Raw genomic sequence first — 133,758 nt, forward strand, 5'->3', positions numbered from 1 at the left:
CTCTCTCCTTAGCGCGCGCCTCCTGGATGGCGGTCTTGAAGATCTCAGTGCGCTCTTTGATCATTGCATTGAGGTTCTCGTTCTCGCGTTTGAGTTTTTCCTTCTCCTCCGTTAGCACCATGATCAACTCCTGTCGGCTCCGGGCTCCTTTCTTAGCTCGAAGAACCTCACCCCGAGCTAAGTCCAGCTCGCGGTAAAGTTTTTGAGTGTTCTCCTCGGCCTCCCAAGCTCGCTTTATGCGGACCTCGAACTAGTAGACTAGCGAATGAATGGCGGAGTTCACTTGGAAAATAGAAAGCAGATGTAAGTATCTTTAACAAATGAACAAGGAAATAGAGTATAAAGGCGAAGTACTCACCACCATACAGTAACTAGCAACCCTACCTCCGAGCTAACTTATGGGCATGTCAGTCCACTCTACGACTTCGGCAGGGAAAATGACATCCTTGCTTTTGAGGAGCCCGGGCCGAGGTGTCATTATGCTCTCCTTCGAGAGCTGAGGTTCGGGCACAAAAGTACTCTCCGGCTCACGAGGCGGAGCTCCTTCGTCTAGGTCCACAATAGGAGGTTGGGGACGGACCTCCTCCTCCGGAAGCTCAGCTGATATCAGCTCCAGCATAGCGACCTCGGGTGGGACGGGGGCAGAAGGATCGGCCTCCCGATGAGACATCTTTGAGGCTTCTTCTTTTTCCGTCTTTGGAAGCTCCTTAGAAGGTTTTCTACATCGACCTCCGGCACAGCTACTACAAAAGAAAAAAAGAAGGGGTTAGTCACGAACTGAAGTAACTTTAAAATAAAAAAGAGTAATATGAGTGTCGAGGTGGAGACCTACCAGGAGGACTCAATCCAGCTCGCACAAGCTTCTCCTCAGCCAAGAAATCTTTCATCTCTAGGCCGAGGTCCCTCCAAGAGTTAACGACCGCCCTGGTCTCCGCATCTAGCCTCACCCCGGGGTCTTTAATGGCCACCCGCTAGTGAGTCGGGAAGGGCCACCCCTCAGGGTTTCGGACAAAAAAGTACCTCCTCTTCTAGGTCGGTACTTTGTTCGGGCTGCTGAACAGGATTTTGAACCCAGGGTGAGGAGAGATGTAGTAACTCTATCGGATATCCCTACGCAGGCAAGTGGAGTTCTTCTTGATCGAACAGATTGAGTTAAAAATATCTAAGGACAGAGGTCAGTTATACTCATGGAATAGGGAGATTGTACCAACTATAGTTTGGATGGAGTTTGGGTGTAATTGGTCAATGGTGATATCAAAGAACTTAATAATTTCTACAATGAATGGGTGGAGCGGGAAGCGCAGCCCAGCTATGCTGCTCTTCGAAAATCGCGAGCTCATGGTGACCATGAACCCAAGGGTACTGACCCAAAGGAATACTAAAAACAAGGTTATCGGGAAGACGATAGCGGGCTACCAAGGACAGTAACCTGTCCGAGGTCATAGTGGAAGGGCCGAAGTCATCTAGATCCCGACCTCGGGAAGAAGACGGGACCTCCTCTCTGGAGGTCAGTCCCTCCTCCCGAGCTTCAGGCTCCTCAGGCCGAGATAGCCCAACTTCGGGTAAAGGAGTTTCTCCTAAGAGGTGAGGGGAGGAATTGCCTAGCGAGGAGCTAACCTCACCAGCGGGAGCCGAGGACTGCACCTCGGCACCCTCAGGCTCACTAGAATCACTAAGAAGTCTATCTATACTAGCACTAGACATACTGGAACAGGAAAAGGAAAGGAGAACAAACTACCAAAGAGAATATGAACTCACCAAAAAGATGAAAACAACCTCGGAACACAAGGGAAGAAGTGGCGAGCTGAAAGACTCCGACGCAACCTCGAGAGAGCTCAATCACAAGATTTTTTGGCAAAGAAGAGGGGCCCCTCGGCCCCCTATTTATAGTTCACCACATGGCGATCAACGGATGAGACCTGCTCGATCCAATGGCTCTCATGAAAACTGGTTGTACGACACCCGAGGACTAAATCGATTGAGCGCGCTCTTTCACATCCGCGGAGTCTATAAATAGTGTGACGTCCGCATGTACTCGGGATGCGATCTAGGTCATTTTGTGGTTGAGTCATATGGTTGAACAGGCCCAACCAACGGTGCACTCTTTAGATTGTTCAGACCCCGCGCCAAATCCACTTAGATCCTTCATGAACTCCTTGCACTAGGTTGGGACCCTTGGCACGAGGAGTGGGGGGCAATTGATAAAGGGTGATTTGGCGCGACCTAGCGAGAAGGGGACATGTAGAGATGACCTCACTAAGGGATGACAGCTCAACCTGGCAAGCCTAGTTCGCAACGTTTAAGCTCGGGTGTTCGGTCACCTTGTCATAGACTCACCTCGGCGTCAGGGCACCTCGGCATTCAATCCAGTTCGGAGCTAAAGGACTGAAGTATCAGCTCGGGGCTAGCAACCCGAATCGCCACATAACGACTCCGAAAGTTTCTCCAGTAGACTCCAAACCTCACGGGATCACGTCGCATAACGGAAGGCCTTATCCTCTCCACGCCCGGATCGGGCGGAAACGATAGACTTCATTGACTGATATGTTACTCCCTGACTAAAGCGGAAATGGATCTCATCCACTTAGGCAGAAGATCCTGGAACCGTTTTGCGAAACCCACAGCAACTCAGCTATATAAGAGCAACAACCCCTCCAGGGCCCAAGTACGCGTGATTACTCTACTCTCTAGATCTCAAGCTCTCGAATTCTCAAAGCATTCAGCTCTTATATACTAACTTAAGCATCGGAGCGACCTCACCGGGTTAACCACCCCAGGCTCTCTGATCCCTCGTCTTGCAGATTGATCCAGCTCGCTGCTCGATTGGAAGCCAGGTCACCCTCTAGCTGGGAGTAGTCACATCATGCAACATCAGCTTCCTTGGAACCACGACAACTCTTTCAGAGTTTTTCCAACGCCCAATATGCTTCAAAGGTCCATGAGTCAAACCAGCAGCCATTTCTGTGATCTCGATCTTGAGGATCACCATGATGATGACAGAAAAGTAGAGGTGGTTGTAGAAGGAAGCAAAGAGGATTTGGAGAAGCAGAAGCCTGTTCCCATTTCATCCAACAGTAAACCTGAACAACCACTACCACCCAAGGCTGCACACGTAAGCAGGAATTGAGACTGTCAATTATACCACTTGATCAAGGCTTGTTCACAATCTACAAGCGACTCTTCACCGTGTGCTTGGCTCTAAATGTGATCGGTTTGGTCCTTGGAGCCACTGGGCATTTCCCCTATGCAAGGCACAAGGCCGCACTCTTCGCCATTGGGAACATACTGGCTTTGATTCTTTGCCGGACCGAGGCCTTTCTGCGTGTGGTTTTCTGGCTAGCTGTGAAGCTATTAGGGAGATCATGGGTACCTATACCGTTCAGGACTGCCACCACATCCTTCCTCCAATGTCTTGGTGGAATTCACAGCAGTTGTAGTGTATCTTCGGTGGCCTGGCTCGTATACGCTCTTGTGCTCACTCTTAAAGACAGAGAAAACACATCACCGGAGATCATAGGCGTGGCTTCCACCATCCTTGCTCTTCTTCGCCTTTCATGCTTGGCTGCATTCCCCCTTGTCTGCCATCTCCACCATAACGTCTTCGAAAGGATCCATCGCTTTGTCGGTTGGACAGCCCTCGGTCTCAACTGGGCCTTTGTCATCCTCACCTTCTCCTACCAACCAGAATCTAAAATCTACAATGTACGCAGCTCCAGATTGGTATGAAGGGATGAGAGATCCATCATATGGATGGTCGAACCCTACAGGTAGGTTGGGCAAATTTTCAAAAATTTCTCTCTCCCATGTGTGAATCACATTCCCTATTTTAGAAAACTTCATTTTCAAGGATCAATCTTGAACCCAAACCAGACCAGATCTGAAACCAAAAGGGAGTGGAGGGATATACTTGATACGAAGTAACAATAACCTCTAATGAAGGTGTTCATGCCCAAGGAAAATCCAAAGACTACTTCCACCGAAGATGACACGGTGCAGGATGAAGCAGAATCAGCAGGATGGTTCTTCAGCAAGAATTTGATGGAGGGCAAGTGAGCACGACTTCAGATTACCTTTTCTACCAAAAGGTAATATCAAGAACCCTTCTTGATCGCTCCCACAGGTGGAGATCGAACTGGTATGGCGGCAAGAGGAGGAGAGAAGGAGACAGTGCAGTCAAACTGTGTTGTCTTTCTCTGGAATTCAGCAGTCTGTGAGATGATTTATGTTGTGTTCTATTCTGAGGGTTCGCCCTGCTCTCCTATTTATAGCCTTAAAGAGAGGTTCTCCTAATCCCATTAGAAGTTTCATAATCCAAATCTTGTATTTGGATCTGGATTCTCTTTAAGAGATAAGGATAATCCCTTATCTTATCTACAAATAAAGATCAGCCCTCCTAATCTAATTAGGAGTTTCCTGATCCAAATCTCTATGTGGATTTGGACTCTCTGAGTGGATAGGGACAATCCCTTATCCTATCTACTGATCTAAATCCCAGAACCGCCCTCTTTTAATTAATCTCATTAAGCCAGTTCGAATTGGGCTTTAGGCCCATTAAGTCCATCTGCTCACTTAGCCTCCTAACTGCTTTCCAGTTGGTTATCCATGTATGGTGTGGGACCCAAACATTGATCTACACATCAGCCACATGGGTTCAGCCCAGCCTCTGTTACAAGGCCTGGCCAAATTCACTGTTATGGACAGTGAACCCTTGAGCCCATCACCATGGGCTCTTAATGGGCCCAACAATTACACTAAGTGGTCCTTGGGCCAAGCCACCTTATAAAAACCCAGGGATTGTGGGTAAATGCAAGATTAGCCCATAATGATCAAACACTGCCCAATAAGAGAAGACCTCTCCCTCGGCTGCAAGGTACAGTGCCGCACTCTCTACACACATGGATCCCGGGAATTAAAACCTTTTGCAAATAGTTTGAAACCATAATATACATATATATATATATATATATATATATATATATATATATATATATATATATATATATATATATATATATATATATATATATTGCAAAACAAATTTCAACGGTTGAAATCGACTGTCGGCAGTTTAAGTTTTCATCAGATAGAGTGTATCCAGATTAACTACATATAATAAGATGATTTTCCTGACATAAGCATATTAGTGAATAATAATAATCTGCATCCACTACAAAAAAAAATCTGGCCTTTAGCAACAGGCACTTGATTATAGTAAAACAATATTTTAGCAACACTTGATCAACATTATTGCTAGATTAAATGAATTGACAACAACACTTACTCAACTGTTATTAAATCGTTGTTGGTTGTATCTCCAACTGTTATTAAATCAATGCATTGATAACAAAGGTTAATCAATTGTTGGTAATTACATCTTTGATTGTTGCTAATTTCATTGTACCTTTGGCAACAATCGTAGAAAATCATAGCTATAGGCATATTTAACACATTAACAAATAGATTAAAGAACAAAAGTTTACTTTAATGTATAAGGTTTAACACTCAAGTCTATGATAGCCAAAAAAATGCCTCCAAAAAACTTATTTTATATTGTGGATCAAGTTTGGTAAATTTTGGCTTAATTCAAACTTGACAAGATCGACTCTAGCAAATTTGATTTGACTATGGTGTAATTAATCAAAATAGGGTCATCCTATGACATCATAATTAAGAAAAAATACGAAAATTAAAGAAAACTATGTAAAAATTATTATTAAATATTTGAAGTGACAGAGATGTTTGAAAATATATAAAAATACAAATGAAAAGAAGAAAACATGGTGTTTTCAGTTTTAGCTTTTTATGACATAAATATAATTTCTTTCCACATTACAAAAGAATTGACTTTTGGCAACAATAATGTTTTAAATCATCCAGGAGTTGAACCATTTTTGCCTCCAAGTTATGGGTCACTAGTTTGATCATCCGAGTTGAACGGGTCAAATTGTTACACATTATCATATGTATATATGTATTTATATATGTATAAACATGTACTATGTCAATAAAATAATGTATAATCATCTTGTATGTATGTTTAATTTACATTTTTATTTCAGTTATTAATTTTTTATTTTAAAAAGGTTAAAATTTGGGATTTGATGCCAAGAGAATAGGTTTTTTTTTTTGTAAAAATAGTGGGGCAAGGTGCCTTTGGCCCTTCGAGCACATAGATCTCAAAAAGTTATCCAAAATTAATATAAAGATCATCTTAATTAGACAATCGAGTACAAAGTTATGGCCTCTAAAAGTTTGTATATACATTTAGAAGAACTAGACCTAGATCATGGATGGGTGATGGTTTGAATGGTTCAACCATTCAAGTCGGTGGTTGGTTGAAAACATGGATAATTGTTGCTTGACCAGAAGTATAAGTAGTTTTTGCCAAAAAAAAATAATAATTGTCAAAAATTGAACAAAACTATTACTAAACCAATGAATTGGGCCAAACCTGGTAAAATATTGACCTAAATTGAAAAAAAGCAGGTTAGGGTTTCCCTAAAAAAAGTGGGTTAGGATCCCTTGTACAATGACCCGAACAAGAAGTCAATGTAACTAGACCTAACCTTAAAAGAATTTGGGTTAGGTTGGGCCAGACCATGGGCCACGTATTTTTTGTACCAACATTTTCAAATCAATATTAACTTGGATGGTTGAACCATTCAAATCATTTGAATTAAATGATTAAACCTGTATTTTTTGTAAAAGTGATAATTTGGTCAAACACTAACTGACCCGAGTGTTGAACCATTGACCTATTTGACCCTTGGGTCAACCCTAAACTAAATATTAGGGTGATGGTCCAACATTTATTGACTTAACCCCAACAACCAACCCAATTCGAAATGACCCGAAAATGCACTAACTTGATTCAAATCAGCCTGACCCGATTTTAAGTCATAAGAAAAACAAATGCTATATCTTTAGTTTTTTTGTTGTATTATTAGGGCTGTGCTCAGATCGGATGCAGCAAAATCCGCATCTGATCCGATCATTCGAATATGACCGAATTTAAAGACTCGGATGGGATTTAGATTTAATCTCACTCTTATACAAATTTTCTAAAATATCAGAAATATTGAAAATTTATTTATTTATTAACCTTTATATATAACAAATTAATATAAATATAACACACTAAATTTATTATATACATAAATTCACATATAATATAATATAATATATAGAATAAGTTTTTATAATTTAAAATATAATTATATAAAACTTATATATTAATATCAATAAATGTTATATTATAATCAGATTCGAATTTTAATTGGATCTGATGGGGTCAAATCCAAAACCGATCCAATTACACATATACATCGTGCGAATCCGGAATAATCGGATCGGATGTTGGATCGGATCTCAGATTTTCGAGTACCATTAACAATCCTATGTCAGATGCTATATCTTAGTTTGATATTTTAGGTATCAGGTATTACTTTTAAAAAGAAAATACAAAATTCTATTTAGATGGTTCAAATTAATTTAAGGGTAAATTTCTTAAACTATCCTTTTGATTTACTTAATTGACTAATTATACTTTTACTATTTGAAAATTAACTAATGTTACCCTTACAATTGAGTAATACTTTCCTCACCGTTAGTGCCGGTTAATAGAAAGACAAAAAAAAATTATTTTACCCTTTATTTTTCTTCAAATTTTCAAAATAATACAAGGAAAAAGGCCACCGGTGGCGGTCTAACCGGAGTGGCGGAAACCTGCTTCTTGGTGTTATACCAGTCCTTACAAACCAGAAAAATAGAGCTCCTATCCCCGTGGAATTTCACGAAACCAAGAACACATTCTAAGACCTCATCCGGAAACGACGAAGCCTTCTTCTTCTCCTCCTTCGGTGAATCCTTTTGCCTCTTTTTTGATAAATAGTTAAAATATATTAAAAAAGAAGATGTCGGCTACTCTGGATTTCACCCTAAAAACTCCAGAGCTGCGGAGAAAATTGGAAATATCTCTCAAATGTAAAAACAAAAAGGAGCAGACAGTTGACACTCAACAAATGCATGTTAAGATACCCTCCTGCCACTGCTTCTTAAGCACCTAATTTTGGGACTTGAACTCAAACCTCAAAATCTAAAACCTAAACGCCATTTGGGAACAAATGAAAGGAAACTCTTAAGAAGATCATTTTTTTTTCACTCGTTTCAAAGGTCTAGGATAATATAACCAAATGCTAGAGGCAAAACTGGTTGAACTCCATCGTGGAAACTGTAGGTCACATTAAAACAAATAAAAAGTTGCAGAAAAAAAGGGTTTATCTCCTTAGTAGAAAAAACAACTTTCGATTTCTTCAACCCAATGGTCGTTTGTGCATATCTGAGATCGTTTTCCTTCTCAAAGCAGGTCGCTTGTGTAGTGGAGGAAAAGACAGGCGGCGATTTCGACGACATACCCACAACGGAGGTTTCGGAAACATGCTCACTAAAAATACGGATGACTATCACTGGCAACAGCGGCGGATCTCCCCTTCTTTTTTTCCTGTGTGTTGGCCGGACCAAACGACGGAGAGCAGCAACGAATATCCCCTGTTCATCCTGTTGAAGCTCTCCAAAAACCGGTGACCACTGCAACATTCGACGGTTGTGTTTTGTGGACCCGACAACGATGGGAAAAAGAAGAGAGAGAAAGAGGGAGAAGCCGATGAGGGAAGAGGAGAGAGAAAAATAAGGGTTGAAAGAGAATACTCTCTCGTGGAACATAGGTTGCTTGTTTGTTAGGAGATACACTTATATAATCCACCAATGATATGTCACCAATCATTATTGACAAGTGTTACATAGTTTATGCCCTTATCTCCAATCAGATTGAGGTACATTATGACATTTATTGTAATACCCTTAAACTGAACGCATAATGAGACTTGTGTTAGTTTAGAATGTTCATAACCAGTGGGTCGATCTGGGGAGATCTATCCTGATAAGACTGACACTGATGTGCCGCCAAGTTGGTTGGAGTGGCCTGTCTCAACTGCCAGGTGAGACCCGAGGTACATGCAATGTAGGTTTAACTTGAAATCTTGAACCAGACCAGAATTCCAATGTTGCCCTGGACCTTGGTGATAAGTGGGCAAAACTGGAATGTTACACCTGACCCCAGACTCGATTATGATACTACACTAGTTGTCGGATTGGGCTGTCTTTGATGTGTCAATCAGTGAGATCCTTAAAGAGGGTCAAAACCTGAGCATGTTGGGACAGTTTGAGAATTCAACTGAGTGGGTGATCATAGTGACAAGATTAGCCCCTTTGTCGGACAAAGGTAATAATCGGGGATGCACTCTCTCCGATAGAAACCAAAACTACCGGCAGATGATTTCAATCGTTGAAATTTGGTTTTGCAAAATATATTTATATAAAGATATATATATATATATATATATATATATATATATATATTACAGTTTCAAAATGTTTGCAAAAAGTTTTAATTCCCGGGATCCATGTGAGTAGAGAGTGCAGCACTGTTCCTTGTAGTCGAGGGAGAGGTCCTCTCTTATTGGGCATTGTTTGATTATTATGGGCTGAGAGGTTAAGTGTAAGGCCATTGAGGGTTATACCTGATGGGCTAATTTTGCAAGGTGGCTTGGCCCAGGGACCACTTAGTGTAACTGTTAGGCCCATTAGGAGTCCATGTGATGAGCTTCAGGGGGTTCACTGTCTGTTCAGTGAATTCGGCCAGGCCTTGTAACAGAGGTTGGGCTGAACCCATGTGGCTGATGTGTAGATCAATGTTTGGGTCCCACGCCATACAAAGAAGCCCAACTGGGCAGCAGTTTGGAAGCACTATGAGCACTTAGACTTATTGGGCCTAAAGCCCATTTCGAACTGGCCTAATTTGATTAGTTAAATAAAGGGGCGGATCTAGGATTAAATCAACAGATAGCATTGGGTCCTATCCCTATCCACTAAGAGAGTCTAGATTCAAATATGGATTTGAATCTGGAAACCTCTTGATAAGATTAGGAGAGAGCTGATCTAATCTGCAGATAAGATAAGGACTTATCCTTATCTCTTAAAGATAACTCCTTATCCAAATACAAATTTGGAATATGAAACTCCTAATGAAATTAAGAGCTCTCTTTAAGGCTATAAAAGGAGGAGGGGGCGAACCATTCAGCCCATCCCAGCATCCAGAGATCATATCTCAGTTTACACAGAGAGAAGACAACACCAGTGTGACTGTGCCATCTTCTCCCTGCGTTCTCCTCCAGTTGCCGCCATACTGCCAGTTCGATCTCCATTGTAGGAGCGGTCAAGAAGAGTCTTGATATCAGTCTTTGGAGAAAGGCTGATCAAAAGTCGTGCTCACTCCCTCCATTGAATTCTTGTTGAAGAATTCGGTTCGTTGGACGGACCCTACTGATTCTGTCCACCATTCGCTGTGTCATCTTCAGTTGGAGCAGTCTTTGGAGTTTCTCTTTGGGCGTGAACACCTTCGTTGGGAGATACTGCATCTTCGTATCAGGTATTTCCCTCTCCTACTGAATTTGTTCAGATCTGGTTTGGTTCTTGGTTCAAGATTGATCCTTGAAAAGCAGTTTTCTAAAATAGGGAATGTGATTCCCAGATGGGAGAGAGAAAATTTTTGAAATTTCGCCCTACCTTCCTGTAGGGTTCTGCCATCCATATGATGGATCTCTCATCCCTTTCAGTGGTATCAGAGCCATGGTTTAAATCTTGAACCGAAATAGACTAGATCTGGACCTACGCAAATGGGTAGAAGGCGTTCTACCCGATTTGTGCAAATTAGGGTTTTTCTGGGAAATCGATTCCTAGTTAAAGGATGAATGATCTGAAATTAATTTTTATAAATCTGGAATTTATTTAGAACTGTTCTTTATTATTTTCTTGATTTATGGTCTATTCGTACAAATGGAGATCGAAATCTTGATTGCACAAAAAATCTACAATTTCGCAGTTACTATTCATTCTGGTCTGTAAATAATTTTTTTTTTAATTTTTAGACTGAATGTATAGGTATTCGATCTGATGTAATATTAATAGAAAAACTAGGGTTTTCTATTTTATTTTATTCATGATCGAAGTCGGCGGCGCAAAGGAGGAGATTTTGCAGATATGAAAATCGTTATCTGCGATTTGTAGTTTATGAAATTGCAAATTGAGATCTGACATTTGTTTTGCATATTGGAGATGTGCGAACAACCCTGTTACTGATTCTTGTTTGTTCCTTGATCAGTAATTTTAATTTCAGATCGTTTCTTGAATTAAATCTTTAATTAAAAACCAAACCCTAGACCCATTCAAACCAGATTGGACCAAACTAGTTGGACCGAATCTGTGGTTCGATGGAGGTTGATTGTTAGCCCTAATTTCCCACTCTTGGGTCAAGGGATTGATATTTAATTATGAGATTTAATTCAGACCACACTTGTAAGGTCTAGTTTTAAGGAGTTAAAACTGCTAAAGCCCACTAATTGTAGGAAAGCTATAATGGCCGAACTGCTAACTGCTAACTGCTATTCAGCCCATATACCTAGATAATATTATGATTTGAAATGGGCTTTAATAATGGGCTTTACAGATATTAATTGATTGGATCAATTCTATCCTTGCATGTGATGTATGGATGTGTGATGTGCTACGTTCATGGGCCATAAGTGCATGGTCCATGTAGATACGATAGTGGCTCTTGCGCACACCATGGCTGAATGCACATCATTGCCATGGTGTCCCTAAAGATCATTGGATGATCTTCCTCAGTGGTGGACCCCACACCTCCCCTAAAGAGGAACCATGTGGAACCCTAGCCGTTTAGGGACCACCTAAATCTGGCTTTATGAAAGTCAGTAGGAGCCACTTTGGTTTGACCTAAATTAAATTAGGGTGTAACTTTTGTTCCCTCCTGAAATATGAGTGCATGTGATAGGGAGATTCATATGATGAACTCTCTAAAGGCCTTCCATCATTAGCATGAAGATGGGTCATTCAATAATGAGGAAATGCACCATAAAATTGGGCTATCCATTTGCTGTTGGATCTGTCGGAGTGTTTCATAAGATGATAGGGGCATCATAGACCGATGTGGGAGGACCTCACTACAAAATGGGAGACTCTCACGGTACCTTGGCGTTCACGAATATGATGGGTGAGCACTCAGTGGACAGAAATGTTTAACCTAAAATGGCAATGAACCTTGTCTGACAGAGACCAAAGGGAAAGCTCATACGAAGAGTGGATATGATCCTTCACAGAAAGGTGGTGGGGTTATGCAGCTGAAACAATTGGCTCCATGCACCCTATGTGATTTCCCACATTTCCAGAGGCAATTCGCAGTCTCCGTCACTGAGATAGGAGGGAAATCTTAGAGATGAACAAATGAGAATGGAACATAGATTAAAAGTCATATCTATGTAGATAACATGAATCAAATTAGGTTGTGGACTGATGTTTGCTCTTTTATCAGAAAATGGCAAATAGACAATTTGCAAAGCTTTTAGATGACAATAAGCTTAAGGGTCCAAACTATGCCGACCGGTACCATAACCTAATGCTGGTCTTAACCTCTGAAAAACTGGATAAGGTGGCTAAGAATCCTGCCCCGGAACGTCCGGGAGATATGGCTTCTGAGGCACGGAGAATGGACTATCAGGAATGGGAGGAGAAAAACTCCCTCGCCCGGTGTTACACCATTGCCTCCCTGGACAATCCAATATAGAGGCAGTTCGATCAGATCGAACTAGCCAAGGACATATTGGATAGTCTAAAGACAATGTACGAAGAGCAGAATCGTTCTACTCGACAGAAGGTCTTGAAACAGTTCATGACCGCACAAATGTCCAAGGGGCAACAAGTTCATGACCATTGTCTTCGGATGATGGGTTACATCAATGAGCTTGAGGCTCTTGGATCCAGGCTGGATCATACGACCCAGATAGACGCCATTCTCAACTCTTTGCTTCCGTCCTTCAATCCGTTCATCGTGAACTATAGCATGAATAAGCTGAATGTCGACGTTCAGGAACTCAGCAATATATTGCGGAGGGCCGAAGAACTGATTAAGAAGGATGAGCCCCTAGCCATGCTTGTTGAAACTGGCAAGAAGGGCAAGAAGTGGAGGGCAAAGAGAAAGCCCCAAAAGAAGGCCACCAAACCCAAGAAGCAGAGGAAAGATAAGGCATCAGATGCCTGTCACTTTTGCAAGCAGACCGACCACTAGAAGAGGAACTATCCTCAATACCTGGAATCCAAGTAAGGTAATTTCGAATCCTGTGTCATAGAAACCAACTTGTTGGTAAATTCTACGTCCTGGTGTATTGATTCCGGGGTTTCAACTCATGCGTGTAACTCACTGCAGGGGTTCAAGGTAAGCAGAAGGCTGAGTGAAGAAGAGGTGACTCTTTACTTGGGGACTTCTGCAAGTGTTGCAGCTGCGGCCATAGGAACCGTAGAAATAATTTTTAGAGAATGATCAATTGTACTGAAAAATTGTCTTTATGTACAAAATTTGAGAAGAAATTTGATTTCTGTTTCAAAACTGTGTGTGGATGGATATTCTGTCTTCTTTAGTAATACGATTACTATTAAAAGAAACAATAGATTCATCGCATACGGAGAACTTGAGAATGGTATCTATGTTCTCCATCCTTCTCTAGAAACTAACATAACCGAAACTACGTCGGTTGATATCCCCAAGAAAAGAATATGGGATACAGTTAATCCCACGTGCCTGTGGCATTACCGACTTGGCCATACCAATATTGATCGTATCACAAGGCTGGTAAAGGATGGTCTTTGGATTTTCTAACTGTAGAAGATCTTCCCACTTGTGAGCCTTGCCTTTAGGGTAAGATGACGAAACGACCTTTTAACGGTAAGCCTGAAAGATGTATAGGCACGCTTGACCTTATACATACTGATGTATGTGGTCCCTTGAGTGTTAGGACTCGTAACTAGCACGTGTATTTCATTACATTCACCGATGATTATTCTCGGTATGGTTACGTGTACCTAATGAAACATAAGTCCGAATCCTTTGAAAAGTTTAAGGAGTTAAAACAAGAGGTCGAGAAATAGTTAGGGAGAGAAATTAAGACCCTTCGATCGGATCGAGGTGGCGAGTATCTCTCTGACGAATTTAGGGACTACTTGAAGGTCAACGGGATAGTATCATAGTTGGCTCCTCCTGCTACACCATAGCTTAACGGTGTTTCAGAGAGAAGGAATATGATCTTATTGGATATGGTCTGGTCACTTATCGTACACTCAGAGTTGCCCACATCCTTCTGGGGTTATGCATTAGAGACTACGATATACGTGCTGAATCGGGTTCCAACCAAATCAGTTCCGAATACTCCATATGAACTTTGGACCGGAAAAAACCAAGTGTCAGACACTTGAAGATTTGGGGTTGTCCAACACACGTTAAAAGAGCGAGTGCGGACAAATTGGAATCCAAGACCAGCCGTTGCCTATTTGTAGGCTACCCCAAAGGCTCTGTGGGTTACCTATTCTATGACCCAGGAGAACAAAAGGTGTTTTATAGTCGGAATGCCCATTTCTTGGAGGATGACTATATCCTGAACAATCATCGTCAGGAAGTTGTTCTTGATGATGAGAGCTCAAGAGCAGTGGGAGGTGTCCTACAGGTTCCAGGTATTGACCAACCTAGAAGATCTACTTGGGTTTCTAGGCCACTAGTCCGTTTTGGCTATGATCAGAATAGTTACCTGGTGGAAGCCTTGACCAGTGAGGAGGATCCCATGACTTATGCAGAAGCTATGTTGGACATAGATTCCTTGAAGTGGGTAGATGCCATGAGAGCTGAGATGGACTCGATGGAGACCAATGGATTCTGGATTCTAGTAGATCCACCCCTGGGATTAAAGCAATTGGTTGCAAATGAATCTATAAGAGGAAGAAGGGCCCTGATGGTAAGGTTAAGACCTACAAATCTCGTCTGGTGGCGAAAGGGTATATACTCAGAAAGAGGGCATCGATTATGAGGAAACATTTTCGTCCGTGGCCATGCTTAAATCCATTCGGATCCTGTTACCTATAGCAGCATACCATGACTACGAGATTGGACAAATGGATGTCAAAACTGCGTTCCTGAATGGAGATCTTACTGAAGATATCTATATGCAGCAACCGCAAGGTTTCATAGTTGCAGGTCAGGAACACATGGTATGTAAATTAAATAAATCCATATATGGACTTAAGCAAGCTTCTAGAAGTTGGAACATCCAGTTTGACTCTACTATCAAAAAGTTTGACTTTAAGCAGAATTCGGATGAGCCCTATGTTTACAGGAAGTCCAGTGAGGACAAGGTTACGTTCTTGGTTCTGTATGTAGACGACATTCTACTCATTGGGAATGATGTAGGAATGTTGACTACGGCGAAAGTATGGCTTTCACAGCAATTTTCCATTAAAGATCTTGGAGAAGCCTCCTATATATTGGGTCTTCGACTTTATAGAGATAGATCGAAGCGGATAATAGGATTATCCCAATCTGCTTACATTGACAAAATAGTCAAGAGATACAGCATGGAGAACTCCAAGAAGGGAAATGTTCCTTTCAGGCACGGAGTCACTCTCTCCAAGAAGATGTCTCCCAAGACTTCTGAGGAGATTGAGGGCATGAAGGACGTTCCCTATGCCTCAGCTGTAGGGAGCATCATGTATGCCATGTTGTGCACTCGTCCTGACATTGCTTAGGCAATGAGTGTGGTAAGCAAATTTTAGGACAACCCAGGGCAGGAGCATTGGACTGTTGTGAAAAATATACTTAAGTACCTTCGAAGGACAAAAGAGTTTTGTTTGGTATTCAATGGTAGCTCACTACAGATCCAGGGGTATACTGATGCTGATTTTCAATCGGATCCAGGTGATAGAAAGTTACATCTGGGTATGTTTTCACGATAGGATCGTTGTTGTTTCTTGAAAGTCAATAAACATGGGTCCTAAGTAGCGAAAATAACAGTCTACAACCCAAACCGAACACATTGCCGTAAGTGAGACTGCCTAATGAATGAAGGTGTTCATTCTGGAATTTGGAATTCCACACATCACCCATTCCACTGTTGTGTGACAACACTGGATCTATGGGAGATTGATGTTAAAATGTAGCATCAGCGGAGAATGTGGCAGACCCATTGACTAAGCCACTGACATAGAAAGTGTTTGAGAAACACGTAGAAAGTCTGGGACTCCGGCTTATACCAGATTGGTCCTAAGTGCAAGTGGGAGTTGTTAGACAGTGTATGCCCTTAGCTCCAATCAAATTGATGTACATTATGACATTTATTGTAAATGAATAAAGTATATATTTGATTCATGTTATAGTGGTGTGTTTTTGTGTAATACCCTTAAACTGAACACATAATGAGGCTCATGTTAGTTTAGAATGTTCACAGCCAGTGGGTCGATCTGGGGAGATCTATCCTGATAAGGCTAACACTGATGTGCCGCCAAGTTGGTTGGGGTGGCTTGTCTCAGCCGCCAGGGTGAGACCCGAGGTACATGTAGTGTAGGTTTAACTTGAAACCTTGTATCGGACCAGAATTCCAGTGTTTCCCTAGACCTTGGTGATAAGTTGGCAAAACTGGAATGTTACACTTGACCCCAGACTTGATTATGATACTACACTATTTGTCGGATTAGGCTGTCTTTGATGTGCCAATCAATGAGATCCTTAGAGGGGGTCAAAACCTGGGCATGTTGGGACAGTCTGAGAATTCATCTGAGTGGGTGATCATAGTGATAGGATCAACCCCTTTGTCGGACAAAGGTAATGATCGGGGATGCACTCTCTCTGATGGAAACCAAAACTGCCAGCAGTTGATTTCAATCATTGAAATTTGGTTTTGCAAAATATATATATATATATATATTACGGTTTCAAAATGTTTGCAAAAGGTTTTAATTCCCAGGATCCATGTGAGTAGAGAGTGCAACACTGTTCTTGCAGTCGAGGGAGAGGTCCTCTCTTATCGGGCAGTGTTTGATCATTATGGGTTGAGAGGTTAAGTGTAAGGTCATTGAGGGTTATACCTGATGGGCTAATCTTGCATCTGCCCACAGTCCCTGGGTTTTTATAAGGTGGCTTGGCCCAGGGACCACTTAGTGTAACTGTTGGACCCATTAGGAGTCCATGTGATGGGCTTCAAGGGGTTCACTGTCTTTTCAGTGAATTCGGCTAGGCCTTGTAACAGAGGCTGGGCTGAACCCATGTGGCTGATGTGTAGATCAATGTTTGGGTCCCATGCCATACAAAGAATCCCAACTGGGCAGCAGTTTGGAAGCATTCTGAGCACTTAGACTTATTGGGCCTAAAGCCCATTTCGAATTGGCCTAATTTGATTAGTTAAATAAGAGGGAGGATCTGGGATTAAATCAGCAGATAGGATAGGGTTCTATCCCTATCCACTAAGAGAGTCTAGATTCAAATATGGATTTGAATATGGAAACCTCCTGATAAGATTAGGAGAGAGCTGATCTAATCTGCAGATAAGATAAGGATTTATCCTTATCTCTTAAAGAGAACTCCTTATCCAAATACAGATTTGGATTAGGAAACTCCTAATGAGATTAGGAGCTCTCTTTAAGGCTATAAAAGGAGGAGGGGGCGAACCATTCAGCCCATCCTAGCATCCAGAGATCAGATCTCAGTTTACACAGAGAGAAGACAGCACCAGTGTGGCTGCACCATTTTCTCCCTGCGTTCTCCTCCAGTTGCCGCCATACTACTAGTCCGATCTCCATTGTAAGAGCGATCAAGAAGAGTCTTGATATTAGTCTTTGGAGAAAGGCTGATCAAAAGTCATGCTCATTGCCTCCATTGAATTCTTGCTGAAAAATTCGGTTCCTTGGACGGACCCTGTTGATTCTATTCCACCATTCGCTGTGTCATCTTCAGTGGGAGTAGTCTTTGGAGTTTTTCTTTGGGTGTGAGCACCTTTGTTGGGAGATACTGCATCTTCGTATCAGGTATTTCCCTCTCCTATTGAATTTGTTCAGATCTGGTTCGGTTCTTGGTTCAAGATTGATCATTGAAAAACAGTTTTCTAAAACAGGGAATGTGATTCTCATATGAGAGAAAGAAAATTTTTGAAATTTCGCCCTACCTTCCTATAGGGTTCGGCCATCCATATGATGGATCTCTCATCCCTTTCAACAAGGCTCTCCCACGTTGCAAATATGCCTGAACCCAACAGGAAAAAGAAGGGGAGAGAGGTGAGGGTAAAATTGGGTTTTAAAAAGAATATAAATGTCAAGTATGAATGAGTTTTAGGGAATATTAATGGAATTTAATAGTAAGGGTAGAGTTGGTCAATTGTTAGAAACATTAAGGGTAGGTTTAGTCAATTTTCAAACACTAAGGATACACTTAGTCAATTAGCTAAACCACGAGGGTAGTTTAAGAAATTTACCTTAATTTAATTTAATAACTTAAAACTAACGTTGAGAGGGAAGGAACCCGCACGCGCAAAATGAGTTTCCGCCTGGACCCTCCCCCCGAACTTATTTTTCTTGGATTTCACTTTTTCAAATTAAACATTATTGTTTTCTTCTCAATATTGATTGTCTACTTCGAGCAACCAGGTAGGGCTTTCAATCTTTTCTCAATTATTTCTATTTTCTCTTCTCTTTTGATTTGGGTTTAATTTATACAATCGTAGGATCGTTGTTGTTGTTCTTCTTCTCCCTCTCTTTTTTTCAGTCAAGCAACACTTCGCTCAGATACTCTCTCCCAAACTCAATTGCCAATAGCACATCATTGTTAAGTTTTTCTCAACTTAATGGAAAAGGCTCCTCAATCTTGATTAATACTCACTTTGTTTATTTTTTTCATCCTATTCAATGTTGGTGCTTAGAGGAAGTAGATGAGCTTTTCAGTATTTCATAATCTTTTTTTTTTTTCTGCTCTTTAACTTGATTTGAATGGATGGATTCTTCTTTTTTTTCTTGTGAACAGTGAATCCTATGATCGTCTTTGTTATTTGAACCAAAACAGGGGTTATGCCCTTTTCGCCTTATTTATTTATTTATTTAGATTAAAAACCCCTTTTCATCAGAAAATTAATTTAAAAACCAAAATAGGTTAAATTAGTGATTGCAGCCATATGGTTTTTTAGATATCGCCCTTTATGTCTAAGATGATTACTTTTGTTCACAGGAGCATGAGAAGTATAGTCTTATTAGTATTTTAGGAGCAAGTTAGCTTCAAAACTCAAAAACTAAAATCTTATTTATGAAATATGAAATCAAGTCATATTATAAACTTAGGCTTTTTGGTTACCAAAATGAGACAAAATACATAGGGTCTAATGTTCATCCCTGTTTCAAGAACTTAATGCAGCACTAAATGCAAATTACTAGCTATACGGCCAATCTTTCTTACATCATTCAGTTACCATATAAATTATTAAGCGTTTATCTAACATGACTAATTGCTTATCTTTGCAGGTCAATGAGAGTTAGGTTATGTGCAAGTTATCCTTTCTATGAGGGTTGGGTGAGTTTATTCTCTATACCCTACAATTTTAGGGGACCTTTGATTCCATTTCCATCTTTATAAGATAATAATTTTATTTACATTTTCAAAGTTCATATATATATTTTTGAAGATTTTTCTTCTGTATTTTAAAATTGATTCTTTGAGGCAAATGGTGGTCCTGAGAAAATGTGATGGTTTTCTACTAAAATAATCACATTTTTCTTATAATAAAGTAATAATATTAATTATATATTATTTGATTTGTCATATTAAATATGGCTTCGTTGTCTACATCATCAGGGAGGATAGTTGTTGGATGACTTGGGAATCCATTTAAATGAGAAGTTCAACTTAGCCATTGATAATCACTTGAGTCACCTTTAACCACAAGCTTCTTCCATCCAATGCCCTACGGTAATTCCAATCCTCATAGAATTAATGTCAACAATTTAGTTCTTGCTATGTCACCTATCCTAGTTAGGTAAGGATAACTCATAAAGATGCTGGTTTAAATGACTCTATTGTTCCTTGCCTTGCTTCCATATCTTCCTATTCTAAGAAAAAAATCTATATAACTTCCCATGTGTTTCTAACTTGAACCTCTCATTCTCTTAAGCTTTCAATTGAACAATTCATAACACATGGAAAGAAAACATTTTTAAGAAAAGGATTAGCACTTAGCATCTCTTGAGAGAAAGGGACCAAGGCTTGGTGGAGTGAAGTGAAATGGATGGGAGGGAAAATTGAATACAAGGCCAGACCAAAGGGTCTTGTCTTGTCTCTATTTCATCATCTCAATTTCCATGGTTCAGGTTGTTGTGCCATCACTAGTGTTCTTTCAAAATAAGGTTGATATTGTTGATGATGAGAGCTACTCGAACTTGTAGAAATGGAGCTCCCTGGTATGTTCAAATTTGGGGTTGTTTGTTTTTGATGCATCTACTAGTCAAGCTATATAATAGCTTGACTTTACAGGCACACTAAGCAGAGGAGTAACAAGGGGTGACCTGGTTTTGGAGGAACCTGGCCAGGGGAGCTTATTTTTAAAATGTACTTTTTCATGATAGTGTGGCCAGTGTAGTGTTGTTGTATTTTTTCCCTCCATTCCAAACGGGACATTGAGGTTTTCGTATTAATAGAATGGCTGATTCATTTTTTCTGATTAACTAATATATTAAGCTTCCCCATTGGATCTTTTGACCTGATTTACTTCTTTGGCAAAGCTGCTTAATTTCTATAAGTTCCCTGGTGATGAAATTCCAGTTATTTGGGGTTCAACTCTATCTGCCTTGAATAGGACAAATGAAGAAAAAGGCAAGAAGGCTATACTAAAATTAATGGATGTTGTGGATGAGTACATACCTGATCCCATTCGCCAAAATGACAAGCCATTCCTAATGCCAATTGAAGATGTCTTCTCAATTCAGGTAACTGCAAATATAATTTCTAGAGTTTCAATTGAATAAATTTTGACCGAAGGGAAGTATGGCATGCTAGAAAAAGGATTTATTCCTCATTCTCACTGATGTTGCAATGCTTATGGTGGAAATTAGATTGTTTAAAATGCATCCTGAAATGTATACTATGATTTTTTATCATAAATTATGCTTTCTTGATTTCTAAAGCTCACTTAACCCTTTGAAATAGGCAAGGTAGTTACTGTTGTAGATTTGTTATTTTACCACATCAACAGTTATACCACCTTTCTCATTGAGTTTCCTTAAGTAGAAATTTTATTGTTATTATGGTTGTTGCCATAATACCAATTTTTTATATCTTCTGAACAGTTACACAGTGGGGTAGCCCATCCCCCAACCCAACCAGTTGGTTTGCACCTTGCTTTCCCATAATACCATATTTGTTGCTTCTAGCTAAGACTATTAATGGGAAATATTCCCTTCAACATCTCACGCACCAGGAACCAAGGCAAATGGGTTCTTGGGTTTCCAAAGGCAGATGGTTTACTGAATGCCTTAGTATTGCTAATGCTATGTGGTGTTCCAATTTGGGTCCCTTCTGAAAAACACAATCACGATATTCATATCTTGCCTTCTATTGAGGGCCCACACTATGGTCTCATTTCCGTTGGAATGCCCACCGCAAAGACCATAACCATTGGGCTACAGTGGGATTTGAGTAACTCACGTTCTATCAATTTTCACTAACCAAATAACTGGAATTTTTTAGTTATTTTTTATGCTAATTAGGGCTGTCAATGGACCAAATATTGCTATAATTTGATCGGTCCAATATGTGCCCCATGCAGATGGACCAGGTCCAATCCAATCAAATCCAATGAATACTTTTGACCAGTTTGAACCAGTCCAATTTAATGTCTGGACCACCTAATTTGTTACAGATTGGTTTTAATTTACATTGGTTCCAACCCAAATCTAGTCCATCGAACATGTATTCTTATCTTCTATCAATGGATTGGATATTGGTTCAATATGACCCAATCCTATATAAATCCATTATGGTGGACTAGGTCCAATCCAGTCCAATGAATACTTTGCACCATTAAGTCTGGATTCATCCAATTCAATGTCATATTGGTCTGTCCAATCCATTCAAAATGATTTTGATTTGGATGGGTTCATCCCAAGACTGGTCCATTCACACCCTTAATGCTAACTAATCACACTTAACATGATTGTGACAATGCCTTGTTAATTTGAGTTTTCTTTATGTTAATCTCCAACTGAAATGAAGATTTGATTTGGTGGTTTGATTAGTACATCCAACATCACTAGGGAGAAAAAGAGGTAGAGTTTGCTCTAATGGCTTTGATGGAAATACCTTCACAGTATAAAACAATGATGAGGCTTGATGCTTGCTTCATGTAACTTTAATTTTTGTATACATGTAACTTTAATTTGTATACAAGTTGCAAGAAGGGTCGCTTGATGCTTGATTCATTTTGTTTTGTTTTTTGACTTATTATATTTTATTTTTTGAATGAATGCGACATACTCCAAGTATTCCATCACAAGACAATTACATGTAAAGTAAAGTTGGAGCTTTTCAATATGTGGAATCAAACTCTCATGAGCTATTCATCGTTTTCAACCAATTCATTAGCATGGTTACTTAGCCCAAGAAACAACTTTAGATATGTGAGTCATTAGACCAAATTTCAATGTATTAATTGTATTATTTATGATAGCAATTGGGAAATTATAATATATTTTTAACACATTTGTGTATAAATACAATTGGGATGTAATTCAACAACAATTCATAAGGCTTGTTGCTTAAAATATTTATGAGAAACATTTATTCAATTGTGGCCACTTTACAATTAGCAACGTTTGACTTAATTGTTGTGTATGAAAGCTTAACGTAACAAGTGGTTGATTATTATTAATTCAACAATAATTCATAAAAATTGTTGCCATAAATATTTATAAGAAACAATTGTTCAGTTGTTGCTAATTTATAATTGGCAACAATTAGCTTGATTGTTGTATAAAAAACTTTGGGGCAACAATTGTTTGATTGTTTCTTATTCAACAACAATTTATACAGGTTGTTGCCTAAGATGATTGTTAGATACAATTCTTCAACTAAAACAATTTGTTTGGCGACGGTTGCAAATGATTGTTGCAAAACACTATTTTTGCCAACAATTGGACCGATTATTGTGAAAAAGCATATACCGCAACACTTGATTGTTGCAATTGTTGCAAAAAACTTTCAACAATGGTTTCGGTAGCAACAACTCGTTCAATTGTAAGTAAAACATTTGGCAACAATTTTTCCATATTGGAAACAATTTTTTACTGTTGACAAATGTCATTTTTCTTATAGTGATCCATATGTATATCTATACAACTTCCAATTAAAGTAGTAATGGTTTTATTTTCTGAAATTTTTAGTGTATGAAAGTTATCCTAATTTCTTCTTCAATTAACTATCCCTGGTGGAAATTAGGCTTTATTTGCATCACTTTTTTAGGTAAGTGTTTCCTAGGATTTGGGTAAGTGCATTTGTCCATGTCATTTTATTTTCTAAGTAAATAAGATAATGAGTATTTTAACTTTAAAAATCTTAAAAGGGGACCAAATCGAGTAGACACAATATAATAAGCATGTCCAATGAGCACTTGATAAATATTCTGGCAAGTGTCAAAAGTGGTTTTTAATCTTTTTCAAGGGCAGGCTAGAGGTATATTAAGGGGCATGTGTCAAAAAAATATCTAAGTGCTCATTGAACATGCTTGCAACTTTGTGCCTACTTGATCCATGTATTAAAGAGGCAATTTTAAAAGTTCTAAATGTCATTTGAGCACTTTTAATAATTGAAACTGAGAGAAGTTTAGTGAAGAGGTAAAATAAGTTTGGAACTCAAACTATAAAGGATGAATGAGTAGTTACCAGGTAAACCAACGAGGTCTTGGTATTTGCGTTGATTGGTTAACCAAAATCATCAGGGAGGTATACTTTAATTTTCTTTTGTGGCTGTGTTTGGTTGCGATGCAAATCTTGACTAGGTGCAAAATTTCTATCTAGTTCAATTTTGCTTTTATTTGTTTGTTATTATGTTTTACATTCCTAACTGATAAAAAATTTATACTTTTTATCTCTTTTGCACTTGCAGTATAAAATTTCTATTCCAAAAACTGATACAAAATTTGCACCACCTTCCTCCTACCTCAATTCATTCCCATATAAAGTGAGGACCACATCATCTTACATTCTACTTTACTCTTAACAAATAATCCTCTTCCTATTTCTATTCTCTTTCATCTAAAATGAAGGTCATTTCATTTTATTTCCTATTTTACTTCTCACAATAAAATAAGACAAGAATAAATTTAAAGTAAAAATAAATCAAAATTCACACTGAGCCCTTTTGCACTTGCATGCATTTACAAATGCATATGAAATTTTGTATTGAAACCAAACACAACATAAGGTATGATTTTACCAGCAGATTTGCATCATATAAAGAATGTAAACCATGGTTACACCCACAGTTCCAATAGAACTTTATGAGTAAAGACCAAAAAGATATATAACCACTCAACAAATCAAACCATCTATGATGATAATGGTGTACATCGGATGAGTTGGCTATGTATTAGTTTAGATCTTTACTAGTGGGGACCCATGCGATGCATAGGCTTTGTTAAAAGAACCTAAGGCAAAAGGAGTTGGGGGTGCAGCTTAAGTAGGCCTAACTTGAGCCCGACCCAACTCAACCAAAGATTTTGCATAGGTCGGGCTTGAGTTTTTGAACTTCAAGTTGCCCTTAGGCCAAAAAACTCAATCCTAACCTAAATTCAGTTTGGGCTTGGATTAAGGCCTTAGGTAGCTCGAGCCCAATTTGACTAATTTGAGCTCGCCTAACAATTTGTGGTATACATATTATCAATATATTCTACCTAGAAATTGGGCTACAAAGCTCAAATTATGGCTAGCTTGTTAAGAGCAAAAATACTAGAAATTTTCAATAATTACTAATAATATAAATAATATATAACAAAAATAGAATGTCAATAATTACTAATAATTTATTAACCTAGGCCTGAGTCGGTAAACTCAGGCTCAACCCGAGCTTAACCTAACATCTTGGGTTGGATTTGGGCTTAGGCATATTGAGCTTTATAGCCCAATTTACATGTAAAACATATTGATAATATGTAGATATGTATATCATAAAATGTTGGCAGGGGCTCAAATTGGGTTGGGTCAAGCTCAAACTACCTAAGGCCTTAACCCAACTTGAGTTTAGCTTAGCCTTAAGTTTTTTGGCCTAAACCTATCTTGAAGTTCAAAAACTCAAGCCTAAATTGTGCAAAATCTTGGGTTGAACTTGGTCGGGCTTGAGTTAGGCCCACCCAACCCAAGGTACACCCTTAGCTCCTTTTGCCTCAAATTTTTTAACAAAACTCATGCATTGTAGGGTCCCCGCTAGAAATTAATAGCACTAATTTTAATTTATAGTTATTAGTAGTAATATTAATTACTAAAAATAGTAATATTTTATGGTAACTTTTAATAATTCACAAAATAGTTAATAATTATTTTTAAAATTTATAATTAATATTTTAAAAAATTAATAATAAATTTATAGTTATAGTTAATCATTCTTAATTATGAATTAATAAATTTTATAATTCTTAATTTATAAAAAATACTACTATTTTTAATAGTAATATTGAATTAATTAAATATTATTGGTATTAATTAATTTATTGGTAATATATCACTAATTAATTAATCATGAATTATTAATATATCATTAATATTAATTACTAAAAATAGTAATATATTTGGAATGAAATTTTGGCAATTTTTAACAAATCACGGATATAAATAATAGATTTTAAGTGACTTTTGGTATTTTCAATTAATCCTAAGAAGAATTAATTAATTTTGGTAAATTATTAGTAAAATATCGACAATATTAGTAATTAATCCCAAAAACATTAATAAAATGAAATTTATTAATTATTAAAAATAGTAATATTGTTTGGGAATTTTTAATTAATCATGAAAATAATTAATTTATTTTGGTATGAGTTATAAAAAATAAAGGGAAAATTCCCAAACAATACCCTAAACTTTGGAGGTTGTGTCAAGTCAATCCCTAAACTTCAAAATGTGTCACCATGGTACTTTGAACTTTTAAATTGTGTATGATAGGTCCCTTGTTAGTTTACTGTTAGTCAACACCATTAGGTGACATCAAGTGTGCATTAAATAGTTTCAAAATGGCAAAATTACCCTTTATGATATTTTTTTTACCATTTTACCCATTTCGTCTGAGTGTTAGAAGAAGGAAAGGGGAAGAAGGGTTGTGAAATCGAACACCAATCAACTATTAAAGCTCCCACTCCCCTTTTCAAGATCCCCCGTTCAATGATCAATTGTAACCAGATGATCAGCTTTCTAGTTTCATAATCCTTTTCCCCCTTTCCTTCTTTTAATGCTTAGACGAAATCGGTAAAATGGTCAGAAAAATATTATAAGGGTAGTTTTGTCATTTTGAAATTGTTTAATGTGCATTCGATGTCATGTGGTGGTGTTGACTCACAGTAGGGACCTAGTAGACACAATTTGAAAGTTTAAGGTGCTGTAGAGACACATTTTGAAGTTCGGGGGTTGACTTGACACAACCCCCAAAATAAAATGAAATTGTTAATTATAAACTATAGGTAATATACCAAAGTAAATGAGTCATAAATGGGTCAGATTAATGAAAACCAAAGCATACCCAATCATATGGGTGTGTGTTTTGTAAGCGAGGTTTCACCACTGCACAGGCCTTAGGTGGCCACATGAACATCCATAGGAAAGATAGAGTATAGATCAAGTAGCCTACAATTCCATTGGTTTTGACCAGCAAACTCGACAACGAGTACATTAGTCTGGTAGGGTTGCAACAGCGGTTCCAATAGTGTTTCCGACGGTGGTGTTGTGTAGGCGATAGAGAAATGGCCATTATTTGTTTGTTGTGACTCTGATAGGGATCCGGTGTTCACCAGAATCAATTGGAAAGATACTGTTCATTTTCCCCGACATTGCGATAGCAGCACCAGCAATCCCCACTCCTCCGGCCACTACTTCTCTCTTTTCCCTCTTTATCTTCATCCTCCTTCCTTTTCTGTTCTTCTTCCCCTCTTTCCTTCTCACCAATGTCTGTTCCAAGATAACTTTCTACCCCTTTTATCCGACAGGGATTCGATTTTGTTGATGCATCTACTTGAGCCCATTTTCAAATGGCAAGCATCAACACAACCCTCATGTTTTAGATAGCAAGCACAGGTGTCAGGGGTGAATAAAAGCAAGAACATGTTCAGATGGCAGGCACCGACAACCCCATATTTCAGATGACAAGTATCGGTGTTGGGGTGAAGACAAGGGTATTATTGTCATTTTCTTAAAATATAATAATCACGTGGTGTGGTATGTGAATAGATTATGACGAATTATGATAAAACCCTAACGGTAGGGGAGCAAGTAGTCAATTGTCAAAGTAGTAGGGGTACTTTAAGATAATATATGAACAAGAATGGTAGAGTTTGTCAATTAACTAAATAGTAGGAATAGTTTAAGAAATTTGACTTTATGTTTTTTAGTTTGAAACCAAACAGTGGTAAACACTAATGCCTATATGGCACTGACGTGGTGGCATTTTTTATTCGTGGCATCTTTGGTGGCTGCTCAAATAATTATCTGTGGAGATACATGGATCAAAATTAAAAATAGTCCACATATACAGTGAAAAATGACACGGACATGAAATTGAATAGGTGGATAGCACCATAGAGTCCCTTGTCTGCCTACTCAGTCGTAGTTCCTCAAATGATGGGGAGGTTGTCCAGTGAAGAGTCGAAGATCGTGGAAAAGGAGTTCACGTTCTGGATGCGTGAACTCGCCAACTAGAAATGGCCACATCGTCGGGGCGAGTAAAGGGTAACGTTAACTAGAAAAGCATTCACCGACGTCTTCACTCTATACTAGCATTCGTGAACGTGCAAGCCACCGACGAGAGGAATATCATTTGGCGTCCGGCGTCCAACGTCCGTTCTTAGGATCTTCTTCTTTTGCGATTCTTCGACCTATGATATCCCTCTCACCGCCAGTGGCTTCCGTGTTTACGAACGCCGGTGTGGAGTGAGGACACTGGTGGATGCTGCTGTATGGAGGGAGGGAACTCTAATTTTTTTTGTCTTTTTTGTGTTGAGGGCCAAACTTCCGTTAACGTAACCTTTTACTCGCCCCAACGATATAGTCATTTCTGGTTGGTGGGTTCACGGATCCTGTGAACTTATGGATTCACAGAATTACGTCTCGTGAGAAATATTTTTTGAGAAAATTCTACTTTAGTATCCTGAATTTTAGAGGTAGTTTCAAGTTAGTTCTCAAACTTTAAAATCATGTCAATGCAACATTCAAACTTTCAAAAAGTGTTAAATTGGTATAAAACTGGTCACCAACGTTAAGTATAAAGGATTGACGCGTTGAGAGATATCTTCTATAGGGAAACCGATGGAAGAACAATCGAAGACATCGTTGGAGTCAAAGAAGGCGAGAGACCACAGATGCAATTGTCGTGAACTACGCAGGTTAAGCGATTGGTGCCTGGTGGAAAGAGAAAGCATGCATTTTAAAGCTTTCATTCTTGTGCTCGTACAACTTTCATTGATCACCGCAATGTATGAACTTGCTCGTACAGATTTCATTGATTGTTTTTCAATTCATTGATCACCGTAGTGTGCGAACTTGCTCGTACAACTTCAAAGGCGGTGGCACCTCCCCATCGTTGGCTGCTCTAGTTCACTTCAACAAAGGCGTGTTCGTGGATCAAGTGTTGATGGATCCGACTGTACGCGCACCGGTGTTCATGGGCTTGAGTTCATCAATTCACGATTTTGTTCTTTCATTAAGTTAATCCAATCCTAGCTCAGTGTTGTTATGGTTTAGTTTTAAGGTAGAATTGCAAAGACCTCCCGTATTATGGGGTCTGTGACTAAGACCCTTTATACATTGTTTTGTAATAAAGATCCCCTTGTACTATGATCATGAGACAAAGACCCCTTCTAATAGTTTTCGGTTGAAATTCGTGGTTGCAATAAATTTTAATCTCTATACTGCCCTTTTAATAATTATTCAAAGAATTGGAAGAAAAACACTGTTAATCTTCCCCAACCTCACGATACACGAACAATGGAGATGCAGAAATCACTGCTTATCTCTCTCCCTCGATCTCTCTTCTTCCCCTTCCCCTTTCTTCTTCCTGCGTCCGCTTCACTGTGCTCGTCATCTTTGTTGCCGTCGATGGCGGGGGGTGCGGTGTGTTTGGAGCTATGGCATGTTGTGCAGGGTCGCTTATATCATTGCCGGAGAAAGGGAGTGTTGTCATGTACTTGCCGTAGGGGCACCTGGGTTGAAAATGACTGCTGATAATTGCAGATGTTTCTCTGCTCCCCTTTCTTCTTCCAGCTTAACCTTCCCCTTTCCTTTCTATCTAATATGTCGTAGCTTCTCTACTGCAAAATCTGGATTTAGCCGAGTGTGGGGAGAGAGGGATCGAGAGTGACTCATTTTCTAGAGAAAAAGCTTAATCCACCGATGACCAAATTAGAAAGACAGTGGCAATAATCATTAGAGTACTACTGGCGGCGTTTGCTAAAAAGAAGAAAAAGGGAAGGTGATAAATGGGTTTCCTCCGTCTTTCATTTTGGAGAGTTGGGAGAGAAAAAGAATGAGAGAAAGACGGTGAGGAAGGGGAAAAGAAGAGAAGAAAGGGAAAACAAAAGATTTAATAGGTTTTAAGAGAAAAAGAGTAAAATGAAAATAAAATAATTTAGTAAGGGTATTTTAGTAATTTCATGCATTTCGTCATCTCACCTTACAGACGCCATAGTACAGGGGTCTTTGTAATTTACCCAAATTTTAAAGATAAAATAACTGACGGATTGCTAAGAGGGACTAAAAAAGGTTGAATACTATAATAATACGTTTGAAAGTTTAAAGTATTAACTTGACACTAGTTTCAAAGTTCAGGGTATGGAATTTTTCCATACTTTTTGAGCCAGTGAGCATCAATTTGCCCAATCCTCACTTCTCTCTCTCGCTCGCCCGCTCTCGCATTTTCTCAAATGAGTTGCGGGCTTGGATTGCGGGCATGGGGTCTAAGGCTGGTTTCCACCGCGGAGCGACCTCTTCCCAGATGTCCTACACTTTCGTTTTCTCGCCGTCGTACATTAGCTACCTGCTGCACTTTAGACTTGAAGCAGAAGAGGAAGAAGGAGAAGGTTCTCGTAATCTCGGGCCCAACTGGCGCTGGAAAAAGCAGGCTCGCCTTGGAGCTTGCAAAACGCCTCAACGGAGAAATCATTAGCGCAGATTCCGTGCAGGTTTTCATTTTCTCCGCCCTCAAAAACAAGTAGCTTTTTTTTACTCTTCTATGCAGCTGGATATATAACGCATTGATTTGGTAAAGGCACGTATTTATTTAAATTTAATAATTCGATGTGACATGTGGTACAGGTGTACCGCGGACTTGATATTGGATCGGCAAAGCCTTCCTTGAGTGATAGAAAGGTTCTAAATTTCTACTCTCACAAGAATTATGTTGAATTGATGAATTCTTGATACTTTATTTTTGTTATCCATACTTCAAGTGAACCACGTATACTTATAGAATCTTCACCTTTGAACTCTGCTCTATTGTTTGTTTTTCTGTATGAACGCCTAGCATTTATTAGGAAAAATAGATTTTAACACAATTTGTAGCACGGAAGTTGAGAATGGAATTTGTTAAGTTTACGGATAGATCATGTTTCTAGTGCCGACAAGAGTTCTAAGAATTTTGAGACCTTTTGATTTCAAGAAAATTTCAAATTTTCAACATTTCAAATTTCTATTACTGAATTTTTATTAAATTTCGAGCTAACTGCAAAAATTAATGTTTTAATTTCATGTAGATGGGATTGAAACTGACATTGAGATGGAAGGCCTTTGCGTAGTAGGTCTTATCATTTGTACATTTTGAAATTTTTAAAGAACAGAACATATAAACGTGAAACATTTTTAGCAATATAGTAGTTAGATTTCTGATTTATTAGAATGAATTTTCTTGTTAAAGTTTTTCTTTTCCTTTTTTTTTGTATTAATAATAAGGTCAAAATGGATACTGTTAATGGAAATATAAGATATATCGCTATCCCATCATTCTAATAACTGGGGTAGGGGATAACAACCTATATGTCTGAGCATACTCAAATCGGATAAAATAGAGCCACAATACAATGATATCCTGGAACTATGGTTCCCCTGTAGAGAGATGTTCTCCCAACTCTCTCCCTAGCCACACTATAGTCTTAATCTATGGTGGGAAGAAAACTTTTATCAACTTACTTTAAAGTTTTGATCTTTAAGGAAATTACAACATATAATGTATCTATGACAAAGGTTTTGCTGTGATGTTTCTAAGTTTATTTGCTGCTCATCTATCTTTCTTGGAGTCTATGTTATCTAGAACTTAGCAGCCTCATTTGTTACACATGTTCATGTTTTTCTTTACTTTTATTTATGTTGTTTTTGCAGGAAGTTCCACACCATTTGGTTGACATATTGCATCCATCTGAAGGTATTGTCTACAATTTGGGTTTAGTTCATAAAGCCATATAACAAGAAATTTAACATTGGCATTAGCTCAACTGCATGTGCTCTATAATTCCTTTATTCTCTTTAATCAGATGAAATGGAGCTTACATTAGAGATCAGAAGATGCCTTGTCATAATTGGTGCTTTTTGTTATTTCCTTCTGATATCCATACATCAATTTGTAAAAATGCCGAAGGTAGAACTGTATCCAATCTACCCTTCCCAAGATCCCAGATGGCTGGGACCAACATTGGATAATGGCCTAATTATCAAAAAAAAAAAAACACATTGGATAAAGGCCTTTTTTGTCCACAAATCAATCTGTCAAGATTGTGAATTTGTGATAGCTTAGAGCATTAGCATACACAATGAACTTTTTCTTGCATCTTAATTTTGCAAATCTTTGTGTGCATATATACCTGTAAGACATAATGCCTATGTTATGTAAAATACTAGCATGGGTCATCATTAAGACCTGTAAGACATTTTGCAAATCTCTGTTACTTGTACTAATTGGTGGTTGTATTTTGGTTGCTTACAAAATGCTTTTACTTTCTTTGATCTTATGAGGTCAACATTCTTCAATGTACTTTTATCACCTATCTGGAACATAATGTTATTTTCTGCTTCTAGAGTATTCAGTTGGACAATTCTTTGAGGATGCAAGGCAAGCTACAAGAGAAATTCTTGAAAATGGTCGTGTACCAATAGTTGTTGGTGGAACTGGATTATATTTACGATGGTATGTTTTGGCATGCCTTTCTTGTGCAAATCAGATGCCTTATAAAATTTTCACTGCTTCTGAAACTTGGAGGCTAGTTATGTTCTTCAAATGACTAGCATACACAACACAATGTGCATGTGTTCCTGAAACCTGGTTGCAGGAATATTCTCCTACTGTGAGCTTGATCTTTCTGAAAAAGGGGGAAAAAGAAGGAGAGAGATTGGTAGACAAGTCATGTGGGGATAGCATAGCCACTATCTACAATAAGCCTGATTTATAGGCATATGAATGTAATTTTTCTTACAAGGAAACCAGTGACTCCACCTCCTGTTAATTGAGGTATGGGTTGTGGCTGAAACTTGGCCTTTACAGAGGCTCTGGCCAGTTGAAATTGCACCAATCACAGGTGAAGTAATGGATCTTCCTATAATCTTATCCTGGTAGTCTGGTACCTTCTTCAGACCTATACGAAATGACCTTAAAGAAAGAAGAACATGCCTTTCCAATACCCTTCACAACCATAAGACATTCTCACATTACCCAGGTCTGTTGGCTGCTCTAGGAGTGCAAAAAGGAATTCATCATGTGGAATTTGAATTTCTTTATTCAGCATTCCTGTGATAAATCTCTTTGTACTTTCTCCAATTATTCATTTGCCTCTACCAGTATGTTGAAAAGAGATAAAGAGCATGATTTTTCTTTCATCTTCAATTTTAGTTACTTGTCCTCTAAGGTACTTAGTTTGGAGAACTAATTGGTTGCTGCGTAATGACAATAATTTCTATTAAAATGGAAGGTATATTTACGGAAAGCCAGAAGTCCCAAAAGCATCTCCCGAGATTGCTTCTGAAGTATACTCAGAACTCATGAATTTACAGAGGGATGGGGACTGGGATGCAGCTGTGCGGTTGGTTGTGGATGCAGGTGACCCTAAGGCTCAATATTTGGCTTCCAATGACTGGTATCGGCTTAGACGCAGCCTTGAGATTATCAAGGTTAATTGTTGATTTTTTCTTTCATCTTCCTGAACCTTGGAATTGTGAAAGATATGCTATGTTTTGGGTTCTTTTAAGTAAAAACTATGTTATGGGTATAATTAATTGATACTTATTTTTTTCATTTGTTTTATGAGAATGCACTTTTGTCTAGTTTGATTGTTTTCTTTTAGGGCTTGACAATTGCTTATAGAATTAGTATTGCTTTATTGGAAGAACAGGATTCTGCTGTTAGTCCACGTAGGTAGGAATAAATGATAGTGCAGATGTTTAGAAATATTTTTTGTTGAATTTTGAATAATTTGTTATTAGTATATTATTTATTTATTTTTTGCAGCATGTTTGAATGATTACTTTGTACAATGTATAAGGTAATTATGTGAATCCTTTCTTTTTCTTTTCCTTTTTTGGTCCATTTCAGTCTAGCGGTTCACCTCCATCTGCTTTCCAAGTACCATATGATTCTTTCAAGGAACAGATAAACTCAAAAATGTCAGATCATGATGATTCCTTTTCTGCTGATACACTTGGAGAAAATCTTTCAGAGGATCTGGACTATGACTTCATTTGCTTTTTCCTTTCAAGCCCAAGGCTGGATCTGTATAGACTGATTGATTTGCGCTGTGAGGATATGCTTATGGGTATTCTTTGCTACTCAGCAGAACTGCAGTTGTATTATCCTTGCACTTTTCTTGTTTTATTGGAGGACCTTTTTATACATGCTTTCTTTTATGATTTGTTGTATCAGATAGATGCTTATATTCTTTATTTAATTGTTGTGTAACTGATTACTGTATTGTTTGATAAGTGATTTTGTGAAGATTCCCATTACAGAGCACTGCAGTTCAAACCATTTTTGTTAAGGCATTTGCTGTATTCTATCTTCTATTAAATGATATTTTGCATGACATTGCTTTTGGTTAGTGAGATTTGTGTTATTGGTTTTCATGGCATAACTGTTTCCTTTTTATTTTTAAACAAGGTAAGGTGTTGTTTTCTCAAGTTATAGTTAAATAGTTTAGTTTTCAGTGAACATATCTGGAAAAAGGAAGAAGCCATTACTTGGTGTAAGAGTAAAACCTTGGGCTGGCAAGCTTGAGAATGTAGATTGGAGTCCGAGATTGGCCACTTTGTGCAAAAAATGCCAAGGGTTAGGACCATATCCAGTACCCCTCCCAAGACCTTAGATAGCTGGGGCCAACATTGGGTAATGCCCTTTTTTATATCTAGAAAAAGGAGGCCACATATAAGGTTAAATTTGTATGATAATGGCAATCAACATTCAACAAAGACCTTTTAAGCACAAAAAGTGAGTCAAAAGTGAAATTGGGGCAGTGCTCTACTTTCTGAAAGACATGTCGGTTGACAACTAAGACTAAAAGTGGAGCCAAGTCACTGCCCTCCTTAGAGCCACTTCCTTGGCATGAAAGCATTGCTCAAAGATTTAGGACTTTTTGTCATTCTAAATGGATAATGGCCTTTTTTAACTCCAAATGGCCAAGATAACACCAAGAGGGATGATAGTCCAGGCTGCCTTTCCCCCCTTTACTAAGGTTTTGAATTGACAACCTGACCTCAAATCCACTAATGAGTTGGAAAAGCAACATTTCAGGCCCAAAGAAGGTAAGAAATGGATCAGATTGTGGGGCTTAAGCAACAAAAATAAGAGATAATTTTCCATTCTGAAATCTTGGGGGCATAGTGCTTAAACTGTTGATGGAATGTGCATCCCCTTTGAGGAAGCTTATCCTTTGTTAGATACTTTCTCTAGGTACACAGTATCCGCACCATGAAATGTTAGACAGTTGTATGCCCTTAGCTCCAATCAGATTGATGTACTTATGACATTTATTGTAAATGAATAAAGTGCATATTTGATTCATGTTCTTGTGGTGTGTTTCTGTGTAATACCCTTAAACTGGATACTTAATGAGACTCGTGTTAGTTTAGAATGTTCACAGCCGTTGGATAAGTCTGGGGAGATTTATCCTGCTAAGGCTGACACTGATGTGCCGCCAAGTGTTGGGGTGGCCTGTCTCAGCTGTCGGGGTGAGATCCAAAGCACATGTAGTGTAGGTTTACTTGAAACCCTAAACCGGACCAAATTTCCAGTATTGCCCTGGACCTTGGAGATTAGTGGGCAAAACTGGAAAGTTACACCTGATCCCTAGACTCGATTATGATACTACACTAGGTGTCGGATTGGGCTGTCTTTGATATGCCAATCAGTGAGATCCTTAGAGGGGGTCAAAACCTGGGTATGTTGGGACAGTTTGAGAATTCATCTGAGTGGGTGATCATAGTGACAGGATCAACCCCTTTGTCGGACAAAGGTAATGATCGGGGATGCACTCTCTCTGATGGAAACCAAGATTGCCGGCAACCGATTTCAATCGTTGAAATTTGTTTTGCAAAATATATTTTATATACGAATATAAATAAATATATATATATATATATATATATATATTACGGTTTCAAATTGTTTGCAAAAAGGTTTTAATTCCCGGGATCCGTGTGAGTAGAGAGTGCAACACTGTTCCTTGCAGCCGAGGGAGAGGTTCTCTCTTGTCGGGGCAGTGTATGATCATTATGGGCTGAGAGGTTAAGTGTAAGACCATTGGGGGTAATGCCTGATGGGCTAATCTTGCATCTGCCCACAATCCCTGGGTGTTACAAGATGGCTTGGCTCAGGGACCACTTAGTGTAAGTGTTGGGCCCATAAAGTCAATGTGATGGGCTCAGGGGGTTCACTGAGCTTTCCAGTGAATTCGGTTAGGCCTTGTAACAAAGGTTGGGACGAACCCTTGTGGCTGATGTGTAGATCAATGCTTGGGTCCCACACCATACAAGGAAGCCCAATTGGGCAGCAGTTTGGAAGGCTAAGTGAGCACATATAGTTATTGGGCCTAAAGCCCATTTCGAACTGGGCTGATTTGATCAGTTAAATAAAGGGGCGAATCTGAGATTAGATTAGCAGATAGGATAGGATCTTACCCTATCCACTTAGAGAGTCTAAATTTGAATACAGATTCAGATCTGGAAACCTCCTGATAAGATTAGGAGAGGACTGATCTAATCTGCAGATAAGATAAGTGTCTCTCCTTATCTCTTAAAGGGAATTCAGGTCCAAATATGATTTGGATCAGCAACTCCTAATGGGATTAGGAGCTGATCCCTTTAAGGTTATAAAAGGAGAAGGGGGCGGCAGCTTTTAGAAAATCACATTCTCACTTTCAGAGCAAGAGATGCAGAAGAGAGAACATAGCACCACTGCGCTATTTTCTCCCTGCCGCCTCCTTCCTGCTGCCGCCATAACTGCCAGTTCGATCTCCTCTTTCAAGCAGGAACGTTCAAGATTGGATATTGATATCAGCCTTTGGAGAAAGGCTTATCTGAAGTTGTGCTCATAGCCTCCAGCGAATTCTTGTGAAGGGTTCGATTCGTTAGACGAACATTGCTGATTCTGCTCCATCCTACACTGCGCCATCTTCAGTGGGAGCAGTTTTTGGTTCCTTCCTTGGGCGTGAACACCTCCATTGGGAGATACTATTTCTCCGTATCAGGTATATCCCTCTCCTACTTCTGGTTTCATCCAAGCCTTGTCCCAACTATATGGGGTCGGCTACATGAATCCCGTTTCACCGGTCCATTCTGTAAAATGGTGCATCCCCATCTAAACATAAAAGAGGACCATGCCAAAAACAGCAAACAGTTCAAACAACTCAATGATATTACATGGATAAAATTAGAAAGCAGCTCTAAACTCTGTGACTTTACTAGTGAGCTTCCTGAATTCCTCCTTGCAACTAAATAACTCAAAGTAACTGGAAATTACTGAAAGTTCATTACTGGAAATGGGTACTGAAACCAGTCACAGAAAACTCATCAGAAGCCAACTAAAATTGGTTTTGAGTGGGTTGCACCTCAAAAGAACCTTCCCCAAGGCCTCATACCACATACAAGGTTGGATAGTTCTTGTAGGTTCAGTTACATATCTGCAGGCTGCAGCGAATTAACTATGGGTAGATAATTTCTTTTTTAGGAAAGAATGTCAAGCATGTGGCGACTTTTTATACTTGGGAGGTTGTATGTATCATAATGTGAATTATGCAATAGATGTATTTGATATCAATTAAAGGATAGTAACTCCCATCAAAAGATTGACACATAACCAATCTAAAATTATTTCTTGATTCTGAGCATGAGTAATTGAAATTTACTGTTTGAATTACAAGTCAGGACTTTAGTGACAATACGTTTCAATTGTAGGAAGAGATGGAATCCTGGCTGAGGCCACATGGCTTCTTGATACAGGTCTTCTTCCAAATTCAAATTCTGCAACTCGAGCAATTGGCTATAGACAAGTATGTTGAAGATTATCTGAATGTTTATTTTGTTGGCTTTTTAGAAGCTATGTGCACTGAAATCATTCTTTTTCTGTTTTGTCATTGCATTTGATGACATAACTTCAATCTAAACCATTCAGAACTTATGTATGACTACACTATTGAATTCAGTATGTATTATCTATTTACATCAGGCTATGGAGTACCTAGTAAAGTGCAGGCAGCAACAGGGCCACAGCTCTGCTCAAGATTTCTATGCCTTTCTGTCAGAATTTCAGAAATCATCTAGGTAATGCATGCTCATCTACATTTGTTACATTTTACCAGATATTTCAGTCCTATTTGTGAATTTGAGAAGCACCTATTATAACAAGAAGAGAAACCAACTTCATAGTTATAGGGGAAGCTTCATTTTATTTTGGTATTAAACATCTTCAGATGATTGAGCATGTTTGACTTGGAATGAACAGTTGCACCCTGGGATAGAACCCAGTACTTAGCTGGAACACAGTAACTGCTTGATTCATTGATGCTGGTGATTTCTGGGCTGCTTTGGATTGAGAATCAGTGTAATGAAAGAGGTCTTCGTGGAATTTAGCGGAGGAGCTCTGGAGAGGGTGATTGGTTAGAGAAATGTCTGGTAGGGTGTTTCGTTAACTCTTAACCTGACGAGTTAGAGGTTCAGAGATGGGTTCGATCAGAGTGGAGCTTGAAAGAAGTTCAGGTGAGCAAACTAAATGCAGGTTTCTTTCTTTTTATTTTTTGCAGTAAGGAAGAGGCAGATGAAGTTTTGGGTCAAGAATCAGTTAGTTTTAGAATGCCTGATCTCAGGTTGGGTAGATGGAATCCAGTAGTAGGGCAATACGAGAAGTGGGGCATTGGAGTCTGGTTTGTATAAACATTTTCCGGATCCCCCTTCATGTCTGGAATCTGATTACGTTCTGTGCTGTGGGAAACACCTGTGGATATTTCAGAAGAATTGATGCTAGCACATACAAGTTGAAGAATCTGGTTGCATCAAGAATCCTGGTTGAAGCTGGTTCCTCTGAGTCTAGCGTTAAACTTCACTAGGGAGTGGTATGACTTGAGGGTGGTGATTGAAGGTTGCATACTGCTACGGTGACTTGAGGAGGACCTAGTGGTAATGCCGAATCGAATTCAGGACTTTGTTTGTCTTGAAGAGGAAAAGGGGGAGTTGCCGTTGTAGGATACCAGGAGTTTGAAGGAAGAAGACAATGGGAGGTGAAGAGACAGGGAGTTGGAGAGTCATGTGGAGGAGAAAGGAGATTCTGGAGAGGTGGGAGGGTAAGAAAGGAATTTTGGGGTAGGAGATGAAAGGGCATTAGCCGAGTAGGGACACCTGGCAGGAGGAGGCTTTAAGAAGAAGGTAGTTCCCGAAAAGGCTTTATGAACCTTTTTGAGATTGAACTTGGAGCAAAGAAGTGTGACCCATGTGGCTAACAGAGAATTGTCATTGACTATAGGTGTCCAAGTGACAACAAAGGGGCTATCATATTTTAAAGGCAAGGCTTTTGGAGTCAAATATTTAAAAGATCTTAAGAAGTATGGGGCCTGTGGCAAAAGTAAAAATGTGTTGGGAGATAAAGGCATATTGGGAACTCGAAAGGGGAGTTTTAAAAAGAGAAAAAAGAGGAAGTGGTGGTTGGCTGTTAGATTTCAGCGAAAGGGCCTTTCTTGGAGATTAGCATAGGTGAATCATTTTCGAAGGAGCTCTTCAATGGCAAGTTGGGTGAAGTAAGGTTAGATGCCCTACAACTTGATCCAATTGAAGGTCAACTTCCTGTTTCTTTGTTCTCTGAGTTGGGATAGGAGAGTAGGGATCTTGGAGATGGAGTCGGGAGAAGGGGATGTGGGTGGGGGTGGATTTGAGCTAAGCCGAGTTGAATATCTAGCTATTCAAGCTCGACTCACCAAAAACTGCGAGGCTCGAGCAAGATTCGAGCTAGAGATGTGAACTCAAATTTGGCTCGACTCAAAAGCTCATATAAGTTCAAGCTCGGCTTGGCTTGAGCTTGATTGCAAGCTAAATTTCCTATAAAAATAAAAAAAATTATACATATAAAAAATTATTTTTTTATTTTACATATAAAAAAATTAAAAATTAAAAAAACTAGTTATTATTATATATAATAAAAATATTATATATATAATATTTTTATTTATATATTTGTATATATATTTTATTTATATATTATTTTTTATATGTACAATACTATATATATATATATATAAAAGCTTGATGCTTGAAGCTCGGTTTAGATTGAGCTTTTCACGAGCCGAGCTCAAATAGCTCGTGAAAAGCTTGATTCGTGTCCACCCCAAGATGTGAGCAAGCTTAGGGTGTTGGCGGTTGAAAAGGGGGCGAACACGAGACCATGGAATGGGAGGTAGAAACTCACTTGAGGTTCAGCTTGAATGATGGGAGATTCACTAAAGGAATGAGACAGTGAACACGGAGAGTTGGTGAAAAGAAAAGAGCTTGTCTGCAACTTTTCCTTTCAATGAATGCATAACATGCTAGGGTGCGTTAATGGAACAGAACTCAGGGATTGTAGAGTGCTATTATTACCATGAATTTATAATTTATGACTTTTAGTTTAGTTTAATTTAATTCAGTAATCTTTGTTGTGCAAAAGAGAGAGAAGAATCGGTTGAGGAGATGATGATGAGACGAACCACAATAAAGGAAGAAGAAAGGTAGGTATTTCAATTTTGATGCATGGTCGTTAGTGTTAATACTTCTTTGTTATTTTCCTTCATAGAAACAGAGGAAGGAATGATCTTTCTTTCCATCTGCTTTCCTGGGTCTGGTCACAAGTTTACTGTTGCCACCGGTTGCTGGGGTCTGGTCACTGACTGGTTGAGGGGTTAGTCTGGATGAGAAAGAGACTGGGGAGGGGAAGTTCAAATGAGAGACAGAGATAAGAGAATGGATTTTGTTTTTGGGATTTGGGCTTTGTGATTTAGAGACGGTTCAATTGAGTGAACCGCCATTAGAGGCGTGAAACCATCAGTTTGGAATTCAAATTTATTTGGATTACGTGTTTATTCCTGATTAGAGGGTACATTCTCTCTGTGAACCCAAGGGTCCACTCAATGCGATCTCCATCCCTATATGCCATTCCCCTAGATAAGCTATCTGCCAATTTGTTTGCTGATCTTGGATCCAGAGGAATGAGGTGTTCACTCTTTCTGCCAAAAACCTAGGCCTAATGTGATGCAACAACTGCTAAGAACCCTTACCACCATCTCCCATTCATTCAATGACCACCTTTTGTTGCCCTCTCCTTGCACCTGAGAGCAACCAAGAGAACACATCAACCTCAGATTCTGAAGCAAGAATATAATCTCCACTCTGATGTAGTCCCCAGTACCTATGGCACCACAGTAAACCAATAAAATTTTGTTCTTATTATCTCCATGGTAAAATCTGCCCTTACTTCCCTTCACTGAGGGCAATCTTGTGCTTATGGCCTTGTAAGTCTCGGTGAAAAGTTGACAGACTTTTTTCATGTGATTTTTGCCAACCCTTCCCTTTTTTCTGGTTGCTCTTCAATATCTTTCAAAGCTATTCAGATATTCATCTTTCTTTCACATCTCCACTGTTTTGTTTTTATTTAATTCTTCTAAAAGGGGCAAACATATGCCCCATGTCAGCGCTGTGCATGTTCCACCAATGCTTGCCTATGTAAGCAGCCATGTGAACCAAATAAAATATTTTGATACAAATTGATACATGGCCTTCATGAAAAGGGATATATCACTGATTTATCATAAAAAACTGTATAGCTGGTTGAAAATATTGTCCTTTTGGGAAATATTGAAGAATGATTTGAGAAACTGTGAAAATTTTTGAAGAACCCTCATGAAATGTTAAAATAAGAATGATTATGCACTCATATTAAAAATCTTATGAAACATATCTCTTTATAACCAAATAAAACTTGGGAATAAATTAGTCATACTGTGCACATTACCGAAAATGTAACAAATGTTGGGGGTGTTTTAAACCATAGGTTCCTCATAAGTGATAACTATTCATGACTAGTGAGAAGTAGTATTCCTGGCTAGGGAATTGGGAGTTGGGCATCTTTAATATTGGACCTATGGTAGCAGTGAAGGCAATCCAGGTCCATCTTGCATAGGAGTTTTCAGCAATGAGGAGGAAAGCATCATTGCACTCTACTCAGGTCTAATTGGAGTTGGGGACTCATTCAAAGCTGAAACTATGGCTGTTATGGAAGGGATTCAAAAGGCTAAAGATCTGAATATCAGGAAGTTGTTAACTGAAGGTGACTCTAAGCTTGTAATTAGCTGGCCCCAGCAAGAGGAGGAAGATGGATGGTGGTGCTACATTTTTGAGAAGAGGAAAGCGGTTAAATTGCTACAAGGGGTAGAGCTGACTTGTAATTGGGTCAAAAGAGATGCACATGCTTTTGCTCATACACTTGCTAAACAAGGGGTGGGAAGGAATAACTTAGTTTGGGTCGTATTGTAATTTTCTGTTGGGGAGGGCTAAGAGTGTTTCTCCCTCCCGTAATTGATTCTGTTGTTGATAAAAAAAAAAAAAACTATTCATGACTAGTGTGTTGATACATTTGATCTAATTTATTAGAATTCATCATATACACTTTGGGGTGTTTTTCAGGCTTACTGGTCTTCTTGAAACCTTAGGAAGATCAGATTGATTACATAGTGGCATCTGAACATGGTAAGTATTGTTGCTCATCTTCAAATAATTTGTAGATTTACTGGGACATTCAATGCAGATTTTCAAGATATCCTTATGGAGTAACATATATCTTCAAGGAAATATACTCAGATGCCATCAATTTGTCTGTGCACTGTTCTTTCAATTTCTTTCTCTGCATTTCTCTACTCAAGAGGTGCTCATGGTTTGGTTAACCAAACTGTGAGCACATATTTGAAACTGAACCGATTCAGTCGGTTTTTTAAAAATTCAAACCAAAATGGAACTGAATCAATCGGTTAACTGGTTGACCAGTTTGGTTTTTTGGTTTATACATGTGTGTGCTGGTCGGTTCAGTTAATTACAGATTTTTAATAGTATCTGGTTCATTTTTTTTTAAGTTTTCTGGTTTTTCATGAGCACCTGTACTCTACACCATAAGAAATTTAATTGCACCTTATGATAACATACTCCTTTCACTTTGTGTTGATTTTCTATGTTCTATGTCCTTGCCTCCTAATACTTGTAAAATTTGCACTTTTGATGATACACAAAAAAAGGCAATTGTGGGAAGGGGTTTCTTGTATAGTTATAGCTCTCTACCTATGGAGGAACTGGCCTTTAATGCTTTTTTTTTTAATTTTTTTATACATCCTATAATGTAACCTCTTTTCTATATAATGAGCTACAAGGTTACTTTTCTCTCATAAATAAATAAATAAGCAATTTTAGAGATTAACTGTCATTTATCAAAAGACATTCTAGATTAACTGTCGGCATGAACTTTTCTCACAGAAACTTTGCAAAGAGGCAAATAACATGGTTCCGTAATGAGCTTATTTATCACTGGCTTGATGCTTCACGCCCACTGGTATGTCATTTATATACAAATATCTACTTTTTTTTGCCCAAAACAACACTAAGATCACTGTAAATCTAGAGAAGTATCATCCTACTCATCCATCTATAGATGACTTTCATGCATATTTTTCAACTATTTATCTGCATAGAAAAGCATGCAGAAATTTTGATGCATTTAAGCATGTCTTTCCTAACTGAGATATGAAAGAAGATCTAATTTTAGGTTGTGTGTTGGGTGTGTGTATTTGCAATTACCCACACTCTCTCTCTCTCTCCCACCCCCATCCTGATCTCTGTCTGCTTTGTGGGATAAGGAGTTTGGTACTTGAGGGATGATTGCTAGTTAATACTCTTTTTTTTTTGTCAGTAACTTTTTTTTTAACTGTAATGTAAAGTATTTCAATAAATCCAGAAGGCCAATGAAGAACCCCTGTACAATGAGAAACTGAACAGAGGATATACAATTTGCTCCCTACAAAGGGTGAACCGCCAACCAAGAATGAGCCATCCCCAGAATTTTACGTAGGATTTCTTCCTTTGAAGCCTGAATCCCTTCAAACAGTCTCCTGTTTCTTTCACTCCACACAGCCCATAACACTGCTGAAGGAAGTATGCTCCATGCTACCTTTCCAGCTCTACTTAAACCTTCCAGATGCCATGCCTCAATGAAACCCTTCACTTCAGCTGGGAAGCACCATTTTACATCAACCACAACTACTATCCTTAACCAGATCCAATGAGTAAATTCACATTGAATCAGTAAGTGACCAGAAAACTCCACATTACCATTGCATAAGAGGCAATCCAAATCTGCCACCTGTAGACCTTTTCTGACTAGATTCTGCTTTGTTAGGATCTTGTCCAGCACTGCCCAGACAAAGAAGGCCAGTTTAGAAGGGACAGCTTTAATCCAAATCCTGTCACTTGGAAATGGTGTGGTCTCCTCCCTTGCTACAAATTTGAAAAATGATCTTACAGAAAAGCTCTCCGACTTCTCTAACTTCCACAATCTTTTGTCTTCCCGTAGACCAGACGTTTCTGAATCATATAGAATCTGGAGCAAGCTGATCAGTGACAGCACCTCCCAGTTGTTCAGGTTCCTTCTGAATTGGGGGTTCCATATGCAGTGTCCATTCTGTCTTTCCAAATACTCAGCTACAGTAGCACTCTTATTTGTGACTATTTCAAACAAATTAGGAAATAAAGTCATTAAAGGTCCTTCTTCACACCAGAGATCCTTCCAGAACAGAACCCTCTGGCCATTTCCCACTTTATACTTGATGCCCTTCAGAAACTGATGTTGTACTTTCTGAATTGCCTTCCAGTTTGAATAACCGTATGCTGATCTAACTTCTTCTGTCTCTCACTCCCTGCTACTAGACTCATATTTAGCCACAACTATCCTTCTCCACAAGCTGTTTGACTGCACATTGAATCTCCATAGCCATTCTCCAAGCAACGCAGTGTTCACATCTCTCACTGATCTGATCTCTAGGCCCCCATTTTCTATAGAGCTACAGATTTTCTTCCAGTTTACCAAGTGACGTTTTGATTCCTCCTTCCATCCTCTTCCACAAAAAGTTTCTCATTCTCTTTTCCGATGCTGCTGCCCACTTGGCTGGGGTTGGAAATAAAGATAAATAGAATACAGGAAGGGATGACAACACACTTTTAATTAGATTGACTTTTACTCCTTTGGACAAGTACTTAGTCTCCCAAGATGCTAATTTTCTATCTACCTTCTCCAGTATGGGCTCCCAGATGGCTTTGATTTGCAGTTTTCCTCCAAAGGCATGCCCGAATATTTGAAGGGTAGTTTTCCCACTTTACAGCCCCAGTCATCTGCCCACTCCTTCAGGTTTGTCACCTCCCCAACAGCCATCAATTCACTCTTCAAGATGTTAATTCGCAGACCTGTTACCACCTCAAACCATCTCAATATTGCCTTCACATTCCATAACTGATCCCAAGCTGCATCACAGAAGAAAAGGATGTCATCTGCAAATTGTAGTAGTGTTACCTCCTCTTCTCGACTGCCCACTTTGAAACCTTCTAATAGTCCTCCCATCCGTGCTCTCTCTACCATCTTATAGAGAGCTTCAGTCACACAAATGAATAAAAGCGGAGATAGAGGGTCCCAAACTAGCAGAAGGCCAAATTACATCAGATCACCAATCAAGCAAGAAAAAACAAAGAAAGAAACTCTTTCGCACAACAAGCTTACAAATTACAACTCCCCACCAAGCCCTGCTCTGCTTTTGCCAAAGAATCAGCCAGCATATTAAAGCTTTCCTTGGCATTCAGAGTGGTGCCTAGATTTAGCCTGCCTCACCTGTCATAAGCCTCCTTGGTACCCACCCTCATGGGGGTGGCTTTGACAGTCACCTAGGCATTCTGCTCTCCGAGAATTTCCATTACCCACTGGCCCAGAGAAACTTAGGGTTATGTTATCCCCATGATCGCTGGCAACTCCACCTACTCCAGAAGCTCTTGGGTTCCCAAGACAGAAACCATCAAAAATTTGGCTTGACTACTCCTGAAGGAGGGGACCACCTGCAACCCTCTTAACAGATCATTGAAGGAGACACCTTTAAAGTCTTCACACCGAACAACCCAATGAGCACTGAGCAGCCCTAATCTTTATTGGTCAAAAGCTTTCTCCACATTCCTATACTTTTCTTCGAAGATCCTTGCATTTCTTTCACCCCACAGATCCCATAGCACTGACCCAAAAGCTAGCTGTCATCCAAATCAGAATTTTTTGTTTCCTAATGCTCCTTTTTCACCAATCTGTTTTAAACAAATCAGCTACTTCAGCAGGTGCCATCCAAGTCTTTCCAAACAGCCCAAAAGCTAGTTGCCACAGCCTAGAGGTAATAGGAGCAATGAAATAGAAGATTAGTATTTCCCCCCACTCTTCCAACATGTAAAGAGACTGGGCCAAATGGGCCCTAGTATCTTTTATTATTATTTTTTTTTGATAGTTATCCCTAGTATCTTTTCTTGTAGTATGTTTTTGCTAGTTCTCTTTATGTTACCGCCTAGCTGGCCGCCCACTTAAGGGTATACTTGTAGTTATGCTAAGATTGAAGTTTAGTAAAAGGATTAGAGAAGGGAGGGAAGAGATATTCGAACTCTTTTTCTTCTTCCTCTTCTTTTCTCCATATTCTTTCTTTTGTGCTGCTCTTCTCTTCTTTTCTTCCTCTTTTCTCTCTAATTTTTCCAAGTTTACATCAGTTTTAGAGGACTGATTTACATCTCAACAAAAGATACACACAAGGAGAAAAAGCCCAGAACTTCCATCTTTGTTGAAATTTTTGATAGGATTTATAATTTGGTTGACAGGCTCCCAACAAAACATCTTCACTTAAGGAGAGATAGGGTTATACCAAACCTTCTTTATAGGAAAGGGTCTGTTTTCAGTGGGTGGGTCAAAAGTCTTAAAAAAAGCACAAGTTGCCCATTGTGGTCAGTACCCAAACCCTTTCATCATTCCCCACCAGAGATGGATTAACTTCCTGAAGTAGATCCAAAAGGGGAATTAGCTCGGTTGTTTCAGGGTCCATCAAAGGTCTTCTCAAACCCAAATCCCACACCAAACCATTTCCCCCCACAGTAACCATTTCAGCAATTGCCTTGTTTTCAAGGTTGACAGATTCTAGGGAAGATCTGACACAAGAAACTATTTACCCACCCAATATCTTCGTAAAACTTCACCTCTTGTCCAAACATTGTGCCATATCTTATGTGCTGCATATAGGTAAGGAGTAAAGCCAAAATTGACTTCCAAGGACTTCTTAAAGTTGCAATCCTAGCTGGCCTAGAGTCCCAACTATTTGGGTGCAACCCATAAGTTCTCCTAAATATCAAATGCAATAAAGCCGCTTTTCCCTTGCGAATCTCCAAAGCCACTTCCCTAACAAAGCCAAATTCCTATCCTGCTTCCCAGATCCTACCAACTTCTAACCCACCCAACTCCTTTGGTTTGCACACTTCTTCCTACCTTAAAAGATGACCACTCATATTCTCCTTTGGGTCCCATAAAAAGTTGTCAATTATTTTTTCAATCCTCATCGCAACTCTCACCAGGGCTTTAAAAACTGACATGAAATACACCGGAAGGTTGGACAAGGCAGACTTGATTAAAATGAGTCTCCCTCCTTTAGAAATATAATTCTGTTTCCAGTACTCTTGTTGGATAAGAGGGATAACTAGTTAAGGGATAGGTCTGTATTGGCTGATACGCTGCATTTTGCTAAGGGTCCAATATAAGGAACATATCAAATTCATATGTTCCATTTCTTTTCATCAGTATCGGGCTGATATGGGCCTGCATCAGACTGTTTTAGGTCTGTATTGGCCTATACAAGCCCGATACAGTTCAATACGCTATATGTATCGACCGATACAATGCAAATTTAATATACTTCTCTCATTTAGGCAACTTTTCATTTTCAAATTTAATTTCCCTTTTTCTCTCTCAATTTTAGTAACTTTCCTAATTCAAACTTAATTTACATCACCTTTAATTAAGTGTTACATTGAACAACGCATCACCTTCCTAATTAAGTGCTATATTTAATGACACATCATTAAAGGCATTATTTAAATTCCAAATTAAACTAAATAATACATTTAAGACTATTGAAGGCAAATTATCAAATTTGAATGTTACAAAATTTGTCTATTAAAAATCACAAGTAGGAGCTAAAGAGATTTGAACCCTAGTTGCTCATTTGTATTAACTACAAATCAATCACTACGCCATGCCCTTTGTGCTTGTCATGTTAACATGCATGTTAATTTTTAATTAAGCTCTCTTTTTAGTGTATGGTTGTCACTAAATTCTATTATTAGAATATATATATATATACTAATAAATATTAATATAAATTATATTGATTTTTAAAAATTAAGGTATATATATATATATATACACATTTTATGTCTTCCACCATTTTTCAATGGGTTACCCTTTGTGTCACGATATCCCACACTTTATATAAACCATTAAAATATGTTTTTTTAATTACCAAAATAATAAAGTATGTTTTTTATGTTTAAATAACTTATTTATAGTCATATAAAAATCATATTTATTGTTATTAATATGGTTTTTTAGGATTTATATGAGTTTCCTAGCGTATCTTGATTTTTTGTCGGTATCCAAAGTATTTTGATACGCATCTTAAAATTGCCTTTCCGATGCACCCTGCATTTCTGATACTTTGTACCTTGCTCTTGATGTTCATTATTTATTGTTTCTGTTAATGGTGCACTTGTAATTGCAAATCATGGCTGCTCACAAATAAAATATTTGTTAAATGGAAATCTCATGCAAAGTTTTTCTATGATAGTAAAAATAAGGAAAAAGATGTAAAACTGAGAGATAAGCCATTCTGAGGTGACACAAATATGTACATAAGTTAGATCTCCGTATGATTTATACTAAAGTCACAACTGCAAATTTTGAAATGATTTTGAATACATTTCTATAATTTATCCCTGGTTGACATTGGGCAGGCCTTGATATCCTAAATGATATAGGAATAGCTTGAAACTCATAAAATCAACTGGGTTCCTTCTATTGCTCAACATTGGAATCTTGCTTGTAGAACAGAACCAACAGATTCTTTTTTTTATTATCCATCACCAAATGCATTTACATTAGTTATCCTGCTTATGCCAAGCTTGATAATATATTTTTTTTTTGTTGCAGGAGAAAATTCTCAACTTTATATTTGATGCATACCATGACCAAACAGGAAATGTAGTGGTGCCTGAATCACTTAATTTTAAGAAAGATATATCCAGTCACAGGGAAATTTCTGAATTGAAGGCTTACCGCACTAAAAATAGGTAACAATTAGGGATACTTGTACTCCAGTTCTGATATTAGTTCAAAGTCACTCAATGGATTCTTGTGTTTTGTAGGCACTTCGTTAGGAGAGAAGATTGTTATGTTATTTTGGATTGGATAAGAAGAACACAAACAATGGAAGTTGTTCATTAAGTTGATTGTGCTTGGTTTTTGACCCCGAGGCATGAGACACAGTTGGGGTAGGGAGCTTAACCTACTTAAAATCAATTCGAATGTGAGCTTGTGAGGTATTATTGGTTTCTTCAGTACAGGTGAAGCTCACTGGCTTATCATTTAGTGGGTTTCAAGTGAGAAGATGAAAGCCTTCTTTTGCAGTGGCTGATGAAGGTTCTATTTCTGAGGTAGGCACCACAAGTTAGATTGGTTTTCTTGATGACATTTTGATGCAATCGGCAGGCCTTCCCTGATATAGAAGTCTAAATGTATTGGGATGGTAATGTTAAGTTGTATTTTATATAATTATCAAAAAAAATTGTATTCTAATTTCTACATTGGTTCAATTTAGGCAAAATCTATAGTGCATTCGATGAAAATTGCTGGAACGTGCCTCAAACATCAACAAACCAGTGATAAAGCAACCCGTCATAGTGAGATCTTTAATATTGTTAAAGTTTTTTGGTGGTAACTGGTAAGCACACCCTTTGGAACGCGAATGTACACATGAACCAATGAAATATATCATGTGATGTCTTTAACATAAATGGTTGAAATTTTTATATAACATGCAACAAACATTTGAAATGTACAATATTTAGGACTTTTCAATTATCTTTGATCATTATCGTTTTTTCAGTATTTGTTATAAAAGTTCAATTAAAACCCAAAAGGAGGAGCAAAATGGGAAGAATCCAAGCCTTAATGTTATAGTTTATTTATCCTTTTTTATTATAAATTATTCTCCAACTAGTACATCAGTATCATTAGAGAAAGGCTGCTCATCCAAGAGATCAGTCTTTTAAACACTGCCACTGCACTGTACTGAATTTTTATTGCTTGATCAATTAGAGCTTTGATCAACTTTCTGCAGCGATGATAGGGCTACGTGAAAAGGAGGGGTGGAATATGGTCCTTCCATTAAACCAGTCGCAAACTCGCAATGATTCTATAGGTTGCTTCGGTCATATGAATACCATCCCAGCTAGCATACAATGATGGGTGGTAGCAAACTTTTGCACTCGGATTGCCACACGGAACTGATGAGTTGTAATTATATGGACCTCCACCTCCACAACAAGCTAGAAGAGCCCCCTTTAGGAAACCTGCAACGATGTGAAACCTGTGAGAATGCTTGCACGCATGCAAATAGCAAATTTCTAAGAGAAACTTGGGGGCTTTGAGATTAAGGTTCGGTTTGGAAGGAGTACAAATACAAACATGTAGATTGCAAAGATTACACTTTGTATTATTTTGTATGTATTTGTACTGTTTATATATGTATTTACACTCCTTCCAAACTGAGCCTAAATTCTCTGTTTTTTCTTCTCATCTCCCATTTTATGTGTCATTCCATCGAGTGTTTATATATCAATCAATGTTTTCAACGAAACTGGGTCGGTTTCATTATATGGTAATCAAACTCAGTTGTTTATAATGAAACCGACTTGTTTCAAGTTAGTGATTTTTAATCCGTGGTTGAACCGTCCAATTAGACCAGTTGACCCATCACCAAGCCAGAATTTTAGATCCGTTTTATTACCAAATCGCTTATATGCAAGAAATTACTGATTTGGTCAAAAAGCCAGTGGCCCAGCTAACTGAACTGCTAAATCATTTGATCCTGTGAGCAGATCTTGGGTCAAATATTAATTCTCTTTTTAATCATTTTCATGATTGTTAAGAAATAATTCTTATTAATCACAATTATTGATTGAATGTATAATATTAAAAATATTTTTAATTTTTTTATAAATTTTATAATTTATTTTTAAATATTTATTAGTTAATTATGATATTATGGATTAACCCATCATAGATGATTGAGCATTGACTTGTCACTCAAGTGAAAAAACCATTCATCTCTAGATCAGCTTTAAAAATAATATTTTTGTATGTTTAGCAAAAGTGTTTTGGGATGAAATTTTACAGGTAGGTGTTTTGGGAGGTCTTGGGTCTGATGGTAGGGTCAGATCTAGTGGTTGAGGTGTAAGTAGGGGTTGATTGGGGCCATTGGATTGGTATCAGACATGTTTAACGGTGGATCTGAGGGCTCTTAGGGTAAATTTGGGTTTTTTGGGTTTTTGGGTGTTTTGGAGAGGTTGGAAGGGTCTGATCGGGTGTTTGGGGTGAATTGGAGGTTCAAGCAGTAGACCGAGCAAAAATCAGGTGTTGACAACAGGGTCTACATCAGGAGTATGCACCTTCGTAGGTGGGAACTTGATATCTTGAAAAAGCAAGAAGCAATCGGTTGTGGCTAGGTCAAGTATAGGGGATGAGTATAGATCCATGGCCCATTATGTCTTAGAACTACTTTGGGTTAGATCTCTATTGGGCGAGATTGGGGTGAAAGCAGAGGAGCCTATGATGCTATATTGTGACAACAGGCTGCAATCAACACTGTCCATAACCCAATCCAGCATGACAGAACAAAATACATTGAAGTTGATAGGCACTTCATAAGGGAGAGGGTAACCACCGGAGAAGTTTGTTTGCCTTATATCTCTTCAGAGTCATAGTTGGCGGATGTTCTCAATAAAGGAGTTGCAAAGAACAAACTTGAACATGATCTACGCAAATTGAGAATGCGTGACATTTACTCCCAACTTGAGGGGGAGTGTTGAAGTTTAGATGTTTTTTGTGATTATTTTAGAATAGTTGTGTTATGTTAGGATTTATATAAGTAGTAGGGACCATAACAGTTATGTGAGTCCAAATCTTATTATGTTTTTTAGTCCTATTCAAACTGTTATATTTTTTATTATAAATAACAAGTGAAGGGGTCGGACAAAACATAACTCTCTTAGCCTACTTCTCAAAATCTTTTCTTTTCTTCTTCTCTTTCTCTCTTCTTTCTCTCTTCAAGAAAACACTCTTTTCTTTTATATTTTTTAGTCCAGCAGATTTCTACTTCTTCTACCAATGGACCAAATATTGGCTCAATCCAATATAAATTCATTATGGATGGACTAGGTCCAATCCAATATGTCATATTGGTCCGTCCAGTCCATCCAAATTCAATGTCTTATTGGTCCGTCCAATCCATCCAAATAGATTTTGATTTGGATGGAGTCCAACCCAAAACCGGTCCATTGACACCCCTACTTACAGTTATCTTGGTAAAACTAGTAAATGTGCCTGTCCTTTGCATGTGACAATTTTTTTATGATGATAGATAGATAAAATTATTTCATATTTCTATGTTTATAAAAATAATTCTTATTTGTCACATTTATTTTTGTTTAATGTGATGAATATATGAAATTCGAGATGTGCCCAAATGTTTTCTACCATTTTTTGCATTTTAATACTGTGTTTTTATCTTTTTTTTTAATTTTTATTATTTAGTTGTGACATCAAGGGTTGACACATTTGACCCAAAAGATTGAATTGTTGACTCACCACCAAACAAAAAAATAAATCCATTTTTGGGTTGGTTTTAAATTTGTATTTTATTTCTATCATCAATAAAAACAATTATTCTTTGTGATGTAGGGATACTTGGTGGGCCTTAAATCGTGCCACATGACACCAGCCAAATCAAATCTCGGCCACACATCAACAGTTGCTTCCAACCACTCCTAAGGCGATGTTAGCTATAAAAGGGGGTGCTCATCTCAAGGTAAGCATATTTAGAATCCCAAGAGCATCAGTCTTGGCTATTAAGGACTAAGCTCTGAGTCGTCGTCTCTTGCCTGGTCTGACCCCTCTTAAGCGCTCAGTTAACTTGACCATCAGAGCCCCCGCCCCTGGGATAACACCTGGAGCCTCTGGCATGTACTCTTCTCTTGTATACAGATCGGACTTGTCGACCTCAGACACCAATGAAATCTCCTTGTTGCGCTCGGCCTCATATTTGGCAGCAACAATTGGCGTAGTCTGTGGAAACATTTTCAAGAATTCCCTTTAAAAACAACTTAACTTAATCAATCAAGTTTCTGACATGGCTGATAACCAAGACCACACTCATAGCGCTCAGAACCTAGTCACGATGAACCAATTCAAGCTAGCCCTTGACAGGCTGGATAACCTAGCCTAGAGGTTGGATGAGGTAGGGCATCCAATAAGAGGCTACCCATAGGGTGGTCGCTCATCGGAAGCCAAGGGAAATACAGTGGATGATCCACCCATGCACTACTGGGCCAGCACCCGATCGACCAAGGGAAGGCCAACCCCTCAACGTCAAACAATAGTAGCCGATGGGCCAGCAGGCCCCTGTCGAAGACCTCTTAGCTCCCCAGCTAGAGAGGTGAACCAATGGGGTTCCACAATAACAATAGGAACCACAATCGCCATCATCGCCACATGTAGAGAAACTGGGATAACGATGAGCACTCCAGCCACTACAATCCTCCTTCGAGGGTAGGAGGCCGACGCTATGCCTCTCCCCCACCAGTATCTGACCTTTTTGATCTCCTCAACGACCGCTGAGCTCGCAAGGCTCAGGATGTGCCTGCATTCGAGCACTCCGGGAATAGGGCCAACCCGTCCCACATGAAAGAGAACTTGGACAAGGTCCAGGTGCCTATAAACCGACATCTCAGTGACCTTCAGGCGCATATAGGCACCATCCAAGATTAGATTCAGCAAGTGAAGGAGGGCGGAGGTGATGCCTCCACTAGTCAAAACCTCTCATCTACCCAGATGGAGGCCTTCACTGACTCCATCACCTCAGATCCACTCCCACCAAACTTTAAGGCTCCCACTCTAGAGACCTACGATGGGAGCATAGATCCAGATGACCACTTGGAAAGCTTCCGAGCACTCATGCTCCTTTATAGGTACTCCGGTGCCCTGATGTTTCGAGCCTTCCAAGCACTTCAAGGGAGCTGCACGCAGATGGTTCTCTATGCTCCCCCCTCGGTCCATCAACTCCTGGGACCAGTTTGCAGATCTCTTCCTCTTCCACTTCGTCAACAACCAATGGTGTTAGAAGATCATCGTTTTCCTAATGTCCATCAAGCAGAAGCGTGGGGAAAGCCTTTGGGTGTACATGGACCGATTCAACCAGGAAGAGTTTGAAGTAAGGGATCTTGACCCCTCGGTCTCCATGCATGTGGCCATCAACGGCCTCCAGCCCGGACCCCTCAGTTGGTCCATGCCGAGGAAGAATACATGAATTCCACCCGGACACATACTCATGCAAATAGGGAAGGAGGAATACATGAAGTGGCCGGACAAGCTAAAGAGGAACCCTAAAAGAGGTAAACCCAAGAAGTACTGCAAGTACCACCGCAGCACCGGCCATGATACCGATGACTGCTATGAACTCAAGAATGAGATCAAGTCCCTCATCCACTACGGGCACCTGAAGGAGTACATTGGGGATGACGCCAATGCCTCGTCCTCACAACAACAACAATATGCCAGGCCTGAAGCCCATTACACCCTAGATGGAGTTATTGATGTCACCATTGGGGGCTCGACCTCGGGTGAAGCATCACCCTCGGCCCGGAAGGCATACACCAAGCAATACAACATACAAAGCCCAACGCTTAAAAGGCCGAGACCAAAGGACATCATCTCCATCTCCAACGACGATCTGCAAGGGTTCTTATTGCCCCATGACGATGCATTGGTGATGTCTATGATCATCACCAACTACATGGTGAAAAGAATCCTCATAGACAGCAGCTCCTCAGCCGACATCCTGTTCCATGATACATTTGAGAAGATGCAGTTGACGCAAGATCAATTGTAACCTGTGGACATGCCACTAGCCAGGTTCTTCGAAGTAGTCGTTAAGCTCGAAGAGAATATCACCCTACTAGTCACAGTAGGGGCTGAGCCTTAGCAAGTCACCCAGATGACTGAGCTCTTGGTCGTGAAGATAGACTCCCCATACAATGCTATCATAGGGAGATCAACCCTTCATGCACTCAAGGTGGCCATCTTGTCCTATCACGTCACCATGAAGTTCCCCGCTGAGCATGGTGTGGGAGTAGTCAGGGGGAATCAACAAGTTGTAGACAATGCTAAGTGGCAACACTAAAAGGCAAGAACAAATAAGCTTTACCGCTGGAAAGGCTTGACCTCTGGGAAGAACCAGCGAGCCGAGGCCAACTGGACGAGGACCTCATCTTGGTTCCCCCAGACGAGGTCGATCATGAGAAGACGGTATGATTTGGGTCACACATCCCTCAAGATACACTTTCCAAATTTGTAAGCTTCCTCAAAACTAATGCCAACGTCTTTACTTGGTCTACCGCTAACATGCTAGGAATTGACCCCTCGGTCATTACTCACAGGCTAAGTGTGGACTGGAACTGTAGGCCAGTTCGGCAAAAGAAGAGGAACTTTGCACCGGAGCATTGGAAAGCCATCGAAGAAGAGGTGTATAAGCTACTCGACGTTGGCTTCATCTGAGAGGTACACTATGCTAAATGGTTATCTAATGTGGTCATGGTTTATAAAGCTAATGGAAAATGGTGCATATGCATTGACTTTACAGATCTTAACAAGGCCTGCTCCAAAAACAACTTTCTTTTGGCGAGGATTGATCACCTCGTCAACACCACCACAGTGTACGAGTTGTTAAGCTTCATGGATGCTTTCTCTGGGTACAACCAAATCAAGATGCATCCTAGTGATGAAGAGAAGACCCCGTTCATCACCGAGCATGACACCTACTACTACTACAAGGTGATGCCTTTTGGATTGAAGAATGTCGGGGCCACCTACCAATGGCTGGTGAACAAGATATTCAATGATCATATGGGAAGCAACGTCGATGCCTACATTGAAGACATGGTAGTGAAGAGCCTAAAAGCTAGCTAGCACACTTCGGACCTTGATGGGACCTTTAGGGTGCTAAGAAAGTACAACATGAAGTTGAACCCTAACAAGTGTGCATTCGACGTCACCCCGGGCAAGTTTTTGGGTTTCTTGGTCACTCAACGAGGAATAGAGGCCAACATCGAAAAATTACAGGCCACACTTGACATGGAGCCCCCTTAGTCTATCAAGGAAACTCAGAGACTCACCAGCCGAATTACAACCCTCAATCGGTTCATGTCAAAGTCAGTTGACTGCTGCATACCTTTTTCTGAGCTATCAAGAAGCTAAAGGACTTATAGTGGACTGAAGAGTGCCTAAAAGCCTTTGAAGAGTTCAAGTCCTACCTCGCGTCGCCTCCTCTTCTCACGTGACCCCTCCCTGGGGATACCTTGTTCTTATACCTCTTGGCCAGGAATGAAATCGTCAGCTTAATTCTAGTACGAGAGGATGAAGGAATTTAGAGGCCGGTCTACTATGTCAGTAAGGTCCTCTGTCACGCTGGACTGTCACGGGTGAATCTCCCTTCAACTTGACATATGGAACTGAGGTTGTCATCCCTATAGAGGTTGGCTAACCGATACTTTGACCCAAGGCATATCAAGAAGCCGAAAATGATGAAGAGTTAAGGAACAACCTTGATCTATTGGAAGGAATCCAAGAGCAAGCTCAAATCAAGGTCACGACCTACAAGCAAATAGTTTCCAGACACTGTAACTCCCGGGTTAGAGAGCACCACTTCAAGTAAGGTGACCTTGTCCCCAGGAAGGTTATGGTGCTCGAGCCCAGCGCCAGAAATCTTGGCCCTAACTGGGAAGGGACCGACAGAGTCAAGCAAGTAGTCGGCCCCGACACCTTTCGGTTAGAGTACATGAGTGGAAGACCAATACCTCATACATGGAACTTCAAGAACCACCAGATGTATTTTCAATGAAATAAGCATGAATAATGAAAATTTTGTGAATAAAATGTGCAAGTTCCTCTCACCTCAGCTTGAGTTACCTTAGTGTAAACGTTCTCTTCTTATCCAATCGCCAAGACCCCTCGGCCAAACGATTAGCCGTAGCATACAACCTTCACTAAGGTTGTATGCTCGAACTGGATGTCATCCAAAGGTACATGACTCTTTGAGAGTCACATGCCTAGTCGCCATTTTAGTTAAGGCAAGAACTTCTAGGACCTTGGCCATGCTTAATGAATGGCCTATGACGTTGGCCTCGGCCTCAAAGACCCTCAAGAGAAGCGAATCTTTGTGTAGGCCAAAGAGTTGACATTGGCCCATTACTTAACACAAAACACGATAAACAAACACACTAAATGAATAACGCTACCCCATCAAGGAAAAGGCACTCAGTGACCTCGGTCGCTTACCATTCATCAGGCCTCAGCCACGCACGAGTCTGGTCTCTAAGTACCTAAGGAAAACACACTAGGTAGGCTAAGGCAATCGCTTCCCTTCGTTTTTGCTAAGGAAGAGGGTCTTGAAACCTCGGCGACAAGGCTCGGCCTTGGCCTAACAACTTTAAGGTGAGACACCTTCATGAGTAGCTAAGTCAAGAATTATGAGTTTCTTTGCAAAATATAACTCTTTGGGGGAAGCATTGGCCCTTGTGTGAGATAAAAGGAAAAAAGCGAGAAAAAGAAGGAAACGACACAATTTTGACAAAGAAAAAAACTTAATATGATCAAAAAGTTTGTATATTCACTTAGTAGGCTCATTCAATTCTCTTTACAAAAAGAGGCCCCTAATGGGGGAGACCAAGCCCCTTACAAAAAGTTAAACCAAAACTAAAGAAGAAGAAAACAAAAAAACTATCCAGAAGGAGCCTCGGCCCTACGCGAGCATCTTCACTCGACCTCAATGTCAACGGGTTCATCAGCCACATCCTGTTGCATAGGTTATTCAGCACTGCCTTGGCCCTTAGCTGGTCCTGCCACCTCGGCCGCTGGCTGGCTCGGAAGATGAGGGCCCAAGTAGCTAACATCGAAATTAGGGAAGAAAGCCAAGACCTGAGCCCGAGTGTCTTCAATCCCCTCCAAATAAGAAGAGGTGTCGAACTTGGCCAGCTCCTCCTTATGGACCTGGGGGAGACCTGGGTCCACGACTACCAATCCCCAATAAGAAGCACGGAGGTGATCAAGGCGCAACCGACACCTGTGTTGCTTAGCAAGTCGCCCTCACTGGCATTCTAGTTCGGGCAGAACACTCGACACGCCACTAGCGGGATGTCGTCTTGTTGGTCCAAGGAATGAGGCCCCGAATGCTGAGGTCCTCCTATAGCACCCTCGGCTTTGTGGTCCTCACTGCCACCTTCTTCGCCCTCAGGTCTTGAGGGGCATTGACCGGCCACTTGGGAGTGGCCGCCTTCCTCCTCTCAGCCTCAGCATTCCCCTTTGGCCGAGGTGGTTCCTCCTTTCTAGGCCTCAAGAAAGCACCTCGGTCGGGCCCTTCCTGGACTTGGCCATTGCCACTTGTAGGAGTCTCTCCTTCAAGCCGCCATCCATTTCGGCAACAAAGAAAGGCTATCAACATTAGAAAGTATGCAATGAACATTAAACAAACAACACAACTAGCCGACAGCAGGAGTGCCCATACCAAGGGGGGCAAGACTGAGACTAGCCCACACCAAGGCCTCCTCCAACACTAAGGGCCTAGCATGAATCGTCCCAGTGTTCCTCTCAACCAACGAGTCCAATGTTCCCCAATTAGACCAGAAGGACCATCCTTGTGGATGACTAATGAAGAAAAACTTCTTCTTCCAGTTGTGGACTGACGACGGGTTGTCTACTACCCTACCCCGTTGGCCTTGGAAGTACAATAGACATTGCCCGTTAGGATGCTTCCTTAATGTGAATAGACCCGAAAGAATTTCAGGGTCACAGACACATCTTGGAGGCGAGCCATCACCAACACAACCATAATGGTCCTAATGGCATTCAGAGCAAGCTGGCTAAGGGAAATGTTGTAGTAGTTAAGGATTTTTGGGACAAGAGGAGGCAAGGGAAAACGAAAGCTGAAGTGGAGGTAGCGCTCGTGCACACACACCTCCCCCTCGGTGGGCTACCATGACCTATCACCTACGTAGGGGACTCTAACCCTATAGCCCACCAAGATGTGATACATCTCAGACAAAGCCCTCACTTGCTTTTTGTCGAGCTCACTGTTGAAGTCAGAGCGGGGGTGACATAATGTCACACCTCGGCGTGCGGCTAGGGCCTGCTCCTCGAGTGTAGGCTCTTCAGCCTCCTCCGGCTCCACCACTTCAGAATGCACAAGGAAATTCCCTGTGGCATCGGCCCTCAGCCTCGTGGGGCCAGTACTTTCATCAGGAGAGTTTACACCCCATTGGTCATGCTCAGCTCCCCGTGGGGCGGTGCTCTCCCTCAATACCTGGGTATTGGACGTCCGAGAGGAGCTCTTGGAGCCACTGTTTCCGGTCCCACTACTAGCCGAGGTGGAAGGAGAATTGCTAAGGTCACTCTAGTAGGGAAGGGCATAGCACTCAGGTCCAGAGTCTGAGCCCGACATGTTGAAGACAGGAGTCCTTTACCTAAAGCGTGTTCGAAGGAAGAAAACTTAGGGAATCGGTTTTCAATAGCCAAGGTCTCTATAGTTGTTGATCAAGACTCAAGGTTTGAGAAAATGGTGAAGACTCGCCCAACCAACTTCCCTATTTAAAGGAAAACACATGACTCAAATCTCTTTGATCCAACAACCGTGGATTAGCCGACCCAGCAACCCAAACCGACGAGCTACATGTGGCATCTACCTTGGGAAGAAGAAATGATGTTGAAGGATGAGTCGGTTTGCCTAATAGCTCCGGGTCAAGAATGACCCAAACCGGACGCTCCTCTACACTACATATAGCCACGACCGATCAACACCGATTCTCGTCCTATGTACAGACCTTCACCGGATGACATAAACACCTGTACGAGGCATGGTTGATAAATGTGGACATCCCATACCCGTGCTGGCTATGGCCACGCATTCTCAGCCCATAACGATCCTCCACTGAGACGGAGGACGAGCAGAGAAGCAGTCGCCACAAAGCCGCTAAGGAGAACCCTCTTCAGCCGAGGCCGACGCCTCCAAGCAACTCTATAGTACCCTCTTTGGCCAAATTCGAGGTCTCCGCACAACACGCCATCCGACCTCGACCACCACAGCCTCGAGAGTGTGGGGCAAGTGATGTAGGGATACTTGGCGGGCCTCAGATTGCACCACGTGGAATCGGTTAGATCAAATCCTGACTACACATCACCATCTGTTTCCAACCACTCCTAAGGCAAGGTTAGCTATAAAATGGGGTGCTCATCTCAATGTAAGCATATTCAGAATCCCAAGAGAATAAAATTCTTGGCTATTAAGGACTAAGCTTTGAGCCCTCGTCTCTTGCCTAGTTCGACCCCTCTTAAGTGCTCGGCTAACATGATCGTTGGAGCCCCCGTCCCTAGGATAACACCTGGGGCCTTTGACGTGTACTCTTCTCTTGTTTACATATCAGACCTGTCGGCCTCGGACTAGTGAAATCTCCTTGTTGCCCTTGGCCTCATATTTTGCAGCAACACTTTGTCACACATTATTTTCTTTAATATGGTTTATTAATATAAAATATTAAAGATATGCACAAATGTTTTCTACATAATTTATATATTTTTGTGTTTTTATGTTTTTTTAACTTTTGTTATTTAGGTGTGACATCATGGGTTGACACATTTGACCTAAAAGGTTGAATTGTTGATCTACCACTAAATAGGAAAATAATTTTACTTTTGTGTTAGTATTAAATTTTTTATTTTATTCTCATCATCAATAAAAAGTTAAAAATCATTATTGTTTATCATATCTAGTTTCTCATATCATTAATATAAAATATTAGAGATATGTCTTAAATATTTTCTATAGAATTTCTATATCTTCATATTTTTTTGGGTAAATTACAAAGACCCCCCTTGTACTATGGGGTCAGTGACAAAGTCCCCCCTATACTTTTTTTTGCGACTAAGACCCCCTGAACTTTATTCGTTATACAAAGACCCCCTTTGCCGTTAAGTCAGATTATGGAAAGCGTTAATTTACCAAAATACCCCACTAAACTTTTTCTATATTCTTTTTCTTGCCCTTTTTCTCTTAAAACCTATTTAACCTATTGTTTTCCTTCTTTTTTGAGTTTCACTTCACATACCATGATGTAAAAAAAAACCACCACCAACCCATCTCTTCCATGTTTGTCTTCATCCTCACTTCATCTCCAACTGAACCACCAAGAGCAGGGGGTTCTTTGTCAAGATGAGGCTCTTGAACAAGCATAGAAAACACGATAAGAGCTTCTGCTACAGATATTTCAGATGGGTTCTATGGGTTCTCTTGAACAAGCACGGACTCCTAACTTCAATGGACAAGACAATGAACAGTATAAAAAGGGTAGTTTGGACATTTAAAAAAAATTAAACAGAACATTAACGGAAGGGAGTCTTTATCTAACGGCTAAAGTTCATGGGGATCTTTGTCGCAAAAAAAAAGTGCAGGGGGGACTTTGTCGCTGACCCCATAGTACAAGGGGGTCTTTGTAATTTACCCTATTTTTTTGTATATATATATATACAAGGGTTGACACATATAACTTAAAAGGCTGAATTGTTGATTCACCAGCAGGAAAACAATTTCATTTCTAAGTTGTTTTTAAATTTTATATTTTATTTCCAACATTAATAAAACAACTATTACTTATCACACTTATTTTTAATTGATATAATTAATATAAAATATTTGATAAGTTCCCAAATGTTTTTTTACAAATTTCTATACTATTACATAATATTTTTTCTTTTTTTATCTTTTTAATTTTTATTTAATTATGATATCAAGGGTTGATACATTTGACCCAAAAGGTTGATTTGTTAATCCACCATCACAAATTGGTTTTAAATGTATATCTCATTCCAGCATCAATAAGAATTATTATTGTTTATTACACTTATTTTTCTTTAATATGATGAATATAAAACATTAGATATGTGCCCATTTTTCTATATTTTATTTTTTGTATTTATTTCTATTTTAAAAGTTTTTTTATTTCATTATGACATCATGGATTGACCCATTTGACTCGAGTGGTTGAATTGCTTACTTGCCACAATGATGGAAGAATAGTTTCATTTCTAGGTCAATTTTAAATATCTTGTATTTAATATCATTAAAAGTATTGGATATGGATTTAATTAATAGAACGCATTGGTAAAAAATAGCTTAAACATAAGATTCAATGAAATAATGGGAGTTAATACCTTAAATGGAAGACTTAATGATAGGGAATTGAGTGAGGAGAAATGTAATAGTTGACATTACATTTTGTGCTCGTCTTATTCACGATGATAATTTGGGCCTGAGATGGTGAGGGAGAGCTATGTATGCTTGGGTTTTGGGGCAATGCGGGCTAAGTAATACCTTAAAGTTTGGAGTTAAAAAAAAGGGTATTCTAGTGAAAAATAGGATTGAATGAATGAATAATGAGAATTAATACCTTAAATATAAGATTTAATGAGAGGGATTTGAATGGAAAGAAAATGATTGTTCAAATTACATTTCTATCCTTACAATTAAAGAGTAACCAAATTAAAAAATTAGAGCATTTTAGTCAAACAAAAGTTTTACTCTTATTCACACTTTCAATAGTATATAGAAAGCTTTGAAAAAACTTATGATGTCAAAAAGATATGATACTGAAACAGTTTCACCAATCACAACTTCAGTTGATATTCATCAAAATTCACCCGAGGAGGTTGATTGTTTTTCCGATAGCATACCCTTGCAATGAGAACAACCAACATTAGAAATAAAAAATAATAATAATAATAAAATGGAAAGAAAAAGTTAAGTTTGGCACATAGAATATATGATTTACTTTTCTAATTAAAAAATTAGAAAAGTACGGATAGACCCAATGTAGATTTCTATTTCCACTACAAAGCTATAAACATTCAAAATGGCAACAACCCACACTCTATGCACCAACACCCACCCGTGAATTGGCATCAATTCCAATCTGGCACCTACCACAGCAATACTTTGCGCCTATAAATTCTGACCCTGGGCTGAACTGTCTTTCCCCCTTTCTTTTTTGTAATAAATATAGGCACCTACTACCTAGTACTTTCTTTGTTGGGGGTGTAATGCCTTACGCTACATTTTGGTTTGAAGAAAAAAATAGGGAAATGAAGGGAAATGTAGAGAAACATTTATAAACCTTATATAGGTTTTTCTATGTTTCCCTTTATTTCCCTACCTTTTCCTTCAAACCAAACATAGCCTTAAAAGTTTAGGCTTTTATTTTAATTGCTCGGATCTTGGATCTTATTTGAGTGGCTCATATTGTTTAGAAAATTTGGTCTTGCATCAGCCGTTCCATTCATCAACTTCAAATACCCAGTTTCAGGATTAGGGGCGACTTGGATCTCTTGTCAGTTATCCCCACTCTTGAGCATGTTTGGTACCATAGTTATTTATTTAATAAACATTTTTTTACAGCTAGACCATAGACACCATTAGACACCACATAAGCTGAATGCATATTAAATAAACCGCTGAGTGTTTATGGAAACATTAAAAATAATGTATCCTCAAAGATTGACTCTCATTCAAATTAAGAAAACACTTTTTCTTTTTTCTGAATAAAACCAGAGAGTACTACAACAAACGAGGGGTAGTGTAACCCCAGAAGTCAGCAAAACAAATAGAAAGAAGAGAAGGGGGAAGAGAAGAAAAGTTAAAAGAAAAAAACTCCGGAGTAGCAATCTGAGCTTCACGAGCTATCCATTCTGCAGCCTGGTTCGCTTCTCTGTAAACATGGCGAAAAATAAGTCTTCTAGTAAAGGTGTTCTTCATCCTAATGCAGCTCTTGATAGTGTTCCTCATCTTCCATGAGGACTTCATCTTCTGGTTGAGGCACGAAATCACCAACTTTGAGTTGCCTTCAATAGTGATTGAAAATTGATGGAATTTCAGGGCTTCTCAGGCAGCACACGCTTCAGCTTGATTAATAGTACATAATCCAATCTTGACAGTTTTGGCATCCAAGACACGACCAGATGGTTACGGGCAATAGAAGCAATAGTACAAGGACCATCTAAGATAATGAGAAGTATCAAAATTGATTTTTATGCTATCTTGCGACGGAGCAGACCATGCAATGGGCTTCCAAGTCTTGTGAAAAGATTATATGGCTGCACCTTTTTCTAATTCTAAGATTTCCATAAAAGAATGAATGGCTCGATCAAGAAATTGCTTGAGGGGGGACCACAATGTTATTAAAAATTTTCTGAATAGCCCACAAAATGAAAGAGATTTCATCTTTAACAAGGAGCTTTTTGTTTTTCTTTCTTTTTTTTTTTTTTTTTGACAGTTTGATCCAAGGGTTTGGTCACTATCCAACGGACCCTCTAACGGGTCACTAAGGATAGACCAAATTTGACAAGAAAAGGACAATATTTGAAAATATGATTTAAGTCTTTCTCCTTACCGCAAAAAGTTACAAGATCCATCAATATCAAAACCTCTTTTCCTCGGATGTATTTTTGAAGAGCTTATTTTGGAAGAGAAGGAAAAGAAAAGTTTTGATCTTTGAAGGGCTCTTAATGCTCCAAATGATGTCAAGCCAATTTGTAGAGTTATTTACCCCTATGATTGATGAACATTTCAGCAAATAGGCTGATTTAATAGTAAAAGTTCCTGTAGAGTTCTCCCATATAAATCTATCTTCAAAATGGCTAAGAGAGATAAATATGAATTTGATTTTTTCCCTAAAAACATTAGGAACAATTACTCAAACTCTAGGTTCATCCCAACACTCCCCTTCTAAGTTAATCAAATCTGAAACCATAATATTGTCAATCTCCTTGTTTTCATTTGAAAATATTTCTGATAAATGTGTTGGTAACCCATTTGTCATGCCAAAAACTAATTGTTCGGCCATTACCATCTTGGCATTTAACGTCTTTTTTCAGAAGATCTGGAATGGAGGATACCTCTCTATGCCTACAAGGTACCATTTTTTGGATTAATATCCCAAAAAGAATTTCCTTTCAACCAACTAAACATTCACATAACCAAACACCATGTAGGTTGTTCGTTGATCTAGTTTTAACGAATTTATATTAACAAATAAAAAGAACCTACGCCCTCTCTCCATTCCTGCTTCATATTACAAGGTTGGCCCAGTGTCAGAAATTTTCATCCACTGAAAGAAGCTCAGATATATAGGGGTGAAGAAACAAAAGGATGAACAGCCTGCATTAGGACTTGAGAGAAAAAATTAAACAAGAAGCCTTGATATTTATTTGGGAACCACTTCCATGGCAAACCCTTGGAACTATTTATTAACACAATCTCAAGTCCCATATCGCCTAATCCTCAGCAGCCAGCTGCGGGAGAACCATTTCCGGTAGGCAACAAAATGTCGAAAAAAGAAGAATTGGTGAAAGCTTGAACGCTAATACAGAATACAGATGCAAAATTTTGTCTGTCCTTATTAGGGCTCTCATAACCCCCACTAACCTGTATAGCCTAGTTAATTAACTATTTCTCGCTGGCAAACTTGATTCCCTTCTCAATCGACGCTTTTAGCTCAGGCTTGAGACTTTCCAGGCCTTGTTTCTCATAGTCAGAGAGGGGACCCAACCCCAGAACTTCCTCTACACCTTTCTTTCCAAGCTTCACCTGCCAAGCATTGCGACTTCCAACTTAGAAACGGAACCCAGAATAAAGCATTAACATAATACTCTAGGTCGATATATTAGCTAGACATAGAAACTTTTGCACATTACATTAAGATATCAAAATGCTCAGAGAATGGGGTGGGGAATTTCTAAATTCAAATTCTTTTGGAAATACAAATCCTATTATCAATCATTCAAATAAGATCATAGTCAGTGTTTTAAAAGGCGTGGGAGCTGTATGCTTGGAGGCACGCCTCCAGGCGAGGCGCTCCCAAAACACCCTGAGGCGTATGCCAGAGGCACTATCAATCATTCAAATAAGATCATAGCCAGTGTTTTAAAAGGTGTGGGAGCTGTACGCTTGGAGGCGCGCCTCCAGGCGAGGCGCTCCCAAAACACCCTGAGGCATATGCCAGAGGCACTGACACCTCTGAGGCGTACGCCTCATGCACATTTTTCATGACGTGTGCTACAGGCTTACGCCTCATGCACATCTTATATAAAAAAAAACAGAAAAAAAAAAAGAAAGGAAGGGAAAATAAAGGGAAGGGAAAGAAAAAGAAAGAAGAAAAAAAGAGAAAAGGAAATGGAAAGGAAGAAAAGATAAGGGGAAAGAAAGTGGTCCCCCCCCCTTTTCAACTAATGTCATGCCTCTTTATTCTTCTTAATATAAAAGATTTTTATTAAAAATAAAGAAAAAATGAAATGCCCCCTTCCTCCTCCTAATCCCCCTCCTCTTAAGGAGGCTTACGCATCTTGCGTTCTAAACTATGCCTCACGCTTCTAGGTAGTAGAACACCTCACGTCACACGCCTCCGCGTTTTAAAGCATTGACCATAGCCTGCCCCAAGTTGGCTGGACCTTTCCAGTTGTAAATTCCTTTTGTTTAGGGTTATCTTTGTTCATTTATCAAAAAATAATAATAATAATAAAGACCATTGCCACACAGTTATCTCTGAATGAATAGCACTTTGTCCATTCAAAAGAATTAAAATTGTATCTACAACACATCACCACACATGGAGCCAAATTCCAAAACATTTTTCCTACCAAATGGTCAGATCAACATTGACAAAAAGGTTTTTGCCAAAATTGCCAATAATTTTGTCGGGTGGAATGCTTAACCACTCTAATTCAACCTTTGTCATGCTATTACCACCTAATAGGGGAACCGTTAAAAAAATGAAACAATCACACAACCAACCAAAAGGAGGCTTTGCATTGAGGTAAGTAGAAAGCCCAAGGTCCTACACATTTCCCTTTCATTAATCTATTACTTCAGAGTGCTTAGAAACAATTGAACTCTTTTGAAAAGATAGTAGATGTTTACTGTAATGTAATAAAAAACAATGCAAAGAAGTTTGGTAATAATAGATGATTATGTTCATTAACGAGGACCAAAAATGTATGTTTTGTGACCTAGCATCACTATCATACGAGGGACAACAATTTTATGTATGTTATAGCTAACAATTAACAAGGGACAAGAGATGCGTGTATGTCATAGGCTCATAGCCAACAATGCAAAGATGTATAGAAGACAGTGGCCATCTAACATCACTATCATATAATGTCGTGGCAACTAAATGTATAAAATTGTTTTTTTTCTTAGCAAAAGGTAAAGCATTGTATTGTGATAGAGTGCAAACGCCATGTAAAAAAATCATGTATAGTACTTGGACATGGATACAAGGAGTCACATGACAAGACTTGAAGCAAGGTGACGGGAATACCAAATTTTTTCATGAGATGACCAATGGAAGAAGGAAAAAACCTGGTGACTAAACGTGAAGTGGGTGGTGTGGAGTTGGAATCTCAAGAGGAAATAACCAATTGTTTTGTAGCCCACTTCAAATCTATCTTAAGGAAACCTCTAGCTAGTCGAGTGGAGTTGGCTGGATTGGTTTGGCCTACACTTTCTAAAGAAATTAAATTGTGGTTGGAAAGGAATTTTGAGGAAGAAAATCCGATAAGCAATTTTTTCAATGGATAGATCTAAGGCACCAGGGCCTAATGGCTTTACTATGGCTTGCTTTCAAGACTGTAGGAACATAATTAAAAGAAACTTGCTAGAAGTTTTCAAAGAATTTTAGGAATAGTCTGTCATTAGACGTGGAGTAAATGCCACTTTCCTAGCCTTGGTCCTAAAGAAGAAAGAGGCACCCAAAGACTTTAGGCCAATCAGTTTGGTAACAACCATCTATAAAATACTAAGGTCTTATCTTTGAGGATAAAAAAGGCTCCCCCCCCCCTCATAAGTCAAGCTCAAGGTGCCTTTGTTCATGGTAGACAAATAGTTGACAAAATTTGAATAGCAAATAAAAGTGTGGAAGAGATGAGAAGATTGGATATGCAAGGTTTTGTTTGCAAATTAGATCTTGAAAAGGCCTATGATTTAGTGGATTGGTATTTTCTGCTAGAGGTTCTCAAAAATGTGGTTTTCGGGACAGATGGTGCAAGTTGATAGGTGGTTGTCTAATGTCTTGCCATTACTCAATTCTAGTAAATGGGGTAGTAAAGGACTTTTTCCCAACACGTAGGGGCTTGAGACAAAGTGATCCGTTGTCCCCTTTCCTTTTCACATTGGTTCCTGATGTTTTTAGTAGACTTGTTAGAAGTAGAGAGGGCTGGATTGAAGAAATCAAGTTCCAGTAACCCACCTTCAGTTTGCAGAAGATATCATAATTTTTTGCAAGGGATGTGATTTGTTGAGGGCAAGGAATCTGATAACTCTACTGACCCTCTTTGAGAATGTCTCAAACTAGAAAATAAATATTGAGAAGAGCTATGTGGTGGGGCTAAATGTGGAGGGAAGGGAGTTGGAGTCTATTGCTGCTTGCTTAGAATGCCCTATTTCTGCTTGGCCCTTGAGCTATCTACAACTTCCCCTAGGTGCAAACCCAAAGGAAAGTTGGTTTTGGAACCCATTGGTAGAAAAGTTTGAAAAAAGGCTGATGACCTGGAAAAAGAACAATATCTCTCTGGATCTTCTCAAATTCAATGCTCTTGCCCACTACACACCCTATAAAAAATCCATAGTTTCTGACCTTTGGAGAGCCTCCTATTCAAATTGGGCCCAATTACATTGCAATAACATGGCCTTCATCATTTCTAAACACACCTCCCATCAAAATTAAGCTTTATGAATCCCTTAACCTGTGGAAAGCAGCTTTTATGAATTATCATCTTCTGTGTAGTTTTGTATTGAGAACCCTAATTTGCCCAATATCCATCTTGTGCATCATCCCTTTGTAAAACTTCTCTAATTAATAGAATTAACCATCATTTTGCTTTAAGCCACACAAACAATCAGAGAACAAATGGCTACTGCTTTTGCAGACCCATTTACTAGTAGGATGTGGGGTGCCTTCAATCCCTGAAACAAATACTTTGCCCCCAAAAGTAAAATAAAGATCATATATCACATTTGACAAGTATGATTGTTGAATGATGAATCCTATGGCCAGTGGTCATCTTTGACAAATTAGCAGAGAACCAACACACAAATATTCTCCAATGGTATGGATAAAATTAAAATGGCTCCACACTAAAACTAGAAACAAAAAAGCACCTCAACATACATGACAGTTTTTCATGGATTACACTTAATTGTGATGACAATGAGACTGAGATTCCAAACAAAAAAGGCCATATGACATGCTAAAATAGGTTTTAGAAATCGTTTCCTTGTACCTAAAATCCTTGCAAAATAATTGGTTTAAGAGTTAAGACCAAGGTTGACATTATGTACATCAACAAATGGCTACTATGAAATCTAGAAAATGTAGAGACCAGACAACGAAGGAATTCTGATCAACTAGCAGTTACAAGCGTAACCATTACTAAGGTATTCCAACCAATAAACATGATGATGAACAACTTCAGCACAAGCTAAGCATGCACTTACTGGAAAAAGAAAGTCATCTTAATCCAAAAGCACATAAAACCACTAAATGGGTTTAATGAAAAGGAGGCAGTTACACAAATGATAAGTATACACATAATTTCTAATTCCAATTTATTTATCAATTTTACACATGCACAAATAACTAAACAATTCAAAAAAAAAACAAAAAGTTGAAAAACAGTGCCTCTGAAGTTATTAATATTGACATTAAAAGGAGAAGGATAAATGCACCACACAAAATTTTAAGGCTAAGTCAAATTCAATCACCTTAGAAGCAAAGAAAGGAAGTTCAGTGATGTTAGATTGCACAAAGGAACATTCTACAACATCTGGAACCCCATTAAGTCCCTTGAGGCAAGCATCAGCAAAAATGGCTCCAGCATAGCTGCAGAAACGTGATAGGTTAGTATCACCTGGTTTACATAATCAACTTCAGGGATCAAGAACGAAAGAAAATATAAAGCATTTGTTGCATAGTAATATAAAATCATTGAGTTATTTTACCACATAAAACAAGGTTCATTAGCCTTTGTTTTTTTGAAAAGAAAAAAGGAAAACAAGGATTTTTTTTATATAAATGAAAACAAGGGTTCTTTAACCCACTGTTTTCAAAACCGGACCGGACCAGACGGTCGGACCGGAAAAACCGGGAACCAGTCCGGTTCCCCCCAAAACCGTTGATTTTGGTCAGCAAAACACTGAACCGGCCAGTTAACTGTTCGAACCGTTCGAACGGTTTTGACCGTTTTCCAATTTTTTAAATTCTTTTATTTTTTTGTCAAAACAGGCCGGCCGTTCAGGTCGAACAGTCGGACCGTTCGAACCGGTAACCGGACCCCTGACCGGTTCGTTTTTAAAAACCATGCTTTAACCAACTGAGTTTCCCATTTAGGAGTAGAGAGAGCAACTAAAGGAGGATGGCAAAAAAATACAGTCTGGACCTCATGCAAGGAATTACTAATCGTCGCTAGTCACCAGCTTCTATAAGGGAAATCAAGACCTGATTTGGTTTGAAAACTTTTTTTATCAATAATTTGGTTTGAAAACTTTGGAAATACAAAATGAGATAAATAAGTGCACACAGTAGGCAGCTTGTACTCGTCTCGATTATGTAAAGCTCCTCTCTCTAAGGTTTATCTTACACCCCAATAGGCCTGAGTAAAAATCAATGGCTCAAATAAACGACATTGGTTGTATAGGTTAATGTTACCAAATAGCCTAAATAAGGCTCTAGTTCAACTTTTCCAACGTTAAAATTCACCTTAGGCTTAATCCTATCCGGAAGAATTTATATGTAGAACATATAAATGCAGTGATTTAAAAGGCGTGCATGAGGCGCTCAAGTGAGGCGCATTTTAGGGTAGGCGCCTCACCCAGGTCCTAGGCGCAGCCCGTTCAAAAGACGCACGCCTAGTGCGCCTAGGCGTGCGCCTTGTGCCTTAGCCCAAGTGTGCACCTTTTGAAAATTTGCCGCTTTTTCCTTTTTTTTGAGTCTGGCCGAGGGCTCCGGGGGCGGCCCTGCTCCCTCGAGGCAAGCCCAAACAAAGTCCATGTTAGGGTCTTAAATTCTTAGATTTCACACAAAAAATATAATTTTATAGTTTTAATTGCTTTTAAGAAGATATTTTATTAAGATGAATGAATGGACAACATTACCAAATAGGGGATTCTCAAAGCTTCGCTAAGAATTTAAGACCCTAACATGGACTTGTTTGGGCTTGCCTCGAGGGGTGTAGCACAAAGGCGGCTCGTAGAATTAGGAATGTAATATGTCACATTAGCTACTTGATGCAATTGAGAAAAAAATAAAAAGAGATTGTGGGTTTTATATGCTTGAAAATGTTTTATATGTTTGATTTCATTTTTAAATTCTCATTTGAATATGCTTTACATATTATATTTATGTATTTAAATTTAGATAATAGGTTTTTTAAAACATTTATTTTAAAACTTAAATTAATATTTTTATTAATATTATATTTTATAATTTTTTATTTTTTTGAATTTTTTTTTGCAATTTTTTTTTAATTTTTAGCTTTTTTTTTAAATTGTGCGCCTTGCCCCAAAAAGGCACACGCCTTGCGCCTCAGGCGCAAAATGGCCCTTGCGCCTTTTTATTAATCCAGGCAAGCTTCCAAGTTATAAGACTAGAAAACTGTTCTCAATATCCAAAACATGAAAACTTCAACACAGAAATAACCATTGAAATTCCTGTGCCCAACAGTCCAAGACTTACGCCATTGATAATGTTGCAGAACCCTTTCCAGCCTTTGCTTCCACAACCTCCGTCCCTCCATCTTGTGTTCTCTTAGTAAGAGCCTTAATCTCATCATCCGACAAGTTGTTGGATTTTGGCGTGGCCTATTAGTCATTATAAACACAAGCATAAAGATTAAGATCAGCAAGTGATTATTAATTCCTACACTTAATTTTAATGAAACATAAGGCACGGATCCAAACAGCGAAAATAGAAGTACCTGAGAGAAGAGAGGGAGAATGGTTATTCCAGCGTGACCACCAACTACAGGAACATTAACCTCTGCAGATCAGGCAAACAAAATTCATAAAAATCAAGCATAAAACGCGGCGTTTCTGCACCTGAAAACTCCTTGAGAAACTCTTTTAAAAGGAAAAGAAAAGAAAATAGAATCTTTCTGCCAAATGAAGCATACCGGCAACCGGAACCTTGGCCTTTCCGGCGTAGAAGGTTTTAGCCCTAACAACATCAAGGGTAGTCACACCAAAAAGCTTCCTCTCATCGTAAGTCCCCGCCTTTTTGAAAACCTCGGCAGCAATGGGCACCGTCGAGTTAACGGGGTTGCTAATCATGTTAACCAGTGCCTGGTTCCATCAATTTTAATTGTATTCAGAAAACCAGAGATATAAAAGCATGTTAAAATGCCTTGCAGCAAAAGGAAAGAGAAGGAAGGAAGCTTACATTAGGGCAGTACTTGGCGATAGCGGTACAGAGAGATTTGACAATGCCGGCATTAATATTGAAGAGATCATCACGGGTCATGCCGGGCTTCCTGGGAACACCGGCGGGAATGATGACAATATCAGATCCCTCCAGGGCCTGGCCGAGCTGATCTTCGCCCATGTAGCCAGCAACCTCAGATCTGGTGTTGATGTGGCTGACATCGGCGGCGACACCAGGAGTCCCGGCGATATCGTAGAGGGCGAGCTTTGAGACTAAGGGATTGAGCTTCATGAGGAGGGCGAGAGGCTGGCCGATCCCACCGGCCGCACCCAAGACGGCGACCTTGCGCTCGGGGGCCGACTCAGACGAGTAGCATCGGCGGAGGAGATGAGAAGAAGAAGGGCCTCCTCCTCTTCTAAGAGCTGCTTCCGCAACCGATCTTAGCATCGATGTCCTCATCTTCGATCTTTCCTTCTCTTCTCCTTCTGCAGAGAAAGAGACTACCGATGATACAGTGGAGAGAAAAAAGAGGGCAAAGAAAGATCCCAAAACGAGAGAATCAGGGAAAAAAAAGGGGTAGGCGCCTTTTTGTAAACAAAAAATCAATGTTGAGAGAATCGGACCGAATATAGAACCGAAAACCGAAAAGAGGAGAGGTTCACGGGTAGAGGTTCAATTTCGGATAAATTGTATAAAAAAAGCTAATATATGCATTACATATTCATAAATGAGCATAAATAAATAAATGGATTAATGATAATTAATAACTCAATATACATGAAAAAAAAAATTATGGGTTCAACTCTTATTTACATTCTGAAAAATTCTATACATTTGAGATCCGAGTGATTTTAAGAAATCGGGACCAATTCATCGGTTTTTCAATTAAATCGACGAATCATCCGGTTAGGGGTGATCATGGGCCGGGTCGGGCTTTGCACTTATGATAAGGGCTATAGTTTAGACTCGGGCCCGGCCTGGCCAAAGGTTCCAAGCCTTAAACATATGTCTTAGCCCAGGTCTACACGGGCTCAAGTCGGGTCGGTTTTGACTTTGGGCCAATATCTTTCATATATAAAATATTTTATATCTATAATATTTTATATTAAATGACATAATATGCATATAAACTTATTTTATACATTATATAATATAAATTATATATGTCAGGTTATAATATTTATATATAAAACATATAATTTAATATATATATATATATATGTATACATTATACAAAAAATGTGTAAGTTCAAATATATGCGGACTGGGTCGAGCTAGGCTTGAAGTATTAAGCCCAAGCCCAACCCTAAGATTTGCGGGCCTGATGTGTGCCCGAGCCCAGGCTGGGCCTGAACACAAAGTCCAGGCCCAAGCCCAAAATTTCCAAGCTAGTTTTGTGCAGGCCAGGTCGGGTTGAAATGATCACCCCTACATCCAGTATGTGATTGGTTCTGCTTATGTTTTCTCATTCAACGTTTTTATTTTATTTGTTGAGAAAACCGAGAAATGTAATAATTACAATCGTTTATGACAATTAGGTGCCATTAGGCTCCACATTAGCATAATAGTGAAAAAACGTCTAACTGTTTATGGAAGCTTTAAAAAATAACTTTCCCAAATGGTAGGCGTGCACAAAAACCGAAGTCCACTTTTGTCATTCTCGATGTGTATGGAAGAGTAAGAGAGAAGAACTGTTGAAGTGGCGCCTAGGTGGTACTGATTATTGAATAAACGCCCACAGAACCAAACACCCTACTAGTTTTAAGTGGTTTTCTATATAGTTCGATTTTTAAGATACAAGCAAACCGGATATAAGTCTGGTCATGACCCAACCGATTTGATTGACTGATTTGGTTTGGTTTTCTAAACATCAGAAAAAGTCAAACATATGCTCCTTAGAACCTTAGGAATATTATACAAGATTGCTCGAAAATCAAAGAGTTGCTAGGTGGAGGGGCATCAAAGAGCTGTTGGATGGAGGGGTGAGCTACAGACATGTTTACAGAGAGGCTAATCAGGTTGCAGATTGGATGGCTAATGAGGCTTAAGATAGTTTCGGTTGTTTTTTGAATCTTTGCAATCTTCTGAGTGCTTTAATATCTTCTAATAATTAAGCACATACATTGCACGTGAGTTTTTTTTTCATATTAATTATTTGAATTTTAGATATATCATAGTTGACTCCAGAACCTTACCCACATCTACCCACAACACACTACCCCTATGCATTAAGAATATCTCGTACATAAAACTATATACAGAATATGAGATGTTCTCCATATGGGACTATGATGTTATGTGTGTAGACATGGGTAGAGTTCTTGTGGGTAGGAGATTTGAACTCATCATAGTTAATATAGAAAACAAAAATTAACAAAAGTAATAATATGATTAAAAATAAACTTAAATGCTCGTAGTAAATGTGCATGTGCATTGCATGTGGAAATTTTAAATTATGATAACAATTATTATTATTATTGTTATTATAATATTTCTATTACAAATAAAAGTATTTTTTATTTAATATGATGAGTATATAACATTAGAAATGTTCCCAAATGTTATTGACACAATTCTTTACTTTATCATTTTATGTTCAATTTTTTTAAAATATTTATTATTCAATTATGACATCATGAGTTTTTTTGAAAAGTTGGACCATTTACCCACTATCTAGATAAGAAAAAGTTTTGCTTTCAGATAAGTTTTAAGTTATGTATTCCATCTACATTATATATATATAGTGTTTTATTACATTTTAAAGATTTATTATTTAACTATTCTATCATCGATTTTTCCATTTGACCCAAACCACTAACCCACCACCCAAAAAGAAAAATGTTTGATTTGTTGGGTATCATCAATTTTTATAAATTTATAACGGTATATATGTGCCCAAAATTTTATCTATTTTTTACTTTTTGTGGTTCTTTGTATTTTCTATTTTTACAAATTTTATTGTTTGACAATGACATCATCTCATTTCTATGTTGATTTTAAATTTAGCATTCCATTTTCACCATTAATAAAGATACTTATTACATTCTATATTTATTTTTGTTTTATATAATGAATATACAATATTAGAGATATGCCCAATTCATTTTATTTTTGTATTATATTTTTTTATTTTAATTTTTATTATTTAATTATGATATTATTAATTAATCCATTTAACTTCGAATGGTTGAATTGCTTACCCATAACTGGAAGGGAAGAAAATGGTTTTGTTTTCGAATTACTTTTCAAAATGTTTATTTTTATACTATTAAGATTAATTTTGTAGATTTAATTAATAGAATTTAATGATGATATAAATATATCTTAAAAATAGGATTTAATGAGAGAATATACCTTAGATATGAGACTTAATGAGAGAGAATAGGAAAATAATTTTATTTCCAATTGGTTCTAAATTTTACATTCAATTCCCATTATTAATAAAAAAACTTCTTATTTATCATACTTATTATTGTTTAATATGTTGAATATATGATGTTAAAAATGTTCCAGTTTTTAAATTTCTATATATTTTTACATTTTATCTATTTTTGAATTTTATTGTTTAATTGTGGCAACATGGATTGGCCCATTTGACCCAAAATGGTTTAATTTCTTACCTTGACCTAGATGAAAACACTATTTTTAGGTAGATTTTAAAAGTATAATTTTTTATGCTATTAGAATTATTAATTTATTATGTATGGATTTAATTAATAGAATTTAATATTGAGAAAAAAATGCCATAAATATATGATTGAATGAAGGTGAATGCAACTTAATATCTTAAATATTGGATTTAATGAAAGGGAATTGAATGCATTGAATATCTTAAAATGACCTCTTTTCAATTCATTTAATATCAATAACCAATTACCATATTTACCCTCATTTTTATCAATAAATTTAAATATATAAGGGCAGATTTTGTCCTCAAAAAATTTCAGAAATATTCTTGAGGCTATTCATGCTTTTCAAAGTAGTATAGATTTGTAAGTGTGGCTTGTGGGGACATGCTACTCCGACTTGTGTAACACCTCTTGGATTTATCAAACAAAAAGAAAAAAGTTAAAAGAAGCTAAGGCAAGGCTATAAGAAATTTTGGAGAAGTCCTACTCCTTGTCCTTTGTCCTAACAAAATTACTTTCCCATGTCTCGCGTACACACAATGGAAATATGTTGGCTCACTCCAACTGTGTAATTTGGAATGGACAATTTGGATGTTACACTAGAAACCGAATCCTCTTCATGAATACAAATTGGTAGATAGTGGCAAGGTTCAAAATTTCAACACGCCCCTATGTATCGAAACTTAAAATGGCACGCTTTTATACCTTTTTAGTTTTTTTTTTCAAAATTTTGTTTTTAAGCCTATTTTTAACTACTTTTGCATTAAACATAGGTTGATTCCCGAAAAACCTGTAAATAGATGTATCATGAAGTGCTCGATATTATACGATACGCTCGATACAGGGCATATCGTATCAAAATTTTGAACCTTGGATAGTGGGCAATCATAATAAACTAAGTGAGCTTGGTTTACTTGTTGATTATTGAACCCTTGATCCTAATTCAACTCTTATTTTTTTCAGGTTAGGTTCAGTTGGGTCTTATTTCATCACTCTATTTTTGGTTTGGGCCAGGTATTGGTCCTGACCTGATAAAGAAATGTGCAAACTATATCTTAGATGCCTTAGTAGATACATAACCAAACCAATTATTAAGTGAGACTACTTTTTTTTTTAAACACCCTTAAGCAAATCCATTCAACAAATTACTTAGTTACATTAGATTCCAGAATAGGAATCAGGAAGCCAAGAGGTAAAGACCAAGTTACAAAGGAAGAACAGGAAAGAGCATGCTTGGCAAGACAATGTGCAACTTGATTACAAGATTGAGGAACAAAAGTAACTGAGTAAGAGGGAAGGTGAAGAAGATATCTCTTGCAATTCATAATGAGAGTGTGGATACTCCATGAAGGTGTAGATGAATCCTCCAACAAGAGATGAATAACAGATTTCTCATCACCTTCAAAACTTAGGGAGGTTAAACTAAGAGAAATGGAAAATTTGATGTTGTAGTAAGCAAAGCCAAAGAAGCTTCCAAGGGAATAGCATGAGTAAAGAGAAAAACACCATTTACATCCCAAATCACAATACCAGCTCCTTTGGAGCATTATATGAAATTGCTCCAATAAGATTTTTGAATCTGAGTCATAGCAGCAGCATGAGATGCTTGAGGAGCATAGATTTGGGAAGCAGCTTATCCATTGGGTGTGAGATTTGTGGAGACTTGATTTTGAAAAATGAGAACATTACAGGCAAGCTATATGTGCCACATTATAACGAAGAATTTGGTGCATAGAGGGAGGTGGTTGTCATTGGAATCCTAATGTCGAGAAATCCATTCATTAACACTTTGATGAGGATAGGAGTCAGGCCTGAATGTGAGGTCCAATCCAAACCACACTAAGTGAGTAGTTGGACAATGTAGGAATAGATGCTCCTTGGTCTCCTCTAATTGCTCACAAAATGGGCATAAGGTGTCAATATTGCCGCAAAGCCTTACTAGTCTAGTTCTAATTGGAAGAACATCTTGTAACATATGCCAGATAAAAAGCAAAAGTTTAGGGCTCATGATGTTAAGACTCCAAAACTTCTTCCATGGCACTTGACTGGCAATGTTATTGTGAATAGACCAATTCATGGGTCGGGTAGCCCAATGGATCAGGCTCAGGATTTGTCAAAAAAGCCCGGTCTGACTTTTATATAGTTTAAAAGTCTGATAAAAAGCAAAAGTTTAGGGCTCAGTTTCTCACAAAATAATTCCTCCCTATTCACTCCTTGCCTGGTTAGAATATTGGCAAAGCAATTTGTTGATCCCTAAACCCATGAAAAAAGTGGTATTGGGGAGACCCTTTCTTCAATAGGCTACCAAAGGGACTACTCTTGGCCCTTTGGAATGAGTAGTGATAACTAAAGGCAATCCAAGTTTAAAAATACTTGGTGATTGGTTGAAGAACACCTATCATTCTTTAAGCTCTAGTTGTTGCCTAAGCTATTACTCGTAAGATTCATGAAATCTCCCACATGTAATGCATTAGCAAACCCATTCCTAATCCTATATGGAGAGGAAGAGGAGCACACAAACAAGAAAATAAAAATTAACTAAAGAGATTGCCCTAATCATTTGTCTAACCAAGGTGAGATACAACATGCACAACCACAAATTTTATTGTAGGAACAATTGCACACTAAAGCCCCAGTGAATGGCAAAAACCATACACATGGATGCACTTGTACATGTTACATGTAAAATTTACTACAATCTACAATGTATCAACTCTTGAGAAGTACTTCTATCAGTTCTGTCCTTGTAATTAATGCTTGTAGGGAAGTTATGCTTGTTGGTTTCCTTAATGCAATTGAAGGAAAAACGTGGAAGTTATGCAAGTCATTATAATTAATATTTGTAAGAAAACATGTTTTTCTATAAGCATTTTTTTCGTTTAATGAAGTATTAGTACATGAAACAAAATTAACTGAAAAAAATAAACACAAAAGGATTATGTAAATATCAAAAAGCAAATACCATGTTAATGGTATTTTGTTATTTTTTATCTAATAACATGCAGATCTAATATCATTTATATTACAATGGAATAAAAGATTATAGTACAATGACAACAACATGATAGAGCATTGAACAATAGTAATAAGGGTAATAAAACATGAAAGCAAGAAGTGAATGAGAGGAAGAACCCAAATAACAAGGGAGTGAGAGGAATACAATACTAGAAGAGTAAAAGACAAAAGGATGGTTATGCTAGATAGCAAGATCAAACCAAGAAGTCCATATATGTAGGATGTAATATAAAGAAATGATGAAAGAAAGAACTTAGTAGTATAAAAAAATACTGAGAAATACCAATTAAAAGTGAAAAATAAATATGAATAGATAGACTGACACTTATTAATTACATGGTCGCAAGTGACAGTAGGACATTAATCATAGCCCCAACTATCAGATTTCTCATCACTGGTGAGGGTAGGGCTTTGAGCCATCAAATCTACGAGGCAACAGATGGCAGTACGCATGTGCATCATGCAAAAAATAGTTAATTACAACTAATAAAGATTTAAGTCATTGATTACCTACCAAGGTAAAGCTTTTCACATCCTAAAATGTCACTGGTAATCCAACTAAGAAGACAACGATCATCACTTGGCATGAACTACAAGAAGTCCATCATCGTGCAAAGGAAGTTGGCAGTCCGATGAAGGTCAAAGCACATAAACTCTAGTAAAAAAACTACATTGTTGTGCAAAGGACGGTGACTGAGATGAAAAAGATGTAGGAAGCTGGTAAAGAAAACTCCTTTTGGTGACTAAGAAGAAGAGAGAACAGGGGGTACTTGAATAGGGTTTCTAATGGCGATAGGGTTTCTCCCTTGTCGCAAAGATGCAAAGTGAAAGTTCATGGGGTATTTATCATTGACCCCATAGTATAGGGAGTCTTTATAATTTACCCTATAAAATATTATGGTAAAGCCTTTTTGAGATAGTCCAATCCCAGCCTAGAGAAAAAGTTGATTTGGGCTTGAGCCTAAGCCTACATGCCTAAAATCATATCCAAACTTAACAATAAATGGACTAGGTTGGGCCAAACCAAGTAAAAAATAAAAACAAAATTAAACAAAAGATACCCCTAATACCTACGCTTTTTTCATGATTTACTTGTAATATTATGGACATTTTGCAAAAAAAAAAAACATAATGAAGTTTTCTAAATTGACAAAATGAGTGTCATTTACAAAATAATGTTGATAGGTGAGCAGAAAAGAAATAGTATTTTCCTAAACAATATTACCTTTAGGCCCCATTCGCTTTTCGATAAGTTATTTATTTGGGTAAATGCACTTACCCGGCCCAGTACGTGCATTTACCCATGTTCTTTTATTTCCCATGTAAATAAGGTAATGGCCATTTTAGCCATAAAAATCCATTGTTAACAAGGGCATTTTTGTCCCATTCATGTGTTGGCAACTTTCCCCTAGGTTGGAAAGTTATTTACCCACCTAGGAGATGGGTATCATTCCAGGAAAATAAGCTTTCCTTGGTCCCCACATAAATCTGAAACAAGAAAATGGAATTCTTGGTCAATGATCAAAATCCCCTTGACCAACTTCCCCCCTCTCAAAATCTTGAAAAAGGATGCCCCTTAAAGTAATTAAAAAGTGAAAATGGGAGACATTGACTTGCATATTATTTTCCTCTATCTCCATCCTCCATTGAAAATCAAGAGGTTTGGGTGTTGAATCTCTTATTGAGAGCATTAGCCCCAACATTAACTCAATGGTTGAAAATTCGAGAACTGAAAAGAGCTACTAGTAGCTAAAGTGTTGGCATTTTGAGAATCTGAAACCCTGAACGAAGAGAGGAAGAATAACAAACACATTAATGGTAATGTTATCATTGTCAAATGAGGAGCTAACTTTGATGGTGTGATGGAGTGGGAAGGAATACATAGTGAGAGTTTGTGGAGACAATAGAGTTAGAAAGTTGAAGTGACACATTTGTGAACTCATGAACATGGTCTCAAAGCACCAAAAGATTTTCAACTCAAAATTCAAGAGATCACATCTACGCCCCCGCAAACACCTCACATGCACATCTCAGCGTGCATTGGGAACATTTCCCAAAGTTGTCAGTGGGAAATGCTCCCAATACACGGTTGGGGTGTGCTGTGGGGTGTTTGTGGGGCACCCTCTGTGGGGTGTAGATCAATGTGAATTCAAAATTCAGTTCCAAACTAGTGAATGATTCCATGCTTTTCTCCGAACTTTCCCTCGAGGCCTTAAATCCTCAATCAAGATTGTTGTGGTTCATACTTTTGAATATGAAACATACATGGACTAAGTTAATGCAATCATTGATGATTTCGAGTTTGGACAAGAAGTTATTGATATTAGTAAATGTAAGATTGAACCCCTTGATCCATGCTGGAAGGATAAGAAACTACTTGTTCTGAGTATTGATTCACCATTTTCACTCTGCAAACTCAGGCATCGGTGGCCGGTGCCACCAGAACTAGGTCATCTCTCTCTCTCTCTCTCCAGCCGACACCATTTTCATCTTCTATCTTCTCACTTTTCTTCTCATTCTCAGTTTCTCACTCTTACTCTCAGAACCGATGAACCCATACGCACCATTTTCACTCTACAAACTCAGGCACTAGCGGCCGGTGCCATCAGAACTAGGTCATCTCTCTCTGATGGTGAGAACTCTCTCTCTTTATCTTCGGAGGACACCGTTTTCATCTTCTATCTTCTCACTGTCTCAATTTTCATTCTCACTCTCAAACTCCCAGGAAATGGCGAACTTAGACACCGATGCTCAAACTCCCAAGTCGGACTTCGAGCTTTTTATGAGGACTGGGCTCAGGCCCAAGTTGTAGGCCCATTAGTCGGGTTGGGCTTGGGCTCGAGCCTGAAAAATTTCTGTTAATGAAGAGCAAAAGCCCAGCCCGAGCCCATGAACAGGTCTAATTGTGAAGTAGAAGTGCTAGCTTGGTCATCTTTAATTAGAGGTACCTAGAAGATGAGGTATACCTACCACGTGGAGTAGTTAAGTGAGTCTACTAGACCTACCAGCTGATAAGACTTTATTATTTAATTGACACCTATATTTCTAATTTGTAATTTTAATTTTTGGCAATACACCTACTTATTTATCAAATTGAGACATTTTGATATCAAACTATAATAATTTTAGGGCTTTTTACGACAAAAAAGATTAATTAATTTATAAAACCAAGTATGCTTTGGAACAAATTGAAGCAACAAAAGAAAACAGGACAAAAGGTGAAATTGCCTTTCAGTCTTGCAATCCACAACTCTTTACTCCTTTGGTTAATCAATTCCCTCTATAGAGTGCATAATGCATCTCTCTCTCTCACATACACACACAAAGGATCCTAAGAAATTAATTCATTTTTTATACAAAGTTTCCTCTCCTAATTTTGCAATTTCAAAGGTGCTCTTTTTCTTATACATCTTATTCATTTTTTTCTTTTCTTTAATGAATTTCTTGGTTTCCTATTTGGATCATACACTGTGACTTCAATTTATGTATTGTTATTGAATCAAAACTGCATTGATGTATTGTTTAAACCGATATAAGTTTATCAAGGAATAAAATCTCAACTTTTTTATTTTCATTTATAGTGCTGAATATAATTAATTATAAGTTTTGGTTCTTATTTTGAGTTACTTTTATCCAATTGTTCTTATGTTAAAATGCTCCATGAGAATCTGACTACATTATAATCATGGTCATAGGATCTAGTAGAGTCACTATTTTGTAGTTAGATTGTATAGTACCCCTAGGCAAGTGAGCCAACAACCCATCTTAAATTCAACCCATTTCTTGGTGGTGGAAAACCATATGATGATATCATATCCTGCTAAACAACTGAGAGAAACCAATGAAGATAAGGCGACATAAATTCAAGTGGATTCTCTATTATCAATTGGATGATCAAATTAACACATGTAAAATGAATGTAAAAGAAAAAAGGGTTAAGTGGTTGTGTTTCAGCTTATTTGACTAAGGAATGTTGGGCATGCAATACATACTCATTCTTTGTGAAACAAATTCCAAATAAATAAAGACATGCTTTTACTATTGTTCTATTGGTCCATACAACTTCTCGTAAATGGTTTATATTTGTTTATGTGTTGCGTATTTTACAAGATTCTCTAAAGAAAACAAAGATAAATAATTTGCATGTCAGACAAAAAACGATGAAGAATAAATTGAGGAAAGAAATTTGGGAGAGAGTGGGGAGTTCCCAAAAGCTTAATTAGTCAAAAACTTTAGGTTTGTTTTCTTTTTCTTGCATCTTATGTTCTATACAATATTTATAGCTGTCATGCACATAAAGGGAACATCTTTTGAACCAATTGTATTAATTCCTTGAAATTTGTTTTCATATTAAAATACTATATGTGCTCTTAAAAGTACTCTAGTTCTGAATTGATGCTTGTCCTCCTACAGTTATTCTAATGTGCTTTATCTTTCCCATGTCACCCGCAGTATCAAACCATGCACTTAATAGATTGTGGAATAGATGTGGGTGTTTAATTTATTCTCATGGAAATTTGTTTTATTGTTATATTATTTTTCCTTGGGTTGAATGTTCATGTCTTTTATCTCATGTTTGCTTTATTGTTATATTGTTTTATTTACCTAATATATTATAATTTCACTTTGAGTTGTTACACATACAAATACGAAGGAGATTTATTAGATATGACTATATTATGTTTAGAAAATAGGGATCAATGATTTGCATGTCAGACAAAAAATGATAAAAAAAAAAATTTGGAATCAATAATTTTCAATACGCATTGTGTAACTCTTAAGAGAGGCCAACTTGGAATGACTAAAGATAATTGAAAATTGACCAACACAGATTAAGTCGAGTTGGGTTGGTGGTTTAATTAGTCTTATGAACAACCCTAATGGCATTGTTGGGGTTGTCTAGAATAGTTATAAAGTAGAATTAAAATCCATCTTGCAGGTTCTTGTACCCTCTTCCACAAGTATTTATAATTTTCTTGGTTAAAATTCCTCTACAAAATCAATATAGGTTTCCTTTTAAACCTATCATGTACAATACAATATCTATATTCAAGAACCTTCTCATGACAGGTTTCTCTGCCGCCTTTGTACCCTCCACCCTAAACCCCAAAGAGGGCTCAAGCCCCAACCCCATACTCCCCAACGCTTGAATTGGATATACTTAACTGCAACATCCCTTCCCTCTTGAACCAATACGACAAGATCTAAGTTTGCAATGATCACCACAACACCTCCAACAACACCCAATACATAAGCAAAACAACATGGGTTTTTCTACCACTAAGACTTCTATTTTCTCTGAAAGGGAAAAAAACCCTTGCAATTTTAGTAAAATGATAAAAAAATAATCACTTTGCTAAACTTAACTAATGGTAAAATAGCAATCCTCTAGAAAGTAAACCTTTAAATAAGTTATAGTTGTAGATCTAGCCACATAATAACAACCATTATTTGCTTGTTCTAATCCAATAAGATAATAACATTTGTATCTAATATATTTGAGCTAAAAGTCTAATGAACTAATCTTATTTAGCCATATCAACAATTATGGTTGTGTAACCCAAAAGAAATTGTTATAGCAAACATTGTCCAAGTTCTGCATAAGATGAAATCATGATCTCTCTATAAGTGCTAATGAATCCTCATTTAAGTTTATTCACATTCTTAGGATTCCCATATCATGTGATAATTTCTAGTCATTCCATTCCTATACTTGGTATTAGATTCATGTGCTTGGCTTCAAAATGGGATTGCACCACATTAGTGTCCTATGTCCATTGGTACTAGTGCTAATGAATCTTCAAAACTATATATCAGGTTGGGAGGGATGAGTTGTGTTTAGAAAAATGGAATCCAAGGCCTCAGTGTGAATATCCAAGAAAGTCCAAGTGCAAGCCCAAGATAATGTTAAATAGGATTATGATTACCATCCAAAGAATTAACTTAATTGAATCAGATGATGTTACCAACTTCACCCTGAGTTAAAAGCATTACGAGGGCACAAGTGACCACTTAACCAATGAAAGTTTTGTAGGTGCAATTGATAGTTATAAAATTGTTGCATGTCTTCTGCTAAGGTAAATGGGTTTTGCCTATGGTGATGGATAAAATCAATCATATTGTGATACCTATTTGCTTTACAAGTTTGTTAAATAAGTTGTTGGCAGAATTAAACCTTGAACCTGAATGGGTGTTTAGTCGAGTTGGTGATGAGTATTGTGTTGAATTATCATTTATTGTCAATGGAGAGGAATGGAAATTTAATGAGGATCCCAACGTTTCAATTAATGAATCTCAACAGTCTACCTCAAAGAGTGCAGTTGAGAGAATTAAATAGGAATATCACAGACATTGAAGATGCAAACTTCATAGACTAAAGAAACCATCATTTGCTTCCCTACAAACTTTAATTACAGGGACATGACTGATAGAAGTATTTCTCCCCCTATGTATTTTCCTTCTTGAGAGCTGAGATATTGTAGATTGTAATAAATATTTCATGTAACATGTATAAAATAATACATAAAGACAGGTAGGTAAAATGATAATCACTTTTTTACCTTGGGAGTAATAGCCAAAGGAAGGGTAAAATAGTGGGTTGTTCAATGCCTAGAAGTGCTATGCCTTTAGCAGGAAAGGTAGGGGAATAAGGGCAGGAGGTTGAGGATTTATCTAGCTGATGTGATTTGCAGCAGTAGGGCAAAAGCCGCAAAACCATTGGAGGGTTTAAAGGTTAGCTTGCTTCTGTAATTCACAATAGCAAAACCAAAACCAAGGGGAATTGAGATGACTTTAGGTTTATTATAAGATTGATGAGAGAGGGTCTTACAAAGTTGAGTTATGAACCATTCAAAAGTTCAACTTCAAATTTGATATATGTACATAAATTGTAGTCAAAAAACATCTTTCTTATGAGAATTCAGTTGAGTGTGATCTACAAGTTTTTTTTTTCTTTTTTGCCCCTCTTTTTGTTTAAGATTCCCATTCATTTTTGCAAGATTGTCATCTTGATTTTGGTGTTCTTTAACAATTGATACAGGTGAAAAAACATATAAGAGGAACAACAAAAGAAGAGTGAGGGGAAGAGAAATAAACAATAACTAATTTCTTGGTTACTGTAACATTTAATAACCTTTTATACTTTTATGATACATCCCATTTATGTTGCCTAAAACAGTGTAATGAGTTAATATGTTTTCATGTAACAAGACAAGGGAGAAGCCTATACATGGATTTTACAGTGTATCGAATGTCTTTTTTCTCCTGTATTGCTAAGTATACATGCATGCATTTGAAATGAAGTAAGCATGGTGTCCAATTAAATTTCATATATTATACAAAATTTGCATCCAACTATTAGACTGATGATATAATCATTTTTATCTTTCCTTATTCTGCCATCACCATTACAAGTTGAAACCTTATGTTTCCTCTTTCCTAATGCATCTTCCAAGTAGACCTGTTCATGGGCCGAGTGGCCCGACGGTCCGGCCCGGCCCGACCCAATCCCTAAACAGGATTAACCTCGGACCAAAAAGCCCAGCCCGCATAAAATTCGAACCAGGCTTGGACTTTGCCAAAATAGCCCGGCCCATACCCGACCCGACCTATAGTTAAACCTAAATAAACCCGGCCCAACCTATAATTAAACCTAAATAAAAACCCTATGTGATGTCTAATTTTTTGATTTGAGAAAATTGTTGATTCACTTGTAAGCCATTGTTCATTTAAATAGGGAAAAAAAAACATCTGAATTAAAATAGATAATGTCTATTTGAATAGGGAAAATTTTGAATTTCTTTTATTAGGTCGGGCTCCGGGTTTGAACTTGAACTTCGGACTTTTTATCAAAACCGGGCTTGAGCCCAAGTTATAGGCCCGTTGATCGGGCCGGGCTCAAACTTGGGCCTAACATTTTTCTGTTAATAAAGAGTCAAAACCCAGCCCGGCCCATGAACAGGTCTACTTCCAAGAAATTGCCTTCTCTCTAACGATTTGGTAAGCAGCTTTTATACCCCCATTCAATTCCTCTACACTGTATAGACTAATTAAAATTATAAAGTTCACAATTTTATATTTTTATTTAGGCTAACTAAAATAATCGAGTGATGGCCCCTGCCCCTCCGCTAGTTTTGTTGTTAAATAAATAAATAAATAAAAAATCTTCTTGCTTTAGATTTTATATGAGGGCTAGGCTCAAGCTCAAGATGTAGACTCAATGGTCGGACCGGACTTGAGCTCGGGCTTAAACAAATTCTCCTAGTGCCCATTTAGAAAGGCTTTCAGGATGCGACTTGACGTTCCGATCTGAACCCCACAAGACTACAAGAGAATGCAAGAAAGGTGTGTTTAGTGAAAATCTAGAAAGCCGATGATCACTAACGGTTGTTATTTTGATAATAAACTTCGTCTGGTTACAACAAACAAAGCGCCATGACAATAAAACCACTTACATCTCATTCTAAAGACACGTACGTGATTATGTATTTTACAATATATACTTACTCTTAGCATTATTACTCTGTCATCTCTACCTCCCCAACCCACCCACAAGAGGAAAAAGGACAACCAGCTTTCAGTGTACTCACTGGGGATTGGGAGGTCGGCTGTTTGCAGAACTAACTCGGGTACCCCACTCCAAAAGCTCCTTGCTAGTATCGTCCTTGTGCACAAGGATTTCAATGAAACACAAGGAATCTTGTTTGGCTCCTGTAGCTGTTGAAATCGCCTCTGTCAGCTCATCCTCTGTCCGGACCTGGATTTCAATTATCAAATCCACAAATCTACTTCTAAGTAGTGGGAATGGTTAATGATAAAACAAGCAATTATGCATTATTGTTGGCATAGCAGAGAAACCAGGTCAACCAAAAAAAAAACACTCAAACTGATCAATTTGGTATCAAGTCAATCCAGTTTCTTAGCTATAGCAACTGAAAGATGTTCATAGATGAGGTATGGACCACATCATTTCTGTTTCATGCATTTTGGTAAGAGAAATAAAATAGATGCTCAACATTTCTCTTTTCATGCTCACCTTGGCAGTCCAACATTTTCCTTCACCATCATGGATTGCATCCACAAGCCCAGTGTAGTCCCAGTTCTTGATTACATTGTAGGGGCCATCATGAATCTCCACTTCTATTGTATATCCTCCATTGTTGATGAGGAATATAATGCTCCTTTGACCACAACGGATCATTGTTGAAATATCCTGAGCTGTTACCTGAAGAATCAGAGACAGAGAATTGATTAGGTCCACAAGGCACTAAACCTGTTAGATCTACATATAAATCTATCTTATCTAGATCCAGCATGGAAGGATCATGTTATGACATAAAATGGGCACAGTGACAAACCTGGAAACTTCCATCACCAATGCAAGCAATCACACGCTTGTCTTGAGCAGCCTGGGCATACCCAAGTGTTGCACCCACTGACCAACCAATGGATCCATACTGCATTTGGAATTCATATCTGCATAAAAGTTGCTATTATATTTAATTTCTGGATGAAAAATGGGCAGAAACATTTAGATATCCCCATGCGTTACCCGCAATTTTCTGGAAGATGGAGCTTCTGGCAGTTGAACCACGAGTCCCCTGTATCAGCAATAACTGCAGTGTCTCCACTCAGCATATTCTGTTTAATGATTTGGGCTCCTCAGATAAACGTATATATTTCAAATGGCGGTACAAGAAAAATGTTTCAGAACAAACAGTGAGACGGCGTAAGTCATCAATTATCCATTCTTTTTATACTACGAAACCCACAAAAGGGTCCCCAGCAAAAAATGGTAACATCTGTTCTTTGAATATATGCCACATGCATGATAATGCTATTTAGATCTTAATAACACTCTAAAAGACAGAGTTAACCATACTCTCACTTAATCAACAAGGGGAATGGGATAAAATTTTAGATTGTCTTTGTGACTTGCCTGAATGTATTTGAAGAGTATGTTAACTCTCAGAGGTTCATCTTGATTGTGCTTGACAGGCATGCCTGGAGGAACAAAGATCCGGTGGTAATTCTCCATTGCTGTGGTATTTTTCTTCAGCTTCTTGGCCAGTCCAGTCAAGAATTCAGCCATGAAAACCCAACCAAAGGAAGGTCCATTACCAATAGTTACACGATTGGGCTGAACTACTACTGCTTTCTCCTTCTTGATCAGCAAAGAGTAGCCCACGGAGCTGTAGTCATTGAATATGGGGCCAACAAAAATATAGGCATCAGCAGACTCCACTATCTCACTGCAGAAGCCAGTGCTGATAGCACCCCAGTATGTTCCAATGAAGTGTGGGTGGTGCTCTGGCACCAACCCCTTGCCTGATGGCATAACTGCAATAGCATACCCACATGCATCAGCTAGCTCCACAAAGGCTTTTTGTGCCTTGGACACCCTTAGCTTGGGTCCACCCACAATGACAGGCTTCACAGCTTTATTCAGAAAATCAGCTGTTGCCTCGACTGCTGCTTCCAACCCCATTTGATTGCTCGTCCTGCACTCAAGTAGGTTCGATCATCATGAAAATCAATGACCTCACTTCATCTATTTATTGAGAATAAAAAAGCTTATGGTTCCAAGAAAGGAAGAGCATTTAATATTGTATTGAAGTTTAGGCCAGAGAATGGCGTCTATGAATCTTACTTGTTAGCCACAACATATTCTTGATTGGATGAAAATAGCAGCACCATCACAGGAAAAACTTTTTAGGTTCGCAAATATCATTCCTTAGTTGATCTAACATATTGAGGACAGGTAATTAAGGAGACAGGAACATAAAGTGTTTTCACTCAGGCTTCATTTATTTTAGTGTAAAAGGGCCGAAAAAATTGGCATGATTGATCTTCCCAACTAGTCAAACTATGTCATCTTCTGAAACAATTAATATTTCAGGGCAAAGTAACAAGAGTTATTTAGAGGAAAAAATAGTAAAACACCCATGAAATTTGGGGTTTATGAAGTCACTATTCAATTTAAAGGAGAAGTGATCTAGTTTTTGGTTCTTGAACAAAGGTTAACCAACACACTTGTACCATACAAAACGTCAAACAAGTTGAACTCATTAGAGGGGGCTTCACTTTATCTAACACCCCGTTCAGTTCATCTCACAGGAAACGTGAATTGCAGAATTGGGAAAGAAAAGAAGAAATCTAGAGAGGGGGAACCATACCATGGTGCGAGAAAGAAAGGAACAGGCTCCCTAGCAAACGTCGGGTGAGGAATTGCTGGCAAATTGCAGCTGATGCTAATGTAAACCGGCTTACTTTCCTTCAAAGCAGTCGAAATTGCGGTGTCGATCTGCTCGTGTGCATCCTCCAAGTTATTCACCACTGCCTGTTCCAGACATAACCATCGCCATAACAACAACATTAAATAAACAAACAAACAAACAAACCATTTCTTCAATTTCAAAGAATTTTCAAAATATATATATAAAAGAAGAAAATCACTACCCACTAGGATCCTACATAAACCAACGTGGGTAGTCTTCTTAACAAAATTATAAATTAACTAACATTATTAATTATAGCAACTTAGAAAACTTTAATAAAATCAAGTAATGACAGTTCTGTAATCCATGGCGGGTGGAACAGTAATTTGCCTGATGACATGTGACCGTCTGAAAGCACCGAATCTCCTGGCTGAAATCCGGCAATCCGATCGTATGGTGTAGAATGCGGTTCGTACCATAATCGTTGGAATTGGGCCCACCAACGATGCAAATAACAGGGAGGTTCTCACTGTAAGCACCGGCAACGGCGTTGAGGACGCTGAGCCCACCAACAGTGAAGGTGACGACGCAAGCACCAACTCCCTTGGCACGGGCGTATCCATCTGCAGCGTATCCAGCGTTGAGCTCGTTGCAGCAGCCGATGAGGCTGAGCTCCGGTTCAGCGACGAGGTGGTCGAGCAGCGTCAGGTTGAAGTCACCCGGCACAGAGAACACGTCATGGATGCCGATTTGGACCAGCCGACGAGCTAGGTGACGGCCGAGGGTGCCACTGGAAGAGCTACCCCGCACAGCAGGTTGGTTGGTGCTGGGATTCCCTGTAGCGCCGACTTGACTCTGGTTTTCCATTTTTGTTTCTGGATTTCCCACGAAAGAGTCCCAAACTGTGAATCAAACAAAACTAAGCTTAGGATGGTGAAGAGGCGATCATGGAGCTCTACCACCGCCATACTTAAGAAAAGGGAGAGTGCAAGGTGGGAAAGCAGACATGAAGCAACGTGTGAAGAGATGTGAGAGTAATCATGGAGAGCAGGGGTTGATTGATTCCATGATTCCCATGTAGAGATACACAGTGTTTTGATTTGATAACTTTCTATAGGTTTTGTTTCCTTCTTGTGTGCTGGAGCCTGGAGGGTTGCACTGTGTCTTAGAATTGGAGACCACTTGACGGAGAAGAGAGGCTATACTGGATTAAGACGACAATGAGACAAAAACGATTAATCCAGACCGTCCAAATTCTAGGCCCTGCTATCCCTTTTATAAATCTCATGAAAAAATCTACCTTATCCTTTTACACTTGGCATGAAGGAAGATTGCATGATGCATGCAAGAGGCCAGGAAGTGTAAGGTTATTTAGAAAAATATTTTTTATTTGAGGGTATATGCAGAATTCAGGTATATCTTCGGGAAAATTCCGATTAGACGATTAGTACGTTGTACTCAGGGTCTAGTGCTATTTTGGTATCAAAATAATTCAGTATCCGAATTTAGAATGTATCAATTCAGTATCACGTTGACATAAAATGAACGGTCTCAAATCCTTGATTAGGGCAATCTGGTGAAATTGATTTTATTAATAAAATTAATATTCTACATGATTTCCATTTAAAATAACAAAAAATAATAGTATATAATAAAGATTAATAATTAACAAAATTATACCATTTAATTTTACATTAAATTTTATTAATCTAAAATTAATTTAAATTCCATTTAAAACATAACAAAGTTTTAGTAATATGTAATAAAATTAAGAAAATTTAATACAATTTTAATATTAAATTTGAATTTTTATTAAATTTAGGAACTAATTGGTAATAACTAATAGAAATTAATAAAAATCTATATAAATTTCATTCGATCGTCCAAGTGGAATGGATCAGACCATGACATGTCAGCTATAAATATATATTATATTTGATATATATATTAACATTTTTATTTTAGTTTTTGATATTTTATTTGTAAAAAATGTATAAACTTGAGATTTGAGACCAAAGAGGGGTTTTCATGAAAATAGCAAGGATTGTGCTTTGATACAACCTACTATGACTCAATGATTGGATTAAATGGATCAATTCAACCGCCTATGTCAAATGATATCAAAGGACAGGTTTTAGGAGAACCACATCTAGAAACATGATCAGATGATGGTTTGAATAGTTCAATTTAAAAATTAACGAAATCTAGAGAAATAACAATAATATTTTGCACCAGTCTAAGTCTTTGACTAGGGATGCTTGAGCTTTATCCATATATTACGCCTATCATATATGTATCCACATCGTTGATTTTCGATCTCAATTATTTCAAATTTGGATGATGTATTTATGTAATTGGATCAGATCTGAATATTATAATTTATATTAAATTAATAATCAGATTGTATTTGAATTTGACTCTATCCGATTCTATTAAAATCCAAATCCAATTATTTCATTATATGTATCAATTTTAACATATAAATTTTATATAATTATATTTGAAGTTATAAAAATATGTTCTATATATTATATTATATATGAATATATATATATATATCTAATAAATTTAGTATGCTATATTTATATTAATTTATTATATATAAAGTTGAAAATTAAATACATTTTTAATTTTTTTAATATTTTAAAAAATTTATAATGGAATCAGATAAAATCTGAATCTGATCTGAGTCCGTTAAGATTCAAATTCGAATCCAAATCCAAATCTTTAAACCTAATCGAATTTAAATATAAATTCTCGGTAATCAAAACATATCTGAATTTTGCTGCATCCAATCCAAATCCGATCCAACTACAGTCCTGAATGATAGCTAGGGGTTTAAACTTGGATTGTCCGAATGGAAGAACTTCAATGACATAGATTAGAGTTTGGGCCCATTCAAATTCCACACAAATGCTCGATCCAACCCAATTCAAGCTGCATTCATTCTACTTGGAAAGAAAATTATCTATGCATTATGTTTTAGGTTTATAGAATCATAACTCCTGATTCTAGTCGTCCAGCTTCATTTGGCCCAACCCAAGTTAAATTGGCCCAACCCAAGTGGATGATCCGATGAGAAAGTATTAGATCTCAATATTTTTGAAATGGATTTTTGGCTCTGATAATTCTTAAACCTTGTGAAAAGGCTAATTTCAAACTTAAAGAATAAAAAGGTCATTATCGACCCCAGATTTTGATAAAAGAAAAAGTCATTTTTAGGCGAAAACAGACGGCAGTTGTAAATTCATTAGACAACATTATGTGGCACTGCTAAAGTTTGACAAAAGCTACTTTCGACCCTAAAGTATGAAAATGGGCCACTTTAATAAAGTTAGTCAAGTAAATTACTTCAAGGTATAATTAAATGACCCTAAAGTTAATTTACTTGATTAAGTAAATTAAAAATTACACTAATCAAGATGGTTAAGTAAATTAAGTAATTAAATAAGTAAATTAAATTAATTAAGGAAATAAAGTTAATTAGTTAAGTTTAATAAATAAAATTAATTGATCTAAATAAGTAAATTAAGCCAACTAAGCAAGGTTTTAAAAACCAACTCAAAATGGAACCACTTTAGTCACCGGTTTCTAAGTTAATGGTTCGATTGTTTGGTCTGAATGGATCATCACATGATGTTTTGAAAAATAAAAATAAAATATAATTAAAATAAAAAATTTCATAGAAATATGTTCTGGATCAATCAGTTTAGTGGTTCAACCATTTTGGGTCAGTAGTTTGTTGACTAAGTTAAAGAATTTCAAGAAATGGTCAATTGTCCAATTCCATTTTATACTTGGCCCATAAGTTTTTTAAAATACATGACTTAGTTAACAAACTTGTCCTAGACAGTTGAATTGGTAAATTGTTTTATATATATATAATTTTTTAATTATATATAATCTTTATTTTTTAAAATGTCATGGGTTGATCCATTTGTACCAAATGGCCAAATTGTTGACCTAGAAACTAGTGGCCAAAGTGGTTCTATTTTGGGTTGGTTTTTAAATTACCTTGTTTAATTGGCTTAATTTGCTTATTTAGATTGATTAGCTTTGTTTGTTTAATTTAATTAATTAACTTTTGTCTCCTTAATTAATTTAATTTACTGATTTAATTGCTTAATTTACTTAATTATCTTAATTAAAGTAATTTATTTAGTCTAATTAACTTAATTAAACAAATTAAATACTTTATGGTCATGTAATTAATCAACATTATTAATTAATTAATTAAATTAAAACTTAATTATACTTTAGGGTCATTTAATTAGACACTGAAATAATTTACTTAATTAACTTAATTAAAGTGGCCCATTTTTAAATTTTAGGTCAAAAGTGGCCTTTTTCAAACTTTAACAATGCCATATAACATTGTCTAAGGGATCTGTAAACACCGTTTCAAACGCTTTGTGCCTATAAATAGCCTTTTATCAAAGGTTAAGGGTCGAATATGACCATTTTCATTCTTTAGGGTTGAAATTGGCCTTTTACAAAATTCAGGGTTTTGTAGAGCCGAAAACTCTTTCTTAAATGTTCAATGGTACTTTCCAATAAGCTTGAGGCTTGTTCACCTTGGGAGATTGAAGCCCTCGCATTACTAGAAGCTCTTGAATTGGTTTCTAGTCTCCAGCTCCATCATGTTTTTCCTTGAAAGGGATGCTCATATTGTCATTCATTCCCCGTTGGAGGGAAGAAGTTCGACGACCTCCTTGGTGCATCTCCAATGTAATTGCTGACTGGGGGGAATTTTTTGGTAGCATTCCCTATTGTTCAATCTCATGGTTTTTAAAACTGACCTGGATACCGAATTGGTCAGGGGTCCATCCTGTTACCGGGTCGAACAATCTGATGGTTCGAACCAAACAGTCAGTCCGTTCTAACAAAAAAATTAAAAAAAAAAGTAAAAAACAGTTAAGATCATTTAAACGATTCAAAGGTTAATCGCCCGATTCAGTGGTATGCTGACCAAAATAAAAAAAATCCGATTTTAAAGGGAAACAGAACCAATCACCTGACCAGTTCCCGATTTTTCCGATCCAATCCGATTTTAAAAACTGGGCTCAATCTCTTCTTTTCCAACATCATGTAATGTTGTTGCACATTGAATTGCAAGAAGAGCACTTACTCATCTCATGTCACTACATGGTCTTACCCCTCCTGACTTCATGCGGGAGGCTTTGAACTCAGATTGTGAATTAAGCAATGATTATTTGTTTTTGCCTTTGGCGTAAAAAAAAATGCTTGTGCGCCATCAAAACTTAAGATACGCTCAACCCAAGCTGCCGAAGTTGAACCTTTATTTAGGGTTTTTGCTTTGGGCAACCAATCCAACATTCCAACCTGAAACCGATGTGTTTTTGTCGTAAAGTTTGCAATTATATATTCAATATTCTCATACATGTATTGAGAGTGGGAGAAAAGAGGATGGTAATGAAGAGTGGTTTATTGTAAAAACATATAGTATCCCTTTATTAGTTCTGGTCACCGGAAAATGATGAATCCGGTGACTAGTAGTTCCAATAGGTCGAGTGTCGGAATCTTGTTATAAAACATTAGTTGATGTATGTCTTATTTTCATAAACATTATGTGTTTACATTAAAATGATATAATGTCCGCATGTTTTGTAAATTTGATAGATAAAGTTCAATTCTGAACCCAACTAGCCTAGGCCGATCATAATGGAACTGGGTCAGGGTTGAAAAATCCCGGCTGGAGATTGAATTAGGTTAGCTTTAAGGGTAATGATTTTAATGCATCAGATCAGGTTAGGTTAAGGTTTGATCTCAATCCGAGCCAAGCCTAATTTGCAGTCATGGTTCAAAGTATCGACACGTATTGGACTGTATTGGTCGATACATATCGTTCTGGCACCCCACCGATATGCTCCTACAGTGGGTGTACTAGTGGTCTGATCGGTTCAAGGTATGACGAAGACCTAAACCGGTTCCCCTGAACCAGTTGGCGAAAAAAAATTCACTTAAAGGAGTATCAATTCGTCCGATATGCCCATACCGGCGTATTGGGCGTATCGATATTTTGAACCTTGGTTGCAGTGTTGCACCGAACGTAAAATTACTAGGTTTAACATTCTATCTAAAGCTGAATTTGGATTGTGTAGGGGCTGTATCTATATTGGATCCGATTAAAAAGGGACTACCAACAATTAGATTCTATCGAGCTTGAGTTCAATTTAAACAAACTGGCACCAATTACAGCCCTATATCCAACTAACCATGTTCATATTTGCTTGTTAAGCCATGAGCATCTCATCCTATTGTTGGGTGTGGGTCCAGCCCATATGAGGGGCCCACTCACTTTTATTTGTTCCCAAAAGGAGCCATATAGTGGAAACCAAAAAGGATCCCACCTTTTATGTTTTTGGGCATCATGTTTCGTAAACTGAGAAAAAACAAGAGAGAAAAAGAAAACACAGAACCGGGGGTTTCTGGGTTTTTGAGTTGGTGAAGAAGAGAAGAAGAGAATTGATTTTTCTACTTCATTCAAGGCCAAGCTCGGAGGTGTTTCAAGTCCGTTCTTGATGATATTAAGTGCTAGAGTTAAGAATCCCACTCCAGTTCAGATTTGGTGATTCTTCCTTTCTCTACTTCTTAATTCAGATTTACAGCAACTTTGTGAGATCTAAACCTCTATTTGTGATGAGTACATGGTTTACCTACAATTTATGAAGTTTTATGATGGTTTCACCCCATTTTTAGTTTAATTTCAGGAAATATTTCAGGGAAATCAATACAAGAAAAAGAAGGCATAAAACAAGAAAAAAAAGAGCCAAAATTAAATTAATTTAGCCCACCCTAGCCAAGAGAGCAATAAAGGATCACTCGGCCCATGTAGCCCATGCTACACTCTTTGGGAGAACCCAAAGAGAGAGCCTAGCAAGAAAGCTAAATTCGGCCCAACAAAGAGGAGGCCCATTTCAGCTCAAGAGCAGCTTAGATTGTAACTCAAAATAACTCAAAATTCAGCTAAGTTATAGCCCAAAAGGAGCTACGGGCGGCAACTTCTAGATGCTTCAAGAGAAGAAAGAGGGGTAGCACTCTAGAAGGTTCAAGAGGAGAGAAGGGCAACCAATTCTAGAAGCTTCAAGAAAGGCCTCTAAACTCCTTGAAAGCCTATTTAAGGAGATCTCTTAAAGGGGGAAGGTGTTCCAATTTCCTAAGTTCAAGACTCTCTAGTCCCTTGGGTTCGAAATTCAAGAAGAGGAGAACAGAGAGCTAGGCGCAAGAAGAATAAGGAGCTGAGGAGATCCAAGCATCCAAGAGAGAAGAAGGTGAGTTCAAAGGAGGGGAAGCTTGATTGAGAGATCTAGGTTACATTCTTACTCAGATTTTGTTTTCTTTGAATTTGAATTCAGCTTTAGATCATATAGTTTCTCTTCCTTTCTTTTTTCTTTCTTGCTGTAATGGAGATTGAATGTTGTAAATTCAGATTATGTAATTAAGTTTTCTTGAATCATTCGAATGGATTAGATCCAGCTTTGATGTTCTTGATTAGAGAATTGATTGTAGAACTGTTGGGCCGAATTGTTCTCTTACAAATCCATATCTGAAATTTTAGATCTGAGATTTGTAATGTCTGAATTGCTTGCGAAAGAATTTAGACATTCATTATTCAGCTTGACTGATTTGTTCTAACCTCTTGGAATTTCTAGAGTGCTTGAGAGAGACTCTAGAAATTCGGATCTGCTACTCAAGAACTGAATTAAATGTAAGGTTAGAGATAACTTGCACAATTCAGTTGGTGATCAATTCAATCTCAATTGATGCCCTTGAATTGTTTGATCTAATGCATGCATGAATGATTAGATTCTTGATAGAGATATAAGAATCATCATTCATGCATAGGATGAACATGCACTTGAAAGAGGTTCATTGCCTTGGGGTTTCACCAAACCAAGGCTGAATCATACTCTATTCGATTGATCTAAAATGGCTGATTGCTAAATCATGAATTTGTAATTTTAGCCTATTCTCTCAACTTGAATGCAAGGTGTTGAACCAATTAGGTAGTTTGTAGTTTAGAATTTCATATTTGAATAAACTATAGTGTTCGATTAATCATATAAGAGCTGGCTGGTTTAGTATTAGCAATTGCTACCTAAATCCTCGTGGGAACAATACTCTACTCATCTATTTATTACTTGAACGGCTAGTGCACTTGCTAGTGTCACAATGACCCACCAGTTTGTCTTATATCCACCTTGCATTTAGTGATGTTAATGTTGTTCTTGTGAGCCAAGGATTATTTCCTTGATGTTTGTAAGCCTCTAATTGCAACTAGAGAAGACTATTGTACCCATTAATTTCTGAATCAGTGGAAGGCTTTTATGGACCATAGGTTCCGTGGTTTTTCCCATATTTCGGGGTTTTTCATGTAAAAAATTCTGGTGTGCTACTGTGTGATGATTGTTATCTGTTTTTCTGTTACTTGGCTGAATTGTTTACTTGTTATCATTGTTGTTGGCATACCTATTTTCACACACAAACTTAGGGGAAATGTTCTTGATGTCCTGGATTGGTTTTACACTAATTTCTGCTATTATAGTGTATCTTTCCCAACAGTGGTATCAGAGTTAAGTTGGCTGAAATTAATTGTTTATGTGGATATAAATGGAGAATTCTCGGGTGTTATGATAAAATTGACTTCATTAAATTATGCCATTTGGAAACTCAGAATGGAGGGCATTATTTATTGCAAAGATTTGTACTTACCCATAAGAGGTGATGAAGCAAAGCCAAGTGACAAATCAAGTGATGAATGGATAATTCATGCATAGGAAAACTGTAGGCCAAATCCAACAATGGATTGACCACAGTCTTTTTCACCATGTTGCACAAGAAACTAGGGTTGATGTTTTGTGGAAAAAATTAGATTCAATGTATGAAAGGAAAACGGGTTTAAACAAGGCTGCATTTATTAGAAAACTTGCACATTTGAGATATAAAGATGGGATTAATACATCTGAACATTTGAGTTATTTTCAAGCTTTGATAAATCAATTGACTACTATGAAAATGAATCTGGATGATGAAGTATAGGCCTTGTTGTTACCTAGTTCCTTCCTTGACAATTGGAAAACCTTGGTGGTTTCAGTCAGTAATTCAGCCCCTAATGGTATAATAACCATTGACACGGTCAAAGATGCTTTGTTGAATGAAGAGTCCAGGAGGAAAAAACAAGGGACTTATTTAGAATCTCAAGCTCTTGTGATAGAAAAGAAAGAAAGATAGAGAAGAAGTAAGAACAGAGGTCCCCGTAACAAATATGATAAATGTAGAGGAAGGTCCAGGTCAAGAAAAATATTATTTGTCATCACTGTAATAAATCGGGACATTACAAGAATGAATGCAGGATCTGGAAAAGAAAACAAGTCAAAGGGAAAGGTGGAGGCAAGAAAAAAGAAAAAGATACTACAGCCGTTGCAGCCGATGGTGATGTTGTTATTGTTTGTGATGATAACTATGTCAACTTTGCATGCCCAGACAGTGATTGGGTCATAGATTCAGGTGTTTCTTTTCATGTTACTTCTCATAAATTCACCACTTACACTACAGGTGATTTTGGACATGTTCGTATGGGGAATATTGGTGTATCCAAGATTGTTGGCATGAGATACATTTGTCTAGATAGCAATACCAGTTGCAAATTAATTTTGAAGAATGTTAGACATGTTCCTGATATCCGCCTAAACCTGATTTCCACTGGCAGGTTAGATGATGAAGGCTATGCAAACACCTTCAGTGATGGAAAATGGAAGCTCAGTCGGAGTTCACTCATTGTGGAAAAGGGAAAGAAGCACAATACTCTTTATGTGATGCAAGTAAGGTTGAGCAAAGGAGAGGTGAACGCAATTCATGATTCATCCATTGAGCTTTGGCATCAGAGGCTTGGACATTTGAGTGAAAAGGGTTTCATATACTTTCTAGAGAAAATCTTCTTCTTGATGTGAAATGTATGCCTCTTGAAACATGTGTACATTGCTTAGTTAGCAAACAGAATAGAGTTGCATTTTATAAATTTTCTCCATCGAAAGGCTCATGTTTTAGATTTAGTTTACACTAATATTTGTTACATGAAAGATAGATCTCTTGGTGGTGCATTATATTTTGTGACATTTATTGATGCCACTCTAGAAAAGTGTGGACATTTTCCTTGAAATTTAAGGATCAAGTGTTGGATGTTTTCAAGTATTTTCATGCCAATGTTGAAAGAGAAATAGGGAAAAAGTTGAATTGCATCCGAGCTAATAATGGTGGTGAATATAGGGGTCATTTTGAAGAATATTATAGGATTCATGGTATCAGGCTTGAGAAAAGTGTTCCTAAGACTCCTCAACGCAATGGAGTAGCAGAGAGAATGAACAGAACAATTATTGACAAAATCAGATGCATGCTCTCTCATGCTAAGTTACCTAAATCATTTTGGGGTGAGGCTATGAGAACTGCAATTGACCTCATTAACCTTTCTCCTTCAATTCCTTTGAAGGGAGATACTCCAGAGAGAGTTTGGACAGGGAAAGCCATATCATATAGTCATTTGAAAGTATTTGGTTGTAGGGCACTTGTTCATATTCCTAGAGATGAAAGATCCAAGTTTGATGACAAGACTAAACAATGCATTTTCTTAGGCTATGGGCACGAAGAGTTTGGGTACAGGTTATGAGATCTAGTAGACAAGAAAGTGATTAGAAGCAAAGATGTTGTATTTCTTGAAGATCAAACAATTGAAGATATAGAGAAAATTGATAAACCAAAATTCTCTGTTGATGTTTCAATTAACTTGGATCTGGTTTTCCCACCTACAGTTGATGGTGATCACGGGGGAATTGTACCAAATGAATAGGATGATACAGTCAGATGAAACTCCTGCAAATGAAAATACAGAGGGAGTACATAATGAACTTCACCACCAGTTCAACCTAAAATATCAACTAGAAAAGGAAGACCTTCCACTAGGTATCTTCCACATAAGTATGTGATGTTGATAGATGGGGGTGAGTCAGAGACTTATCAAGTGGCTATGTCGCATGACAAGAAAAATGAGTGGCTAAAAGCAATGCAAGAGAAATTAAAATCCTTACATGAGAATCACACCTATGACTTGGTGAAATTACTAAAGGGCAAAAGGGCACTCAAAAACAAATGGGTTTACAAATTGAAATCTAATGAGAGTGGCTCACAACTAAAATACAAGGCAAGGCTAGTTGTGAAGGGTTTCAGTTAGAAAAAGGGTATCAACTTTGAAGAAATATTATCTTTTGTGGTGAAAATGTCTTTTATTCGAGTTGTACTTGGACTAGCTGCAAGTCTAAATTTGGAAATTGAACAACTTGATGTGAAGCCCGCATTCCTTCATGATGATTTGGAAGAAGAAATCTATATGGAGCAACCCGAGGGATTCAAAGAAAAAGGAAAAGAACATTTTGTGTGCAGATTAAATAAAAGCTTGTATGGGTTGAAACAAGCACCAAGATAGTGGTATAACAAATTTGACTCCTTCATGGTTGATCATGGATACACTAGGACCACTTCAGATCATTGTATATTTGTAAAAAAATTTCCTAATGGTGATTTCATTATTCTCTTGCTTTATATTGCTGATATGTTGATAGTTGGGCATGATTCTAACAAGATTGACAGGTTGAAAAGGGAGCTTAGCAAGTCTTTTGCAATGAAGGACTTGGGACCGTCTAGACAGATTCTTGGGATGAAAATCTCTTGAAATAGGTAGAATGAAAAGTTATGGTCATCTCAAGAAAAATATATTAAGAAGGTTCTTGAGAGGTTCAACATGAGCAATGCAAAACCAGTGGCTACTTCACTTATAGGTCATTTCAAGCTCAACACTAAACAATGTCCTACAAGTGAGAAAGACAAAGCAGAAATGAAGAAAGTGTCTTATGCTTCAACAGTTGTCAGTTTAACGTATGCTATGGTGTGCACGAGGCCAGATATTGCTCATGCTGTTGGTATAGTTAGTTGGTTTCTCTCTAATGCTGGCAAAGAACATTAGACAGTAGTAAAATGGATATTCAGGTATCTCAGATGTATTCAGATATGCTTATGCTTCAGGAATGCTAAAGTCATGTTGGATGGGTATACAGATGCAGACATGGCCGGTGATGTTGATTGCCAAAAGTCCACTTCGGGATACTTAATGACTTTTGCAGGGGGAGCAATTTCATGGTAATCCAAACTTCAAAAGTGTGTTGCATTGTCCATTACAGAGGCTGAATACATTGCACCTATAGAAGCTTGTAAGGAAATCCTATGGTTGAAAAAGTTCTTACAAGAATTGAGAATGAAACAAGAAAGATATGTTCTCTATTGTGACAGCCAAAGTGTTATCCATCTCTCTAAAAATCCAACTTTCCACTCAAGATCCAAACACATTGATGTAAGATACCACTGGATTCGGGATGTGTTGGATATGAAGTTGTTGAACATTGAGAAGATTCATACTAATGAGAATGGTGCAAACATGTTAACAAAGTTCTTTTCTAGAGACAAATTTGAATTCTGCAAAGATGCTGCGGGCTTGGTGAAACCCCCCATATGAGCTGGAGGGGGAAAATCGTTGAGTGTAGGTCCAACCCATATGAGGGGCTCACCCACTTTTATTTGCTCCCAAAAGGAGTTGTATAGTGGAAGCCAAAAAGGCTCCCACCTTTTTTGTTTTTGGGCATCATGTTTTGTAACCACCGAACTGAGAAAAGCAAGAGAGAGAAAGAAAACATAGAACCGGGGGTTTCTGGGTTTTTGAGTTTGTGAAGAAGAGAAAAAGAGAGTTGATTTTTCTGCTTCATTCAAGGCCAAGCTTGAAGTTGTTTCAAGCCCATTCTTGATAATATTAAGTACTGGAGTTAAGAATCCAACTCCAGTTCAGATTTGGTGATTCTTCCTTTCTCTACTTCTTAGTTCAGATTTACAACAACTTTGTGAGATCTAAACCTCTATTTGTCTTGTATTCACCTTGCACTTGGTGTTGTTAATGATGTTCTTATGAGCCAAAGATTATTTCCTTGATGTTTGTAAACCTCTAGTTGCAACCAGAGAAGACTATTGTACCCATTAATTTCTGAATTAATAAAAGACTTTTATGAACCATAGGTCCCATGGTTTTTCCCCGATTTTGGAGTTTTCCACATAAAAAAATCTGGTGTGCTATTGTGTGGTGACTGTTATCTATTTTTCTGTTAGTTGCCTGAATTATTTACTTGTTATCATTATTGTTGGCATACCTATTTTCACAAACAAACTTAGGGGAAAAGTTGGGATTGGTTTTACACTCATTTCTGCAATTCCCCAACACCTATTTATCTTATAGCCAATGATAAATAAACATGGTAGAGTTGCCCATGGATTATATAAAGAACAACAACAGCTGTTATTTTGATAACAAAACCAAAACTACTCTGGTTACAACAAATAAGAGGCATGACAATTAAAACACTGATCTCATTCCAACACATGAAATGTGATTTACAATTATATTCACAAGCTCAGCATTATCAAACTGTCATCTCTACCTCCTCAACCCACCCCCAAGGGGAAAAAAGGCAACCAGCATTCAGTACTCACTGGGGATTGGGAGGTCGGCTGTTTGCAGAACCAACTCGGGATCCCCACTCCAAAAGCTCCTTGCTAGTATCGTCCCTGTGCACAAAAATTTCAATGAAACACAGGGAATCTTGTTTGTCTCTTGTAGCTGTTGCAATTGCCGCTGTCAGTTCATCCTCTGTCTTTACCTGGATTTCAATTGTCAAATCCATAAACCTACTTAAGTGGGAAATGATTAATGATAAAGCATGCAATTATCTCAACATTTCTCTTTTCATGCTCACCTTGGCAGTCCAACATTTTCCTTCGCCATTATGGATTGCATCCACAAACCTGGTGTAGTCCCAATTCTTGATGATATTGTAGGGGCCGTCATGAATCTCTACTTCTATTGTATATCCTCCATTGTTGATGAGGAATATAATGTTCCTTTGACCACAACGGATCATTGTTGAAATATCCTGAGCTGTTACCTAAAGAATCAAAGAATTGATTAGTTCCACTAGGCACCAAACCTGTTAGATGTATATATATAAATATGTGCCTGTTTGGGAGGGCTGAAGCGTGACGACTTCTGGCTGTCTGAGTTGGGACCTACATGGACAGCCTTTAAGCTGTGTTTGGTGAAAAATCCAAATAGCGCAAATTGGCTTCCAGTTAGTCATTTTTTGGGTTGTTCACTTCAGCCTCTTTAGATAGCTTATCTGGAGCACCTCAAAGCAGCTGAACCATCTTATCTAAGTGTTCAGCTCAGCCCTCCCAAATGGGGCCTTATATCTTATCTAGATTCAACATGGATGGATCAAGCTATGTCATAAAATGGACACAGTGACCAACCTGGAAACTTCCATCACCAATGCAGGCAATCACACGCTTGTCTTCAGCTGCCTGGGCATACCCAAGTGTTGCACCTACCGACCAACCAATGGATGCATACAGCATCTGGAATTCATATCTTCACAAAAGTTGCTGTTAAACTTCATTGCTGAATGAAAAAATGGAAAACATTTAGATAAAATTTATATGAACAAGTCCTTTGTCTTACTTGCAATTTTCTGGAAGGTGGAGCTTCTGAAAGTTGAACCATGAGTCTCCAATCTCAGAAATAACTGCAGTGTCTCCACCCAACATTTCCTGTTTAATGTGTTAGGCTCCTTAGATATATAAAAGTCAACCAATCATCACGTTTTTCTGACCATAAAACTCAAAATTGGGTAGTCATAAAAATCTAGATTGTCTTTGTGTCTTGCCTGAATGTGTTTGAAGATGATGTTAACTCCCAAAGGTTCATCTTGATTGTGCTTGAGAGGGATGGTGGGAGGAACAAAGATCTGGCGGTGATTCTCCACTGCTGCGCTGTTCTTCTTCAGCTTCTTGGCCAATGCAGTCAAGAATTCAGCCATGAAAACCCAACCAAAGGAAGGTCCATTACCAATAGTCACACGCTTGGGCTGAATTATTATTGCTTTCTCCTTCTTGATCAGCAATGAGTACCCCACAGAGCTGGAGTCATCGAAGGTGGGGCCAATAAAAACATAGGCATCAGCAGACTCCACCATCTCACTGCAGAAGCTGGTGCTGACAACACCTCGGTATGTCCCAATGAAGTGTGGGTGGTGCTCTGGTACCAGTCCCTTGCCGGATGGCATAGCTGCAAAAGGATATCCACATGCATCTACCAGCTCCACAAAGGCCTTTTGTGCCTTGGCCACCCTTAGCTTGGGCCCACCCACAATGATAGGTTTCACAGCTTTATTCAGTAAATCAGCCGTTGCCTCCACTGCTGCTTCCAACGCCATTTGATTGCTCATCCTGCATTCAAGTAAGGTTGATCATAGTGAAAATCAATGGCCTTATTTTATCTGCTTGCTGAGAGTATAAAAGGCTTATGAATCTTATTCATAAGCCACAATATATTCTTTATAGCTCAACAATCTAATGAGAAACATGTTCTTGATAGCCACACATATTCTTGATTGGAGAAATATACCACTACAATCACAGGAAAAAGTTCTGAAGATCACAACCAGAACGGACCTATATGTGATGCCTAATTGTCATTACTAAGTTGATCTAACATATTGATTATAGAATAGAGACAGGAAAAGGGCCAAAAATATAACTGAGATTTTACAAATTGAAAAGACTTCTGCCCCTTTCACAATGAAACTAAAGTAGCCTCAAGGAGAAAAACAATTTTTAATGTTCACAAAGTTATTTCAATTTTCGAGTTTCCTTCGAGAAGTCTGTTTGCTTGCAGTGCAAAGCTGAATGGAATACAAATCTTGCACTCGGTTCAGTTTTTCATCCATTTGTTCGTAATTATGATTTGCACCCCTATCTGATACAAAATTTGTAAGTTTTTGTCTCACTTGCAGTGCAAGTTTTGCATCTCAAAAACTGATGCAAAGTTTTTACCACCTTCCTTTTACCTCTCTCTCTCTCTCTCTCTCTCTCTCTCTTTTGTTTTGATAAAACGGGATAATAACAGAGGGGCTACACAGCTCTGGGGGTAGCACGTCCCCAAAAATCTAAGCAAGAAATTAACGTTAAAGGTCTCGGAATCAGCCCATTCAAAACAGAAACTTCATGAGCTTTGTTAGCTAACCAATCTGCAGCTATATTTGCTTCTCTGAAAACATGCTGATACTGAAATTTTCCTTCCAAGCTGTATCTTATGGTCCTGCAGTCTTCAATGATATGCTTTCATCTCCACGGCAATTTGGTTTTGTCATTGAGGCAGTCTATGACAAGCTTTGAATCACCTCCAATAACGATGTACCTGTTTCTGAAATTGCTTGCTATATTGTGGGCCTCCCAAGCAGCCCAAGCTTCAGCTAAGTTAACAGTGGTAACTAAGGTCAAGAATATTTCCTAAGTGATCCCTTGCAACACAACCTATAGAGCAGTGACCATTTACACAGGAAGCATCAAAATTTATTTTAATAGCATCTAAACATGGACTCATCCATCTTACCGGGATCCAACTCTTTTCCTTAGGAGCTGATTTAATCTCCCAAAAAGAGCTGAGAGCTCTATCAAGAATGATAGCAGGAGGTAAGATTTTATTTTTGAAAGTTTTCTCATTTCTATTTTTCCAAATATGCCAAAGTAAAATTACAAAATTTTCCTTAGTATCTGAATTTTGACAGATATTTGGATCATTATCATTCACCTTTTCCCACACCTCCTGAACTGAGAAAATTAATTCACTTGTGGACTTGAATGTACTTTGGGTAATCAACCAAATCTGTTTTGCATGGTAGCAATTGACAAAAATGTGGTTCAGATCCTCCTCACTTTCACCACAAATACTACAAGACCCATCAATCTTCATTCCTCTATTAAGCAAGTTCATTTTTTATGGAAGTTTATTACAGAGGAGGAGGTGCATAAAGTTCTTGTATTTGGGGGGGGGGGGGGTGTTTAGGTTCCATACTTTTGTGATCTCACTAGATCCCCTAGGAAGAACACTATCTAAAGTACTTGCCTTTAAGTAGGCAGTTTTAATTGAGAACTCCCCATCCGTATTTGGTCTCCATATTAATCTATCTTCTTTAGGAGCTGAAGGAATGAAAATTGTCATCTTTTCCCACACTTGGTGTGGAACCAAGTTCCTTATTACTTGTTCTTTCCACACTCTTCTTTCTATATTTATCACCTCAGTCACTTTCAAGTTTTCATTAGATATGGCATCCCTATTCACACAACTTCTTATTGGGGTATCATCAGTCCAAACATCATCCCAAAAATGTATTTTTTCTCCATTGCCTACTTCCCGTCCAATGCCTTCCCTTAGAAGATTTCTAGCTGAGAGGATTCCTTTCCAAGCCCAAGAATTTTCCTTCTCTTTTTATTTCCCAATAATTCTCTTTATTAAGGTACTTTCTTGTGACAACTTGAACCCACAAGTTGTCATTTTCTTTAACTATTTTCCATCCAAGCTTAGCTAGACAAGCATCATTTACCCATTCAATGTTTTTGAGACCCAAACCACCCCATTTTTTGGTGGTACATACACGAGTTCAATTAACCAAGTGGAGGGGTTTCCTCTCACTATTATTTGTCCATAAGAATTGTCTTTGGTATTTGTTGATGTCATCAATCACACTCTTAGGAATTTTGTACGACCTCATTACAAATTGAGGCATCACGTTAATTGATGAATTTATTAGGTGATTCTTCCGGCAAGGGAGAGAGAGTTCTTTTTTCATATAAATTGATGAATTTTGTAAAACCTCAATTCTCTTTCGTATAAAGTGGGAACTACATCCACATCATCTTGCTCCATACCTCATTCCGAAATATATAACATTCCTCCTACAAAAGTAGGGACTACATTTTACTTCCTACTTGCACTCCCATTTCAATCACTTCCCCCTAGACAACCAAAATGTGTCACTAAGCAATCTTCAGAAACAATATTTCAGGGCAAAGTAACTAGAGTTATTTAGAGGAAAAAATATTAAAATACCCATCAAATTTGCACCATATGAAAAGTCACCATTCAATTTAAAGAGAAAGCGATCAAATTTAGTTTCGTAGTTTGGTTCTCGAACAAAACATCAACGCATTTGTATAGAACTAAGGCCTCATTCGCTTTTCAGTAAGTTACTTACTCAGGTAAATGCAGTTACTTGGGTAAGTTTTCCCTTGGAGGTAGGTGGACTTCCTCATGTTCTTTTATTTCTCATGTAAATAAGGCAATGACCATTTTAGCCATAAAAATCCATTACTAAAAGGGGCATTTTTGTCCCATTCAAGTATTGGCAAAGTTATTGATGGGTTAAGTGATAGCCAGGAAAATAAACTTTCCCCCTCTCCAAATCCGAAAAAAAAGAACGCCCCCTAAACGCCAAACGAGGTAAAATCATTAGAAGGGACTTCATCACTTTATCTAACCCTGTTTCAGTTCATCTCATCAGAATTAATTCACAACTCACAAGCTTCCAAAACCGAAAGACATGCCAACTTCATATAAAACTAAAACCTGAATTGAGAAAGAAAAGGAGAATCCCAGAGAGCGGAACCATACCATGGTGCGAGGAAGAAAGGAACAGGCTCCCTAGCGAACGTCGGATGAGGAATTGCTGGCAAATTGCAGCTAATGCTAATATAAACTGGCTTACTTTCCTTCAAAGCAGTCGAAATTGCAGTGTCTATCTGCTCGTGTGCATTCTCCAAGTTATTCACCACCGCCTGTTGCAAACATAGCCATAACCCTTTCTTCAATTTCAGAGATATAAAATCAGCGATGCCAAATCCAGTATTATTCTAACAATCAAATCAGAGAAATTAAATATAATGGCAATTCGATCTCTAATCCATGAGGGTGGAACAGTAACTTGCCTGATGACATGTAACCGTCTGAAAGCACCGAAATTCCTGGCTGAAGTCCGGCAATCCGATCGTATGGTGTAGAATGCGGTTTGTACCAAAATCATTGGAATTGGGCCCACCAACGATGCAAATAACAGGGAGGTCCTCACTGTAAGCACCGGCGATGGCGTTGAGGACGCTGAGCCCACCAACAGTGAAGGTGACGACGCAAGCACCAACCCCCTTGGCACGGACGTACCCATCTGCAGCGTATCCAGCATTGAGCTCGTTGCAGCAGCCGATGAGGTTGAGCTCCGGTTCAGCAACGAGGTGGTCGAGCAGCGTAAGGTTGAAGTCACCCGGCACAGAGAACACGTCACGGATGCCGATTTGGACAAGCCGACGAGCTAGGTGGCGGCCAAGGGTTCCACTGGAGGAGCTAGCCCGAACAGCCGGTTGGGTGGTGGTGGGATGCCCCTTAACGCCGATATGATTCTGGGCTTCCATTTTCGCTTCCGGGTTTTCTGTTGAAGCTTGAAACAAAGATAAGATAAGCTTAATTAGGATGGAGAAGACGCGATCATGGAGCTCTGCCGGAGAGTAGTGTTTAGATTTTGGCCGAGTTCTGTAACGTGGTCTTGAATAGAGTGGTGGTGGTGGGATGTGTTTCAGTGTATTAAAAGTTTTCTTCCTTTTTTAACATTTGGCATGTAGGAAGATTGAACAGTGCATGCAAGAGGACAGGTCCGACTCCGAAAGGAAAGGTAAGGAATTGCTTCTTTAATGCAACCATTATTTTTGCTACGAGACGAGAGACGAGAGTGTAGTGTGTGTAAAACAACGAAATCAAAACCTTCCATGTATCAATAGGGCCCACCTTGAATCAAATAAAGTAGAGAAACGTCTTGGTAGGCCACGCTAACAAATCTAGGGTTATGATTCTTGGTTGTAAACACTGCGCTACGACATATTGTAGCAAAAGTGGTCCGTACATACATTGTATGCATTGGCTGCTCCATCTGATGTGGCGCTAAGCAATGATGGTTGGCTCATTTTGGCGCCTCTTTTCATTCGGAACTGTGGACTCTTCTCTAACCACCCTTTAAACTCTATCTGCAGCCGCACCACGTTTTATTTACGAATTACGATTACATCAACGGGTCTGGGTTATACAAACCCAACCCGAAACAACTCCTATTTGGGTAAAAGATGGGATGCTGAAACACTGAACGGCAACGGCTGAACCCAGCCCGCCCTCATTCCATGTATTATAGATAGTACATCTATACTTAATCATGTTTGTAAATATAATTTTTCAATATTATAATGCCAACAACAGGTCAGATGGGATGAATTCATGTCAACCCAAATTTGATCATAATCCAATTATAGCCGACCTGATCCTAATACTTAAAGGGTCGGATTAGGGCAGATTTGTCATTTAATCTGACCTATTGCATTCAATAAGGGTGCTCATGAAAATCCAGAAAGCATAAAAAGCAAATCGATGAATAATATATACATACACACGGAAAATTGAACTGATCAACCATTAACCCATTGATGTGATTTGGTTTCGGTTTGAAATTTTAAGGAAGTAAAAGGACCAATTCGGTTTAAAAAAATATGCTCGTTAACCGTACCGTGAACACTCCTAATCAAGCATCAAGGGTGGTGGCACGGTGGCAAAGGATAGAGGGTACCCGATGACCCACATATCAATATAACATAAATGGGATTGGTCCATCTTCGCTTCACATTTTAATGACCAATACCCGACAGCAATTACCAAGTACGTCCCGTCCCACCCCAAACCCGATTTAACAGGGAATTAAGCAAATTCACGTTTTCTTTTCTATTTTTTTTCGACGGTAAGCAATTGCACGCAATAACGTTTAGATAATGTTGCTGTCATATTCTACGTACCCAAAAAGAAAAAATCCAATCCTGGTTTTATGTTTATTTTATCATAAAATTGTTTTTGGGCCAAAAACCGTTGATTTGATCGGTGACCATTGGCCCAGGTGATAAAATGATTCAGCCCGTTGATTTGGACTGCAATACCCCTCAGAAATCTAATTTGTAGCCTTCTTCTAGTCTATTAGTAACCCACCCCCATAAATGCATTCTATCCATAAATTTGACATCAATTCACGGACAGATTCAGTCCATCCCTAGAAATTCTAACTCCACCCTAGAAGTGGACTGAACCATTAAAACCTCTTTAATTTTTTACTTCTTTTTTTTTTAAATCAGAATAGACTGTCCATTCAAACCCAATGCATATAATTGGGCTGTCACATAAAACATGGAACGGATACCTCAATCTCACATTTCTGCAAGAAGTTGAGAAAACTGGCTATCCCCCACATGACACAATAATTTGCATTAATTGACTGTGGATGGCTGGAATGAGATATTATCATTATTTCACAGCCTATTAAATAGCCATTGCCTTTTAGTTCTCATACAAGTATTGGTTTATGGAGGGTAAAATTCCTTTAACCTATACATCATTTGGTAAGTTTTTTTGGGAAGATTTTTTGATAGATATGACAGAGTGAGTGGCAAAAGATATATTGAGCTTTCGCACGAAGATTTGAGCAGTCCGAAATTAGTTTGGCTACCTTGCGTTTTTTCATGTCTTCCTGTGTAGGAATAAAGTGAGAAAGACATAAAAAACTCTATTTAAAACTTCTCAAACTCAGCCCAAAATAAATTTTTCGTGTTCTTTTTGGTACACCTACTTTTGGCAATTAGATCAGTAATGAATTAAATGTAAAAAGACGATATCACAGTCTACCCAACTTATAAACAACTGAAAAACCACATGAGAAGATGCGCCAAACAGAGACTTATTTGTAGATACTATGATTCACCATTCACGTTGATAAAAACAAATGGTGTAGTCAAAGGAAGTTTCCTCTAGACAAAGATATGCATGGCCTAGAGGTAGAAGAGTTTAGAGACAAACAATAAGCCCACCGAACCACCTATCCATAAAAATCCTGATTCTGATCACATAATTTAAGTAATGAACTCACATGATTTGTCCCCTTGTCTGTGTACGATTGTAATCCGGTGGGCAAATCAATGAATCAGCGTAAGTATACTATTTGACATAAAGTATGAGTACTATAAGGCCCTTATATGGATAAATGTATTTATCCAGGAAACACTTATTCATGTAAATGGATTTATTTATATTCTTTTATTTTTTAGGTAAATAAAGTAATTGTCATTTTAGTATTAGTACTTCCCCTAAGTGAAAAAGTTATTATTAAAAGGGGCATTTTTATCCCATTCAAGTGTTAATACTTTCCTCCAAGTGAAAAAAGTTATTTACCCACCTAGGAAATAGTTATTCCATTCACAAGTAAGTAATACTTAGGAAAATAAATTTTCTCTAGTTCTCACATAAATTTAAAAAAAAAAATATGGATTTCTTGGTCAATGAGAATCAAAATCCTATTGACCAACTTCCCCTTTCAAAATCCAAAAAAAGAGCCCCCTAAATGGTATCCGAAAATCCAATTTTGTGTTTGAGATCAAGGGTATAATAATATAGTTTGAGCTTGAGTTCCATTAGCCTCAATTTGAGTTCAAATGTTAAATAAGTTTAATTAGTTATTTGAACTCCAATATGAAACTTGCACAATTTATTTTGTTAGATTGAATTTGGATATGATTATTCTATCCAATCAATATCTGAATCATTAATATACACATATGAGAATGACCTAAATACTATATATTCCTCTCTAATAAAATTATAGGACAAATTATAAACTCTCTGTACTTTGAGGCTAGTGACACTTAGCACCCTGAACATTCATTTTTGACAAAGACCCACCTTGAGCTTCCAGATTCCAACACTTTGTCCTGGACATTAGCATTTCATTAGGCTGAGTTTGGTTGAAATACAAATAAATTTGTACTAATGCAAAAATATGACAGTGCAAATAATTTGAGTGTAAATTCTGACCTATCTTTGTTTCAAATTTTAGTTTATTTTGTTTGGTTGCAGTATAAATAAAGTAAATTAAGACATGAAGCAGAATAAAGTAAAATCCAAATCAAAATTAAACTAGAATTTGCATTTTCTTTATTTGCATTTCCATGCATTTGTACTAGTGCGAATAAAATTGCACAGCAACCAAACACAGCCTTAGTTAAATTTCATTAAAGATTCTCATGTGTGTGTTTTAAACATTTCCACAACCCCAAATTTCCTTTGAGATCATTTTGCAAAAAATTGAAAAAATACAACAAAAATAAAAAGAAAAGAAAAATAGGAAATTGTAAAAAAAAAGGAAATACAACTAAAATGAAAAAAAAAAGATAAAAATACATCAAAATAAAGAAAAACAAAGAATTAAAGAAAATGCAAAGTAATAGAGGAAAATACAAAAACATTAAAAATCACAAAAAAAGACTAAAAATACAACAAGAGATATAATGCTTTAATATGACTATTTTTTTTATGTTTTCTTAACTTTGAATGGGTGTTTTAGTAATTTTACCTTTACTGTCAAGCCCATTAACATGACAAGGGCAAAGTGCTGAAAGCTTCAAAATGGGTCTTTGTTACAAATGAAAATTTGAAGGGTTAAGTGTCACTACCCTCAAAATGCAGGGCATGTCAATCTTTAATATATCCAAAATTATATTACAGTTTATTTCTTTGTTTTGTAAAGGTTACAAAGATAAAAACATCAATTAAATTTGTTTAATTCAGATAATTGAATTCGGATTACAAATGATCTGTCAGATATCGATTAAATTCAAATAATCAGTTTTCTAATCGAATTTGAATTTAGATATTAGCTGATTCAGTTCGCTCCATTTACACCCTTATCAGAAATTCAAGATCATACATATAATAATAACAACAGTAAATAACTAAACACATACATTTTTACAGATACAAAGTACACAAAATAGTGGAGGAGCCTTTCTTTTGTTCTCATGCTCCAACCACACGACATTTCGTCTCGTATGAACCAGAAACAACAAATGAAATTAATGTAGTACAAACACATTCTCACATCAGCGTTTCACAGAAAATTTAAGAAAGAAAACTGAGACCCCACTTAAAAATAAACCAAGTAGTATATAACTGAAGCACAGAGAAGAATGAAATTGGATTGACGTGTAAGTCTAGCAGGGGATATGAGAGGTAAGCCACTCCAAGACGTGAAGCGGGGCCTTGATCAGCTCTAGGGCAAAGTCCACCAGGGCCGGCACGCATAGGCAACATGGGCATATCAAACCCACTACCGACCTATCCCAATAACAAATGAACAAGCAAGCAAATAAATAAACAACAGATAAAAATCAGAAATATCACTAGAAAAGCCCAAAGCCAGTTAAAAAATAATAATCGATGAGCAAAAAGCTCAAAATGGGCTTTTCGCATAAAAAAATCCCAATTAAAAAAGTAGGGAGAAATTAAAAAAAAAAAAAAAAGTTGATGATCAGCTAAACACTAAAAAAGTGTTTTTGTAGAAAGCCCATTTCAAAAAGTGATTTTTCATAAGTTCATTTTAGGCCAAAAAGTACTCTCAAATGAGCTTAGATCTCTTATCCACAAACTTTTTTTTACAACCTTACTCACAGGAATCCCTAATACATAATGGGAGTAATGTCTTGTAGATTGGCATGTGGGAAGAATTTATGAGTAGTTAGAGTTAGGGGTGCAAATGGGGTTGGTCTGAGTTAACAGTTTAATCTATTTTGTGCTCGGGCTTTGGGTTGAGCCCATCGAAAATCTGACAAAATCTCAAACCCTAATCCTCAAAAATAACACCATCCAAGAATTATAAAGAAGAGAGAGAGAGAACCCGATGGCCCAGACAATGACGCCGGCGATCGATACAAAGAGGGACAGGATGACACAGGGCAGGGCCAGTAGAAAGGCTAAAGGCCGGCATCCGCAGCAATCCACAGTATTCATGCTATTCTTCCTTCTGTCTTTCATTGTTCTCGTGCTGTGCTATTCAACTTACTTGATGATGCATTTTCTAGTCGGCTAGTCCTTCCTACTTTATATTATTCGTTTTGGGGTGACAGAAACAGAAAAAACATAAAAGAAAGTAGGAGACGCAACATGTTTGGTGCCGTTCACCCAAAGCAACGATCATGTATCGAAAAAGTAAGGGAGAAAAGCCATTAAGATAAAAAGAACCAAGCAAACGTCCATTCTGTACCGATTATTAAACTTTTCAAACCACATCTCTGAACCTTCCTAAATCTTCAATATGGGACTGATGGACGTTTGTTTGGTTCCTTTTAAGCTGAACCACATCAGTCTCATATTTTCCAAAGCAAACCACTTTGATTAAGTCCACAATTCAAGAACTACATTTCTACAAACGAATCAGAGCTATATAGGCATTTGGACAAAGAATTCTAGGCCGTGGGCATGATCAAGCAAATCACTTGTGCTACGACATTAATGTTATAAAGTTATTGCACTGGACTAAAATAATAAAATGAAAAGCCTTTTATGTATACTGTTATGGTCCTAGATGAAGTGACATTTGGTGGGGCTACACCAATACATTCTCTGTTTTAACTTTTAACATAGAGCCCTGATCTGTTTCTTACAGAGTGTTCTTCACACCGATCTCACATCACGTATCAGTCACACATTGAGAACATTTTCCATACATTATTCATGGAAGATATTTCCAATACAAGGTGGGATGTGGCTGTAAGAATGGTGCGAGGAGCAGATCCCAATGCTAATTGTAGAAAAAGTGAACTCTTCAAGATTGCCAAGATAAACTTTACATGTAATCGATGAAGGAAAGAACTTCCTCTCTTTCCAACCTTAAAAAACCCACGTCTGGTTGCTCACTTGCTCTTAGTGGTGATTTTTCAGAAGTTTCTTTGAAAGTGTTATGTTAATTGACCGGTAATTTGCCATGCAAAGTTGCAAACCAAGAAGTGGTTGTTAACGGCATCCATGAAAAGAAATGATTTTTGCAAGTTGAAGGGTAGACGAAAAAGGATATGGGTCATTAATAAGAAATATTTTGAGTGACTTCTTTTTTGGTAACGTAGTAAGAAATGATTTAAGCGCTTGTATGGAAATGGCAAAACAGGATTTATGTAACCGAGACCAACCCCATATGAGTGGGATAAGGCTTGTATGATGATGAAAGCATATATCCATTTCTGCCATAGGCTTATGTGAACAAGTTATTGAAGAGGTTGTGACTTGTGAGTTCCTTAATGGTTGAAGCTAGTGGGATTATTGATTATTATAATACCTCAAATATTTAATTAACTAATATTTTTATCCTTTCAAAAACAAAGTAATAAGTCATTCAATTCAGCCACTTGAACCTTTATCAAACAGCCCTTAACACCTACACTATTTCTTTCCACAATCAAGTTATTCCATCCAAAAGAGTATGGGTATATGGATATCCAACTTGGGCAGCCACTTGAACCTAATTTCTGGTAGGGATGCAACTTGGGCAGAGGCTTGGATATTGCAAAACATATTGATAAGTTAATTTAGGATACAAATCACAATATACTTTGAGCATATTCGGATATCCAATTAGGAAAATTATATATATCCCATAAATGCATTGATAATATTAAACTCAAAGGCTACGTTTGTTTGTGATACAAATGTCAAACTGGGGTATTTATGTACCCCAATTTGGATTTTGAGTGTTGTTTGCCACACAAAAGTGAAACGATTAAAAGGGGGGAAATACTTTTTCTGACATTCTCGTATCATGAGGAGAGTGCAGGATACAAACCTGTATTCTTTGGATCTCAATGTAAGTAGGCTTTATTCTGGGGAGAGAGAGAGAGACCACCGTACAACTCTTTACATCGATTTGAAACAAACAAGAAGAAAATGGGTTTATAATTATGAACAATTTTGCATTCATGAATCAAAGAAAATGTATTTATGTACAGTACAATAGTACATATTTGCGTTTGTATCACAAACAAATGCAGCCTAAGGCTCATTTTAGTAACAATGCAAATACAAATCTGTACAGTGCAAATGAAAGGTTTGAAAATATTGTACAAACCGATCCAAGACACAAATGACTATAGACTATAAATAAAATATGAACACATAAAAAACCACCAATTTTAAAAGCACACCCACGGACCCACCAAAAAAATCCAATTGAGAGTTTAGACCAAGGTTTTTAAAAACGAACTAGAAACAGAACCGGTCAGGGGACCGATTTCCAGTTAAGCGGTTCAATAGTCTGGGACAAATGGTTTGACCTGTGATGTCATAAATAAATTAAAATAAAAAATATATTTATAAATAATAAAAAATGGTATAAAATTAAATAAAAAACAGAAAAAAAAACAAAAAATAAAATTATCTAAAATAAAAAATAACAAAATATATAACAAATAGAAAATAAAAAAATACAGAATTTTCCTCTCTGTTCTCCCTTCTTCTTCACTGCGATAAAGAGTAGAGTCGATAGTCTCTATTCTAAAGATGGAGAAAGTTAAAAAAAAACAATAAAATGAATAAATTAATAAAATAAAAACAAGAGTATGAGGGAGAATAAGAATGAGAACAAGAATAAGGGAAAATAAATGGAGAGATGGAAAGGGGAGGAGGAGTAGCGACACTATTCTCGTTGCTCACAAAGCAGAGTAGATGTGCTCCTTCGAAAACAAAAGCAACAGTTTTGAGAGAACTTATATAAAATCGCCATCCGTTGCCGCTCTTGTTTCTCCTTGCTGTTGTGACAAGAAGAAGGAAATCTGTCGTTGCAAAATCGTCGGCCACTCTTGTTTCTCCTTGCTGTTGATGACAAGAAGGAAATCCACCATTGCTCCTTGTTGCTCACCACCATAGATGAAGCCCTTTTGAGGAAGGAAATCCATATGACAATTGCCAGTCGTTGTGATTCACGGAATTCACCTTTGATCGACGTCGGTCATGGCTGCCGCAGGTCGTCGGTCACGCCGTTGGAGTATGAGAAGGAAGGCTGGAACTTGGAAGGGTTAGAAGTTAGAATGAAAATGAACTTTCGTTCTAACCCTAACTCATAAGGGAGAATCTAGGATATGAATGGATTTTTCTTTTCTAAATCGGACGAAAATAAATTTTGCCTACCTGCAAACCGCTACCTGGGTTGAACGGTTTAGCTGTTCGACCATCCAATTCAATGGCTTTTCGAATTTTTCAACAGTTATTACTAAATAACGGTTTACAGTATAACCGGACCCGGGGGTTGAACGGTTACCGATTTTTCCAATCCGATCGTCCAGTCTGGTCCGGTTTTGAAAACCATGGTTTAGACTTCCATATGTAATTTAAGAAACAAACATTAATTTTGTTCTTGGTAATAAAGAAGTTTACTAAATTATGCCAAACACAAATGAATATTTATAAAATTTAAAGAGTTTATAAAATTATGTCAAAAGTTAAAATTAAATCATATGCTACTTTGAAACCCATTTGTGTGTTGTGATGGTAGAATTTGCGTGTTATGCGAGAGACTTGACTGCAGATTTCTATAGATGCATATTCAATGTGCCCATAACTGTGGATCATGATGCGTATGCTCTCTTATTTAAGTAAAAATATATGCAACTTGTGGAAAGCGATTAATTATTAATCCGCTGCATGTGGAATGTATCTTTTCACCATAAGGTTGGCCGGCCAAGCGTCAGTGAGGATAATTCATAATTGTGGACCGTAGCGCCCTCATGCCTCAAGAAACTGATGCCAGCCTAAAAATCCCAACCCCAACAGATTTGAAATCAGCCCCCACAATATCCCACAGCACATCCCCACCGTATATTGAGAATATCTCCCAATATATTAGAAATATTTTTAATATTATCATTGGGAGATGTTTCCAATATATATGTGCTGTGGAACGTTATGGGAGGCAATCTTGTGAGGGTTGATTTGATCACACCTATATATATATATATAAGGCTAAATGGTAAAATATTCCAGATGTGTTTTAAGATTAACAGTCCGAGGAAATTCTGTTATTCAATGATGATAGCTGAAACTCCTAACATAAGAATGGAAACAGCCTGAAACCCAAGGACCTAAACCTGTAGATTGGTCATTTGACAGTTGGCTAATCATTGTCGGATGGCTCGCCTCTGAAGAGCTCAGAACTGATGATGCAGAAACATAGCTTTCACTATCTCATTCAATGATGTAAATTTGCAGTCTGTACATTATGCACCACGAGGCCAACTCTAACTCTTAGGTCATTGCTCCACATTCCACCAAGGAGAATGCTTTCTAGGGTAGCACAGAGCCAGAGAGTGGTAAAGCGTTCAGAGCATTGCAATTATCAAATATATACTAAATCAATGTTTATTTGAATGACCTAAAAAGGTGGTGTATTCTGGACTGTGGAACTTGAAAGATGGGAGTATTTACCATGGTCCATGGTGCACTCCGAAACCAAACAAAATAGACATTTACCACAGTATCAAACACCACCCAAATGAATTGATCTCTTGGATTGACCACATCTGAATGCCCCACCTATGCAGCAAATAACCTTGTATGCAACCGCAACAAGCAACAGGCCCTTTATATGAATTACAGTTGGATCTATAGAGTGAAAACCAGTGAAAAGAAATACGCATGAATGTAATCTACAGCTGCTGCAAGAGAAAATCAAGCTCAGACGTCATTACTAGATGAAGCTGCTGCATCGGCCACCGTGGCACCCAAGCTCCCAACTCCTTATATCTGTGTATGAATAAACAATACACATCCACGCCGGCATGCTGCAAAATATTTGGAAGCAATGACGACTTAATAATAAAAAATTACGATTACAATTCAACACTAATCCTGCACTTAAGATTATGCAATGCAACCTTGGCCTCCCCGACTGTTGCTTCTTTGAGACTCTTCAGCCTCTTCCAAGTGACCGTGGTTGGTGGACTCCTCCATTCGCAATTAGACAAAACCAATTTTACAGTAAACCAGCAAATATAAACTATTACAAACTTCTAACAAGTAACATCCAGACGAGCAATAACATTGGTTAGAAATTTACAGTGACTACTACACGGTCTCTAATCACCACCATATCATACAAATTTTGATGGGGAAACCTGTGATTTAAGACCAACAGGGTCCATCTGATAGGAAGAATAAAACCCACATAAAAATCATCGCCTTTCTATGAATTCAGTAACTGACAAAAACACTCCTTTTTGTAGAACCACGAAAGGTCTTGAAAACTGCCTGATTCATATACAACCAGCAGACAGTCACATTCCAACAATCATCAGAACTAACCAATTCTTTATCTTAAATCTTACATCTCCCATCTCCAAGTATCTGCCATATGAAAAATAACTCGATAAGCAATTAGGCAAAAAATCAAAATAAAAAGGAGAATTTTAATTTTACAGTAACCACAACTAAACATGTTCCTTCAAGAACATGTGCCATAATCTTCTTTGTGGTCAGGAGATGAAAGAAACCTCAAGACTCAAAGTTTTCCTTTCACAACCAAGTTTTGATAAGTCATCTAAAAGAAACCAAGTTGAGTGCACAAGATCTGTGATACTGTTCTGCAAATTTATCTGTCTACTTGTACCATACGGCAAAATAAACAAAATGGTTTATTTGCAAAAAATCTTGAGCATCAACAGCTACATATCACAAAATGAGAAAATAAGGGTTTTACTGGAAATGGTAAATGGGTTAGAATAATTTAATTGTCAATATTTAAATTACAGATAGGACATCCTACTTTTAGACCCTATTCATCTAAAACAGAACTTTATTTAGGATATTCATCTTTAACAGAATGTTACTACTACCTTATTGATGATAAATATTCTTAACTACCAGATGAGGCCAGAATCCAAGGTTCCAGCCACAGGTTCACAACTCAAACTGTGAAACCAAAGGTTTTAACTCAAATCCTACAATTCAATCCTATTCCTAAAAAATTTAGAAATTACTGTCCAAATACCATGATTCGACATGCGAATCTTACAAACCAAGTACTTCTATGAAAGCAAATGTAGATACCGATTAATGCAAACTCTGATGTCTATCCAATCAAAGTTTGTTTCTTTTTTTTTTATGTTCTTCCTAAATGGTCTCTACCAGTGAAGTCTACCTGAAATGCTTGGAGACGGGTGGTCCGTGGATTTGTTCAAACTCTTCTGGGCCAAGAGGTCAGAAAGAGGATACCACTTTACACTTGTTTTCAGAAGGGGCATGTGATTAAGATTGTTATCTCATGTTTGTTAAACACCAAACACTTTAACAACACAAAAGAATATAGGAAAAAATGCAGCAACCAAATTGGGTTCTTTGCAAACCAGAATGTCTCCACATGGTAAAAGTATCTCCCCAAAGAAATGCAGCAACCAAAGCTAACAGAGCCTTTTCAAAACCAGTGACTAACCAACAAACAAAAAACATGTTATTGATAAGAAAACCATAAAAACCATGATAACCAATAAATTTCTTTATAAATAAGTCTTCCTTTCCATAACAACTGATTAACTTCTATAACTAGAACATGACTGAAATTAAGGCTGTGTTTGCGATACAAACGCCGAACCAATGTATTAATGTACTCCGGTTCACGTTTGCGAGCATTTGGTTGCCATATAAAAAAGTAATGATTAAGATATCAAAAATTTTTTATCTGACATCTTTGTATCATGAGAAGAGAACATTACTGTACCCATTTTTTGGATACAAACTTGCTCTTCTTATAAATGGTGTGTTTGACCAAAAATATAAGGCATTTAATGATGGGGCCATGTTTTGCACCGATTTCAAACAAACAGGAAGAGTACAAAAAACGGGCTATACTTTGCATTCATGAACCGGAAAGAGAGTATTTATGCAGAGTACATATTTGCGTTTGCATCAGAACCAAACACAGCCTAATAAACAAATGCAAATGAGTCTAAGAAATTAAGCATAATATCCTTAATGTGATTCACAGGATAGGCAACCCAACAACTTGCATCATACTACATATGCAATCCATTACATTCAAAAAGATAAGCAGACTAAGAAATGACCAAGCATTATACAAGTAATATTTTTATGTATATGAGGAAATCAATAAGCTTTATTTGATTGCAGAGCAAATCCAAACTGGGTGCAAAAATAACATCCTTTTCAGATTTACAGGTGTTTGCGGACATCATGATTTGCACATGATACCAAAAAAAATGCATTCTTGTCTCGTTTTACACATTTTGCATCCCAAAACTGATGAAAAATGTACTTCACATTTTGTATCTCAAAAACTAATGCAAAATTTACAGCTTTAAGCCCATCTTAATCACTTCCAATTTTTTGTTGAGTAAAACAACAAAGCAAAACCCAATACAGAAGTGAACCAGAAGTTACACCATCAATTAGCACTCCTTGCACCACTGTATGAACAGAATTCAATAACATTTAACATAAAGTAAATGATATTGATGTCATGTAAAATACCTTGTAACAACATTTAACATAAAGTATTAGGATTTGGATGTCATGTAAAATACCTTATAATGTATAAAGGACAGCTTTTAATATAAACCAATGTTGAGAACTATTGAGTTATTCTTTCAACCAATCTCCTCTATGAAAATCCCAAAACTGGCATCCACCCTCCCTTACGAAAATAGAATAGTCAGCAACTCTATTGGATTGTCCTGTGAAACCGCCAAATAGTTTAATGATTGTACTAACTGATCAAATTCCCTGTTTCTTCATTTGCAAGGATATTATCAACTTTTGACTCTAAAAGGAAACATTTAGGGGTCTTATGTTGGAAAAATAGCATGGACTTTCCCTAAACTGAATTGCCACATGTCACCTGGAAGATTACTTATTTATTCTTCCACATGGCACAAACAACAACCAAATCGAAACCTCCTTTGTGCCTGTGCAAAGAGAGAGAGAAAGAGAAAGAGAGAGGTTTCTTCTGTTGCAACATGTCTTAGAGCTCTACTTTTTATATCAAGCCTTTGAACCACTGAGTGCAGAACAGGTAGAGAACCCAAAAAACAATGATCAAACCCTCTTATTTACAGGCCTGCTTTAGCCTTTAGATAACCTATTTGTATGGTAAAATATTAAAACAAAAAAGAGAACACAAGATTGGTAATAAGACAAGACGAGAAGAACAAAAGGCTACCACTTACACCACCCAACAAACACTCCCCAAACAACTGATTTTTTTTTTTTGGATCAATCTCCCCAAATAACTTACCAACCAATCCAACACTAGAAGGTTTAGTCATTAGATAACTGTCATAGTTGTCTTTGCATCAGGTCTTAAAACTAAAATTTCTATAGCAAGGTTTTAAATTGCTGAATGGGTTAAAAATCCTGTGGTTCCTTAAACAAACAAAGAACTTCCTAATCATGGCTCACTTACTAATTATGCTAGGGGAGATAAGGGAAATAGGTGAAGTGGTTTCATAGAATTACCTAAATCTGATGCTCTAACTGAATTCTTCTTTTTCATCATGTACTTATTCGAGTAATTTTTTAATAAAATATGTATAGTACAAGGATTACAGTCCTTTCCTGCCCCTGAATCCCTCAATGGTAGGCCCAGTGTACAAGTCTGCTCTATTCACCTCACTCTTGCCACTTGCCAGCCCATCAGATCTTCTAATCCATCCACGTGAGTGTTCTGATTGGAAGTTAGTGATCTAATCTCCTGTACGATATGTAAGCAACAAATCCTACCTCACTCTTGCCGCTTTGGGCCTTTGGCCACTGGTTTCCGGGTAAGAGGTTCAAGTTCAACCATCTAGGTCAAGCAGGTCAAAATAGTTTAGGTTAATTTTAGGTTTTATTGCATCTTTTTTTATAAGTGTGTTTGTTGCATCTTGACCATTGAATTAGCATATTAGGTCAGGTTAGGAAGAGATATAAATTGGTTATATTTATAGAAGAGAGTGGAAGATGACGGAGATGCAGTGGCAACAGTGGTCCACCATGGTTGCATCATCGTTGTTCATTTGCTGGTCGTCATTGTTGCAGAAGTTTCCTGTTCCTGGTAATAGTCATTGTTTTCAGCAGAAGGCAAGGGAAGATGATAAACACTGGCTGAGAAGGGTGGAAGGAGAGAGAAAGAAAAAGGAGAGGAAGGAGGAGGGGGGAGAGAGAGACAGAGAGAGATGACACTGCCGCTGGTTCGAATACAATGGGAGGAAGAGGAAGATCAACAGTGTCTTCCATTCTCTTTTTTATTTTCTTTTATATTAAGCCAAAACCCGCAAACTGCTGCCCAGGTCAAACGGTTCAACCATCAAGGTCAGCAACTTTTTACTTCTCAACATTTTTTAGAAAATAACAGTTCAGGGCAAAATGGAACCAGTGACTTGTCTGGTTTCCGGTCTGAACGGTTTGACTGTTGATCAATGATGGTTTTAAAACCTTGGTTTAGAATAGGGAAGATAAATGGAAATAGTAATCCCCAAAAAATAGATAAATGGAAATTTACAATACCATAGCAAAATATGTTTTATAGATTGTGACTGAATTTTTATTATAAATTAGATTGTTGCATGGTAAATGAGCTGGTAGACCAATGATAATATAAAAGAATGATCTGGTAATCCATCCATGTTTCTTATTCTTTCCTTTTTAGTTACTTTATAGTTGATCCATCCAAACCACACACTTAAAAAAGTTAACAGTTAACCGCCAACTTCGGTGGATGGCTTTGTTTTAAAAACATTGATGCAAACGAGAGTTAATATACAAAATTAAACATCAGCATATGGGGAGAGAAAGGAAATGAAATCACAATTAACTCAATAGAGCAGCAGTCATAAGATAAAACAATAATCCAATTAAATTACTAAAATTCTACCTGAAATGAATCCATTCAAGTCCTCGGTGAATGCCCCGCATCAGATCCAAAGGCAGATGAACTTTCACTATCAGAATCTGTCCAATACAGTTTGAAATAAATAAATGACTTAACTTTCAATAAGACAACCTAAAATTTGCTTTATTACTTGTAAACCAAATATGTAGGGCATTTAACATTGGCATTTTTAGCTACCAACTAACTGGAAATAATCCTACCACTTGATGAGGATCCAGAGTCACTACTAGAACTGCTTGAACTACTTGATCTACTAGCATTATCCCCTTGCTTTTCTGCTTGAACAGGAGAGGCCGAGGAGATGATCTTTTCATCTGTTGGGAGCACAATAGATTTGGAAGTGTAATTGAGAAAGATATCATGTGCCAACTTACAAAGAAAGAAAAACAAACAGAACTGGAACTCGTTTGCAAGTTTCCAAAACTTTACCTGCTTTAGTTTCTTTTGAGGGTTCCACCATAGCTGGGGCTGCATTCTGTAAATAGTAAAATAAATCATGTATCAGCCAACAACTCCTTTTATTATGGAGAAGTGAATATTCAATAATGGGAAGAAATATGAAAGGAACAAACCACTTCTGCTGCATTCTGCTCAGCTTCTTGCCTTGCCTGCATGGCAAGCTCAGCAGCAATCTCAGCCTTCCGTTTATTCTTGCTCAAACTCTTTTTGTAGTTGGTCACAAACCTATCAAGTTCCCATAGAGTCTCTGCATCAACGCTATCAATGTCCACTTCAATCTCATCGTCATGCTGGCAGAGCGATGAATTCCTCTTCTTAATAATCTGAACTATATTGTCCAACTTTTCTGAAGGCAAACTCTGAAGATTGGTGCTGAGTCGCTGTTTCTCCTCATATGTCATGTCCCTTTTAAAGGGATCCTTTGCCTTTGGCTTCTTCGGTGCAGGAGTTCTACCAGTTGGGGTGAAGGCAGCCGGCTTCATCTTGGGATCAATGGGGTGTGTAGTAGATTCTGATCTATCCAGTGTTCGCCTCATATCTGTAAGTGGTGGAGGGAGGGAAGGAGGAACCTTCCTTGATGTAGGGGTAGGTAGACCCATATCATGGTCCATCTCATACCTCGAATCAAGATTATGTTCGGCCTGTAAAACCGCCCATTTCTCTTCAAATATCTTGGCCAACTGTTCCGCCATAATGTGAACATCTTGCCCTTTCGGGTTATAAGTCATGGCATTACGGAAGGTAAGTCTAACATCTTCTGCGAATTCCCTAGGAGATTTGTACCAATTCTTGTTCAGCCTTGACTTCACGGTTCCCAGGTCCATTGGATGCTTAATAATGCTGTAATAGTCATGCAGTCCAAGCCCCTTCACGTCCACAGGGGTATTAAATACCCAACCATGTTTGTGCTTCATCAATTTCGCAAGCAGATTGCTGCAACTCTTGAATGCCTGAGCCGTATGCTTGTCCATCACAAAGCCATATTCTCCATCTCCTACTACACCATGTTTCTTACTGCTATTAGATTTCGACTTCTTGTTGCTGTCAGGAGGGGGGAACTTCTCTTTTCCAAGAACAAAGTCCGAATTGCGGTAGTACTGGTTAGCCTTAGGCGTCCTCTTCTCTTTCTCAACAACGTCGCTTACCCCTTGGCTGTTCTCAACCACCGAGATACTGAGCTGATGCAACGGCCTGGACTCGTGAGGCCCCACAGAAGCCACCTCAGAGTGTACTCTCTTTGCACCGCCGTTATCTATGGCATCGTTGGCCGACAGCTGCGAGTGACTATAACCCCCACCAGAGAACCCAGTAAGCTGCAGCTCCTTTGCCTCAAGCTTCTTCACTAGGCTCCTAACCTGATCAAGCTCATTCACGAGCTTCCGCCGGAGCTCACGCATCTCCTGCTTTGACCTCGACGATAGATTTATGGTTATCCGGTTCTCCAACCTGGGAAAAGCCGGCCTAACCGAGCCGTTCCCGGCCGGAGGGTCACGGCTGTTTGGAACGGCGACTTGCCGCCGGTTGAGACTGGAGGAATCATCCGACGCCGCATCAAAACGAGTCAAAAGCTGCTGCTGGGACGAGTTTCCATCTTCAGGTGCTAGCGTTTGAGACGAGGGTTGTTGAGGAACATTTTTGGAGCCCTTGTTGTGCGCTTTTCTGGTGTAGACCTTGCTCTCTGCCCATCTGTGCTTCTCTCGTGAACCATCACCACCTCCCCCGACCAAAGCCATACATGTAAATCAAAAAACACCAAGTCCGATCTGATAAAAAACAAAACCCTAATTTGTTTTCACGACGACGAAGGTTGTTTCAGACTAGGGCTTTACAGTCCGAAACCCTAGAGAGCGCATGCGGAGGATTTGACCTCCGAGGCGATAGATCGTGAATGGCGAAAAACCTAGTTTCGCAAGGAATTAGGGTTTTCGCAGAGAACCCCAGAAATGGGAGGGAAAGCACAGAGGGGTTTGGAAGAAAGCTAGGGTTTCTTACCGTACTTTCGTAATGGGATCTCGATCTCCGATTCTCTCTCTTCGGGCGCGCGCGCGCTCTCTCTCTCTCTCCATACACTTATCCTACCGCTACAGATGTACGGTGGACTAATTTCGAGGGAGTGTTTCGTAACCAAAGTCGAGAGTACAATCGTAGCGCTAGAGTATTCAAAAAAAAAAATCGTAGCGCTAGAGTAATGGATGTGGACCTAAACTGACTTGCCTCTTTATAAATGCATTCCCGGCCCAATTCTTTTAAGACCACTAAATACATCTTTCTATTAGGCTTCTTTCAAGGCCCAATTCAAACTCAACTAGGTCTGACAAGGAGTCCCATGTTTGTCCAAACTTCAATGGAAATTTTTTTTGGTTCGATTATGATATGGAAAAGATATGATATCTGAAAAACTTTTGATCAGTTAACTAGAATCATAAACGTGATAGCAATCAGGTGTTATTTATCAAAATTTATAAGTGGGTTTCGATTGGTCAAAACTCTTCTCATATCATATTTTTTCTGCATCATAGATTTTCCCTCTTTTGTATACATGATGTTACATATCCTATAAAGTATATATTGATCTACATATGGCTGATCCACACATTCTTGTGCCTTGGCTAATTTGTGGAGTCCAAATTTAAATTTGCCACCAAGAAAACCCTACTCACACCCTTCCACTTAATCCATGTATCCATTTTTTATTCGTTGTTTGATCTATATCCATTCTCTTGTATGAACTAAGGTACTCTACCAGATAGGATGTAACCGGGGGGTGCATATTTTTGAAGGTTTTCTAGTTTTTATTTTTCCAAAAGTACCATAACAAAAAAACTTATTTTTATTAATAATATATAGCATATTGATTTTTTTTTGTTGAATATATTGATAGTATTCGATATTTGAATTAAATATGATGGAAATGATTCAATTTGAATTTGGATAAAAAAGCAAATCAATTTTCAATCTCAATCCATTTAAAACCCCAGTAGATTATAGATAGGAAGGCGAGTTCAACAATTTGGATGCCTAATACAGTAAACCGAACAAATCATCCTTAATTCTGAATTCTCGAGTCTAGTTTTGCTCATCCCATAGGCTCAGTTTGGAAGGAGTACAAATACATACAAAATACAAGGTTTTGCATTCTACAAATTTGTATTTGTACTCCTTCCAAGTGGAGCCATAACAAAAAAACACTATTTGAATATGTATTAAACTTTGATGTTTTATGACCTTTTGCTATCTTGCTCATTGGTGCTATTCTTTTCAACTCTTTATTTGATTGGTACTCCAGTCTTTCACTTCAATGTTATAAATCAATGTTCTAAAAACCAACCTTATAAGAGGTTTTTCAAAAAAAAAAACTTATTAGAGTTGGTTTGGGTGGTTCAATTGGGTTGTTTGTTGGGTACAATGATGAACCATAAAAAAACTTGAGAATTTAGATCACAGGTTGCTATTTCACTTCTCCCGGTCAAGTAATAGTGGGAAAGACTCCCAACTAATTCTCAATTATGTAGACCCACTTTTGTGCTTGTGAAATATTTTTAAATTATTAATTTACTAAAGATACATCTATACTATATAATGTGGATATTTGCCTTGAATTCTATGCAGGTCATAAAAATTAAATCAAAAACCATATATCATATATGGTTAATACTTATACACATGCATAGCATTTGCTCTTACATTAATTTTATCTTAAAACATATTTGAGGATTTTTGTGGGCAGGGTTGATAAGGAATTTGGTTAGAGTTCAATATGCTACATTAGATTTATTATAACACTTCATATTCTCACAATGAATCAATTTTCATCAAGCAGTGTTGTTAATTGCAAAAGGTCTTGGGATGGAGTTAGGGGTGTTAATTGGACTGGATTTGGTCCAATCCGATCCAGTCCAATGTGAGTCCATTACAAATGGACTAGGTCCAATCCAATCCAATGAATATTTTGGACTATTTTGGACCGGTCCAATTCAATATCTGAATCGTCCAATATGTTCAAATTCATTTCAATTTAGATTGGTTTCATTCCAAAGCCAGTCCATTGACACCTATATTTTTATTTTATATCAATGGACTAGATATTGGCTTAATCCAATCGTATCCAATATAAATTTATTATGGATGAACCAGGTCCATCCAATATGCCCAAATTGATTTTGGACTGGATGGGGTCAAGTCCAAAAGCGGTCCATTGACGCCCTTAGGTGGAGTAAGCTGGTAGGTCAATCCTCCCTTAAGGGAAAGATGGCTAGTTAGCAAGGTTCAGAATTCGGTATCATATCTTTTAGGTGGCAATACATCTATTTAAAAGTATTTTGAAGAAACTTTTTTTTAATAATTAAAACATAAAAAATATGCCAAAACTCAAATTTTAGGAAAAAAAAATCTAAGGGCCCATTTGGTTTGTAGGAATAAGGGTTTGGAATTAGAATAAAATGGCTCATTTTGATTCCAACTGTTTTGTTGGGCAGAATTACAATCCTACTCCCATTCCCGGTGGAATGACATTCCTCCATTTAAGGGAATGGTCATTCCCTCCCCCTCCCATGGGAATGAGATCCCATTCCATCTGATTCCAATTTTGATTCGATTTCCCATTTGAACCAAACAAGCTATGGAAATAAACCATTTTGATTCTAATTACAAGGGATTCCAATTTTGATTTTGACTATGAACGAAATGAACCCTAAAAATATGAAAAAGTGCAAGGGTCAAAGTCTCGATACACCCCTTTTGGTGTAGTGGGGTATATCGATATTTTAAATCTTGAATAATAGAGCAAATATAGACATTTAGGCTGATTTGTAACTCTGAAATATTTTAAAATTATGAGCCCTAGACTAGGGTCGAATCTATACTATATATAAAAGTGTGAATGGGTCTTACTTTTTGGAATTTTATTGGACAAAAATTACCCCTTAATCCTAAGCTCTATTAAGAACAAATTTGTATTTTCATAAAGAATCTTTAATTGATATTGTAATAGTAAAAGTCACACATGCCCAGTCATCTCTCCCATTTAACTCCAAAAAAATGCTTTTCCACATACACATACACAATTACCAAAAAACTCCCCATATTCCAAAACATAAAGCAAATGAACAATTATGAATAGAAAAATTATGACCCATTCATATAAAATTCAAAAAAAAAAAAAAACTTCATGACTACACATGATTCATATCTAACAGCTCATGTTTGGAACAAGTCCCACCATGACTGCAAATAGAAATAGATATTCACTATTCAATTCTTAATACATTATATGAAACGTTGTGCTTTATTGTATAAAAACAATTAAAAATCAAATGACATTTGTATTAAAACTAGGAAAGCAAGATTGGAACCCATAAGGCCACCAACTCCGGCATCAATGGATGAAGGAAAAAACATTGATACAAAAGTCGGCCCCTTACCATCACTCCCCACTTAATCTAGGTCACCACCACCTTAAAGCAAAATCACTTACAACATCAATTATCAGTGCAGAGGTTTCATTTTAGTCCTAAACTTAACATAATACATTCGCATTATAATGTTAAGAGAACCAGACTAGGCATAGAACCAGAGAAGTCAGAGGTTCAACTAGGGTCGAATCGTGATGATGTGACATATACATATATACTATGGGTCATATAAATATTGTATATAATATATTTTACAATTTTTAATATACTTAAATATGGTGGATGGATGGTGAGATTTTTAATGTTTAAAACAAATGATTAGGACTCAAACCTTGTAATTTACGTTTTCTTTAAAATGTGTGCATAATAATGTAATATGTACAATAAAGTCATTTATTAACATAATTAAAGAGGTGGATATGTGGTAATTAAGCAGGGTTCGCTATGATATGGAAAATATATGATATCTGAAAAACAACTGACTAATAAACTGGAATTATAAACGTTATAGCAAATAAGGTGTTATTTATCAAAATTCATGGGTGGGTTTTGATTGGTCAAAACTCTTTCCATACCATATCTTTTCTGCATCCTAGATTTTCCCAATTACGTAATATGTGAAAATAAGAGGTCTTGGGTTCAAGTCTTGTTAACTACACTTTAAAATTTCACTTATGTATGGACCTAGGCAGTTTTATGAAACCAGGACTGACTCACCGGTTTTTCTATTAAACCAATCGATCAACTGGTTATCACCAGGTTTTGAACAAGTCCGGTTATTGGGGTGTGATTGACTCGATTAGGGTCCTGTCTTGGGTTCAAATCGTGTTAACTACATTTTAAATTTTCACTTATATAAGGACCCGTGCAGTTTTATGAAATTGGGACTGGTTCATTGATTTTCGATTAAACCAACCGGTCAGCTAGTTATCACTAGGTTTTGAGCAAGTCTGGTTATTGGGGTGTGATTGACCCGATTAGGATCTTGGATTACAATTCAACCAGATGATCCAGTCCAGTTTTTTAAACACTGTATTGAGTAAACTATAGTGACACCATAAGGATCCTAATGTTCCAATTGAGCTTCCATGCCTAGCCCCATTTCCACAAACACATTAGAGTTGTGTTAGAGTTTTGGCATGAGAACTCTCATTCATCTTCATTTACAAAATACAAGCAATGAAAATATAGAGAGGGAATATTGCATTTTAGTGAAAAGGTATTTTAGGTACATTGGGTGATCTTGCCAAATGTTCTAGATGTGTCCAACGTATCAGTCAGCTCCACCTTTTTGACTATAAAGGTTTATCACCAAGCCTTTGCAAAATGTTAGAATTATTGGGCCACTAATACTCAGTAGCATCCCCACCACCTTGACTATAGATGTGTCCTTAATGGGGGTCGTTGTACAAGATTCTTTCATATATTGGCTTCCAACTAAAAAGGAGAAATGGAATTCACTGCCTTCAAAAAGCTTATGGGTCTTGGACATCTACAAAGAGAGAAATTGAAGAAATCCTTGTAAATCACTTTCAGGCCCTCTTCTTTTCTTCGAATTCGAATCTTTCCGATTTCAATCTTCCTGACATTGCCCATTCTATTTCTGATGAAGACAACAACTTCTTGATGAAAATTCCTGATGAGATGGAAATTTCCCAAACATTGTTCAGTATGGGCCCATGGAATTCTCCTAGGCCCGATGGATTCCCTGCTGGTGCGCTCCAACATTGTTGGGACTTGTTGAAGGCTGAAATTATTTCTTGGGTGCAAAGCATTTTTAATAATCCTTCATCCATCACCTAAGTAAGCGCTACATTTCTGTGTTTAATCTCAAAAAATGATACAATCGAAGGCCCTAATGATTTCAGGCCCATTGGACTGAGCAACATACTGTACAAACTCATTGCAAAGATTGTTACAAACAGTAAAACCACTACTTTTGAAGCTCATCTCCCCTTTCCAGCGTACATTTGCGTCGGGAAGGAACATTGTTGATAATACTATCATTGTTCAGGAGGTCCTCCATTCCATGAAATGCCAGAAAGATAGGTATGGGTCTTTCATGCTGAAAATTGACTTATCAAAAGCATATGACCGCATTGAATGGAACTTTCTCATGAAGACTTTGAACTGCTTCGGATTCTCTGAGGCTTTTTGCAATCTCATTCTTTGTTGTGTTTCTTCCCCGAGCTTCTCCATCCTTATTAATGGTTGCCCAAGTAAGTCCTTTTCTCCTTCTCGGGGCCTTAGACAGGGTTGTCCACTTTCTCCATATCTATTTATTTTCGGTACTGAAGTTCTTTCAAGAATGTTGGAAGCCAAATGCGTGCAAAAATTTTCTCATGGTTTCAGATTCGGTAACTCTGGCGTGAAGCTTACTCACTTGTTATTTGCTGATGGCCTAGAAATTTTTGGAAGGGTGTTGTTCATCTGATGCAAACCAAATCTTAGAGGTGCTTAACTCCTTTTGTAAATGGTAGGGCCAGGAATTAAATCTTCAGAAATCTTCTATTCACTTCAGTGGTAACACTCATAGGAAAAGGAGATCCCTTGTTCGTTCTTTCAAAATTTGGTGTTTCCACAATGAAGGCAAACAACAAATATCTTGACGGTCCCTTGCTTTTGGGAAGGACTAAAGTTAAGGAGTGGAGATACTTAGTTGACA

The 133,758-nt window shown here is 37.9% G+C and overlaps 7 protein-coding genes and 1 long non-coding RNA gene across 14 annotated transcripts; 3 read left to right on the forward strand and 5 right to left on the reverse strand.

Annotated features, from left to right (window-relative positions):
* Nucleotides 1–18,450: 18,450 nt before the first annotated feature.
* Nucleotides 18,451–22,549, forward strand: LOC104613086 (uncharacterized). Of its 3 annotated transcripts, XR_016080123.1 has the most exons (4): nucleotides 18,451–18,585; nucleotides 19,450–19,498; nucleotides 19,781–19,894; nucleotides 20,778–22,549. It is a non-coding gene; the product is annotated as an uncharacterized LOC104613086 (long non-coding RNA). The 3 variants fall into 3 exon arrangements; XR_016080122.1 differs by having other exon boundaries at nucleotides 19,781–22,549; XR_016080124.1 differs by lacking the exon at nucleotides 18,451–18,585 and adding an exon at nucleotides 18,593–18,762 and having other exon boundaries at nucleotides 19,781–22,549.
* Nucleotides 22,550–29,941: 7,392 nt separating this feature from the next.
* Nucleotides 29,942–49,949, forward strand: IPT9 (isopentenyltransferase 9). Of its 4 annotated transcripts, XR_737879.3 has the most exons (12): nucleotides 29,946–30,350; nucleotides 30,484–30,537; nucleotides 31,543–31,585; nucleotides 32,236–32,344; nucleotides 33,123–33,321; nucleotides 33,743–33,962; nucleotides 37,594–37,688; nucleotides 37,865–37,959; nucleotides 43,177–43,252; nucleotides 48,962–49,101; nucleotides 49,177–49,464; nucleotides 49,629–49,949. XR_737879.3 is itself a non-coding variant. In XM_010280777.3 (11 exons), the coding sequence occupies exons 1-11, from the start codon at nucleotides 30,093–30,095 to the stop codon at nucleotides 49,253–49,255; spliced, it is 1,368 nt and encodes a 455-aa protein (XP_010279079.1). In that variant the 5' UTR covers nucleotides 29,946–30,092; the 3' UTR covers nucleotides 49,256–49,656. The 4 variants fall into 4 exon arrangements, 2 of the variants coding, with proteins under 2 accessions (XP_010279080.1, XP_010279079.1); XR_016080125.1 differs by lacking the exons at nucleotides 49,177–49,464; nucleotides 49,629–49,949 and adding an exon at nucleotides 42,340–42,402 and having other exon boundaries at nucleotides 29,942–30,350; nucleotides 48,962–49,025; XM_010280777.3 differs by having other exon boundaries at nucleotides 49,177–49,656.
* Nucleotides 49,950–54,416: 4,467 nt separating this feature from the next.
* Nucleotides 54,417–54,977, forward strand: LOC104613139 (uncharacterized). The gene has a single exon (XM_010280840.1). The coding sequence runs from the start codon at nucleotides 54,417–54,419 to the stop codon at nucleotides 54,975–54,977; it is 561 nt and encodes a 186-aa protein (XP_010279142.1).
* A 10,387-nt stretch (nucleotides 54,978–65,364) lies between these two features.
* On the reverse strand, nucleotides 65,365–73,186 carry LOC104613084 (malate dehydrogenase, mitochondrial-like). The gene is made up of 6 exons (XM_010280775.3): nucleotides 72,613–73,186; nucleotides 72,347–72,515; nucleotides 72,152–72,213; nucleotides 71,911–72,035; nucleotides 69,942–70,059; nucleotides 65,365–65,768 (listed from the first exon to the last, which is right to left on the reverse strand). Exons 1-6 carry the CDS (start codon nucleotides 73,051–73,053, stop codon nucleotides 65,628–65,630), a joined length of 1,056 nt encoding a protein of 351 aa, XP_010279077.1. The 5' UTR covers nucleotides 73,054–73,186; the 3' UTR covers nucleotides 65,365–65,627.
* A 14,424-nt stretch (nucleotides 73,187–87,610) lies between these two features.
* Nucleotides 87,611–91,701, reverse strand: LOC104613083 (pyruvate decarboxylase 1-like). The gene is made up of 7 exons (XM_010280774.3): nucleotides 90,845–91,701; nucleotides 90,413–90,576; nucleotides 89,176–89,737; nucleotides 88,789–88,877; nucleotides 88,595–88,712; nucleotides 88,273–88,461; nucleotides 87,611–87,993 (listed from the first exon to the last, which is right to left on the reverse strand). The coding sequence occupies exons 1-7, from the start codon at nucleotides 91,319–91,321 to the stop codon at nucleotides 87,823–87,825; spliced, it is 1,770 nt and encodes a 589-aa protein (XP_010279076.1). The 5' UTR covers nucleotides 91,322–91,701; the 3' UTR covers nucleotides 87,611–87,822.
* A 12,110-nt stretch (nucleotides 91,702–103,811) lies between these two features.
* On the reverse strand, nucleotides 103,812–110,108 carry LOC104613082 (pyruvate decarboxylase 1-like). Its single transcript, XM_010280773.3, has 7 exons — nucleotides 109,385–110,108; nucleotides 109,071–109,234; nucleotides 105,286–105,847; nucleotides 105,081–105,169; nucleotides 104,873–104,990; nucleotides 104,320–104,508; nucleotides 103,812–104,223 (listed from the first exon to the last, which is right to left on the reverse strand). Exons 1-7 carry the CDS (start codon nucleotides 109,859–109,861, stop codon nucleotides 104,053–104,055), a joined length of 1,770 nt encoding a protein of 589 aa, XP_010279075.1. The 5' UTR covers nucleotides 109,862–110,108; the 3' UTR covers nucleotides 103,812–104,052.
* A 4,074-nt stretch (nucleotides 110,109–114,182) lies between these two features.
* LOC104613080 (signaling peptide TAXIMIN 1-like) lies at nucleotides 114,183–115,379 on the reverse strand. The gene is made up of 2 exons (XM_010280772.3): nucleotides 115,198–115,379; nucleotides 114,183–114,638 (listed from the first exon to the last, which is right to left on the reverse strand). The coding sequence occupies exons 1-2, from the start codon at nucleotides 115,332–115,334 to the stop codon at nucleotides 114,515–114,517; spliced, it is 261 nt and encodes an 86-aa protein (XP_010279074.1). The 5' UTR covers nucleotides 115,335–115,379; the 3' UTR covers nucleotides 114,183–114,514.
* A 4,934-nt stretch (nucleotides 115,380–120,313) lies between these two features.
* GTE4 (global transcription factor group E4) lies at nucleotides 120,314–127,778 on the reverse strand. Of its 2 annotated transcripts, none has more exons than XM_010280771.3 (5): nucleotides 125,796–127,778; nucleotides 125,653–125,698; nucleotides 125,424–125,537; nucleotides 125,206–125,282; nucleotides 120,314–120,686 (listed from the first exon to the last, which is right to left on the reverse strand). In XM_010280771.3, exons 1-4 carry the CDS (start codon nucleotides 127,413–127,415, stop codon nucleotides 125,221–125,223), a joined length of 1,842 nt encoding a protein of 613 aa, XP_010279073.1. In that variant the 5' UTR covers nucleotides 127,416–127,778; the 3' UTR covers nucleotides 120,314–120,686; nucleotides 125,206–125,220. The 2 variants fall into 2 exon arrangements, with proteins under 2 accessions (XP_010279073.1, XP_088750319.1); XM_088894193.1 differs by lacking the exon at nucleotides 120,314–120,686 and adding an exon at nucleotides 120,701–123,028 and having other exon boundaries at nucleotides 125,796–127,770.
* Between the last annotated feature and the right edge of the window lie 5,980 nt (nucleotides 127,779–133,758).

Source organism: Nelumbo nucifera, chromosome 1 (assembly GCF_055504915.1).
Source record: "Nelumbo nucifera cultivar China Antique chromosome 1, China Antique-T2T, whole genome shotgun sequence".
Taxonomy (NCBI): domain Eukaryota; kingdom Viridiplantae; phylum Streptophyta; class Magnoliopsida; order Proteales; family Nelumbonaceae; genus Nelumbo; species Nelumbo nucifera.

Coding starts and splice junctions, on each gene's coding strand:
- IPT9 (XM_010280777.3), top strand. CDS start 30,093: ATGAGTTGCGGGCTTGGATTGCGGGCATGGGGTCTAAGGCTGGTTTCC. Junction 30,538..31,542: donor CTTCCTTGAGTGATAGAAAG/GTTCTAAATTTC, acceptor TTGTTTTTGCAG/GAAGTTCCACACCATTTGGT. Junction 43,253..48,961: donor TTGATGCTTCACGCCCACTG/GTATGTCATTTA, acceptor TTTTTGTTGCAG/GAGAAAATTCTCAACTTTAT.
- LOC104613082 (XM_010280773.3), bottom strand. CDS start 109,861: ATGGAAGCCCAGAATCATATCGGCGTTAAGGGGCATCCCACCACCACC. Junction 105,848..109,070: donor CCTTTCTTCCTCGCACCATG/GTATGGTTCCGC, acceptor ACTTGAATGCAG/GATGAGCAATCAAATGGCGT. Junction 104,509..104,872: donor TTGGTGATGGAAGTTTCCAG/GTTGGTCACTGT, acceptor TTGATTCTTTAG/GTAACAGCTCAGGATATTTC.
- LOC104613080 (XM_010280772.3), bottom strand. CDS start 115,334: ATGAAAGACAGAAGGAAGAATAGCATGAATACTGTGGATTGCTGCGGA. Junction 114,639..115,197: donor GTCATTGTCTGGGCCATCGG/GTTCTCTCTCTC, acceptor TTATTGGGATAG/GTCGGTAGTGGGTTTGATAT.
- GTE4 (XM_010280771.3), bottom strand. CDS start 127,415: ATGGCTTTGGTCGGGGGAGGTGGTGATGGTTCACGAGAGAAGCACAGA. Junction 125,699..125,795: donor AGCAGAATGCAGCAGAAGTG/GTTTGTTCCTTT, acceptor TACTATTTACAG/AATGCAGCCCCAGCTATGGT. Junction 125,283..125,423: donor CTCTGGATCCTCATCAAGTG/GTAGGATTATTT, acceptor TGTATTGGACAG/ATTCTGATAGTGAAAGTTCA.
- LOC104613139 (XM_010280840.1), top strand. CDS start 54,417: ATGCAAATAGGGAAGGAGGAATACATGAAGTGGCCGGACAAGCTAAAG.
- LOC104613083 (XM_010280774.3), bottom strand. CDS start 91,321: ATGGAAAACCAGAGTCAAGTCGGCGCTACAGGGAATCCCAGCACCAAC. Junction 89,738..90,412: donor CCTTTCTTTCTCGCACCATG/GTATGGTTCCCC, acceptor ACTTGAGTGCAG/GACGAGCAATCAAATGGGGT. Junction 88,713..88,788: donor CATCTTCCAGAAAATTGCGG/GTAACGCATGGG, acceptor ACTTTTATGCAG/ATATGAATTCCAAATGCAGT.
- LOC104613084 (XM_010280775.3), bottom strand. CDS start 73,053: ATGAGGACATCGATGCTAAGATCGGTTGCGGAAGCAGCTCTTAGAAGA. Junction 72,516..72,612: donor TCGCCAAGTACTGCCCTAAT/GTAAGCTTCCTT, acceptor TGATGGAACCAG/GCACTGGTTAACATGATTAG. Junction 72,036..72,151: donor TTCTCCCTCTCTTCTCTCAG/GTACTTCTATTT, acceptor AATGACTAATAG/GCCACGCCAAAATCCAACAA.